At 46.1% G+C, this 140,201-nt stretch overlaps 10 protein-coding genes across 21 annotated transcripts in view; 7 read left to right on the top strand and 3 right to left on the bottom strand.

Moving 5' to 3' along the window:
- maml3 (mastermind-like transcriptional coactivator 3) overlaps positions 1–35,218 on the top strand; it is an 87,569-nt gene extending 52,351 nt beyond the window's left edge. Inside the window, exons 4-6 of the mRNA XM_076145318.1 lie at positions 27,354–27,626; positions 28,808–28,886; positions 30,655–35,218. Of these exons, the coding sequence (XP_076001433.1) occupies positions 27,354–27,626; positions 28,808–28,886; positions 30,655–31,760 (1,458 nt within the window). The 3' untranslated portion in view covers positions 31,761–35,218. The remainder of the gene's footprint in view (positions 1–27,353; positions 27,627–28,807; positions 28,887–30,654) is intronic.
- Positions 35,219–39,265: 4,047 nt separating this feature from the next.
- Positions 39,266–55,998, top strand: naa15b (N-alpha-acetyltransferase 15, NatA auxiliary subunit b). Its single transcript, XM_076145391.1, has 20 exons — positions 39,266–39,439; positions 43,618–43,702; positions 43,822–43,926; positions 45,409–45,566; positions 46,093–46,227; positions 46,728–46,881; positions 48,058–48,177; positions 48,268–48,363; positions 48,848–48,954; positions 49,176–49,248; positions 49,458–49,627; positions 49,733–49,885; positions 50,485–50,613; positions 50,713–50,926; positions 51,165–51,358; positions 51,454–51,562; positions 52,573–52,671; positions 52,789–52,932; positions 53,330–53,427; positions 53,513–55,998. The coding sequence occupies exons 1-20, from the start codon at positions 39,386–39,388 to the stop codon at positions 53,708–53,710; spliced, it is 2,595 nt and encodes an 864-aa protein (XP_076001506.1). The 5' UTR covers positions 39,266–39,385; the 3' UTR covers positions 53,711–55,998.
- Positions 55,999–57,046: 1,048 nt separating this feature from the next.
- On the top strand, positions 57,047–59,724 carry LOC142994722 (ras-related protein Rab-33B-like). The gene is made up of 3 exons (XM_076145547.1): positions 57,047–57,481; positions 58,940–59,118; positions 59,273–59,724. Exons 1-3 carry the CDS (start codon positions 57,215–57,217, stop codon positions 59,619–59,621), a joined length of 795 nt encoding a protein of 264 aa, XP_076001662.1. The 5' UTR covers positions 57,047–57,214; the 3' UTR covers positions 59,622–59,724.
- Positions 59,725–62,728: 3,004 nt separating this feature from the next.
- Positions 62,729–68,927, top strand: LOC142994890 (uncharacterized). Of its 2 annotated transcripts, XM_076145777.1 has the most exons (5): positions 62,729–62,901; positions 65,467–65,561; positions 65,994–66,042; positions 66,931–67,179; positions 67,213–68,927. In XM_076145777.1, the coding sequence occupies exons 1-5, from the start codon at positions 62,829–62,831 to the stop codon at positions 67,560–67,562; spliced, it is 816 nt and encodes a 271-aa protein (XP_076001892.1). In that variant the 5' UTR covers positions 62,729–62,828; the 3' UTR covers positions 67,563–68,927. The 2 variants fall into 2 exon arrangements, with proteins under 2 accessions (XP_076001892.1, XP_076001890.1); XM_076145775.1 differs by having other exon boundaries at positions 66,931–68,927.
- Positions 68,928–72,109: 3,182 nt separating this feature from the next.
- LOC142994630 (ETS-related transcription factor Elf-2-like) lies at positions 72,110–85,498 on the top strand. 7 transcript variants are annotated; one of them, XM_076145400.1, is made up of 10 exons: positions 72,110–72,390; positions 76,809–76,957; positions 77,128–77,380; positions 81,598–81,711; positions 81,976–82,179; positions 82,529–82,612; positions 82,718–82,910; positions 82,999–83,403; positions 83,515–83,674; positions 83,767–85,498. In XM_076145400.1, the coding sequence occupies exons 2-10, from the start codon at positions 76,883–76,885 to the stop codon at positions 84,325–84,327; spliced, it is 2,049 nt and encodes a 682-aa protein (XP_076001515.1). In that variant the 5' UTR covers positions 72,110–72,390; positions 76,809–76,882; the 3' UTR covers positions 84,328–85,498. The 7 variants fall into 7 exon arrangements, with proteins under 7 accessions (XP_076001515.1, XP_076001512.1, XP_076001513.1 ...); XM_076145397.1 differs by having other exon boundaries at positions 72,114–72,390; positions 82,715–82,910; XM_076145398.1 differs by lacking the exon at positions 72,110–72,390 and adding an exon at positions 72,417–72,535 and having other exon boundaries at positions 82,715–82,910.
- Positions 85,499–87,089: 1,591 nt separating this feature from the next.
- noctb (nocturnin b) lies at positions 87,090–95,421 on the bottom strand. 2 transcript variants are annotated; one of them, XM_076145503.1, is made up of 6 exons: positions 95,327–95,421; positions 91,779–92,086; positions 89,308–89,447; positions 88,973–89,225; positions 88,230–88,561; positions 87,090–88,104 (listed from the first exon to the last, which is right to left on the bottom strand). In XM_076145503.1, exons 3-6 carry the CDS (start codon positions 89,437–89,439, stop codon positions 87,613–87,615), a joined length of 1,209 nt encoding a protein of 402 aa, XP_076001618.1. In that variant the 5' UTR covers positions 89,440–89,447; positions 91,779–92,086; positions 95,327–95,421; the 3' UTR covers positions 87,090–87,612. The 2 variants fall into 2 exon arrangements, with proteins under 2 accessions (XP_076001618.1, XP_076001617.1); XM_076145502.1 differs by lacking the exons at positions 91,779–92,086; positions 95,327–95,421 and adding an exon at positions 89,982–90,509.
- Positions 92,535–94,938, bottom strand: ccdc175 (coiled-coil domain containing 175). The gene has a single exon (XM_076145660.1). It carries the CDS (start codon positions 94,936–94,938, stop codon positions 92,722–92,724), a length of 2,217 nt encoding a protein of 738 aa, XP_076001775.1. The 3' UTR covers positions 92,535–92,721.
- A 745-nt stretch (positions 95,422–96,166) lies between the features above and the next one.
- Positions 96,167–101,085, top strand: LOC142994688 (uncharacterized). Its single transcript, XM_076145500.1, has 7 exons — positions 96,167–96,429; positions 96,606–96,940; positions 97,108–97,172; positions 97,265–97,422; positions 97,605–98,111; positions 98,282–99,762; positions 99,883–101,085. Exons 1-7 carry the CDS (start codon positions 96,189–96,191, stop codon positions 100,564–100,566), a joined length of 3,471 nt encoding a protein of 1,156 aa, XP_076001615.1. The 5' UTR covers positions 96,167–96,188; the 3' UTR covers positions 100,567–101,085.
- Positions 101,086–101,119: 34 nt separating this feature from the next.
- LOC142994689 (equilibrative nucleobase transporter 1-like) lies at positions 101,120–109,460 on the bottom strand. The gene is made up of 12 exons (XM_076145501.1): positions 109,258–109,460; positions 108,568–108,697; positions 108,228–108,274; positions 107,406–107,482; positions 107,239–107,331; positions 106,997–107,136; positions 106,725–106,894; positions 106,071–106,214; positions 104,249–104,356; positions 103,320–103,506; positions 102,666–102,789; positions 101,120–102,585 (listed from the first exon to the last, which is right to left on the bottom strand). The coding sequence occupies exons 1-12, from the start codon at positions 109,445–109,447 to the stop codon at positions 102,451–102,453; spliced, it is 1,545 nt and encodes a 514-aa protein (XP_076001616.1). The 5' UTR covers positions 109,448–109,460; the 3' UTR covers positions 101,120–102,450.
- A 4,317-nt stretch (positions 109,461–113,777) lies between these two features.
- On the top strand, positions 113,778–135,175 carry ctnnd1 (catenin (cadherin-associated protein), delta 1). Of its 4 annotated transcripts, none has more exons than XM_076145215.1 (21): positions 113,778–113,873; positions 121,914–121,988; positions 122,072–122,197; positions 122,326–122,606; positions 122,803–122,893; positions 123,092–123,279; positions 123,482–123,731; positions 124,250–124,321; positions 124,747–124,897; positions 125,172–125,370; positions 126,880–126,997; positions 127,273–127,429; positions 129,310–129,375; positions 129,518–129,645; positions 130,063–130,213; positions 130,316–130,511; positions 130,820–131,013; positions 131,442–131,489; positions 131,654–131,736; positions 132,549–132,643; positions 133,005–134,698. In XM_076145215.1, the coding sequence occupies exons 3-20, from the start codon at positions 122,075–122,077 to the stop codon at positions 132,606–132,608; spliced, it is 2,556 nt and encodes an 851-aa protein (XP_076001330.1). In that variant the 5' UTR covers positions 113,778–113,873; positions 121,914–121,988; positions 122,072–122,074; the 3' UTR covers positions 132,609–132,643; positions 133,005–134,698. The 4 variants fall into 4 exon arrangements, with proteins under 4 accessions (XP_076001330.1, XP_076001331.1, XP_076001328.1 ...); XM_076145216.1 differs by lacking the exon at positions 113,778–113,873 and adding an exon at positions 114,728–114,752; XM_076145213.1 differs by lacking the exon at positions 113,778–113,873 and adding an exon at positions 119,679–119,834.
- The last annotated feature ends 5,026 nt before the right edge of the window (positions 135,176–140,201 follow it).

Raw genomic sequence — 140,201 nt, 5'->3', positions numbered from 1 at the left:
CGGGATTCTGGATTCTTCAGCAATCAGGTTTGGTGAATGCAATACTGCCCCCTAGTGCAGCTTTTAACACCCACAGACGCCTTTGCGAACGTCCGCGTACAGTCTCCTGCCGTTATTGGCAGAATCCCAGACGCAGCGGCATTTTCCAGGTCTTTACTTCCCCAGTTTTCCTACCTCTCCACACGCATCTACACTCCTCCACTCTGCCCACCTCTCTTCATTCTCTCACTTCAGGTGTTTTCCTTCCCTGTTCCTTACCCCCCTATTTTATCACCCTCCCCTCTGCCTCCACATCATTTTCTCCATCCCTTTCCTGGCTGTCTTTCTCTCTTTCTCTCTTTCCCCCATTGCCCAACTCCTCTCCCTCTCCTGTGTGCTGTGTGTTTCAAAGAAAAATGAAGGCAAATAAACTTGAACCCCAAGAAGGTGATTGATGGTTGTGCAAAGCTCCCTCTCTCCATCTCTTTCCTTTTTCCCTGTCTTTATTCCCACACTCCCTACCTCCCTATCCTCTCTCCCACTGGCACAGTGGTTCTCATCCACACACACACACGCGCGCACGCACACACACACGCACACACTCATACAGTGTGCGTAGTTTGATTAATTATTGGAGTCTACAGGATGCAGTTATGCTCATGTTAGTCATTTTTATTTACTGAAATGTTTTCCACCGTATTTTTTTTTGCGCAGTAGGTTAAAGCAATAATCTGCAACATTTTTCACAGAATAATCATTTTTGCTGCTCTCTTTACCCCTTGATTTAATTCATTTACGATTCAACCAAGGATAAAGCTCAGACAACTTGCTCGTGTTCCCGTCTGCTCTGCCTCGGTGGTTGTGGTTCATTGTTTAGCCCAGCACAGCGCAATGTGACAAAATCTTCTGATAGACTTTTTAGTTCAGCGCTGTTGACTCGAAGTCCTGCTGGATTCCATCCTCTGAGTATACTGATATAATTAGCAATGCTTGGACATCAGCTTTGCTCCAAATCACTTTCTTTATTACTTGATGTTTTGTAACATTTGCAACACAGTGTTAAAATGGCGCTTGGGGTTTGAATGACTTCCAAAGTCCAGTTCATACTTAATTGGAACAGCGGCGTACTCCCAATACCGGTGTCGACGTTGTTGTGAGCATGTGCAGTTCTGTGTTGGTGTGTCTGCAAGGACCAAAATGCTAGTTGGCTGTTTTGAGGTCGGTAGCAAAGCGGAAGTGAAAGAAGACGGTGTAGGAATGTTAAGGAGTGGCCATCTTTGTTTCTTTCTTCTTCTTCTTGAGATGAAGAAAAAGAAGGAAATGCAAACTCCGCAAGCAGACCAGTCGTTGCTGTCTGAGTCACCGAGTCATGTAGTCACATTTTTCAGGGAGAGTTGCGCGGCAGGTTATGGTGGAGGCTTCGCCGTAGGCATGTAACCTGCCGACAGAGAAGCATAAACAAGCCTACAGGCTACATCCACAACAACGGCTTCACAGCGTTATAGAAAAGCCCAACCAATCGCAGGCCACAGACAGCCACCGGCCCGTCCAGACCTGGTCTAAAGTATGCTCTTTGTATGCTCATATGAGATTCCGCCCCAGCAGCTGTGATGGTAAAGCATGTTATCTTTTTTCCTTGTGGGTTACATAAAGCTAATAGCATAACGCCAAACATGCGATTAAAGAGCCTTCCACAGTTGTATGAGCCTGAGCGTGACAAGCCTCGTCTTGGTGTGTTTTCAAATGTATTGGGGGTTATATGGAGTCTAAATTCTCTCTGCAATGGTGGCACTTGACCAGTTTCTCCAGAATCAACATGGCAGATCTGTGGTGATCAGGTCTCAGCAGCTCAATAACCAAAAATTGAAAGCTTGTCAGAAGGTTTTCCTCCAACAGATCAAAAATAATCTTTGCATTATTCAGTGAAGAGCCCTAACTAGACCAACAACTGATGGGCAATATGTTCACAGATGTATTTATCTTTACCTTGTTGGCTACCTTGTAACCTGACTACCACGTGGACGTGCTCTGGGTGGTTGTGTGTTTCCGTCTTCTCTCCGTGTCCCCGTTTCTGTGTCCTCGTGTTTTAGTGTGTGTGACTGTTCTGGGGTCCATCCATCAGCCAGCCTGACGGGTGCAGTGGAAGGAGGCAGCGTTATCAGGCGCGGCACAAGACACCTATCAGGGGTCCTATTGTCCCATCCGCCATGATAAAGCACAGGGAGAAAGAAAATAGATGGAAAGATGGTAGACGGGGTAGAGTGAGGACCGCTTTTGTGATAAATCCTCACAGGTGGAGGGAAGAAGTTAAATAATATCCTTATCAAATAAAGTGAGCATAATTGTTTGTTTGCAAAAAACTGGCAGCAGATTTTGTTTTCTCTCGTAGAGGTGACACTTTGATTTGAGTTATAAAACCTCAGGCACACACACACACACACACACACACAGTAGGTCAGTGTGTATGTTGATTAAACTCATAAATTAAACTTAAGGCTGTGTTGGGTGTTTTGTTGACGCCTGTGATCTTTTATCTGCCAAAGAGCTTGAGTTTGGATGTTTTGCGTTTCAGCCTCACATGCTTCATGTCACTGTTCCGCTCTTCGCAGCAGAAAAATACATTAGCCCGGTGTGTGTGAGTGAGTGTGTTGAATGTGGCTGCAGATGCTATATTTGTCTTATGTTCTGCACATTTCGACGCGCTTGTTTAATGTTGGTGACTGCGGGGTGAGCATATGTCTGAGTGTACGGAGGTCTACGTTTGCATACTGTCTACTCTAGACATTTGCATAGTGGGAGGATTGTGTATCAGCAGCTTTGATGGTTTGTTTCATATGCATCATTGTGCAATTACACAAGATCAACCGTCCAAGGGCTCTCCCACATTTGTGGACAGCAACTAATTTAACACAGCAGGTGAGTTTATTCACCATATTTATGGCTGGTGTGACATCTTTAATTACAGCGGATGATGAAATCAGGTTGATTGGTTCAAATGGAGTTAAAGCATAATGGGAAACATTTCATGATTCTCCCAAAGTATATTGATCACTTGGCTGTTATTTCTCCGGGTAGGTATAGACTTGCTTATTAGTGGGATGAGGTTTTCATTCATCTGACAGACTGATTGGTTTCACATTGAAAAGTCTTTTATTTATCAATTAATTGTATTCTATAGTTGAAGTGAATTCTTAGTTTATCCAAACCTCAGAACTTGTTTTTGTACAGAGTATATCATTATTAAATACAGCGTTGTTACTATGGATGAGCCTGTGTGTGAGTGTAGCCGGCTGTGTTGTGTACAAGTTGCTACGTCCCACTGCAGTGAGGCTGTGATGTGACGTGCTCTATAATGTTTACTGCTGCCATCTAGAGACACAGACAGGCTGAGGAAGGAGCCTCTCCTACCTCCTCTACTTTTTGACCTTCTCTCGTCTTCTACCATCATTTTGTTGAATATAAAACTTCTCTTTTCCCTCTCTTTCTCCTCTGCCCTCCCTCTTTCCCTCTGTCCCTCCCTCCCCTCTCCCCCCCAGCTCTCCCTTATTGTAGTTTTTGCGCAAGAAGGCAGAAAATCTGCTTACCCTACACACAGGGATGTTTGCCAGTCTCACAAAGTTCAAAATGCTTGGGAAAGCACAGCTTTACCTGCACCATCAACAGCAACCCTGTGTGGGTGTGTGGGTGTGCGCACGCTCTTGTGTCGCTCTGCGTGTGTGTATAGTCAACAATCCGTGTACATGTTTGTGTGTATGTGTTTGTGACTCTGCCAGTATGTTTACAAGGACATATTCTCTGGGTCTTGAGGGCACACACCTTCATGTGGGAGCCAGATGATGGACTATTTACACCTTTTTCTCAAGATCACACGTGTTAATTGACAGTTCAGCACAGTTAATTTCTTTCTGAGAGACAACAGAGAGCATGCCATTGCATGAAAGTGTGTGAAGTCCTTCTGCTTGTTTGTTTGAGTCTGCATAGTGCTGGCTTATTGGCTCCATTTACACCACGCATTCTCATTATCCAGACAACAAGGTCACATAGCATCGCATAGTGATGCTAATGCTGTCTGGTCTGCCAGACCACATGTGCATGTTGTCTCGCATTGTGATCATGTTTTAGTTAGTACATTCTGTTTTAATCTTTGGTTATGCAGTAATTAAGGCAATTAACGGATGTAATGTGACGTATGCTTTCTCTGAGTAACCCACATAGATTATGAGATAATAAATCGATTAATTTAAGCATGATCTTTTAATGGGAGTTTGCCACCTCACGGATATTAAGCCGGTGCTGGGATAGCGTAATGACCCGCCTACCAAGGTACAAGCATAATGCAGACAGCGCCCATATAATGATGATCTGTGTTAATGAAAGGCGTACGTGCATGTCCTGTGACTGATGGAGTTAGAAGAAGAGCCGAGGTGTCAGGATAGTCTGTCAGGTCAACAGCAGTGATGCAGTGGCCAAAGATTAAATAAAAAAAAAAAACCTGCATTAATCCATAGCAACACCAAGCACTACGGATGCTAATCCACAATGACTCAGGCCAGTGTTGGTGCTCTGGACGCTGCTCAGTGGATGGAAGCTAATAGACTACAGATGATGCTGTCTGTTTCATTCAGAAGACTATTTCTGGGCTTTCAAGGTGGCATGTTTCTGTTTTTGTACACACACACACACACACACACACACACACACACAAAAAGAAAAATCAGCTACCATCAGTCTTCAGTAAGCATTTGACACCTGGACTCCTGGCAAACTGCTATTTCATGTCACACACAAGGGCGGTTGGGTCTTTCTCGCTCCCTCCTGGCCTCTGTAGCATCAAACAACACAAAGCCACATATATGTGTCACAATGTCATTTTTTCCAAAGACCTGAAATAGTACCAATGCAGTAGTAACTGCTGACCAAGTCCCACGTGATCGGACACACACACATACACGCACGCACACACCCAGACAGACAGACAAGTCGACACCGAACACCCAAACGCACACAATTTAACGTCTCTCTTCTCTCGTCGTACGCATGGGCAAATAACCACAATATATAACAAAGCTAAGGAACCGTATCTGTCTCCTCCACCAGCCCCGGAGAATGGGCCATTCCTCTGAGGCCATTAATCAACACACCAGGGGTATTTGGTTGTTCACGTGGGGGGAGTGGAGGGGGCATACCTGCCTAATGGATCTTTCATCCATTATGATTTACAACTGCCTCCTGGAAACTTAACTTGGCCATATCTCTAACGCCAATGTAGGTAAAACTCCTTGGGATAGTAGTTTTTGATTGGGTGGAGTTGACACGACGGATGGTAAAACACAAGGATCTCCAAGTTACACGACCAGCAGTTTTAAATACCTGCAGTATAATGGCTAAGAGAGAGAGAGAGAGAGAAAGAGAGAGAGAGAGAGTCCCAACAAAGGAAAAACGGAGCCACTGACACCGTGTAGGCTCAATCATGATCAAGCTAAACAACAAGGTAAAGAGGTGCTGATCAGACACGGTGTCGCACCATAAACCAGAACGATCATCAATGAAGAGGGACTAATGCAGAAATAACAAAAGAAAGGTGTGTTTAGTCAGGAAGTGTGTGTGTTGCTGTGCTCCCTTTTGGAGTTTTGGACCGTGTGTCTTGTTCAGGGCAAACCTTCACGCTGCTGCATCCTTATTGACCTACTGATTCCTGAAGACGTAGAAGACGTAATTTAAGTGTGTGTGCGTGTGTGTGCATGCCTGCGTGTGTGTGTGAGTGCAGTTATTCCAGACTCACTGCTCACTGGACCACTGCCTTGCCACTAGCTCATCTATTTGTTTTCCTTCTCCATTTCACCTTGACACCGGCGGCAGGCAGGCATGGGTTTATGACATTGTGTGTGTGTGTGTGTGTGTGTGTGTGTGTGTCTTTGAAGAGGCAGGCTGGTGTATATGTTTCTCCCTCTTTTGTGAAAAGCAATCTCCCAGGTTGAGCTCATAAATCAAGGTGGGGGATGAAAATGAGGGTGAAGAGTGTGTGTATGCACGCGTGTGGGTGTGTGTGTTTGTGTGTGTGTGTGTGTGTGTGACTCCTGTCTCCAAGCTCATACCTGTCTTTACCGGGGTATGTCACATCACTTGTTTCTGTGTGTTTGAGCACACATGTGCAGCATTGTGTGTATGTGTGCGTGTGTGTTAGCTGTTGTATTTGCTTTGTGTGCCGTTCACACAGTGTTATCCTCTTCGTGACACGAGCGATCTCTCCCCCCCTCACTCCTGTACGGCCGCCCATTTCCTCATCACAGTTGGATTAGACTGCAGGGCGCCCCAGTGAAAATGAATAGCATTTTAGGAAACTAATGAGCTATAATGGACGATCGGCCCTCAGAGCAGCAGTAATGCAGTCAGTCAGATGGCAGACTCCTCCCATTGCCCTGCTAAGCGTAAGATGAGAGAAACCTGTGGTCTGTGTGTGTGTGTGTGTGTGTGTGTGTGTGTGAGAGAGACGGACAGGTATTCGGTGCCAGATGTATGTACTGTACATGAAACACACAGTGCCCAGTTTGGCCCAGTGAGAGTATCGTTTTGCGGTCGCAATACGCGTGAAATGAATGTCTGATTTACTGAGGTTGCAGCCTAATTACGCAGTCGTCTAATGTGCCCGCCTACTAATCGCTTGGTTGGTGTGTGAATGAGAGTTTAAAGGGTGCAGTTGAACGGTAGGCTCTGTCCAACATGGAGCCCTCAGTCTGGGCTACGGTTCCAAAAAACATACACATTTGCTAATTTGCACCCGCTCTCCAGAGACGGAGGAATTTCGCGCAAAATTGACCCTCGCTAATTTGCGCGACCCACCCTTAAATCTGTGTGCGTAAAGGAGAGAAGCGCACCTTGCAATGACACAGGGAGCTGACAAGCTGTGCCTCCAGGCCCCCGCACCTGTTTGATACATAACACACACAAAAAGCCTTCGTACATCTGTCCCTCTGTCTTTCTGTCTCTCGCCCGGTGTTCATCTCTCTCTCTTTTCATAGCGTGACCTTTCACAATCGCCGGCAGCAAACAGCGATGACGTCGGAGGAAGCGTGACGTCTGCCTCGCGCGTTCTCGAGTACGAGCCGTCACAGAACACGCAGAACGTTAAAAACTGTGTGTATTCTGTCTAGCGAGTGTATTTCCTGTTCTTCCACTGTGCCCCAGAATGGTTAGCACATGTGTGTCCATTCACAGTCTTAATTACACTGTGATGCCTCATAATGGTGGAGAACCCTTTGAACCTAGACCTGGAGCCTCCGAGGTCAAGATCAGAGAGGTTCGTCCGAGGAAGACTCAAGTTAGTATGAGTGGGGAGAGTTTCTTGGTTTTACTCCAAATGAAGCAATTATTCATGTATGTCATCTGTATCATGAATTTCCTGGTGTTTTAGTAACAGATCTAGATTGTACGATTGAAGTCCAGACGTGTAAACAAACATTACAAACAGACATACAAAACCTCCACATGCGTCCCTTCACCTGGTTGATACTCCAGTGACCCAAGTTCTAGTCGACTAATCCCAGAATCCTGTTAATTCTGTCCACGTGTACATTCTGTACATTCCGTACACACACACACTGAAGTGCAGTAGAGACAAATAAATAACGTGCGGTGAGCAATGGACAGACAGCAGCGAACGCAGGAAAAACTGAAGACACAGGACATCAGCGCTCGTGCTCGTGCCAGCAGGTGACGCAGGTGCACATCTGCGTCAGGCGGCAGAGCGAGAATCCGACCGACAACCATTGAGCAATCAGCTACGCCCGCATTTGAACTGTGACGTTGTGATATGGATACAAGACAATTTAGAAACTCAGTTGTCTTCCTCCCTGGATTCAGTACATTGATATGTCTGGATTTATTCCCTGTGTGCGTGTGTGTGCGTGTGTGTGCGTGTGTGTGCGTGTGTGTGCGTGTGTCGCGGGCCCCTGTTTGAGTCAGATTGCAGGTTAGCGGCGGTGCTCAGCCTGAAGGACGCTCGCCTAGTTTGTCTGCTTTAATACAATGTAAGCTCTCCTGTCTCACCATTGTCAAGGAGTCTTAGGAGTGCTTCTGATACAAACGCTACACCACTGAGCTGATTAGGGAGGGTGTGTGTGTGTGTGTGTGTGTGTGTGTGTGTACATGTTGTGTTTGCGACCCTTTGTCTATCTGCTTTCGGGGTACATCACATTAGTTTAGCATGTGCGTGTCAATGTGAAAAGCCTCATTCCTGTGATAACTGCAACCTCTGTGTTAGAGTGAGAGGGAGAGAGTGAGACAGAGAGAGAGAGGGTGTGTGTGTGTGTGTGTGCGTGCGTGTGTAAGTGTGTGTCTTTTAAGGCTCGTCAAAAGCTGCCTTTTTCTCTCTCATGTGGCTTCTCTGGTATGTTTGGTATTTCACAAAGCCTCAGATCCTCCTCTCCTCAAAGACTGGGGGAGGTGTGTGCGTGTGTGTGTCTATGCGTGTGTGTGTGTGTGTTAGAGACAGAGATGCTGGCTATCACACACACAGGCACTCAGTGGATGTTGAGTGTCATTTCTCTGCCTAGTATTCTTGTGTGGAGGGGGGTGGGGTTGCAAGGGAGTGTGCATGACACTGTGATTAACACACACACACGCACACACACACACACACACATGCTCTGTTGCTTCAAGTTCCTTTCCTTGTTAACGTGCATGGTACAGATTTTTTGGTTGGCTGGAGAGGGAGTGATTGTGTGTTTATATCCACATATGCTGTTTGTGTGTGTGTGTGTATGTGTGCGTGTGCATGTGTGTGTGTGCGTCTAAGGGTGTGAGTGTTCGTCTAAAGAGACCAGGATGTAATTAGACACAATGGCAGAAGCTAATGGAACCAGCTGCCTCTTTGTAATCGTTGCTTGCTGCAGCCGTGTACACACACACACACACTCACGCACTCACTCTCTCACACACACACACACACACACACTCTTTGTGACCCACCAGTCACTCAGAACACCTCACCATGCCTTGTCACTCGTTTTTGTCTCTTCTTTTGTCTTCTTTTCTTTCTCTCTTTCTTCCTTTCTGTCTCTTTCTTTCTTTCTTTCTTTCCTTCTCTCTTTCTGTCTCTGTGTCCCCCTCTTTCCTCTCTCCTCTCCTCATGTCGTGCTTGCTCGGTTACTTTTCTTTTACTCCTCGTCTGTCCTGTTTTCCCCCCTCACGCTTGTTTTTTAACTTTTGGCCTTGCTTTTGCACTCTGTGATCTCTTACACAAAGAGCTCTCTCTCTCTCTCTCTCTCTCTCTCATCCCCTCCCTCCACTTTTCTGCTGCCCCTCCGTCTCTCTCCCTCTCCCGTGCCCTCTTTTTCCTCTGCCCGTCTTTCTTCCTTTCTTCCTTTCTTTGTGTCTGCCGTGTTCCTTTGTGTGGCACTATGTCTCTATCTCTGCTCTCTCTCTCTCTCTCTTTCTCTCACTCTCTCACTCTCATTCCTTTTCCCTCCCTCCCTCCCTTTTTTTCTTGGCTATCGGACCATTTTTCCAGCAACGAGACTCCTCACCCCTCCCCCCCTTTCTGTCCTCTCCCTGCCTCGTGCTCACTCCATCCCTCCTCCTCCTCTTGTGGCAGAGCTCCTATCAGAGAAATGATAACACTACGTCACTCTGTAATCTGGCAGAGGGGGCTGCAGCAGCAAGCGCGCGCACACACACACACACACGCGCACACACACACGCACACGCTCGCTGAGACCTCTCTCTCTTGCCTTCCTCCTCAATCTCTCTCTCCATCGCTGCCGTAGCGGAGAGCAATTCAGTCTCATTCTCTTTTTCCATCTATCACACTCTCCCCTCTTTTTTTTGGATCAGTCCCACCCCTCTGCCATCCCTCACTCTCTGCGCCCCGAGACCTTGGTGTGCGTCTGCGTGTGCGCAAGCGAGCGAGCGAGCGAGCGTGTGCGTTAGACAGTCATAACAGTTGCCTTCGACGTCATCTCCATAGTAACTTGACCTTGCTCCTTTCTGACCGTCGTCCCTCTTTCTGTCTTTCTTCCTTTGTCTGGCTCTCGACTGACGGGCATCTGTCTGCTACGATTGATAAGGAAGTAAATCTCTCTATGACCTCTCGGCGGGCCGTGCCGTCGCTCTACCCTTGCAAGCGAGAGAGAGAGAGAGAGAGAGAGGAGAGACAGACAAGTAGGAATAAAAAGATGATGGGATGAGGGCGATGGAATGGAGTGGGGCAGTTTGTCTACATGTGGCTAAAGGTCCCTTGTTCATTCTTTCAGCCATATCTTCACTAAACCTTTCATCGACCTCCCCCTCCCCCCCTCCTCCCTCCCCTCCGTGCCCATTTAAGACTCATAACCGGGGAATATTTATTGGGAAAGGACTTAATTGTGCGGCGGGTTGATCATGATGTTCTGGCACTGCCGATTTGTTTGCTAATGCCTGCTGCTGCCATGTCACCCTGGTCTGGAACGGCACAAACAGTTCCTGCTGAAATTGCACAAACTGTTGCCCTCCCCCTTCCTAGCCCCCACTCCCCTCTCTCTCTCTCTCTCTCTCTCTCTCTCTCTCTCTCTCTCTCTCTCTCTCTCTCTCTCTCTCTCTCTCTCTCTCTCTCTCTCTCTCTCTCTCTCTCGCTCGCTCATAAGCTGTGGTGTAGTTGAGTTATCACTTACATTACTGATCACCCTACAGCTCCAGCTCATTCCGTCGGACTTACCCAACAGTATTTCCCCGGTCCCAGTTTCTTGGGTACACATGCACACGCACCATTCCCAGTGTGTGTGTGTGTGTGTGTGTGTGTGTGTGTGTGTGTGTGTGCGTGTGTGCGTGTGTGCGTGTGTGCGTGTGTGCGTGCGTGTGTGCGTTGTACTCGCAGAAACCTACTGACAGATAAAGGTCATGTGTAACACTCCTCACACACTCGTAGCAGTTGTTTTGATACGAGCATGCAGTAATTAGCTGGTGGGTCACACACCCCTCGCTGTGCGTGTGTGATCATGTGAGACGTGAGACTAAGGTGCATAAACAGATTTATGGATGAACATTCACACACACACACACACACACATACATACATACACACACACACACACACACACACACACATGAACCCAAGAATCAACACCGGCCACCATGACTCATTTCTTTGGTTTGTGTGTGTGTGTGTGTGTGTGTTTGTGTGTGTGTCTGTGTGCGCGTGTGTGTGTGTTTGTGTGCGTTTGTGTTTGCTGCCACATTTAAGTGCAATCTGAGGGTTTGGTTGTGTTTTCCTTCCTGTTACCTCGTGTCCTTTTCTTCTCCTCTCCTCTCCTCCCTCCCTGTCATCTTTCCTCTCCGGCCTCTTTCACCCTCCGCTCTCTCCATCCTCCTCCGCTCCTTCTCTTTCTCGTTCAGCATTGCTCATCCCTCCCCTTGTTAACCTTTCCTCTCTCATCCTCCCTCCCTCCCTCTCCAGAAGGTCAGGGATATGAGGACAAGCAGGGAATCATGTGACAGTTTCCCCGAGTGCAGAAAAAAAAAAAAGAAACCTCCACATCTACCAGTGAGTGGAAACTTTTTCCACCACAACAACCAGAGAGGCATTGAGAACTCCTCTATGGTCGTCTGTGGAGTGTTTTGGTGTGATTCTTTTTTTAGGGCCTGTGAAATATATGAGCTCAACAGCATGTTTGGGAATAACAGCTCTGATGTAATTGGAATTGGTTTTTACCTCGCGTGTCTCTTCCTCCTCCACCAGTAGCAGGAGGAAGCAGTATTATTCTTCTCTGGAATGTCGCATCGATCTAAATTTAGAGCCTCAGTTTCCGTTCTTCCTTCTCCTCCCCTCCCGTTCTTCCTCTCCTGCTCCTCCTTCTCTCCCGCCTCGCAGATGAGACTGAAATAGCCAATGTTGTGTCTTCAGACTCACCTGGGAATACGAGTCCTAAACGTTCCTGTCGTTCTCCGCCCCTCTGTACCGGGCACACACGCAGATCTTTCTTCAGTTTCTGTGTCACGTTAGCTTAGACATCTGAAATTCCTCGGCGCATGTTTCCCGAAACCCGAAAAAATCTGTTAAATGGAGTCTCTTTCGGGAGGAATTATGTAATAGTTTGAACCATCATGACAGATAAAGGCGCTGAGGTGCTTGAAGCTTTAAGTGTGACATTTCTGAAGATGTCACATAGAGATTCTGAAGATTTCAAAGTTGTATAAAGTGGTTTTTGCAACCTACAGAACCTGCAACTCAAAAATGTCAAAAGTAAGTTACACACCTGTCATGACAATCACATTTGTTTCCCAAAGGCTCCAATATTACCATCTGCACAACAATATTCAGCTTTCATCTCCTATTTAAAAATAGGGTAAAATATCAAGGAACAGGTTTTTATCTTTAATTTTTCTGTAATAGTGGCCTAAAATTAAATCATTTTGAGATTAATATTTTAAGACCCGTAGCTGTGTGATCTTTACAAAGCAAAGTGATTGATTCTTTCCTCTAGTCTCGTCATTGAAGAAAGTTTGTTAACTCTCCCCGCAGCAAGGCGGCTTTATGGTTTTGCGCCGTCTCCTCACAGTAAGACCCCAACAAACGTCCAGCTCGGACCTTCCCGTGTGGCGTCTCCGCGTCTGCGTGGGTTTCCTGCCGCCTCCGGAGACATGCGGCTCGAAATGGAAACTCTAAGTTGCATGTAGGTGTGAATGGGAGTGTGACTGAGTTTTCTGTCTTTGTGTAAGTGCTGTGATAGAGGGGCGACCTGTCCTGGGTGCACCATGTCTCACCCGCTGATTCAGAGGCTTTTCTGGGCTTTCTTACTGTCACAATATTATGGTATGTGTGTGTTTGCGCATGTCCAACAACCTATGGACACCTCCCCTCCGGTAGCCATTACCACAGATTCATGCCTTGCTCCTCATAGTCAAATCATGAACATTATTTAGATTGTGTCTCTCTCCGTGTTCGTCCACAGAGGACCCCCTGCGTGGACGCGTTGTGTATGCCGGTGTGTCGGTGTGTACTGTAACTGTGCGCACATTCCTCGCATGTGTGTTCCCAATCATCCTCGGGCCACTCTAAGTATTGATCTCCATATGGTCAATGAGCAAGGCTAACGACACAACAATACGCCGCTTTGGCCCGCCCCTAATCAATCCCAGCAGCCACTGCAAGAGCGGCTCTGTGCCCGTGTGAGAGGACCCCCGTGCGTTAGCCCACCTCAGCCGCCATTAACCGGCGTTTTGGTCGGTCAACAGGTAAACTTCAATTAAACTAACGCCAGAAAGTGTCGGTCAAAGAGATCCACGCAGACAAAGGTGCATTACACTTATACACACATGCTCGTAGGCACACACACACTTGTGTGGGTAGCCGCCCCATCATTGGTTTTCTAAGGTGGAGGGGCTGTGTGGTCATTGATTTCTCTGCAGTAGAAACTGGAGGCATAACATTAGTCTACCAGGACAAACACGCGCACGCACAAATGTGGGACTTATCAATACATTAAATCAATATCTGGGATAACTCATAGAGCATCTATCCCTCCCCGATAATGGGAGGAAGGGTAGAGTGGATAAACTACATGAGGCGGCATCCTTCTTTCCTTCCTTCCTTCCGTCCTTCCACAGTGTGTTCATCTCTTCCTCCTGAGGCAGAACAGAGTGAAATCAGGAGAAAGAGAGACGTCAGAGTGCACTGGTAGTATTACCTTCATCGTTGGTCCCTGTAGATCTCCCCATCACTCACTAACACCAGTACTGCACAGTTAAACACTTACACGCTCTGTGACTCATTCACTCCCCCCCACCCCCCTCCCACCTCTCTCTCTCTCTCCCTCTCTCTCTCTCTCTGTTTGTCTCTGTTCCTCCGACTGTTTGAGGTCTAAATCCCTCCATACTCAACGTCTTAACCCCTCGCTTTCATTTCGCCCCTCTCTCTCGTGCTCGGATCTACCAATAACCATTAGCTTGGTTGTGTGTGTGTGTGCGCCCGTGTGTGTTTCTGATCACCGGTGCCTTGCCAAGTGCCACGTTCCCGGCACGTGGCAGAACAAAATGCAGGAGCTGCAAATGAGCCCTCAGCATTGGCAGGATGCAGACGCTTCCTTATTTTTACCCACACACTGCATACACTCTCTGGCTTACACACACAAACTCAAAGTCATATATTTGTTATTCGTACGTGCCAATCGTACACATTTATTTATATTTACGGCTGGTCGATGTTGCCTAATAGTTATTATGCAATTATTACTCTATTTTGGGGCCAAGGCCTCATCTTTGAGCTGATTGGCTGTTTCGTCCTTGTGCGTCCAAGTTCGACATGTTCAAGTTAGCTTAGCGTAGCCTAGCCACCAAAGCGGAGTGGCTGCTAGACACCCGACAGCGCTAGGTAAGCTAGGCTAGCTGCTGCAGGCCACGCTCAACAGCAACAACTGGACACTTGGTGTGTTTTGCGACACAAGCGTTAGCAACAGGTTTCTTACAACACGTACACACGACAAGTACATACTTAGGAGACTTTTGTGTTCAATAAGTTGTATTTACTGCAACAGTTTTTCAAGTTGCAGTGGTCTAATTGACATGCTAGTGTCAGTGCTAAGAGCCTAAATAAAGCTTTTTAATTGTTAGTTTATGTAAAAGCTGCATCAGTAAACAAACGTCACATTTTTGTCCAAAGAGCTCTCTCTCTCTCTCTCTCTCTCTCTTTCTCTCTCTCTCTCTCTCTCTCTCCTCTTCTCTTCTCCTTCACCCCGCCCTCCTCTCCTCTACCTTTCTTTGCTCTCCCCTCGTCGTCCATTTCCTGTCCCCTCCCTTCGTCTGTCTGTGCCTCCCCTCTTCATCCACTTCCGCCGCTGCTTCCCCCCTCTTCTCTTTCTTTCCCTTCATCCCCCTCTCTTTCACTCTCCCTCCCTCCCGGCCTGTCAGTGTTGTGTGAATCCTTTGGTATACGTCTGGTGTCTTGCAGAGCTTGTCAGTAAAGCCAGAGCTAATTAGCAGAATCACAGAATAATTAGTTTTTCTTCTTGTCGTTTAATTCCCCGCCCCCACCCTCCTCTCCTCCCACCTCACCTTAGATTTGCCTCTGTCAACAGTCAATTCTGTCCCCGGGCTGAAGGAACTTTACGCTCTATACTCTCTCCCTTGCTATACTGCAGTACGTGTTTACTCTAATCCAGTTCATGGCTCTTTCCTCTGTTTTCCTACATGTCTCTAAAATGTCTCCTCCCCTCTTGTCTCCCGGTGTCTCTCTCTCTGCATCTCAGCATCCCCTGTGTCTCCCTCCTTGCATCTGTCTCCTCTCCTCCTCATGGAGAGTTTTCCCGCCCACGTCTTTTTCTCTATTGAGGTTTCTCTTGCCGTTGTTGACTTAAACACATGGTTGAGCTTGTTTTCTCGCTCCGCGCCTTCCTCCCACTCGCCTTCCAACCACCCCCCCACACCCTCCCTCCCTCAACCCCCTCAACACCACCCCACCCCCAGCCCCTCTCTCTCTCTCTCTCTCTTGCTCTCTCTCTTGCTGGTTTGTCCCTATAGCCAGTGTTTGTTTACACATCTATTCTCCCCCTAGGTTTACCGACAGTCCACTCCTTCAGAAACGATTTCCCCTATACATCCCCCCCGCCCTCCCTCCCTCCCCATTCCCCCCCCCCCCGCTCCTTCTCTTCATCTCCTCAGGGTGACTGTTTGCTCCCTTCCTTTATCAACAGCTTTCCTTCCATTCCTCCCTGTGTCATTCCTCCACCCACCCTTCACTGCGCTCTCTCTCGCTCCCTCTTAACCGCCCCTCCGTTGCTCTTGTTTTCTGGAAATGATAAGGTGGCGAGAGGGAGAGGGGTCTCTGGTCACAGCTGAGGTAATTGGCTCTTTACGGCTCTGTTTTGTGTGAGGAGAGCTTTCGGTTTAGTCTGGCTCAGCGGCACAACAACGCGCGAGCCAAACCATAGCAAAGGTCCGCACTTGTCTGCACAGGGAGAGCGTGGAATTTGAAGGCGAATGGACGGATCCATGCTCTCTGATGAGCAAATCTTGAGTCTGCTAGCCATTCATGTATGACGTAGCCTCAATCCTGACCACGGGCTGTAGCGGTTGAAAGGTACAACTGTTAGGACTCCTCAATCAATGATCATAAAAAGAAATGCATACCGAGTACACACACAAAATCAGTCTCTAAACATACATATTCCTGCTAAAGACAAATATCCGGAGGAAGCCCGCTGTTTATTTGGAATCGGCCTTATCTAAAACTTCAAAGATGTGCCAGCGAGTGAAGTGTGATACTACTGCGCTTATGCTGTTGGTTTCAAAGCGTGAAAATACAAACGTGGTGTGAAGCGCCTTGCTTCCAGCGCGCTGGCTCCGCTTTCAACAGACTTTATTGGCATTGTCAACCAGGACGACTGTGACTTGAAAAGACAATCAACATTTTCAATAGAATATCAGAGCATGAAACGTTTCCAGCCGCAGTAAACGTGCCAGTGCAGCTGAAGACGTCCCGCCGCAAAGATGCATTAAAGATGTATTATTAAACATTGCGGAGTCCGTCTTTGAATATTATTGAATTATCTACTGTTATATTGAGAACCTGTATCATTCAAGCCAAGTACATACACCCAAGCACAGACACACACACGATCATGTCGCCCTTTTGTTCTGTCTGCCAGCGTACACTTTTCCTCTCTCCTTCTCTGTCCATCTGTTCTGCTGAGTCGTGCGATCAGGAGAGGGTCCATACATCACCTCTCCACCTCCCCTGGGATGGAGCGGTGGAGGAGGGGAGACGGGGGGTGGCCTGGTGCTTTCTCTGTCTCTCTCTCTCTCTCTCTCTCTCTCTCTCTCTCTCTCTCTCTCTCTCTCTATGTCAACCCCCCACACCAGCAGCAGCAGCTGTTAACGATGACGGCAAATTGTTTTTCCTGCGCCTATTTGTGGTACGCTAGTGATTGGAAGCTCTTTCCCTCTTTGGTTGTGTTTGTATGCAAGCAGTCACATCCACGCAGGCAAATGTGTGTGTCTGTGTGTCTGTGGGTTTGTATTGCGAGTTGGATTAGCGTTTTAGCTGCATTAGGAAGAGACTGAGCCCAACACTTAGTTTAATGGAATTTCCATTTTCTACTTTTAGAGAGTGTGGTGTTATCTGACGCTGGATCGACACACTCGTGGAGAGTCAAACCGAAGGACGAGAAAGTGATAAAGAGACGGAGAGAGGGAGGGTGGGCGAGTGAGAGACAAGGGAAGTAATACAGGGGAACGGAGTGTGTGATTGATGAAGGGAGGGGTATCGCCGAACAAGCAGAGAGGAGAGACGGAGAGACAATTGGAACAAAAAACAGAGAATTTAGGGGGAAAAAGACGCAATAATGCACTGAAGGTGAAGGAGGGATGGAAAGGGAGGCATACAGACGGAGAGAGAGATGAGTAGAATGCAATAATGTGATAAAAGCAGCTGAGGAATGGAGGTTTTGCTACACTCTGACGCTTTTAGTCCCATTTCTACTTTTTTACGGCAGATTTCATCATATTACCAAAGGCCATTTGGGCTCTATTGTGGATAATAGGCTGCTGTGGAATTATTGGAGATGCTGGCTTAGATAATGGTCATTCTCTCCCCCTCTCTCTCTCTCTCTCTCTCTCTCTCTCTGCCTCCCTCCCTCTCTCTCTCTCTCTCTCTCGCGCTCACACAATCCCTCTCTTGCTTCCCCACTGCATTACGGAGGGAATGGTAGAGGAGGTAAAGGAGGAGGAGAGAGATTAATGGTATACAAAGACGAGGAGAGTCGGGGGCGATGGAGATAGCGGAAGGTGCAGCGCGGAGAAAGGCAGCTAAATGTGTAAGACAAAAGGAAATAAGGACAGGTTGCCCACTAAAGATTGTGTGTGTGTGTGTCTGTGCGTGTGAGAGAGTGTGTTCATTTCTGAATCTTAACACAATAAAGGGATGAGAAAACTGGACATACCCAGTATTATTCTTCATTATAATTCTTGTCCAGAGGAAATGCACAGCTCCAATCCTGCAGCAGATATATTGGTAAAGGTGGTGATCGTATCGCTGCATCATCTGTGACTGTCTGTCCATAGAAGGACGCAAGCATGTAGCTCAGCAGGAGAGTCACTGGTTCAAATTCAGAGATTGGCCGGGAAATCCATGGTTGCAAAATGTTCGGAAAGCAAGACGGATGAATTGTAATTTTTTAAGTTAAATATGTTGATTATATTGACATACATTTGTGTGCAAATGCATTTCTGCTTTTGTGTATTCAGGGGAAGCAGCCCTCCCAGGCAGACGTGTGTGTGTGTGTGTGTGTGTGTGTGTGTGTGTGTATACTGTATGTGCTCACAGCTACACATTACTGGCTCCCTGGAACAGGGTAGGACACAAGAAAGGGGGGGGGGGCAGTTGGAGGGGTGGAGAACTCAAGATGGAGGGAGGGAGAAGAGGATGGAAGCGGAAGGGAGTCGGATCATGTGAAGACAAGAGTAGGAGGGGGAGGGAAAAAGGAGTGAAATAGCGCCTGAAGAAACACAGGAAGGGAGAGGTGGAAGGACTGAGGAGGAATGGCAGAGGGAAGAAGGGAGCCAATTGCCCTGAGACTAGAGCAGAGAGAGGAAAAAAGGAGAGAAAAGGAGGGAGAGATGGAGAGAGAAAACGCAAGAGAGAGCAAAAGAGTGATAGCCTTACAGCAGCACCTAATGGCTTCTCTGGAGAGAGGGAGAGGGAGGGAGCGGAGAGGAGGAGAAGGCATAATGAGGTGGCTACGACAGAGGCAGAGATAGATTTAGAGAGGTAGATGGAGGGGGAGACAAAGAGAGAGGTAGAGGTTACACTGCTGCTCGGTAAAGATGGAGTAAAAGGAAAAAACCGAGGGAGGAGGAGGAGAGGGAAATGGTGGAGGGGAGGATGAAGGAGTGGAATGATAGCTGCTTAGGTAGAGCGATCCAGGCGTTAAATGAGCTACAGGGAGAATAAAGATGGATGAGCGTGGATGTAAAAAGGAAAAAACAAATGTGATACAGGTAGAAAAACAAAGGTGGGGGGTGAAGCAAGAGGAGGAAGAAGGAGCGAAGAGCTGCTGGGGAATGAGGAAGGATCAGCCCTGAGGGTTAACAAAGAACGAGGGGAGGATAGATGGAGTCACCCCGTGGACGGAGAGAGAGGGGAGAAGGGTGGAGGAATGCCTGGATAGAGGGAGTCAGAAAACAAGAGGCGGATTGGAGGGAAAACTGAAGCATGAATGGACGGCGATAGAGGGAGAAGGAGGGAAAGGGAGAGCAGGAAGGAACACACTGTGGGCTGACGGCAGAAAGGAGGAGCAGAGAGAGAGGAGAAAATCGTCGAGGAGGAGGAGGAGAGATGGAGGGCCGGATAAGAAGGCAGTTTGCTGTCATAAAGTGGGAGAGGGAGGGAAGTAAACAGACGGGAGAAGGGATGGATGGACGGAACGTATCCTTCCCTCCGTTAACAGCCGTGTAATAGCTCTGATCGGCCCTGTGAATAATTCAGACGCCCGGGTTGGGAATTCTCTGTGGGAAGAGCTGGAATAATCGCCAGGGCAACGGGATAACCTAAACACAGACACACACACGCGCGCGCACGAACACACATTCCCTGCAGTGTTTGATTTCCTCACTCGCTCACTTTATTGCTGTGTCTAGCTACAAGCTTTGTATATTACCCTAAGAACGTGCCCGCCCGCACGCACACACGCACACACACACTCACACACACACAGTAGTAATAAAAGGCTATGATATCAGAGATAGACATTAAACCCCTCACTCCAGAGAGAGAGAGAGAGAGAGAGGGAGAGAGAGGTTCACCTGCTGTAGCTCTGAATCCCTCAGAATTACCATGATTAGATTGCTTGGATACACACACACTCACACACTCACACACAAAAGCACTCTTCTTTTCCCTGTTTAGAATAATGCACAATTAACATCACGCGCTGCACACGTCTTTTTCTTGGCCCTTTCTCACCCGAGTGTCTGCTTGTGTATCTTTAAGGTTTCCATGGAGACGGTTTCCAGGGTGATTTACTGTAGCACCTGGTCCCTCTCAGGGTGGTACACTCGTCTGCTCGCCACAATCGCTCCCCGGCCACCAATGATCTCATCTCTCGCTCCGCTCCTCCTCCCTTGTTGTCACGAGTCTGATTTACACGCGTCTCCTGTCCTCTCCCTCCTCTTCCTCCTCTCCTGCATGACAGTTTGTTCACCTTGATATTCATTCGAACCAGCAGCTTAGACGCTCCGTTTTAGTTTACCGACGCCTTTACAAGACACACTGGAGGACAGGAAGTGGATCTTGAAGGAGGAGATGGAACAGGAAAACAGAACTGACTGACCGCTGTATTGACTGTTTACTTTATATCAGCATTGATTTTGGCTGGAGATGTGAAATTAAGCAACACCATTAACATCGCAATGGTTTTTATTTTGTAAAGAGTCATTCAACTCATTGGCTTGTTTCTTGCGATCTCTAAGCTACTCTGCAAACCGAGATGGTTTGGGTTTAAGACAACAACGCATTCAAATCAAACATGGTAAAGACCTGATAAAATGGGCGAGGCAGGATCTGGGGTGGATAACATGGGGTACCCAAGTGTTACACCCAAGAAGAGGCGGGTGGCGCCATCACATGTCATGGAGGAAGCAGGTAGCTGTGTGTACTTGGAGTAGACGAGGAACGTAAGAGATCAGACAGATCAGAAGGGGGAGCAAACAGTGAAGAAAGAGTTAATGTTGGAGTTTCAGGCTACAATAAGAATCGTACAGAATAGCGCCTCTCGTACCGTTCAGCTGGGATACCTGAGCTCAGATGTGTAGAGCCATCGAGGGTAACATGCAAAACCCAGCTTATGTAAAGTCTGAAGTGGACAGAACACAGCAAACACAGCGACTGTTGCATTACGTGCTCACTGGAGAGCATCAAAGCTAACTTTCAGACTTCAACCTTGCAAATCGGCCAGTCAAATCAACAAAGCATTCCAAACATGACAACAGGAGGAGTTAGACGAAGCTCGTGGGTGTCATCCCCTCACATGCAAATCCTCCCTGGGGTGGGGCGTTGTGCACCCAAGCGGCCTTCACTCTGCACCATTGCGTTTCTCTCACTGAGCCGCTCATGCGTGTCCATATTAGTTTCACAACATCACAGCGCAGCAGCAGGTTCGGTGGTGGGGGTTTCCTAACTAACTGTTTAACCCGGTCTGCGTTCACTTGTACACAAGAGACACACGTAGGACTCGCTTGGACGGAACAGTCAACAGGACTCCGACAGTCCCTGAGTGTACGTGAACGCAGCGTGAGGCGAGTCTTCCTTCAGAGGTTCAAACTCAAATGAAGAGGGCTGAACGCCTGAATAAATCAATTTTCAATCCCATAATCTTGGTATGTTGCTCGGGGTGGCCACGGTAATATATCCACACCCCGACCCCGGCCTTCATCCATAACAGTATATACACTCATATATACACGTCATGAGATGGCTACCATGGCTACGTGCTTCTTTATATTCAGTCTGAAATGATTGTTATTGTTGTTTCATGTGTCCGAATGCGTTTCTTATTTCTGTGTGTGTGTGTGTGTGTGTGTGTGTGTGTGTGTGTGTGTGTGTGTGTGTGTGTGTTGTAAGCTTCAGAAATAGGCCAGTCAGGGTTTAGAGCACAGAGATGTTAGAGATTAAACAGACCTCTGTGGGGAGCGAGCCTCCTCTCCAGCAGTTTAAATATAACTCTCTTCAGGGAGAAACTGAGTAAGTGTGTGCGTGTGTGTGTATGTCTGTGTGTGTGTGTGTGTGTCTAAGGAGATAGGGTTGGGGTGCTTGGTTGGATTTGTTTCCACTTACAAACTGGAGGATAGGAATGACCAGTGGTTTAGTTTCACCTCACCTTTTTACATAATTATGCGTGTGTGTGTGTGTGTGTGTGTGTGTGTGTGTCAGTGTCAGAGTGATGTCTTCTTTACCTTGGGCGCTATGGGCATAGTTTAATACTGTGAGGTCTGGCTTCACCATCTGCTCAGGGTTAGCGTGTGCTGCGTGTGTGTGTGTGTGTGTGTGTGTGTGTGTGTGTGTGTGTGTGTGTGTGTGTCTTTGTGGATCAGTCAGCAGGTGCTGCATAATGCTTATGTTTAACCATGTGCTTTAATACACAACACATGTTTGTTTTTTTCTGCAGTACAAACACTTTATTGCTCAACTGTACATCCACCATGTTCTCAGCAGAGAGGAACTGAAGACACACGCTTCAGTGTGTGCAGTCCTACACACCCAGGACGCACTCCAAACTGACTGACAGTTCTGTTTTACCTACCCTCACACACATCTTTGTTGTTCCACCCAAAAATGCCAGAAAATCAAGTGTAAGCCTCATTGGTACACATGGAAACGGCCTCTGCACATTGAGACGTGAGCACAAGAGAGTAAAGAGACAGATTGTCTCTTCTTTAGAGGGACACACAAGACACTGTCTCATTTTTGACAATGTCACTTTGTCGATGTGGCGTAAAATAAAGGATTAGAAATTAGGATTAGATCGTGCTCAGGGTGTTCAAGATCATTGGGAGGACGTGAGGGGTTAAACAGGATGCAGCATTGAAAGGGAAACCACACAGCCATTAGATTATTACCATCAGTGTTGGTTTCATTAGCAGCTTTTTCATTTGCACATTTCTGCACATCTCCGATCTCGGCGGGGCTGTGGGAGCACAAGGTCAGCCGGCGTGAAGCTCAAGGACGCGCCGACATTGATGAACACTGGCTGCGATGGAGATCAAACCCATGACCTTCACACCGGCCACCCTCACTCACGCCCACAGCCACCGCTAGAACTCAGGCTTAGAGACGCACGCCGCTCAAACGCATCGGTAGCAGAGTCGGCAGGCGGCTGCTGCAGGACCGCCTGCTAACTCCAAAACTTTTGCTGAATGCAGAATCAAAAACCCGCTGAGAAGAATGACGAGCTTCTGTTCACTTCCTCACTGCGATTGCGACCGCAGGCCATGTAAGGCTCTAATGACGCATCTACAAGTGCAATCTCTCCTTTTCTCCATCTCTCCGTGACTCTCTCTTTCCTCCGTTTTACCGTTCTCCGCCCCTTCACTCTCCCTCCCTCCCTCCCTCCCTCCCCCCCTCCCCCCTCTTCGTCTCTCTGAAGTGGGTGACAGATGTGAGCGGCTCTGGAAAGCACAGACACCCCAGCCTTCTGCAGCCAGCTGACACTGCTCTTACAGGCTTTATGTGTGTGTGTGTGTGTGTGTGTGTGTGTGTGTGTGTGTGCGATGGTGTTTCTGTTTATGCCTGTATGCATGAACAATAACACATGTAGCCCTGTGCGGTTCTGTGCCTCTGTGGGCATGTTTGTGTTGTTCGTGAGCACATGAATTATACTGCATGTTATCTTTGGGTAAGTGAGAGTGTGTGTGGTTGTGTGTGAGTGTGTGTGTGTGTGTGTTGTTTTAAAACAGCAAGTGCAGCCTTTAATCTTTCTCATCCGGAGCACAGGTGAATCCATCCTGTCTGCATAGTGAATGGACAAATAAAAGCTTTAGAGACCAACCAGTGTAACAAGCTTGATTGATCATTCTGAACCCAGTTTATAAAGTACTAACCGAGGCGCTGGAGTCATTTATTTTTCCACATGATCTAATTCCAACTGAACATATTTCTGCTGGAGGGATTTTATCCTTTTTTTTTCTCGGCTACCAAAAAAAAAATCCTCCAAAGCCGATATGAAGTCATCGACCGAGGCCAGACGGGTTCCAGCTAAAAGCTGTTTGGGAAGAGGTGAAAGCTTGGAGGGAGAGTCGGTCAGATGCCGCACGAGTTCAAAGCCCCCAATCACAGAGAGGAGCCTTGTAGAAGTCACAGAGCCTTGAAGTTTTGATCACTGAGCTCAAATAACAAAGTCAATTTGTTACCTCCATATAACCCACGACAGCTCTCGCTCACTTCAGTGTGCAGACGTCGGTTTATCACAGACTCCACGCATCAGAGCGCAACTATCCTAACGCCGCAGCTGATCGTGTATTTTCAGTAATAGCGACTTGTAATGATTGATTGAGAGTTACTGCACACACACGCAAGGAACACCGGTGCCACACAGGATGTGACGCCACAGAGAGAAACACTAACTGAGTCACGCAGGAACGGTTCTGTCGTGTTGCTCGGGAACCTGAAAATTCCTCGCCCGGTCACTTATCGCAACGACTTTTCGCACTTACGTCGCACGCCATCCAAGGTGCTGTCCCGCCATCTCACAGAAAACCGTCCTCACTTCCTGCCACAGAAGCAGATGCTCCGGTTGAAGAGTTGACTTATCCATGAAGTTGAAGTGAAGTCAATTATATTATAATGCGCAGAATGGACGCTATGAGGGGAAAAGGGTGCCACGGCGATAAGAACACTACCTTATTTATTTCCTGCCTCATATTTATGCCAGAACTCGCCAATAGTCTGCTGATGTGAGCGCCGCTTGTTTGTGTGTTTATGTTAAATAAAATGAATATCGAGCCAATAATATAATATTTTCTTATCTTTTCCCTCCTGAAATTTCAGTAACAGCGTCAACAGTCCTCTCTCTCTCTCTCTCTCTCTCTCCTTCTCTCTCACTTTCACTTTCTCCGCCCCACCCAGCCCCTCTCTCTCTCTCTCACACTCAAACACACAGACACACACAGACACACACACGCTCACTTCCGCTCACTCCTCATGTAATGTAATCACCTGGACGCTCCATGCCTCCTAACCTAATAAAGATGACAGCCTCCATCTCACACACACACACACACACACAAACACACAGAGAGAGAGAGAGAAAGAGAGAGAGATTTGCACACATCCTCCGGAACAACCGATGACACGTTCACCTCTCCTTTCCTTTCATCCTTCCCATTCTTGTTTCTGCCTTTCCTCTTCCCTTTCTCTTTCCCGCCTCTAACTCATCCTGACGTCCGACGCTGTTGCTCTTTCAGAAAACCAAAGCTTCTGACTTTGTTGTCGTGGTTGCGTTTGTCGTTAAGTGCCGAGCTCTCACTCCTCCATCAGCCGCTGACCCATTTCTGAGGAACAGCACTGAGACAGACAATGTGTGAGAACCCCGAGCGTCAGGGGAGGAAGAGAGAGAGAGACGGGAGTTGGACAGAAAGAGAAGAGGGACAGACTTTGGTGTTGCTGTTTCCATTATTCACTGAATGGAAGATGGATTGATAAATGAACGAAGAGACCAAAACAAAAGTCAGGACCACTACGTGTGTGTTAATGTGTGCGTGTGTGTGTCGCTGGGGTCTGCACAGCGTTGTGGAGGGTGACCAGGCACGGCGGCCATAACCGCTCCGCCGAGTGCCATCTGCTCCTCGCCACAGCAACTGTTGCCAGGGTACCTGCTCTCATCTCATCCCGTCCATCCCACCTTTTGCTCCTCCTCTTTTGGCTCAACACTTTCCTGTATCCTCCCGCTTTCTCTCTCAAAACAAGACGCCCGCTCTCCTTCTGCCCCTAATTACACATTTCCATCATGTTTCTTTGCTTCACCTCCTATCCACAGTATTGTGCATCCTTGTGTCTTTTCTTTTCTGTTGTTCCTACCTGTTACCCTACTGATCCTACCATTACCCCTCCCAAAGCACACACACACACACACACACACACACACACACACACACCCACTTCACCTTTCATTCTCTGTGTGACTTTGTCTCTGGTCTGTTCTTTGTAATCTATCTTTCTTCTGTTCTTTCTTTCCCTTGCAGTTGTGTGGACATGACTCAGGGCCCCCTGTCTACTTAGAGGGAGAGAGAGACAGACAGACAGAGGGAGGGAGACAGAGAGGGGGGGGGGGGGGGGGGGCGGGGGGAGTTATGAGTTTGATGGTGGGATGAGAGAGGAGGAAAGCAAAGGAGGTAGAGTGAGTGGGGGAGAGGGAGAGATCGTAGATCAGAGCCGTCATGATTGAGCCATCTGCTGAGAGGAGGCCAGTGAGACACACACACACACACACACACACACACTCACTCTCGCTCACACACACACACACACACACACCGGCTTGAAGATCTCCACTGCCCCCCATCGGCCTCTTGCTAGCACTACACCTCCCTTCCTCCTGCGTCTGCTCCTCTCTTGCATCGTTTGATTGTCCTGCTGCCATCCGGCTCCCACCGACAGGAGATGAGACACGTAGCTCTGAGCATCGATCAGTCTGGTCTGGCCGTCTTAAGCAGCCGACAGTGTTCTTTGCGCTCTAATATATGTGGTTCATCTCCAACTAACTCCCTCCTACGAAGAGCACAGCCTCAGGGTGGATTATGTGGCTTTGGCTCTCAGGAAACATATTCAGTGTAGTGGTTTGTTACACACTCCGGTCACTTCTCTGCTCCACTGTAATCCGGCCGCTGTTTCATTCTTGCCCTGCAGTCAAATGTGATTTGTTGTATTCCATTTACCCCTTCCCCATTCCTCTTCCTTTCCCCGTGTGGGTGTGGGTGACTGTGTGTGGGTCTGTGTGTGTGTCCGTGCGTGTGTGTGTGTGTGTGTGTGTGTGTGTGTGTGTGTGTGTGTGTGTGTGTGTGTGTGTGTGTGTGTGTGTGTGTGTGCACATCTTGCACCACACACTCATTAATGTCAGATCTAAATGGTTTTGTTACCTCTCGGGCCATTCCTCTCTCATTGCCAGCGGTCCTAAACGATGTCCACTCTCGCTCAGCTGTCAAACCTTTAATAGATTCATAAACGCTCTCCTCCCATTGGCCACAGCAGGCTATTTCATCCTATTAGAGATTAGCGTACGGCTGAGTGGAGGAGGAAGTGCTCTTTATATGCTAATGTGGAGCTAATGTATGCACGGAGAACCAAGCGCTGCCCCATCGGGACGACTCAGGGGCAGACTGACCTGCTGGATCTTCCCTCAGATCTGTCTTTATCTCGCTTTTGACTGTCCTCCACACACACACCCCGAGTGTGCCTGTGTTGAGCTATAATACAACATAATGAGTGACTTGTGAAATGGATGAGAAAGCAAGCGTTTAGCGAGCTCTGTTATTTCTGCGTGCATGCAGGGGGGGGCGGGGCCAAACCTCCACCTCCAGCGTTTCATCATTTTACATCAAGTTGAATGTGTAGCTGCACTGTAGACGCCTTTGACATTGAGGTTGTATTCAGTGAGGGTTCCCTGTGTGTCTGAAGTACTTTCTGCTGGCATCCTCCCTCATTCACTCGTGATGGAGACGGAGAAAGACGGCAGCAAAGAGCTCTTTACATGTTTCAGAATGGATCTGTTAGATAATGACTGGATGAGGGGATTCCACCCTCTTTGGTTTGATCTGTCATGTTCAGGTGTAGCTCGCATATTAATGAAGGTAACTTGAGGAGCTTGATGATTGATCAGCAGACCATCTGACCAGCTGCTTCCTCCTCTCTGTCTGTGCAGGATCAGGGTGTGGTGGGAATGTCGCGGCCACCCGGCGCCATCCCCCCTACCCACCCCGCCGGGGGCGTGGCGTCCGGGGTGGGGCCCAACCAGGGCTCCGGCCCACCTCCCGGCTACGTGGGCAACCAGCAGCAGGCGGCCATGATGAAGCAGATGATGGCCATGGAGCAGGAGAAGAGGGTGCAGATGCACATGATGGAGCAGCAGAAACAGCAGCTCCTGCTGCGAGAACAGAGGCAGCAGCAGCAGCAGCAGCAGCTACTGGCTGAACAGGTGAGAAGACACGTTAGCTCCGCCCCCCTCCCCCCATAAAACACACAAGGTTAGTGTGTGTGTTGATGGGATTACTACAACGATGTCAAATGTGTGTTGTTATTCATGCATTCCTACATATTTGTCTGTCAGCTCCTCCAACAAGAGCGGCTCGTCCTCTCTCCTTCCTTGCTGTTGTCTTGATGCATGTATAATTATTCACAACCACCCCCCCTTCTCTCTACTTCCTTTCATCTTTGTTGTGTGTGTGTGTGTGTGTGTGTGTGTGTGTGTCTGTGTGTGTGAGAGAGAGACCACATGCCACCTGCTGTGATAATGTGGTGTTTTCATTTTATCTCTTTCTTTGAGGGAATGCGCTGTTAAAGAGTTTTGAACTCTGAAGTCACCACCTTCCATGTTGCTCCTAATTGGCTGCTCACATGCACACACACAGACACACACAACTATAGGCACCAATCAGATCCTGCTGGGGTTTCCTGTACGCTCCTAAATGAATATCCTTCCTCCACTTAAATAAGCAGCACCTTAAGCTTGTCCAGGTACACACACACACGCAGGTTCTCAGACGGCAAGAACCCAGAAGTTCATTAGCGGAAGTCGAAGACGTCTGACTGAGTATCATGGCGTCTTTCAGTTTCCTTTTCCCATTAGATTACTGATGAGTTATGGTGATGGATGTGGAGTAGAGCGTCATGCTGATCCACGCGCCTCATCCTGACTGCACTCTTTAAAGGCTCTCACACATAGGAAGCTGTATCACTGAGCCAAACTCACTCAGGGAGCCTCCACCAAGGCTGAGTAGTCCTGAGTAGACTTAAGGTTCAGAAGTGTTTTGCCAAAATGTAAAAATGGTTATTACAGCGCCCCCCATCAGGCCGACCTGTACGAAATGTCATGTTCACTTCAAACATCCCTGGAAACACAACAACCTGGTCAACAATGAAGGGCTGCAGCTCATGATGTTGACTTTGTTCTGTAATCAAGTTAACATGAATGTCAAGACACTCGCCAAAATGTCTGTCCTGATCGTATTTGCTTCTGTTTACGAGGAGAAACCTGTTTAGACTAAATGGTTCATGGTGTTGTTGAGGTGTGACCCCTTTTGTTTTGTTCTGTCACATAATCACATCCTGACTCCATTACATTATTGTGATATGCGTGTGTTTTGTGTGTGTGTGTAGCTCCAGCAGCAGCAGCACCTTCCCAGACAGATGGGGCAGGGCCAGAGGAATCCATACCCTCAAGTCAATCAGTACCAAGGTGAGACAACCACACACACACACACACAAGCATCTGTGTCTATACGCACACAAGATACAAGCAACAGCACCTCAGAATACTTAGTGATAAACAAAGTGAGCCCTGGCCACTTAACCACGTTCATATATAGGATCCAACCTCTCATAGCGTCTGATACCAAATCAAGCACGACTGAGTTGAACACACACATCTCTGACACGATAACAACAAGAAGCCCCAGCATTCTCAGCTTCACACGGGGAGGATTGTGACGTTGGATTGTGCCGGTGTACCTAATAAAGTGACCAGCGAGCGCATCGAGCCAGCAACAAGTCGAAGCTGCACGCTCAGATGGTTTAACTCCGGCAGTGAGCCAAGACGTTTAACAGATTTTACAGCACGCTCTCTGCCATATTAAGACACATTGAAACACACAAACACTTCAAAACATGTACGCAAACACCCGCCTCATACCAATCCACCTCCTCTCTCTCTCTCTCTCTCTCTCTCTCTGTCTTTGATGCTCCTCACCCTCTTTCTCACTCTCTTCTTTCTCTCTCTCTCTCTCTCGCTCCCTCCGGAAAAATATAGAAAATTCTTGCTCTGCCTGTTACCACGGCAACTTGTCTGTCCTGGATCCCCCAGAGTTCCGGTGAAGTCAGAGAGATGGATGAGAGGAGGGAAGGGAAGGTGTGTGTGTGTGGGGGGGAGAGAGAGAGAGAGAGAGAGAGAGAGAGAGAGAGAGAGAGAGAGAGAGGGGAATAGGTAGACGATCTGGAAGGTGGATGGAGACGTTAGGAAGGAAGAAAGGGAGAAAAGAAAGAGGAGAGTGGCTGAGAAGATGATGGGGAGATGAAGAAAATCTAAAGGGGGAGGGGGGGAGAGGCAAGTGGAAAGCCATTTATAGCCATCAGAGTGTCTGTCTGCAGAAGTAAGAGATAGTGGGGAAGAGGAAGAGGACTCTGCCCTAGAAATGTACCTGTTAGTTCAGCCGACTGCTGTTAGATATCAGCCTCTCCTCTTTCCTCTGTCAACTTTGGGATGGAACAGATGATGGAGGAAGAATGTTTTGACTTGAGATCAGAACACGCTGAGGCACCGGTTCATTAGGTACACTGCCTCTGTCAAGCAGATCAGGTTCACACTTAGTCAAAGGTAGTTTGGAGGGATCGTCTCTTATTGAACACTGAAGTACGAGTTAAGATTGTTAAGGTATTCATATTGTTGTTGTTATTAGATCATTGTGGCTGAAAAAGGTTGAATTAAAGCCTCTGACACAGTGTCAACAAAACTAAACATTTTAAATGAATAAATACAGCATTTGTTGCCGGTGCCTCATCATACGAGGTGATGTGTACAGTAATTAACCTTCATATGATGTAAACAGCTGTGACTGTAGTGTGTGTAGTGTTGCTCTACCTGCAGCTGTAGCTCTGTTGTTCCTTCATTGTGTGGCGCATGTGATCCTCTTCTCTCAGTCACAGTTCTAGTCCGAGCTGTGAGCGGAGGGATTAGTGGAATGATGTCAAAACTGTGTTTATTGGGGGATTTAAAACCATTTCCACACTATCCTGCCTCCTCAAACCTGCTGCTGCTGCTGAGTTCCTAATAGAAAAAGCTGAAGAAGTAAGTGAGGTGTGGTGAAAGAGGAGGGTTCTTTCCCACATGTGCTCACTGAAGAGGATTCTTTGGTTACGCACCAACTTAGTAGCTTGGTTGTGTATGGATGTAGTCTGTGATCTCCAAAGCTATTTACTCTTTAATAACTCCTTGCATTCTTTTCTTCCAGGTCCCCCACAGGAGCTGGCGTCCAGGAGTCAGGCTCTCCAGAACATTCGGGCTGCACGCCTCCTTCAACAGCAGCAGCAGAACCAGCAGCAGATGGTCCAGATGGGTTCTGTTCAGAGCCAGGGTGGCTCAGTGGGGCCCCAGACTGACATGGGTCTCCCCTATGGCAGCCAAGGGTCCAGCCAGGCGTCCCTGTATGGGCTCAACCCTTCCATGAGCCAAATGATCCACCAGCAGCAGCACCAGAGCCAAAGCGTCCAAGCCTCCATGGGTCTTCCACCACAACACAACCCAGCCGGAGGGCCCCCCAGGCAGGCGGGAGCCGGTCCGGGGGTCGGAGGTATGCCGGGAGGAACGGGAGGCGGTGGAGCTGGAGGCTACGGAGGACAGGGGATGTTAATGAACTCGATGGGCCAGCAGACGCTCAAAGGCCCGCCCAACGCCAAAGCTCAGGCGCAGAGACTGCAAAGCATGCTGGGAGCTGGAGGAGGAGGCGGGGCGATGGCAGCGGGCGGCTGGCCACAGCAGCAAGGACAGAGTCTGCAGGGCATGGGGGGTGGAGTCGGAAGGACTACAGGTGGAGGGGGAGGGGACATGGTGGCGTTTAGCTCCGCCCAGGGCTACGGGATGCAGCCTGGCCAACCGCCCCGCATGGCCAAACAACACTTTCAGGGCCCGGGACAGGGGATGAGTCAGGGCATGGACCCCAGGGTGGGAAACCCAGCGGCGGGCATGGGCGGCCCGATGATGGGCGGCCCTCACATGGGCGGCCAGCCCAGGACCAACCAGCCCCGCCCCATGGTCATGAACCAGGGGATGAACCAGGGGGTGATGGGGCAGGGCATGAGCGGGATGGGGGGTTTTGGGCCGGGCCCTGGGGGGCCAGGAATGGGGGCGGGCGCAGGAGGAGGAGGGCCCTACGGACCAGGGGGAGTTGGGGTTGGAGGTCAGCCACAGGGCTACCAGAGGACAGCCAATCAGGACATGTCATCCTATGGGTATGGGGGCGGGCCCTCAGGTGGCGGAGCCTTTGGATTGGGCGATGGCTCAGGGGCAGAGCTGGACTCAAGTGACGGTTGGATGGAGGAGTTTTTCCCCAATCAATAGCCAACAGGGAAACTGGAGGACAGTTTCTCCTGAAGAGACAAAAAGGCTGAGAGGGACAAACGTCAAAAACCTGAGAAAAACAAACAGGACCGGCATGTTTGTGTTTAGTAATACATGAGCAAGGTTATGATGAATTAGTTCTTACGGTGTGTGTGCGTGAATGTGTGTGTGAAGAAGAGAGAGAGAGATTGTCATGTGTCGTACATACTATTTCCATATAGAGTTTAAGAGGTATGTTTTCATTGGTTTCATTTTTCTTCACAAAATGAAATGACAGCGTTTGTTCTGCTCCAGTTTTTGAAAGTGAGCTGTGAGCCGGAGCTTCGGCAGGCGCTGATTGAACACCACACGCACAACCACACACACACACACACACACAGTGATGAAGGGAAGGAAAACTGCTTCACAACACAGCAATTTATTTGTGTTTGTGTGTTTGTGCCACCAGCTCAGTGCTTCAGATCTCTCAACTATGTGAGGAGCTGATGGAAGTAGAAAGCACTCTCAATGCTCCCATTTCCTCTCTCAAACATGCCCCGCCCCCCCCCCCCCCCCGTCCCCCCGTCCCCCCCGTCCCCCCCCAGACACACACACACACACACACCACAAGACAAATCTGTCTCCCTCTCACCATGTTTACTTGATCTCTCTCATCCTCCTTCTCTCTCTCTCCAGAGACTTGCTCCTCACTCTCAACGCTTCTTTCTCTGTTGAAATTGCGAACATCACTACAAAACAAATGATGTTCCTCTGTTGTGCCACGCGAGTGCACTCTGCCCTCTAGTGCCTCTGCTCGGCAACCGACCCGAGCGGCCATTTGCAGTATTTAATTTCCTGTGCATGGCTGAGGCGGAGGTCTGGCGAGTGTGTGGAGAAAGACAAAGAGAGCGAGAGGCAGACAGAGAGAGATTAGGCAGCTAGAGCAAACACACACACACACACACACACCAAACACACACACACAGGCATCGCCCTGAGAGGATGAGCAGATCTTCATGTCTGACAGGCAGCTAACAGAGGGAATATTTCTTTAAACTGGGACAGCAAACAACCATTATTTTCCTGATTGATCACAAATGAATATTTCTCCCATTAATTCGTTCAAACTTCATCTATGGAAGGTTGAGACATCAGATCAATTTCCAATCATAGAAGACAGAAAACCTTTCCTTTGATAAACTCGATGAATTGACAAATGATTGGGTCACGACGTCGCTGTCATCCGCCTAAGTGACACAAAACGCATCACACACACATTAAACATGAAAGTGATTCTCTGGCAATTTGACCAAATTTCAGGATTGTTTTTGGAAACGTCCGACTTAACCAATTGGAGCATTTTGGAGATATTGGCCATTCACTTGCCGGGTCCTTCTGCCTCTTTATGGACCACTTTGGATCCACTTTGCTGTTTATTTTAAAGCGCATAGGTAGAAGTTCTGATGCTACAATTACAGCTAAACGTATCTGGATTCCCGTGTTAGACAAACAGAAGTTACCACGTGATATTAGTCCTTCCATATAAAACGTGTATGTAAATGTATGCGCCGTCTCTTTTCGAGGCTCTTCCACGTGTTCTATAGATCCATAAGGGACAACGACAGACCCGGTGAGTGAAAATCCACCAACTATCTCCATAATGCTCCCAAATCCAGGGGCGTAGTCAGGACAACCATTGTCCGGAAAAAGTCTTGGAACTGAGTCAAAATCAACTGAGCATCACTTTAAAGCAGAAGACCCAAGCGAGAAAAAAACACAAAACAGCTGGACACCGAATGTATCCAAGCACCACAAGTGACTTCTTCTAAAAAAAGAGAAAGTGAGCGGCGGCGGCGGCCCCTGATAGAAAGCCCACCCACACTGCTCTGTTCTGTCTGTTGCTGTGTTTTATCTTTAACAATGATGCTGGTTGTGTCTTTGTCGATTAAAAGAAGAAGAAGAAAAAAAAATGTTTTGTTTTTCGGGGATTTTTAGTTTGTGTTGTCTTTGTGTTGTTCCGCTGCAGCCCCCCTCACCCCCCCCCCCTTCTCTTTGTGATACGGTCGCCTGTCAATCACAGGTTCCACGCTCCTCAGAATGGCTTTATGTTGCTCAAACACGCAAACACGCCCGCCACACTGTAACACAACTGTGAAGGAACATGTCCCCCCCTGCCCCCCTTTCCAGTGCTTCACCCAGAAAACAATGAGCTCAAAGGTTCAGTCAGCATCAGCGCTTCCTCTCAAGTCCTTGTCTCAATCGACAGCTTGGCCCTGCTCCTAATATCCACGTGTCAGTGTGTCAAACAGGCCTAAAGACAGCAGCTGGTGGTGACGTCACATCTTTACATCTCTTACTGTTTGCTAGAGCCATGAATGAAATGCGTGATTGAGAAGCAAATTTCTACGAACTCTACTTAGCTCATCGGAAACGAACGTGTGGCAGTGACGCTGTAACGGAACCAAAAAGCCTTCTTCTCTGTAAATTCCTTCCCATCGACATGTTTGTTCTCACGGTTGTTGGTGTTGTATAATCGGACCCTTTAAACACAAACTTTAACCATCGTCCTGTAGGTGTCGCTGCGTTTGGTAGCACCATCAACGAAGCTCTGTACTTTCTTTACTGTCTCGCGTTTAAAGGAACAGAAGAAGTCCTCCTTTAGGTGTGTGTGTGTGTGTGTGTGTGAATGTGTCTGCGTGCGTGTGCGTGTGTAGCGTTTTAAAGGGTCGAGGTTTTAGGGTTCACTGCGTTGATCGGGGAGCTCTTGGATTGATTGAGGCTGCCTTGTGGCGCGTTCACTGCTTCAGTTGCTTCCAGAACTTTGATTAGGAATGCGGGACTCCAAACATCTGAGCTTTACTGCTCCAAACTCGGAGAGCGGAAGGTTCAAACTCTTCCTGGTCAGTGTTCAGGCTCACACAAAGGTCCTCCAGGAAGACAAACCAAGCTTCCTCCAAATATCATTAATGTACCGGGACCAAGTCAAATGTAGACGACATTTTAACAAAATCGTTGTTGTGGATGTTCTTTCTTTTATTTTATTTTTTACTGGTGCTGACATATATGTGATTATGAGAAAAAGTATATAAAAGATAATGGCTATTTGTAAATATGTTTTTACAGGTTTAAATACATCAGATAATACAGTCTCTACTCTGTAAAGAATTTACTGTTTGTTGGAAAATAGAGAAGTATTTTTATTTCAAGTTTTTTTTGGTTTCACTTTTAACCCATCTGAGCTATGCCATTGCACTTCAGACAATGTCTTACTACTAATTTGTATTGTAAACCTCCTCTCTTTTTTGGGACTTTTTTCATTTGTTTTTCTAGTTTGAGATTCGACTCTGTTCTTAAGCAGTGCTTATTTCTTTTTATCCTGTACAGAATTCTGAAATGTTAACAAAAGAGAATTACAAAAAACTTTTTTTGGTTTTCAAGAAGATACAATAAAGAGAGAATGTTCTCGCTGATCATATTAAATGAAACCTTTGTTCATTCTTTGGCTTATTTGTTGTCACGCCCTTGCATCAGACAGTGTGTGTGTGTGTGTCTGTGTTTCTGTGTGTCTGTGTGTGTATAACATTCAACAACATCAATACTTGCCCAGTTAGCCGACAAGCAGTAATTTCATTTCATGTCAGGGTTGCATCACTGACGGAGACAAATGTACACACAGTCATAAAGCGTCGCTGAGCAGACTGAGTAATGTTTTGTCTCACAGACTTCATTTGCATAATTACACGTGCATATGTTAAAGAGCAGAGCCTTAATTCTGTCTGGCTGCAACGATGCCATGATGAATCACGGTGCCAGCAGACAGACAGGCGGACCGACAGACAGAAGCTGGAACTGATCCTCCTCTCTCTACCTCTGGTCCTTTTTACACATTTTAATATCCTAGGTAAACACTGAAGTCTTCACAGATTTTTGGGTGATTTTGATAGTCAAATATAAGCATCATCACTTCACTGTATTAGTATTCTTCATCTGTTATCATCACATGTGGTTGGACCCCAGATACTTGTGTGTCTGTCCTCTGTCTCACCTCTGGTTTGACTGTTCAGTGGACAGTTAAAGGGAAAATATGTTTTTTATCTTTGCATTTGACCTTTTTTAAGTAAATAAAACCAAATCTTTCAGTATTGCTGTTGAATGCTCTTAAAATCTCTCTACAGAAAAACCAAACTGCTGCCTTTACATGAAATCAAATTCATCAGAAACATAAATCGACAGTAAGGCTAATAACTTTACCGTTGAAATGAATGAATAGTTACCGGGCCTGTACTTGTGTTTGGTCAGGTGTTTGCTGCAGGAGGAGGAGGAGCTGAAACTTTCCTACACCAAACTTGACTGAAGACATAAACGTTTTGGACTCCCAAGCTTGTACTTTGTAAAATTCAGTAAAACGAATGATTTGTATTTCTCTCCATCTCTCCTAACTCACCTCATCTCCCCAGCTGCCTCGTTTCTCCTCCATATTGTACCCCCCACTCAGCACACACACACACACACACACACACACACACACACACACACATTCTCCCATCTGACATTGATAAATGGAGACTTACAGAGATGACAACATCATTACTCATGTTCAGCAGCGACACAACCTAGGACAGAGAAAAACGAGAGGAAGACGGAGGACGAAGGACAAGACGGGAGGAATATGGGGGTGTAAGGGTGTGTGTGCGTGTGTGTACATGGTGGTGGGGGGCTGCAGTTGGAGGTCTTAAGCACAATCCAACCCCCCCGACTCTTCAGAGAGCGCTGCCTTGCTTTTGTTTGCAGTGTTTATGAAAATGTGGAACAACAGCTGAAACTTCAGACTATTCTACCTCACTTCATCAAGTAGTAAATCATTGAGTGACCAATAGAAAGTCGGTCGATCAGTTGATCAATCGCTGAAGTGATTTATTGATATATTTGTGGTTTTTGATTGTTTTTGACAGGATTGGTAGTGGTTTTGTCTTTTTTACAATTGATCTACTAAGCAATCCAAAAGGTAATTGGAAAGTCCATTTAAATTAAATCATTCAAAATTGCAATATTTGATGATTCTACCATATGAATGTATGTCATTGATTTATTGTTACTAGAATTGACCGACCAAGTTTGAGCACCAAATAGAATGATGTTACAACCAACCGGCCCACTGTGGAGGAGGTGAATCTCTAATAATGACAAATAGAGCAACAGAGAGAAAACAGCAGGAGTTATGGATTGAACTAAATTCCAAATTGCAGAAGGGAGATGAGTGTTAAAAGCATCCACACACACACACACATTCAGCACACACAGATACACACCCACACCCTCACCCTCAGTCAGTAATCTGTGTTAATGATGGCCAATCCGCTGGTTTAGCCAAACACACACCATCAGCTCTGCACATACTCTGGAGGGACTATTACAGGCTTGAATCACAGCGACAAACGATGTGTCACAAAGAGAGTGGGACACTCTCTCTCTCTCTCCCTCTCTCTCTCTCTCTCTCTCTCTCTCTCTCTCTCTCTCTCTCAATCTGAGAATAATAGCTGAAGAAACATACTGCAGCTGTAGGAATGTGGAGTGGAAAGACATACAGTGAGGGACAGAGGAAGAGGCATCTGTGTGTGTGTGTGTGTGTGTGTGTGTGTGTGTGTGTGTGTGTGTGTGTGTGTGTGTGTGTGTGTGTGTGTGGTGTCAAGTTGATGAATGTGGTAGCAGTAGCCATTGTGTTGGTGAAGGAGTAGGAGGCCACCAGATAACAGCAGAGCAAGGCCTGAACTGTCTCACACCATGAATAAAACACCATAACTCCCCCACCCCCCCACCCCCCCACCCCCCCTCTCTCACACAAAGAGGCACACACACATTTGTTGACTACCTGAGATTTACTATGGGGTGTTGTTTGATGTCAGAACATAAACTTTATTATTGGTTGGTTGATATCAAAGAAGTATTGAGGTTCATTATTGAGATGATGGTGCCTTTATTTTTCTGCCCTCACTTGTACACATACACATATGCACACATGCACATACACACTCCCACACACACACATGCTGAAGCAGAGGACTGACACCGTTCACATCATTACAAACTCACTCACTGCTCAAGAACAATAACTAACAAAATTGTCTGGCAACGACGCCGTTTCGCCTTATCAGTTGATCTGGCGCTCTCTAGTGGCCGTTTGCTGAAACGCAGAGGCTACTTTCTGCTCTGTTCTCTGTCTCTCTCAGCGAAATGTGTTGATGGGGAACATTCAACATTAAAATAGCTGAATGTGTCTAAAATGGACAGGACAGCCAGAAGATTAGAGATAGGGTCAGCAACAAATCATCTGCGTACAGCAATAATAGATATTCAAATAGGAAAAAAGACCTTTACAGTGAGTGGACGTCTATAAAGAAATGGCCAGTGGCTCCACTTCACCATTAATGACACTGCTCTGATTTTCAATGAAGTAGAACAACCACAGCACGGCCTCTTAGATTGGAGGAGAGATTGAGAAGGTCCTTAACTTCAACTATGTGGATGAAATAGAGAAAGTCAAAGTACAGACTGCCCTTGTGTGGAATGTTGTGAACTCCATGGGACTATCAAGAGGAGCCGTATGTCTCATCCCCTCCAGGTGAACTTCTTTGTGGCTACGTTGGAAGCAGCTTTCTAATGTGTCTGTGATGGCTCCGCGTTCACAACACAACCTGAGAGACAGCTGGATGGTTACAGAACGACATGGCTCTCAAAGGGGACGCATGTGGTCACACTGTGCCAGGTCACCGTGCTGAGGTGAGAGAACTTCCATCATCTGGCCTAAAGTGCCAACACAAGCAAGTAAGCAAACACATAAAACGAATAATGATGTTTGATTTATGATGTTATCGTGTTTAATAACCGAAATATGGGCCATGGGTTAGATTACAACATTTTCTGTGGGTTCAGCTCTCTATGTGTGCAGTCAAGCTTTAGGTCAGGTTTGGGAGATGAAGGTACCGCCCGTGTTTGGTCTCAGTTTCATGATTGCGCATATGTTTTGCTCACTCTGAAGTCTCAAATGTCAGAGGTTCCAGTGTGACCATGAACTCACCAACCCAGACTCCATTACAAAACAGAAATGCACACCTGTTAAAGTTATAGTGTAACAGAAAGACAGCAAAGCAAACATAACAAGTACCAAAACTAGAAGACCTAATGTTCAACAGGTTTTATTTACAAAAAGTGCCAATTTCGTAGGCTGCTTATTAGTTGTTTTATATCTCTTAAATGTGCTTTGTGTAGTGGCTGAAAAAGTAATTCGCATTCTTTGAACAATTACAGTACGACTACTACATTTCAGTTAAAAAATAAAAAATAGAAAAATGTTTTTTTTTAAAAAGTTTCGCTATCAAAAGAGGCGCCGTTGTTATTTAATTTAATTTTAATGTCAACCATGTTTCCTTTCCAGCTGTCATCGGAGAGAAACAGTCTCGGCCATTTTGAACCGCGCGCGGCGTTCCTTCCTTCACGTGAGCAGGAAGTGCGCGAGGGAGAGAAAACGGAGCAATCGAGCGGAACAAGGCGGACCAGGGCCAGGCTCTCCGCATCATTCAACTCACTACCCGGGCTAACTTTAGCTACATGTGCTGAGGGCGAGGAGCACGGCGATCCCTACCGCAACCATGCCGACAGTTACTTTGCCGCCGAAAGAGAACGCTCTGTTCAAGAGGATCCTGGTGAGTTAACGCCGAAGCGCAGTTGAAGCTTTTCCGTTTGACCGGAGCCGGCAGCTGTCGCGTTTAAAGCTCCGGTCCGCGGCTCCCCGTGTCTCGGCTCTTAGCTTTAGCTTCAACCCGTTAGCAAAATGGCATCATTCAATGGGTCAGCTCACCGGCCTGATATGCGCTGTCACTGTAATGCTAACGCACAGCCAGGGTGGTTGTACGTGTCTTTGTTCTTATTCGGTCTGCAGTTACGTTAATTTCGCTTTTTCGTTTGGGGTAAAAGACGGTAAAAGCACACCGGTTTATATTTGAGCCTGCTAGAGTCTGACGTTAGTTACGTTAGGCCCCATCTTGTCAAACACAACATCTCGCTTACACGATGTTAGCTCGCACGCTGGCCTGTAGGCTCACATGCACGTTAGCTGCCAGAGTTGGTGACCGTAGATGGCTCTTTTAAATTTGAGTGTGTTTGTGTTGTTTGTAAAAGCTATCGGGACATTTGTGTCTGATGTGACCCCCGCGTTAACAGCTTTGTCCGCTGGCTTTCTTTTTGACGTTAGCTAATCCGCCGAAGTTGGCTACCTAGTGGATATCAGGGTGAAGCCGTTGGCAGACATTAGCTGCTTGTCAAACGCGCCCTGCCTGTGTGAGAAACGGGGCCTGCGCGCATCGCCAACACCGGCCGAGTCTGGAGTGGTTCATGCTTGTTGATATGAGAGGAAAAGTGACAAAGGACCGGTGCGACCGGGTCAGCAGATCCGTCAGCCAGTCGGCAGCTCCGGGCCTGCTCTGCACTGGCAGGTACAGTAGCTACCACCCAGCCCTGCTTCCATGTTTAGGTCCCCTCGGCTGGGTACTATTTAATGTCAGAGGAATGATCGAACAGGTGTGGAGGAAGACTACTCCTCACTGCTGATGGATGTCTGTCTGCCCGTCTGCCGGTCTCTGTCCACGGGGCAGATTGAACAGTTTTCATCTCCCACGCTGCTGGCTGCAAGTGTGTTGTGTTGCTAAACATGTCTACATGAGCGTCCGCACGCTTTTCCAGGAATGATGTGGAGTACATTGGAGTTTAAAGCGCACACTGGTCCGGGGGAAACAGCATTGTTCTGAAAGGCCAGGGCTCTGTTGGGACTTAGTGGATGTTTATCAGCACATTGTCAGAGAGCTGGCACCCAGCTCCACCTCAGGCAGGGCAAACAAATCTGTGAGGTGAGGCTCATGTTGGAAAAGTTAAGGGCCAACATCACAGGGGAGTTAATAATCTTTAAATCTGCTTGTGTGTCTGCACTCTGAAGTGTTAAAACAGCATAATGTCTTAGAGCAGCCAGTTTCAAAATTGATGCAGAATAGCAGACACACACCAGCTTGTTGTTAATAAGGGCCAGGTGAGATTAGATGTGAAACGATTAGATTTGTCGGTTGATGTAGTTAGAAGTTAATTTTCAGTAACTGAAGATATGCGGGTATCAAACATCTGCTTTTTCCAGCCATTCGAATTCTACAGGTATCTGATCTGTGCTACTTCACATAGATTTTAAACTTTTCCCTGTTTGGATGTTTTGAAGAAAAGGAGAACATGGCAGTACCCGGGGCTCTGGCAACTTTGTTAGGGACACTTTTCTTTTTTTCAAACAGTTTCTGGACTCATTCGTAAATCAGTTAACATTGTCAAGATTGATCTTTGTGTAGTAGGAATATGATATTGAGAATCTAAAGTTTGCTTTCATAGACTGGTTGCACAAATGTGTTATTAGTTGGGCGAGATGAACGCCACTCTTATCTGTGTAAGACCCCACAAACCAAAATTCAATTTCTTAACACACGAGCTCAACAAGCTGGGATGGAGTGAAACAGGCGAGAGTTTAATGTTAGTCTGAGTTCCTACCTGCACATTCTCTTCAGAAATATTGAACATTTTGTGTCACAGTTCTGTCATTAGGCGCAGTTGGGATGTTCACGTTATCCTTCATTATCCTACTTTTTTTTTTTTTTGGCCACTGTTCCAGAATGAAGGCACAGAATTGCACCGTTCATTGCATTGTTTCTTTCAGTGTTTTGTGTAATGAAGTACCTACCTGGCGAGAGGAGTCTTTGCATGGAGCTGTTAAAGTTGGCAGAATTTAGACAGCCTCTCTTCATCCCAGCATGAACAAAACCTGTGTATCAATTGCAGCTCTCTCTGGAGGAGTGTTGCAAATGTATACGTGCAGAATTCAGTTTTATTCTTCCCCTCTGTTATCTTTAATAACCTTGGTAACAGAGAACACACGTCGACTGTAAAGACGTTGTAATCACTCAGCGAGGGTTTGGGCACTCCTTACAGTCCATTAAAAGGTGTTAATCCTCCCCAATCCCAGTGCAGTAGATCACATCATCTGTTTGATTCCCCTGAACTTACTGGTTGCTGCCCCAGTTGCTTCCAGCGTGTTCCGCAGCTGAAAGCCACCGCTCTGACGGACCATTCAACTCTCCCCAACTCGGGGGGCAAGTTATTTTGGGGTGGTACAGAACATGCTGGATAAGTACAGCTAGTGGTTATGATGTTGCCAAGTTTACACTCAATGTATGTGTGTGTGTGTGTGTGTGCGGGTATAATGCAGAGTATGTGTGGCCTTTTCATTTGGCACTTGTGGTAAACATTGCTGACAGGCCATTCATTCTCTTGTCACTCAGCACTTGTGTTTCCAACTGTTGTATGTCAGAGGTGTCAAACTTGATAGAGTAGACTTTGGTTTGGCCAAAGGAAGGTTTTTATTGTCTATTGCAACCTGTGCATGAAATGAACACGCTGCTAAACCAAAATATTTACTCGCTAATTGCATCTTTTGTAGGACGCTTTTGTTTTTTCATCAGGTCGGCCTGTTTCTCTTTTTAAAACTAAAAGACTTGTTGCATTCTTGTATAGAAATGGTGTGTAGAAAATTAAATGAGAGAAATGTTTGACTGTAGATGATCTGATCTGAACTGTTGACAGTGTGTTGTTTCAGTCAGACAGCTTTGAAATTCCCCTCATAAAGATAAAATGTCTAAACATGCGTCTTTAACTCTAGCAGTGTTTGATTTTTCAGCTCTGCAGGTTTGAGCACAAAGCAGAGGGCAGCTTTCCCCTCCAAAGGGACAGGAGGTGTAATTAAAGATCTCCACAATGCCTAAATCTATGCTCGGGTGTCTGGGGGTAGTGAATGATAGAGACTTGGAGGCGGCACTGCCCTGCATGGACCAACCATTAAATCTATCAACAATATCAAGTTGTTGTGTAACAAAATAGTAGTTTTCCGTGCTCAAAGTCTCAGTTTGCTGGGTCAGTGTCTCTGGCTTTGTTCCCTCGTAGTTAGTTCAGCTGTGATAAAACTTGAATGACAAATATTTGATCTAGTAATAACAGGAATGATGGAAATAAGGATCTCCAAGTTCATAGCTGATGAAAGCTATTGAGTGCACGTTCAGTGACTGCTCCCCATTCTGCCGTGGCTCTGGCTTCATACAGAGCTGCTGTATTGCTCAGGTTTTGCACATGGAGATGATTGCATTAATTAATCTGATGGTTCTGTGAGAGGATACATTGTGACAAGGTTGTGCCCCGGACGCGAGTACTGCGTCTGGCTCTGTGTGTATGTGCATGTCTTAATGTGTGTCCAGATTGGTGTCCCTTTGTCCATTACACCCCTGGGCAGGTGGCCTTCTCTCACTCAAACATCTACGTTGCACTGGCACAAGCACTTGGTTTCAGACTGTCCCTTACATGCAACATTCACCCACAGATGACAGAAGATAAAGATGCACCGTGCAGCTGACACTTACTGAAGGGAGATGAGCCCATTACTTCTGTCCTGTGACTCATTCTACCACTTAGTTTGACGCTGTCTTACTTGTCACTTCACATTCGACCTTGGCACCCTAAGAGAAGGTGACATCAACCTTTATTGCCATTAGTAAAGTCTGCAGCATCCTGATGAAAAACCATGTGCTAACTGACATCTTCCCTGTCTCTGTGTAGCGCGCACACGCACACACTATCTTTGCTGGCGATATTTATTGGGTAATGGCACACCCTAGTATGACTTTTGGGCAAACTGTTATGATGTTCACCTGTCAGTAATCGCATGGAGATGCCCTCATTGTCTTGCTCTTTTCTCTCACCGTTGTTCAATTCTCACCATGTAATTATTCTCCCCCTCCTTCCACAGCGATGTTATGAACACAAACAGTACAGAAATGGGCTGAAGTTCTGCAAACAAATCCTGTCCAACCCCAAGTTTGCAGAGCATGGAGGTAAGCAAATGTGTCTGGACGTGTGAGGGATGACGACACGGGAGGGGGGGGGTTTGCGTGATTTAGGCTTAATTGCGTGTGCAGGAATGTATTTCTCATTGTCTCCCGTGTCCCTGCAGAGACCCTGGCCATGAAGGGCTTAACCCTGAACTGTCTGGGTAAGAAAGAAGAAGCTTACGACCTGGTGAGAAGAGGCTTGCGCAACGACCTCAAGAGCCACGTCTGTATCCTCATGTGTCTGCGTGCTGTAAGACAAGACTTTATTTGTGCAAATATGCTAATGCACATATATACATTATTTATGTGAAATATGGAAGGTCAGTGTCACCTTGGACTTGGTGTTATTGCCTATGTGTGAGACATTGTGCAGACCTCCTGTCTATGTAGAATACCGCTCCGCTCCTCTTCTTCCTTCCATCGATCTCTTTCTTCCTTTCTGCACATTCAGCAGGAAAGTGCTTTCACAGCCTAAGCCCTCCTGAAGTCAACATATCTGTGAGCAGACAGCACACGTCAGCTGCTTGCTCTTTGTTTTTTAGCAACAGCTTATACTCATTATTATTGTACTTCACTATTGAACCTGCTGATAATGGTTAAACCCTATTCAACAACTATAACAGCTGAGTTTCACCAGGCAGTTATTTATATTTGGTAAAACGCTCTCCCATATGTAGTGTGTTTTTAATGTATCCAGAGGCAAAGCCCATCTGCTCCCAGGCCAGCTGGTGGGTAAAGAAAACTCTCCCTCAAGGGATCTGGTACTAATATTGCTGGATCTGCCCAAAATCTTAAATGGTTGCTTCAGCAGTAACCCAAGTAATAACACAACAAAATGTCCTAATCTTAATTCATGGTCACATTATCCATTCTTCCCTGGTTTACTCTTTGATCTTTTGTTTGAACTGTCAGAACGTGTTGATAACAGTCCTCTGGCAGCCAACTAGCATGTTAATAGCTTGGTAAAAAGCTAATTATTAAAAACCAAGTGGGCAGTGGTTGTCAAAGAAGAAGAAGAGATTTATTGTCGTTGTTTAAAAGGTTCTCTGAATTTAGCTAATCTTCACTATGAGGAAAAATGGGCAGCCACAACGCAGCACCAGGGGACCAATGTCAGGTCTTAGGCTGATCAAGGGCATTTGCAGGAGTAGGTGTGTTCAGGGCGGTATGGCCGTATGCAAATATGAGATGGGGGTTTTTTTTATACAGAGAGAGGGGGAGAAATGAGAAAGAAAGGGAAAGAAATAGAGAATCAAAGAGAAAGTAAGAGAACTAGAACCATAAAAGAGCCAGGCTTTGTAATGTCCATGTTAATGGGATGACAAACAGAGCGACAGCAGCTAACCACAGCCAGCAAAGGATATGTTGAAATGACACAATGTAATCAGTTTAAGATGGCATCAGTGTTGTGAGTGCGATGATCCTGGGCTGTAGTGAGAGAAAGAAAAGGGGGGGGGGGGGGAGTCACGGGAGAGAAACAAAAAAGGTAGGAAGCCCACCCAAAGTATGCAAACATGTAGGCAGATTTACTTAAATGTAATCATCAACATGAACAGTTTATGATATTGTTATATAACAGCAGAATTCTGCCTCTCCTGTCTCTGTACGCCGATACACTTATTAGTATTTTCTTCCTTCTTAGTAGTTTGATATCATCGGCTTATGTTGAACAGTTTTGGCTGCGTTCCTTAACCCTCTGTGCGGCCCAGGCTGGCACGTATATGGCTTACTGCAGCGCTCGGACAAGAAGTACGACGAAGCCATCAAGTGTTACCGCAATGCTTTGAAGTGGGACAAGGACAACCTGCAGATCCTCCGGGATCTGTCCCTGCTGCAGATCCAGATGCGGGACCTGGAGGGCTACAGGGTGAGGACTGATGGGGGACAGGGGCAGGATGGGGTCTATGTAGTTTTAATTCTTACGCTAAAATGCTTCTGGATTGTCATTACCATGTTATGCTGTTGAAGCTCAGTGCCCTGCTGCAAGACACAGTGTGGAATTTTTTTTTAGTTTACTTTTTATAGAACCATCCAGAGTACTCACACTTTTATCCTCCACTCTCCACTCCGTCGTCCAGGTTGAAGCTTGGCAGTGGATTGGAGAGGACAAAGTGAATTGGCAAGCAAATATCAGGTTGCAGTTAGTCTTCACAATGTGGGACAGGTCCCCTGGGACACAGCTTTGCATTTAGTTCTTATTTAGTGAGAAGTTTGAAATAAGAGTAAAGTATGAATAAATGTCTCCAGCAATGCACAACATGTCCACTTGTTTGATGCTCACCCTGGAGAATCAGAGAGCAGGAACACGGGCAAAGCTCAGCCCTATTTTGACATGTTGGTTCTGATAATTACACGACTGAAGCAATGTGTGTTCTCACTCCTTCTCCCTGAAGGAGACCCGTTATCAGCTGTTGCAGCTGCGTCCGGCTCAGCGGGCCTCCTGGATTGGCTATGCCATCGCCTATCACCTCCTGGAAGACTACGAAATGGCTGCAAAGATCATTGAGGAGTTCAGGAAAACACAACAGGTTGGGCATGATGGCAGCTTAGTGTTTCTGTTTTGTAGCGTACAGGCACAGTATTATGTCACAACACGGAAACCGATCTGAGCCAAAGTAGAAAAAAAAAAATCTGAAACATTTGCGAGCAGATTGCCATGCTGCAGAGAGGAGTGTGTGATGACTAACGGGATTAACTCACTTTTCCTACTCAGCTGTCTGTCATGGTGTACATTGTGTCTGTGCTTTACAACCATTGAGCCCTTTTCCCTCTGCAGGCCAAACTTGGGTGGTGTCTGTCTGTGTGTGCCTCAGTCAAAATTACAATAGAATACTTATTCTCTATCTGGCTGGGGCCTGATAAGACCAGCCTGCTTCCTGTATTTGTGCCATCTAAGCAACACAGAAAGCTTCTGTGAATAGCAAAATACGCATCAGCGCAAAGAATGCAGAGCAGATGCCTGTCTAATAACTTAAATAGTTTCTTGCTGCTGCTCATACAGACTGTTTGTGTGTGTTGGTTTGTCCAGACGTCTCCAGACAAAGTGGACTACGAGTACAGCGAGTTGCTGCTATACCAGAACCAGGTGCTGAGGGAAGCAGGCCTGAACAAGGAGGCCTTGGAACATCTGTCCAACTACGAGAAGCAAATCTGTGACAAACTGGCTGTGGAGGAGACACGAGGTGGGTGGATAAGTTCCCGCCTCAGCTTATGTGTTATAACCCTGAACATTCTTGCCGTACAGCACATTGTCTTTGCCACATCTCATGTTGAATCATATCTAAGAGCAAACAGCAGAAGCACGACAACCCTGTTTAATGGGGATGTTTGCATTTGGAGCCCTATTGTGTACCTGGGGAATGTGAGGAATGATGACTTAGTATCCGTAGTAAACAGTCTGGTCATACATGGTGAGCCCATGTTGAGAACCGCACGCAGGTTGTGCCCAGAAAAGACATACATAAGTTTTTAAAACTTCAAATGCTGACATTAGCCTTATCCTTTCATGAGAGAGATCACATCTCTCCTTGGTGATCTTGTTTCCCAGTTCTACATATTCAAATGTAATTAAGAATGCGGTGTTGGTCAGCCGTGCATACCAATGTGGTGAGAAAAACACAAATTAAGAACAGGCACACACAGTGACAGATGAAGAGATCCCTCACTCTGCTCTTTCCAACACACAACCCAGCGGGTATCCTTGTGCACACACGAAACGCTGAAGTTGCCACGACCAAGGAGGGAACGATACCTTTTCATCCGTCTTGGTGTTTTTGGTTTTTGTCCGTTTGTTTTGACAGCAGGACTACTGAAAGGTTCTGAGCTTGACACTTGGTGGGCATGTTGAGCATGGTCCGTGGAAGTATACATTAAACTTTAAAGGTCTTCCTGGTCCAGGAATCTTTCTTTACCATTGAGATGGAATGGGTTCCGGCATTTATTTTTAATTTTACAAGAAACTTTGAAGCGATCTGAACAAACAAAATGGGCATACAAACCCCAATAGGTGTGATGTGGGTGCAGATCCAGACAAGGATCCAGATCTTGTGAAGTATGCATTCAGACAGGGGTCACATGTATTGAGTTACAGTGAAGTACCAAATGGGGATAGAAACATAAAACTACTGGGCCTCAGCAGAGTAATGTGCTCCGAGTGTCCTTCTAGTTTATACTTGTGTTTATATGAATGCTCAACAGACCTTTACACACTAGTTCTTCTGGATCAAATGCAAGAGTGCAGTTCACAAGTACCTGTAAGCTTGTACAGTATTTTTACATTTCAACTGAATTTGAAGTTCTGGTGACTATTTTGACATGTATTCTGACACTGACGCTCTCCCCTGGTCTTGTTTCTGTAGGAGAGTTGTTCCTGAGGCTGGAGCGTCTGGATGAAGCAACAGAAGTCTACCGTCGCCTGCAGGAGAGAAACCCAGAGAACTGGTCCTACTACCGCGGCCTGGAGAACGCCTTAAAACCCAGTATGAGACGTTCCATCTCAAACACCAGCATCATCCTTTTCCTTGATTATCTGAGACGAATAACGGTGTGCTTGTGTTTTTGTTTTGTAGGCAGCGGAGATGAGAGACAGAAGATCTACGAGGACGCCTGGGAGAAGTTTCCTAAAGGACTGGTCCCTCGCCGGCTGCCCCTCAACTTCCTCTCTGGTGCGGCCAGTAATGTGTCTCTTCCCCTGAAACGTCAACTTTGAAAAACCTCAAATCTAATTTCTGTCCATGTCATCACGATGGAACATCAATGTCTGTTGTTCAGGTTCAGAAGTTTGGCTAAAAGGTTGATGGAAGCATTGCAGGGGAGCTACTCTGATATTTGATCTGTATTTGTCCTGAGTCTGAGGCTCTAACTTTCTGCTGATAGTGGCGTATAATGTGTCCAACTTAATCTGCACATTTTTCCTTTAGTTATTTCTAAGTTTTCAGATGTAGTAACAAACGTCTTATTTTAAGCCATTAAACAAAGTCAATTTTAAATATTGAGGTGGTTTTCAGTTAGAAGAAATAATGGATATCTTAACTCTTTCTTATGCATGTGTCAATCAATGTGACGCAATAATCTGCCATATTGAATGACTGAAAGGAAATGGATGAACAATTGATTAAAAGTCTTCCATCTCCCCTCTCTGCGCTCCAGGTGAGAGGTTCCGGGAGTGTCTGGACAGGTATCTGAGGATGAACTTCAGTAAAGGCTGTCCGCCCGTCTTCACCACCCTCAAATCACTGTACAATGATAAAGAAAAGGTGAGGGCGCCTCACGGAGTTCCGGTCGTCTGATCTGAATCTCTCTAAATCCCCCCCCCTTTTTCTCACTTCCACTTTAACCCAGCTTGCACGGTTTACCACTGATAATGAAGTTCAACTGAAGCAAAGATTGAAGTATAATGAACCGATTTAAAATTCTCATTTGTCCAAACGTCATGCAGCATGTGAGAGGATAAACTTCCTCTCTGTTCTCTCTGCAGGTGGCAATAATAGAGGAGTTGGTCGTCAGCTATGAAACCTCATTAAGAAGCTCTCGAATGTTCAGCCAGAACGGTGAGTAAATGTCCAGTGTTTGGTTGACTGTTGACCGGTTGTGCAGTTAGTTTAGTGTGCACGTTTTTAAACTGATGAACACAGCACGTTCTATTCCTAATTTGAGGAAGCATTTATTGTATCACATGCGTGCGTATGTGTGTTTCCCGCTCGCACTCGTGCAAATATATTCACAACCCTCAAGATGTAACGCACACAATCTGTTACAGATGACGGGAAGGAGGAGCCGCCCACCACGTTGCTCTGGGTGCAGTACTTCCTTGCGCAGCACTACGACATGATCGACCAACAGACGCTGGCTCTGGATTACATCAACGCAGCCATCGAGAGTACTCCTACGCTCATTGAACTCTTCCTCATCAAGGCCAAGATTTACAAGGTAACATTGCCGCGCAGTAGTACATCTGTTGGCACGTAACCTAGTATCGTCCTGGATAGCTGTGCTGTTGACTGACGGCAGTATTGACCCTTTTCACTCTTGCAGCATGCTGGAAACATCAAAGAGGCGGCTCAGTGGATGGATGAGGCTCAGGCTCTGGACACTGCTGACAGATTTATCAACTCCAAGTGCGCCAAGTACATGCTGAAGGCTGGCATGGTCAAAGAGGCAGAGGAGATGTGCTCCAAGTTCACGCGGGTGAGCATGTTGTGTGTGTGTACACAAGCACACACTGAGATCTTACAAGCTGAGAAAAAGAATAGAATGAGAGCAGTAAAGAGAATAGTCCTCCAGCGTGTTTGTAGTTGTGTCTATGGGACAACAGATTCAGCTCAGTTTATAGACTCCAATATGCTTCATCTGACTCGCTGGTCAAGGGGGTTAAACGGAAATGGAAACCACTTTTCCACCGGTTATTTTGGGCATTCTGCAAATTTAAGAAGGGTTACATTTCTCTGGAGTTCTTCTATTACAACATTCTGTCTGCGCTCTGCACGGAGAAATGAATGTCAAACTGCAAATGTTGCAAAAACACGTAGAAGACAAATAATCACTGCTAGTTTATGCCGTCTCCCGTTCAAATGATTAATTGTGTTGACATTACGTAAATACACAGATGTGGAATTCAGAAAAGGTACCTACACATCTGGGCTGGGGGAAGAAGCACACTGCGGCCTTTACAAAGCTGCTGAAATGATTTATTCTTTTTCTTTGTTTGAGTATTTGTATCTTTATTTGATTTCATTCTATAAATATAGTTACTTGACTCTGTTTTTGTTTTGGCTTTATTTTTCTAGGAGGGAGCGTCAGCAGTGGAGAACCTGAATGAAATGCAGTGTATGTGGTTCCAGACAGAGTGTGCACTCGCCTATAAGGCCATGAACAAGTTTGGGGAGGCCCTTAAGAAATGTCATGAGATCGAGAGGGTGAGTTCGTCCCGTCTGCCTTTGTAAATGACTTTGTTGGATACTTGGATTTAGCTGCTGGCTTCCTTTCTCACTCTCCTCTCGCCTCTCTCCCATCAGCATTTTGTAGACATCACAGACGACCAATTTGATTTCCATACCTACTGCATGAGGAAGATGACGCTACGCTCCTACGTGGACCTACTGAAGCTGGAGGACGTGCTGCGAATGCATCCTTTCTACTACAAGGCCGCCATTTCTGCCATCCAGATCTACCTTAGCCTCCATGACAATCCCCTGACCGACGACAGCAAGGAGCTGCAAGCCGACACTGGTGAGGGGCAGAACGTTTGGAACATCAGTGCAGAGAATAGAAGTCATGTAGATGATGATGACTAGGGGAAGTGCCGCACTCAAACCTGGCATTTTATCTGCAGCAAACACAATGTTTACATTTCAAAACGACTTTCACTGTGGATGAAAATGAGACAGGAAATCATAACAATCATCCATTATTCATACCACTTTTCATGCCTCCCTCCTCATCACCTTCCCCTTCCTCTCCTCTTCAGCTACCCTCTCTGACAAGGAGCTGAAGAAGCTCAGAAACAAGCAACGGAGAGCCCAGAAGAAGGCCCAGCTAGAGGAGGAGAAGAAAAATGCTGAGAAGGAGAAGCAGCTTAAGAACCAGAAGAAGAAGAAGGAGGATGATGATGAGGAGATTGGCGGGCCAAAGGAGGAGCTCATTCCAGACAAACTGGTCAAGGTAAGAGTGAGAACAGTGGAGCGAGGGATGAAGGAAGCTAACGATTAAGGTGGTGATGACTTTTCCTTTTTCTCCCCGCCTCTCCCGGTTTACAGGTAGAAAGTCCGCTAGAAGAAGCAGTCAAGTTCCTGACGCCTCTCAAGTACCTGGTCAAAGACAAAATAGACACTCACCTACTAGCCTTTGAGATCTACTTCAGGAAAGGTTGGCATGCACACGTTCATTTGCTTCAATCCACTTTCTAATTAATACTCTGGGCATGTGGACACACTCCTTACATGTACCTGTACATGCTGTATTCAGACTTCCTTGGCATTGATGACGTTACTACTCGCAATTGCTCGTCTGCCTTTGCGTCAGTCAGCCAGGAGGGCAGGCGATGCTTTGCGGGGTTCAGTTCCAAACACAGATGCATATTTCACTGCTGGTCTCCTGAGTGGGAAATGTAACAGCGCTTATGTAACGTCTAAAGAACTGGAGCAGTGGGAGGTTTCTGTCCCCAGCTTTCAGCTCAGCATTTTGCTGCTATATTGTTACCCATTGTAGGTTATCAAACACAACAGCTTCTTCCACCTTACACGGTGTCGCAAAGATGTTCAAGTCCAGTTGTTGACATTCACATCCTATGAGTTTGTGTTTTGTCTCATAACATCATAGCAACATTTCAGCAGCTCAGTGCCTCGCCCCTGCGCTCTGAGGGTTTGGAAGCAGAGTGAGATCAGTGAATTAGCTGTAAATGTTATTTCACAGCACCTTCACCGCAGCGGCATCGGCTTACATATACACACACACATATGCCAGAATCCAAATGATGAATTGGCCTCCTTTTTATATTGAATTTTTTACAGGAATTACACAATTCTACCCATAACTGCCCCCCTGTGTGCACATTTTTAGCGTAATGTTTTCAGAAATTGCAACATTTGCAACTAAGTGGGGTATGCAAGTTTCCAGCCCTGTTCTGTGTGTATTCAGAGGTTATAAATGAGGCCCCAGGTGAGGAAATGCATTCATGCTGTGATTGCTTACAAGAAATTTAAACAAATGGAATGTTTACAATCTGATATACAATCTCAAAATCAAGGTCACTCAACAAGTCAAAGCAAGTCAACTGTTGCGGCAATAGGAGTAGAATGAAAACTTGGTGACTGAACTCCAGTCTGAATGTTGTTCCAGGTCCTCTCCCTCCCTAACGTTCTGTCTCTCCTCTTCAGAGAAATACCTGTTGATGCTCCAGTCAGTGAAGAGAGCACTGGCCATAGATCCAGACCACCCATGGCTACACCAGTGTCTAGTACGCTTCTTCAAAGGAGGTAAGAGGGTCCTCATTCCTACTTGCAGGCTGTTCTAAAATGCTGTCTAAAAGGCTGTTCCTTGTGATCGTTCTTCCCTCTCGCTGTCACATCTCACCCTCTACCTTCTCTGTTTAGTCTCGGAGAGTAAGGAGCTCCCTGAAGTGGTCCGGACGGTGCTGAAGCAGGAGATCACCAGGCTGTTTGGAGACAGCAATGCTAAAAGCTTCAACCAGGCCTACCTCACCAAGCACTCCAACTCCATACCACACCGACTGGCTGGTAAGCCTCTTTCTCACACACACAGGAGGGCTGAGTGATGTCCACATGTTCTGGTTTTGGCATCACAACAATGCTGATATGATAATTGACTTAATTGAAAAATGAGTATCATCTGAAAAGAACATTTTTTTTGAGAAATGTAGTAATACTCATGCATGAATTATAAGCACAGTGTTGTGATTTCTCATTATATTATTTCTTATATAATGATATACCTCAGTGTGTCCAGTCTTCTTAAAGCCCAGCAGAGGGCAGTCACATCTTCCAATTGCACCAAAATGTCCCATGCATCACTCTCCTTCTATTGGATAAACCAAACACACACAATGTCACACACCCGGCTGCACGTGTATATATTCAGTCAAACTCAACGGTTCCTCTACTCTCCCTCCCACAGCTGCTAAGATGATGGCGTATCTGGACTCTTCGACGGAAACAAAGGCAGTGGAGCTGGCCACTGCAATGGATGAGTCACTGAACAATAGAACCATACAGGTACGCCTGCGTGGAAATGTGATATGTTTAGATAGCAGTGGTAAATAACAGGGCATTGATGTCATTTCTGCACAATTCTTTACAGATCTGTACAGATGTCCTGGAGAGTCTCCGGAACGGCGCACTGGGTGACTTCAAGGAGCGAGCAGAGTCGTACCGCGCCGAGTGTCACAAGCTTTACCCTTATACATTAGCTTTCATGCCCCCCGGATACGAGGAAAACACCAAGATCGCCAACGGAGACATGTCCACAGAAGCGGAGGAGCTGGCATACGAGATGTGAGCATGATGCAGTAACGGTGGATGAGAAATGGAATTGGGCCTAGCACGGAGCCTTGTAGAACGCCTGGCAGCCATTTTATAGAGCCATACATGGGGAAGGTGTTCCGTTCTTTGGCTCAACTTAATTTGGTCTGACCTGGCATGGCTTGGCTCTCTCCCACATGGTGAAAATCAGGACTGTGTGTGTGTGAGCATGTGTGTTTGTATGTGCGAGTGGTTGTGTACGTGCGTGGGGAAGAGGGGGGAGGGGGAAGAGCAAGATGACAAAACGGCCATTTTACTTTTTTAATAGTTCTGACAACCACACTGAATATGAAAAACAATTGTTATTGGCAAACTGTTGGGAGAAACTGTGATGGACGGACATGGACTGTCGGTTTCCTTGGAGAACATGACAAACAGTGACAGCAACCACTCAAGTGTGATCCAGTGCTGCTCTGACACACACTGCGTTCCCTCATTTCTAAAAAAAAAAAAGAAAAAGAAAAGAAAAGCAAAATTAAACGATCATAGGACCTAACTGTCACTGGGGAGCGGGGAAGGTGAGCTGACGGGATCTGGTCTCTGTCAGATCTGCAGGAAGCTCGATTGAAAGATGCAGATGGACCCCCCTCCCCCAAGTAGACACTTGAGGACCACAGGTATCTGCCGTAAAGCGCCGGTCTACATGTGGTGGTACAGTGGAGCGGCACAGCACTGAGAAGGTTGCTTCACACGTGAACAGTTTTGAACATGTGTTGGCTGTACTTTCCCAATGGTTCCCGGTCAAACGTTGGCAGATGTAATATACTGTATGTTATGGAGCACCTTGGAGCATCAGCTTGTGTGTCTTAAATGCAGCACAGCACAGAGTTAATTTTGTGCTCGGTTCCAAATACACGGCTTCCCCCTAAACTTTTTACATCGTTCTGATAAACCTAAGCAATACTATACACACACTTTTTCTGTCCATAATGGAACAACAAACCCCTTATTACTGATCACCATTGCTAGAGCGGCTGAATTGGGTTGCACTGAGGCTTTTGACCAAGTTGCTGTTAAGAAATGGTTTAGTCTGCATGGAACACACACAGGCTGCGAGAGTTGATGTGGACAATGAGCCTTCACTACATCCTCCTTCAGAGTGCTCCCCTCCGCCCGTCACACACAGAGCAGGTCAAGTTCAGCAGCGAAGCCCACGGCCCCGAGGTGACACAAGTGACAACTGTGAGCACCGCACATTTGTTTTACTTCACTGTTCCACTTTTTCTCTCTGTCTCCTTTCTCCCCCCCCCCTCTTTTCCTCTCCAATTTGGGTTCTAATGTGAAAGATTAAATCTGAGATGGTGATGTACGATATCTCTGGATTTTTGTATTAAAAACAAACTAAACAAACGATCGACTTTTTGGCATCTGTATATTCGTGTATCTCCCCTCCCCCTCCTCCCCCGCCCCTCTGTAGCTCCGACTTTCTGCTGATTTGCTCCTTGTCACTGTACCAGCAGTCAGGGAAAGCTGACACGAGCATCAAAGCTGCCTGTGCATCACTACTACTACTACTAGGATCAGTTAAGCCTCTGAGTATTATGAGTGAGGTTGTCATAACTATTTGTGGCCTCATTTGTAGTTATTGTATATAAATTGCATTCAGTTTGTAAGTTGAAACACAAATTTTGTTAACAGCCAACTCCAAGCCAGAGATTTGATTAATTTAAGTAATTTCCCTCCAATTTTCTTATATATGAAAAGGGGTTTTTGGTGTTACTGAAGCTCCGTTTAGATTTTTTAAATATATCATTTGTTTTTGAGAAACTTGTACAGAGAATTCTACAATCATGTCAAATAACAGTTACAATTAAAACCATGTTGTCCAATTTGACCCATCTGTCACGCACACACACACACTAAGTGGATCAGATAGAAAGCCAACAGTCCAAATTTAACATTTAACATTTTCAGATAAATGTTCACCATGAAGTTCCAAAACACAAACCAGTACAAAAGTCCTTTTTTGTTTTGATCAGAACCGATGGAATGACATCTTCACTGTCTCTAACTGGATCCGACTGATTTGTGTTACCGTGTCATCACAGGACAGAGATGAAGAGGTTAAACATGTTTAAAAAATGTACAACTTTGCCACTTGTTCCACCAGAATCTGACCCTTGAAGTTGCCATTGGCACACATTAAACTGTATGTAGCTCAGATTGGATCTGTCATCTGTTCACACTCTGGGTTTCCTGCTGGAGTCTTTGGCCCACAGCGGGAGAGATCTCATATGTCACTGAAATAAACAACTGTGTCCATTATTGTTCCTCCAAATGTCCCTGTTTGTGTCTTCAGGCACTTGTGAGCATGTACCTTGACAAAACTAAAGATCCTTCATTTTTTTGAGATGAGTGAGGGGGGATTGTTGTTTTCCCTACTTCATAGTAATTGTTCTCCTTTTTAAGTTTTAAAATTAAACGGTTGTCTATGTCAGGAGGCAAATTCAAAATATACAATGGAATAAAGTCGGGGGTTTTTTATGTAGCTGCATGCTGTGGTAATCTAGCCTTGGTTTGGGGTTGTGTGCTCTGCATATCTCAGCAGAGCGTCAAAAGTGAGCAGAGGTCACAGAGCACGCAGGTTTGACCCCCTGCTCAGAATACACTCCCCCCTCCCCCCCATCAGCGTAATATTGAATTACTGATGGTTGAGGTTCTGTATGTCCACACAAAGTGCCTTACTCCCACTGGCAGCACCTTTGTCTCCCATAGAATAATATAAAAGGTTGCCTCTCAGTTGCACTTCCAGTATTTAAGTTGTAGGACCCAGATTCCACCAGCTGGGCTGGCGTTCACTTTAAACGGCAAGTCCAGAATGGTAAATAAATAAGGAGTCTCCAATGTTCTATAGAGGCTGGGGTACTTTGTTTATATTAAACTACCACATTTTACTAGTTTATGTGCCTAACATAAGTACAGGCTATTTAAGAGTTACGCAATAATACAGGGTGAGGTATTCTGTGATATTAAATTATCAGATCAGTTTGAGTCTTCCTTGTTATGCTTTGGGCGACCTAAATTAGTTTCTAAACTTGTTTCTGATTGGCTGACGGACTAAATTAGTTCCTGAAGTTCTTCCTGGTTGGCTGACAGGTGTGTGTTCCGGCCAGCCGCCACAGAGCACAGAGGAACCGTAACGATATCACTCCACGCTGTTAGTTGAATGCGGTATAAACAAACTCTTGAAAATGAAAGAAAACTTGACACGCTGACATGTCACGTCACGCCTCTCTGATCCCAAATCAGATGTAGTTTCAGTGCAATCAAGCATGTTTTCGTGCCACACACACACTGACATGCGCCGGTTGACCCCCATCCTCCTCCTCATTAACACTCCTCCCATCGCCGCCGCTCTCATGTCACTCCTGACTGGCGATAGTGGAGAAAAGTGTGTAAAGTGTTCCGGGGACTCCGTACTTGTCGGGACCTGTAAGAGTGAGCGTGTGTGTGGGTGGAGTGTGTTCTGCAGACTCACACGATGCCTCTCGGCTCGACTATGGGCGTTTTTCACGAGAGGCCGCCACAAATGGAGTCGTCCCTGGAGTTCTCCAGCTCGATGGGCAGCGTGTCCTCACTGGTGCCCCGCTGCAGGACCTTCAAGGTGGTGGTGATCGGAGACTCCGGTGTGGGGAAGACCTGTCTCACCCACCGACTGTGCGCCGGAGAGTTCCCCCCCAGAGCCGAGGCCACCATCGGGGTGGATTTCCGCGAGAGACCCGTCGATGTTGATGGAGAGAGAATTAAGGTAATGGTTCGGTTAGTAAGTAAAACACTTGAATATGAACACGCACGTTCTGTCCGTCTTAACGCGCAGTTGGAACAGTTTTTAAAGGCCGATAAGTCGAAGTTTTGGGTTTTATTTGTCTTTAAAACGAATGAACCGACAGAACAAACAACGCATGTAAACACAATCAGCAGCCAGCATTTTGGCGTCTTCCTGTCGGATTCCCGTTGAATTTGCAGAGGTTTCATTTGAAAATCTTACTTCTATACTTCTGTATAGATTTATATTTTTTTTTAATAAATAAAGGAGGCAATTAAAAAGAACATGTTAAACAAAGGGGGGAACATAACTACAGAATATAACATTTTAATTTCAGGACAATACTAATAACAATCATTTGCTTTAACTTTAACATTATTATTTTTATTATTTCTGTCATTTCAATGTTGTTTTTACAGTAAATGAACTCCTGCAAATAAAATCGAGAATTTCACTTGAACCTTGTTATGACACAATTGATTTGATCAGCTCTGTTAACAGTGTGAGCCTTGTGTGTTCTTTGTCCCTGGTTTAGGAAATAAGCACATGACAGAGGAAGTGTCAGACTGTGCTGACTGAGCAGTTCTTTGCTGTAAATGTAACTTGAAATTGATCATCTGGGATCATTTGGATACAATAATTGAATTGAATTTTAAAATTGAGGTTAGAGGTTTTAATGTCACCAAATGCAATGTGGTTTTCTAGAAATTGTTGTTGTTGTTGTTTGATATGCTGTTATACTGAAGATGGAGTGACGATGATTTATACCTGATGCATTTTCTGCATGGAAAGTCTGAGGAATCCCCAACAGAGTTATCTGACTTTCTTAAGATCAATGTTTCTAAAGATGAGACTAACCTTAGCCCTAAGTTCCCTATCAGTGATGACAGATAGTGTGTTTGTGTGTGTGTGTGTGTTTGCTGGTATTTCAACATTGATCTTATTCTCCCTCTGTGTCTTCCTCCTGTTAACTTCCTCTTTGACATATTGTGTTTCCTCAAACCCTTTTTTCTCACTTATACTCTCCTCCTCCTCAAACCTAGTCAAGTCAACTTTATTTCTATAGCCCAATATCACATAGAATGTCTCAAAGGGCTTTACAGGCCCAGAACATCAGGGAAATTAACCGACCCCACTCAAAGCTCTCTAGGTAGACGAGGAAGAACTCCAGATAAAACCTTCATGTATAAGTAAGAAAGGAAGAAACCTTGGGGAAAGGCAATTCCAAGAGAGATTCCCCCTCCACCAATAACTGGGTGTGCAAGGAAGAGAGAGAGACAGAGAGAATGATTCAAGCACACTACAGTGCAGTCCTGTCAGTGAGAGTTAGGGGGAGCACTCCAGGTAAGATGGTGATGTTGTGTGTGCTGCTGCTCCGTCTCTCAGCTTCTACCTCTCCCAGACTCTCACTCTCTCCTTGCCTCCCTTGCCTCCCATCAGCTCCAGTTGTGGGACACAGCAGGACAGGAGCGCTTCCGCAAATCCATGGTGCAGCACTATTACCGTAACGTCAACGCCGTGCTCTTCGTCTACGACGTCACCTGCCCGGCAAGTTTCATCGGCCTGACTGCCTGGATGGAAGAGTGCAGGCAGAACGCTCTGGGCCAGGAGATCCCCAGGTAAGGCCTCCATCTTCACCTCCAAGCAGTGTGTATGAGTTTCACGTGGAAGCCAAATACAAAACAATATGAACTAGACTTGCAGGACTAGCACATATTCTTACATGTATTCTTTTAACCTTTCGTTATGACACAACTTCCCCCTCCTCTTCAGGTTCCTGGTGGGCACAAAGTGTGACCTCCGTGACCCCTCCAGAGCAGAGCAGCAGGTGTGCCAGCAGCAGGCCATCAGCTTCGCCAAGGCCCACCGCATGACTTTTTTCGAGACGTCTGCCAAGAACCCGCCGAACGGACGAGCGAGCGGTCGAGGTGGACGCCGACGGTTAAGTGTGAAGGAGGCGTCCTATCAGCAGAATAAGGTGGAAGACATCGGCGTGGCTGTGGCTGCAAAGCTGAAGAGACAGAAGAAGACAACCGTGGCAGCAAACACCACAGCGTACAACGACTCCATTAGCATCTCAGCAAGGAAAGGGGCAGAGAAAGACGCGTGGAACTGCTGCTGAGACAGTGTGTGTGTGTGTGTGTGTGTGTGTGTGTGTGTGTGTGTGTGTGTGTGTGTGTGTGTGTGTGTGTGTGTGTGTGTGTGTGTGTGTGTGTGTGTGTGTGTGTGTGTGTGTGTGTGTGTGTGTGTGTGTGTGTGTGTGTGTGTGTGTGTGTGTGTGTGTGTGTGTGTGTGCAACAACGCAACAATGCAAATCTTTTACATTATGTAATATCATTGTCGTCAGTATTTATACTCTTAGATATTTGATACATCCCAATAAGAAATGTTGTGTATATTTGTGATCTTATCATTTAGATGCTAAATAAAAGGTTGAATGTAAAGTGAAGTGTTGAAAGACTCGATGTCCTCATTGTGTGAGCTTTGTTCACAGTCACACTACAGTGTTTTAGTGTAACAATCGATTCGATCAATCAAACAGTGGAGCAGGGACCGACCCTCATGTTTCACACAAACAAGTACTTCTACTCAGTATTTAGAGTTTGTTAAGTTGTTTTTATTTCTTATACATGACTATTTGAGGAGCTGACTTCACTCACTTTCAGTTCCACCTTCCTGTTTCCCTAAACTGTATATTCTATATGAAGATGTGATTCAGCAGAGTTTACATGTGGCCATTAATAATTGGTCACAACAGGACAAACGCACACAACGAGATACAACGAGTCCGCTCAGACAAAATGGAACAGCAGTCATGCACTGGTCTTGTGCATTAAACAGTGTGGGTGTTGGAAATTGTGTCATGTGTGTGGTGATGGTGTGTGTGTTTGTCTAAAAGGATGATTCATAGGCTGTCACATGTTGAGGGCAAACCTCTCCTCTTCAGTGGGTTAGACTCGGATATTGCAGGACAAGAGGCGCTGGCAACAGATGCAGGTGACACAATGGTGCAACATTCACCAGCCAACCGGCAGACGTAAGACTGAACCCAGGAAAGAATACAGCGTCTGAGGAAGAGGAGGGTGAAGAGGACAAACATCTTCCTTAAGTGTTTCTATGTTTTATTGTGACAGAAATCTGTTCTCCAGGTAGCCGAACAATAGAGTTTCTCCCATCAAGTACATGCAAAGATAAGATGACTCAGACCATTCTACAGCATGTCATACATACATTGCACATACTTCCTACAATACTTGTGAAATGACTCATTGTTTTGACCTCAAACTTCAGATCTTAGACCACCAACAAGTCAGGGAAACTTACCTAACCAGGACAGCAGAGGTCACAGCCACAGTACTGGTGCTGTACTGTAAATGTAGTTAGGTAGAAGTATAAGTGACTGTTTAAGAGTCAGCAGAAATTTAGAAATTTGAAACTAAAGATCAACTCAGCAGTTCTGAAGTTTATGTTTGAGACTCTGTGATGACTGATTTAAAGCATGGAGAGGTCACACTATGATACTAAAACTAAGAATAATAATAATAATAATAATCAAACATCTTGCTCCAATAGGTCGTTTTAGGTTTGTGACAGTGCCCTTCGGTATTTCAAAGACAGGGGGCGCTGGAAACACTGAGCCGTGACCTCTGGCTCCAGCTCCTCCACAACCTTCAACATGTTAACCTTTGTTAAGAGTTAAATTGTTTCTGCTTGAGAAGCGATTCGTCTAAACCACGTTCCTGGCAAAAGAATTTAAACTCGGGCAGACACCATGGACAGCTGTCAATGATGAACATGAGGAAAGTCCTAATATCACACAGGCCCCACTTTGATAACCTCCAAGGTGGAACAACCCAACAGCCCAACAGTGGGGAGTTTAACCGACATCTGCAAAGAAAGAATTGGCCAAAACACAAACATATTAACATATAGTTCCCTTTTCTTTTAATTATACAGTCATTAACAGGATTAACATTAAAACATAACCGTTATTCCTTAGAAACAATATATGCAACACATGATTCCAGTGTCCCTCCCCCCTGTGTCACATGGTACACACAGGAAGTATAAACACAGGTGTATTTGATTGTAGACTCTTTTGCTTCTTTTAAACCAGAGCACAGGTGGTTAACACGTAAGTCAGTGCTTCACAATACTTCACTGCCGTGTGTGTGTGTTGGCAGTGTGTAAAGTGCAGACATCATGGCCGTGCCGCTGTGTCCTGCTCCTGCTCATGTGTGTCTCATGCATTGTGAAGGACAAGCATGGCTGCAAAGAAACTGCAGGCTCATGATTCCTCTGAAGTTGCACAAACACAAACATGAATTTCCTTCATTCCCTGGACAACCTGGTTGAATATGAGAAGCTCACATCGACTTCAGTAGCTCCATCAACAGATTGTGTTCATTGTCCCCTGAAAATAAGGGGATATTCATGAACACCCCCCCTGTTTGTCAATGTTCTTGCCTCATTTGTGAATAAACATGTCAGGCTGTACTTTTGCCCCTTTTGTGTTTCTTTCTCTCTTTTCTAATCATATCTAAAGTACTTAGCACAAACATTTGTATTCAAATATAGATTAAAAAAAGGTGAGAAGTAACTTCATATATTAATTCATAGACACATTCAGATTTCACAGTTAACATGAAATAAGCACATTTTCTTCCATGTTCCTTAATTTAATTGAGCTATTTTGAACACATGGGAATCTCTAAAAGTGGATATTGATTGTGTTTTCACTTGACTACCTTAACCATCAATACTTACCTGCTCATACTTATTTGCAAGAAAAGAATGTTTTTCCATTTTCCCATTGTGCTTCTGTTACTTTTAGTCACTTATGGCTCAGGCCTGCATGATGAGAGCCCACAGTAGCAGCTTGGCACTGTGGCATTATGTAATCACTTCAACCAAACTGGACTCAGATACCCATAATCCATTTAAAAGCAGCATGGGGGGGGGGGGGTGTTCATCCTCCTCACAGAGCCTTTAGGGTTTATTACAATGCTCTTATTCTGCGGAGTGACTTCACAATTAATACATATAATAGTATAAAACACGGAGAAGATTCTAATGTGCAGCTAGATGCGTTTTCCGTAGAATATTATTGTATTTCTTCATTCCGCCACCCCCTCGTCGACCCCGCTGGATTGTACTGTCATTTCGCCAGGTCGCCTCTGGGGAGTGCTGTAGTGCGCACACGCCTCCTCCATAAAGGGGGCTGTTCCCTCTGTAACCTCATCGACCACCAGCTCAGCTCCTCATTCTACCACAGAAACCTGCTGGAAGCGCACACGCAGGCCTTTTCGTCGCCACTGACCGAGTGAAGATGTTCTGCAGGCGGGTTTGTCAGAGAATGGGGCCGCTGGTCCAGAGGGTCGTCAAACCAGCAACCGTCAACGGTGAGTCAGTGCGGTTTATGTCACTTTTTAGCGCTTTTAAAGTAATTGTGCTGCGTTTTTTCTGGTCATACTAGCAACCTTTGAACCCTGCACGCTCATTTCAGTTGGTTTTCAAATGTATGCGTTAATTTAAAAGTGACTCGTATCTCTAATTGGGAAAACGGTGCCACGTGTGAGCGTCATTGCCTGCTGATTCTCACAGGTGCGTTAGAAATGTAACGCTTTCACGCTGCAAATATTTCATTGCTTTGTATTTCAATAAAGTCGGGAAATTCCTCATTTTAATATTTAATTGTGTCTGATCCGCAGCAATCAGTCTGAGGAGAGGGGGGGGCGGGGCGTAGCTTCTCCAAGGACATGTCTGACCTGCATTCGACATCAAAATGTCGTATTTCTGTCTCGGAATTATTTATGAATATCGCCATATAGTTGTAAATCCACGCTATATCGTAGTATCCAATGCCTCGAACCATAGCCTTTGCCGTTATAAATATCTAAACTTTATTTGACAATGCAGGTCGGAGATGTCCTTCGAGACTCTCCCGAGGAGGAGGAGGTGTGTCCTGCTTTGGGAACATGCAGTTCTGCACATTGTGTTACGAAAAGTCGCCTCACACAAAAGTCTGTTTTAGACCGAGTGACTAGATATTGTTTGATATTGAACAATTAAAAGGGAACACTATTTACAAATGCTTTACCTTTTAATTTCGGTGATTTTGCCATTGCGTGTCAGTGTTTTTGAAGTAAACGACCCTAAGAACAAAGACAAGCCCTTTTATATAATGAAGCAGGTTGGAACCGTCTGTATCATTGGGACTCTTTTGACACGTGGATCACCCTGTACTTGGGGGTGATCTGTCCATGTGGACTTCAGCCCCCAGGGGAGCACAAGGAGTCCTGCAACTTCAATGTTTAACGACTGTTAAGTCACTAATTAGTTTAGGTGCACCTATACAATCTAATGCAACAGTTCTGCCATAAAGCCAGCCTTTGTAAAGCTTAGAATCATTTCAGAATCATAGTGCAATTCCACAAAACACAAGTATCACAAAGGTCAACTTAGCATTAGATGGCACGTCTTATATAAGATGGCCTTTGTGAGGCTGGGGGCAAGAGATATGGTGGCTGTGTATTGCGTGTGCGCATGTGTTGTGCATTGCTCATCCAGCTGAAAGACACCCTTTGCTCGTGTATTATGTAAAACACACGCACACACCCCACAGAGCACACAGACAAAGCCTAGAGCTGTGCGTCTGCTCTGCGTGTTCCTCCCCACGTCTTCCCCACAAGCACATGTCCCTGAAAGCAGTGGCCATTGTATTTACCTGATGTGCGTTTATGTTTAGGTTTGAATCTCTGTGCAGGGATTAACTGATTAGCTTTATAAATAACCTGTACTTGGACTTGTCCTGGTGCTGCTGTGTCATGGGTATTAGAGGAGCGGGGAGGGAGGGAGGAGTCATGACAACATGGCTCAGCATCCACAATGGATGCGCACTTGTTTTCCGCATCACTTTCCTTCCAATCGCCATGATAGTTTGGTTAAAGGGGTTGACCCACACACACGCGCTGCAAACCTCACCAAAGTTAACATGCGCTTATTTGTTGACTTTCATGAGATGACAAAGTTCAGCTAAATGCTACATTGTAAAGTAACTCAACATGTAGTTTGTGTGGGTCTGTTTTTGACCAATAGTAGCTTCTTGTTGAGCTGTTCAAATGTACTATTTCATGTCAGTGTCGGCCTTGATTCAAGCTGTTTATTAAATGGTAAAATACGCATCTTTATCTTTAGCACAACCCTTAAGTTCCTAAATTAGAACAATCCTTGATAAAAGCTGTTATATGCTCTTAGAAAAGGCAACATTGGCCAACATATTGCTACAAAACCTGACAAGTTCCCTTTTTGCCAGTGTTGAAACATCAGCTTTGTTTTCTTTGTACCGTAAGGAAAGCGTTTCAAACATTGCGCACCTTTCTTTAAACATGGCTGGAATGCAACACGCACAATCAGATTCATGTCTACATAAGGCGTCGCTGCAAGATGCCATGTGAGCGGTGGCTTGCTTCACACAGAAGCATGTCAGGGAGGAGGGGGGAGGGGCAGGAGCAGAGCTGTACATTGTGTTCTTTACTCTCTCAGTCTGCCTGCTGGGCTTTGTCAGGGCAGAACACGTGCACAAAACATGTCAAAGATGTCTGCACGTATGTATGTGGCTGTAGAGTGCGTGTTCAGTCGCCGTGTGAGCCGCTAGAGGAGATTAGTGTTTGGGATGCCGGTCTGTTTTATTTACAGCCAGCTCTGCATGCACCACTGGCAATCCTCTCAGCACCGGCAAATCTTTGTACCGGACACACACACACCTGTCCACCTAAACTACCAGATTTGCGTTCCTTCTCGCTTTCACTTATGACGCTTGTGTTTAAATTGTTAATCTGAGCATCATGAGTCCACGTGTCTAGAACTGAGACCTGTTTTTATGTAACAGTCCTGTCCATATTGATTTCAAAGTAACCGCTGTTGACCCTTAAGCTCTGTCTCTCTCTCCCAATGTCTTTCTGCAGCTCCAGTACGTCACATGGCCTTTGGAGTTCCTGGTGGCTCCAACATGGCCTACATTGTTCTGTGTGGAGGAGGCCTCACTGCTGCTGTTGTCTATGTGAGTATTTGACTTTTCCAACCAGTTTTACCATCAGATTTTGCTCAACAAGCTCACGTCAATTGGTTGACTTTTATTCACTTTTCCAAACCTTAGGTCTGCACTGTCCTCACACCCCTCACTTGTCATCGTTTTGTAGCTTTTCTGTTTGTTAACAAGCCCAGTGCAGCGTCTGGACTGTGCTGTCAGATGTGACCACAGTGCTGCACAGAGAACACTCTTTGCCTATAGAGATGTACAAATGTTTCGTTGAAAGGACAAACGGTTGTCCAGCTAGACTTGTCCTGTGCTTTATTAGCTCTTGGTGGGTGTGTACGTACCATGCCGCACCATGTTTTTGGTTAAACAAAATGGCAGTGTGAGGTGGCGTTTTGTAACACGATTGTTTGATACGTGCTGTAATACAATGATTCCATATCTCTCCTCCTGCAGGCCTATAAGTCAGTGAGTGGGGATAGCGCTGCTGTGGAAACCAAAACCGGTGAGTTTACGAGTGACACAATGCAAACTGGGTCGTGTCAGGTGAGGCTTGATAAATCTGTTGGGTCATGAAGGAATGTTTCATACCCCTGAAGCTTTACCAGCCGGAACACACACACACGCACACACCCGCGGAGAGCTGATTATCTGCAGAATACCGTGATTGGATTGGCGATGTGTTGAGTTGGTTCAGCACCGCCCAAATATCAAACATGGTAGGATGATCAGGCTCAATAGTTTAGTCTCGCCTGTCTGCTCTCATTTCTGTTTGCAGACGATTTGTCTAGTCAGCTTGTTTGTGCGTGTAGTGTGGCTACGTGCCCAGAGAGGCTAACTGGTCTGCAACAGGGACTGAGTGCTTCATCTGGGAACGTGCAGCCTGGAAAACATTTTAGCTGGTCCAAAAGCTAGGGGTGGGAGTAATGTGGAATAAACTGGCAGAAAACTCCAGAAACTCTACTGGGATTCAAACTTGCATCCTTTGAATCAATACTTCTTTGCAAGCTTCAAAGTCTAATGTGTTATCTATTGAGCCAGATGGTGCAGGAAGTGCCACACCCAAGCATGGAGATACTGATGGGGTTGTTAGTGGAAGGTTTAGTAGTTTTGATATTCTCACTTTTTAAAATCTTAACTTATGAAAGAGAAAATAATGCATTAATGCTCCCTTTGTTTTAAATCCCCCAGTAGCCACATCTGGACTCATGTCTGGGCTGAGGTTTTGTTTTTTAAGTAAAGTTTGTCAGTCTATTCTCAAATATTTACCACTTCATCCTTGTGAAAAAGATGTGCACCCACCAGTCATTCAAGTGGGTCGACAAATTCAAGGTCTCTTGATCCACTATTTCCCTCTTACTTTGTTGACCCTCTTTATCCTTGCCCCTCACAGAAGCGGCACCAGAGGCAGTAGCTGCTGTTGCTGAACCCGCCCCAGTAGAGGAGAAGGCTGAAGTCGTCGCAGAGTCGGCCCCTGCCCCAGAGGAAGCGGCACCCGCAGCTGAGCCAGTTGCTGTGGAAGAACCTGCCCCAGCTGCTGAGGCACCCGCTGCAGAGGCTGCACCTGAGCCAGCAGTCGCAGAGGAGGTTGTGGTTGTAGAGGTAGTGGCTGAAGCTGCCCCAGTCATCGAGGAAGCAGCAGCTGAAGCTGCCCCAGTCGTCGAGGAAGCCGCACCAGTTGTCGAGGAAGCTGCACCAGCAGCTGAAGCCGCACCAGTAGTCGAGGAAGCCGCACCAGTAGTCGAGGAAGCCGCACCAGTAGTCGAGGCAGCTGCACCAGTAGTCGAGGAAGCCGCACCAGTAGTTGAAGCTGCCCCAGTCGTTGAGGAAGCCGCAGCTGAAGCCGCCCCAGTCGCTGAGGAAGCGGCCCCGGTTGCAGAGGCAGTGGCTGCCACAGAGGAAGCAGAGGCTCCTGCAGCAGAGAGTGCTGGTACGACCGCAGTAGTTGAAGCCCCTGCTGAAGCAGACACTGGTATCGCAGCCCCAGAAGCTGAGGCCGCCCCTGCTGCAGAGGTGGCTGCATAAAGCTTTGATAGCTTTAGGGGCTAGGAGTTGGTTGTGCTGTGTCCCTCCTCTCTGGACCCAAGAAAAGTGGACTTATGAACCCCGAGTTATAGATGCAGAAATGAAAGGGGGGGCTTACATTTGTTCACCATATTAGTTTGGGGTCCATCAGTCCAGTTTTCCGGTGCCTTTCCCAGAACCTCACCCCAGCCCTCACAAACCCAAACTAGAACTTTGTACATGAGGCTTCCATGGTAGATCATATTACTCATTTTACACTGACATGCAGTTTGGCAGGTTCACATTCTGTAGGAATTCTCATCACCAGAGCAAACCCAAATTATGCTTTGGCTGCTGCCATGCAGTTGTACTGAGTTGTGTTGAACTAGGCGTTATAAGGGACTGAGAGAATTGCTGAATGTTCCTGATGACTGTAAAACAAAGTGCCCTTTAAAGCAGAACACACGTTTTTGGTCTTTCACTGCTGTCTTTTCTTCTCTGCATAATTCTGCTTTCAGTCTCGGCAACCCGTCAAGTTCAGAGATATTTCAGTGTTGCTTACTTGAGTTAGGTCATGATTACTGTTCAAATGGCAGTGTGATCTCGTGGACACGAGCACATAGAGGCAGCAAGCTTCATTCCGGCTCATCTCGCTCTGAAATGTGACCAAAACCTGCTACCTCCTCCTCCCTGCAGTTCTCTTCTACTTTTGCCTACAATCCTCCTCAGTGTTGAAACATTCAAAGCTGCAAATACCGTTTAAGGTGTGTAATGCATGTTAACTGTAGAGGTTTAGTCTGAATGAAGGCCTTGCCCAGCATTCGTGCTCCAGCAATCATACGGGTCCCTGAAGGCAACTGCCAACTTTAACGTAGGTTTTAAGCTGCCTCTGCTATGTCCACACGGCCACTTGACGTAATCAAAGTTCATATTTGACATTCAGGTCCCCCCCGTTTCCAACATTACCTGCTCAAAACATTGAAATTGTCCAACTCTGTGATTGAGATCTTTATCACCACCCAACATCTTACAGTTTAGCCAATCTGCACCATGCTGCACTTTATCTGATTTACCATCCCCTGTATGTACAAGCCAGATCTTTGGGGTTCACGCACATCAGTCCACACGTTCAGTGGCCCTCTGTGTGAATGCCCTTCACAAGTCTCCTGTAGAGTTTCAGAGCCATTTTATCTTTCATGTTTAAAATACGCTGTTCTGCTGTTAACTGTGACATAATCTTGAAGGGAACCCTATAGAAGACTTACCTTGCCTGTCTCTCTGGGCATTGGATGATGTGTGCTATTTGTTGTAATGACTAGTACAGTTAAGAGTGATACGTCTGATTGATGAGGAAGTTGAAGTGTTTCAATAAACGGTGATGCAACATTTGTTTGGTCCCAATTTGCATTTTTCACAACTTTAATTGGAGCATGTTTTCCATCAACTTCTGGAGTTTATGGTTAGGCTCTGAATCAACAATCTGCCATGGTCTCATTGTGGATCGTAGTTGACCCAGTTTGCTTTGCTTGTTGCTTTGCACGTAATGGTAGATGCAGAAAACTGTGTTCCTGTAGAAATCCTCCCTTTCCCAAACGACCCCTGAACCACATTCATGCTTCTGTGTTCAAATTGAAGGTTGCCCTGATCTAAAGGGCGTGGAATCATCCTTGCCTCATTCCTATCCTAACTTGCTAAGCTATCTATACAGTTTGGCTTAAAGAGAGCCAACTAATCTAACTCTAAATACAACATGATGCCTTCAGAGTTTTGATTTTCAGTAATGTGGACATAAGAATGTACAACAGGCAGAGACCAGGGGTAGAAAGCTGCAGGCACATTGTGATGGCAGTGACGCCCTGCTCCAGTGCAGAAACATCATGGCAGATATGTGCTCTTGGTTCTGTGAATCATCTTCACTTGGGGCTTTTATGAATCTCTTCTGTAGCCTTTGGCAGAAGCACATTTGCTGCTCTGTTGGAAAGTGTTTGCAGACGGGAGCATGACTGTGGTGTGTATTCACCTGTAGCGTATTTCCTCAACCTGTGGTTGATTTACATCCAGCCTGTAATTGACATCTGGTCAAGGTAAGTGATAAAATGCTCCACACAATGAAGAAAATAATCTACACATGCAGTGTAAATGTATGTAAACATATTCCACATTATAGGAGAGGGTGTCACTCTCAAAGTAGACCTGAGCAGATCAGTTAACTTCCTGAATTTTGCAACAACTCAATCACATTTGCCATCTACAAATGACAACATTCCAATGTGAAGTAGTTTAGTTTCTGTTTTAACAGTACATTTAACTTAAGTGTGACTATTAACCAACAGCTTCTGTGGGTGAGACCAGCCTAGTGGAAGCTGTCCAGCAAACTGAAGAAGGTAAACATTTGGAGTCCACACTGGAGGAGCTTGACCCACAAGTCAGGGAATCAAATTTAGAGTTGGAGGCTGTAGAAGCAGCTAAAGAGGCCATTGTTGTAGGAGTGATGGAGGAGGAAGCAAAATCTGAAGAGGCAGTGGTTGAAAGCGAAGATGTTGAAGCTCCAGCTGCTGAGGTGGAGATACAGGAAGAGACCTTTGCTTCTGCTGAATATCTGGGTGAAGAACATTCAACATCCTCCCCCACTGTAGATGTGGAAGAGGCTGAAGCTGCCTCAGATGTGACAGTCTTGTCTACAGAGGCCTGCCCAGGAGATCTGCAGGAAGTGATCACCACTGATGAAGAGGAAACCCCAGTTGAGAACGCCCCTGATGAGACGTCAGTGGAGGGGGCAGCAGATGAAGCTTCAGCAGAGGAGGCAGTTGAGGAAGCATCAACGCACAGCGATTCAGCACCGGCCGTGGATGCAAGTCATCTCGCAGAAGAAGCCTCCGCTGCTGCTGATGTGGAGATCCTTTCACCTACTGAACCAGAATCATCATCAGAGGCTGCAGAGGAGGAAGAGGTCAAACACTGCCAGTCTGCTCCGCCAACAGAAGAGGATATGGCGCCACCTGCTTCCTCAGGGGGGCAAGTTGAAGCCCAGGAGGCCGGTGAGGAAGACGAAGAGGCTGTGCCAGTGGAGAGACAAAGTAAGAACACAGAAGAATTTGAACAGGCCTAATTTGAATTCTTCTGGGGCCCACCCAAACCTTTATTTACAACTCTGATCAACACATGAGACTTAGACAAAGTACTTCCCTATACTGTATGTTTTATTTCATAAATACACGACAATGATGAGGTATTCTGTAAATTATGATTCCCTGCCAATCACCAGATTTAAGGTCAAAAATAGGTCAGATTAATGAAAAATAATATGTAATTTAAATCACATGGCATTGTTTTATTAGATGTGATTACCTTTTTAAAATATAAGTTTAAAGATAAATATTTAATGATGATCTTAAACTTGACACAACTGAACCACAACTCATAGAGGATATTTGATAGCATAAGATGGAGAGGCTGTGCAGATATATACCAAATGTCCAGCCTTCTGATATATGTTTATTAAAATATATGTCACTAAAATGAACCAGTTTCCATAGAACCAAAGATGTTGTGCTTGTTTGTTTCAGCCACAGAGTTTCTGGTGGTGGTTACAGCCTAGCAGTCATGAGACGACAGATGTGCCTTCCAGAATAATCTGTCAATCAAGCAAGGATGACCGATGAAAAGAACATAAAGAGAACAAGCATGAGGTTAAACAGGTTATATGTCCTTTCTTTGACGTTCAGAATGTTTTATTTCAGTTTTTGTCTCAATGACATATTACACTTGGAGGGCAACTTTGTGAATGTTTGCCGAGTTGGACACCTTTACTGTTTAAACTATTTGTGAGAAATTATTTTAATTCTTTCCACTTCCTCTAGACGTCGCTGTTGTACAACCTCCCGTGACAAGTTGAATGTAACATACAGTGTGTCCTAAAAGAAGTTGTGAAGTAGTTAGCGTTTTGTACAAGTACAAGTTACTGTTTTTCCTTAAATGGTGGATATTTAATTATTGTTAAGTCTGACAATATATTTTGTACTAGAGGTGTATTATTGAGACAATTTTCTTTGTTGACATGATAGAAATGACCTATATAAAGGATTGCATTTAATGTGTTGATAATTGTATATACATACAGTATATATAAATATTCTAATATACTATACCGCTACTGTGAAATTGTATGGGATGTAAAATACAAATTAAGTACCTTTTCAGTTTGGTGTTCATATTGGATAACGCAAACAATAAATCAATTGGTTCACTTAAAAAATATGAATACTTTATATACAGGCCATAAAATTAGTGTTTCTTTATTCATGGGTCATTGATCAGACACTGGCATGGCTTAAATAAAATGGCACATAAACGGTTTTGCTCTGCGTAGTCGATTTTGATCAACATGGTCGTATGTTTACGTATTACGTCAAAACACTGTTAGACAGGGACCACTAGGTGGAGACAAACAGCCTTTATTCCGCCAGACAGCTAAACTTGAGGATTATATCTTTTTGTAGTTTTTGATGATTTGTGACTTGTTTCAAGTCAGAGGAAAGTAAGTATACAGTCAGCTGGCTGAAAAACAGAGAAAAAACAAAGAAAGAGAGCAACAATAAAATAGACAATACACTGTTTACTCTACGGCATGACGTCACGGGTGGCATCTGTCACAACGAACGGAGTTACAACTGACAACCCGGATCGCTCTGCACTGTGCGCCTTTATTCACTCACTGAAGCAGCGGGAGCTTCTCTATCATCCTCATCTCGCTACTCTTCCTCATTAAACCGCCAGTGTGGTTGTTGGCGGTAGCGGCGGAACTCTGACAGGCTGACAGGCAACGGGACCGTTGGGAAGGTTCAGATAGGTTAGTGGATGTCTCTCCCTCTCTCTCTCGCACACACACACACACACATGCAGTGGATACTATCACTAGCCGCCCTGCTAACGTCATGTTGTTGCCAATAAATTAAGTTCTTTATTCAGCAGCGACTAAGAAGAAGACTTCTACGGTAAGGTGACGTGAGGTGACCGGACATTAGCTTCTATTAGCCACACTAGTTGTCGCGTTACGTTCTTTGAGAGCTTGTTTTTGTTGAGCTAACTTAGCTAGCTACCGTTAGCCAAGTAACGTCAATGTCAGAAGCTAGAAGCTAATATCGCTCCGCTAATCACAAACCCGAGCATAAACACTGAGGCTTTCGCGTCTATGTGTGCGGCGCATTCGCAGAAATTCGGCTTGCGTTTCCCTAAAATGGACGCGTTAGCAGACAATAGTCGGTGTTAGTTAACGTGCAACTACCGTGTATAAATGATGAAATAGCCTGGCTTATAATTCATTGACTGGGTTCGCTGCCCCGCGGAGTGAAGCTATCGTTCCACCAGCGCCTGTAAGAACCGAGCACACGCCTCCATTTGTCAGTTAAACAGGCGCCGAGCGAGCTGCGGGACTGCAGGTTGGTTGGTTAGTTGTTGCTCCATAGTCAACACCATGAATCTAAGCCGGTGCCATAGAACAGCGTGTGAAAATGGTGATGAAACAATGATACACTGTCACGGCGCTCCATCTTTCTCTCTTGCTCACCCCAGAAGCCTGATTATTGTACGTTTATGTGGGATAAATGTGCTGACTCATCTTGTTTGTATTGGCGAATCATTGACAGTCAACCAGCAAATCATACAGTTCCTGTTACTCTGAAATGAAGACGTGCTTGTAAAGTCTGGGTGTCTCCTATTGGAGCTGATAGAGAGAAAGAGAGAGAGAGAGGGGAAGGGGGTTGCCATGGTGAGTGGATGGTCGACTGCTGCTTATAGAAGCAAACATTCAGGTTTGGAAACAATGGGATGTGTACAGATTCACTCGTCCAATCTGGTTGAGTTCCTTTAGTAACGGCTCAGTCAGGAGAGCAAGATGAACATTACCAGAGAGGCAGAGGGTTCCAGCGATTCTTATCTTTTGTCGGTCGACACACAAATAACAAAATGCTTCTGGAACCCGAGTTAATTATGTTGCTCGGGGTTACCTCAGATGTATGTGCTGACATGGGGGGGGGGGGGGGGGTTGGATTTTCGTGCTTGAAATGCCTTTCCCCAACCACTACAAATGACTAACTTGATATGGCTGAGATTTGGTAATGGCTTATAAGCACAATGTGCAGGGGATTGTGTGTGCGTGTGTGTGCGGGCGCGTGCGTGTGCGTCCGTACAGGATGGGCGGGTCAAGCCAATCCTGAGTTCACACTTTTGCAGTTGGTGTCATCTGTGTCTGTGTGTACAAGGCAGGGCGTTGTATCGTTACCAGCAGCCCCGGTTCCTTGGAACAAAAGCACTGTTGTTGAAAGATCATGTGACTGTGTGTGTGTGTGTGTGTGTGCGCGCATGTGAGGGAGAGAGCGAGAGAGAGAGCGAGTGTGTTCATGTTTTTTTCCACCCTCGTCATGTGATCATAGCTCAGGGCAGGGTCTGAGAAATGCTGAGTCGCTCTGAGAGGCTCCTTCCAGTGCAGGCAGGCAGGCAGGCAGGCAGGCAGAAAGCTCACACGATGGCAGGGAGAAGAGATGGGTGGATGGATGTCAGACAGAGAGAAGATCTGCGGGAGAGAGTCGGACACAGGCAAAGAGAGAGTTGTAGAATTCATCCTGACGCTCTCTCTTGCTGGAGCACAGCCGGAACACGTCGCTCTTCTCCTTCCTTTCCCTTCTTTTTCCTTGGATCTTTGAAGTGAAGATGCAAGCCTGCGTTTTGAATCGCCTCAAGTTTTACCCGGCGAGGCAAATCTGGGCCGGTTTCATTCCAACGTGCTCACGGAAGGGAAAGTTGGCCTGTCAGGATGACTCTGCTGTATCTTGAGCCAGAATGCCGTTTGCAATGGACTCGTGCTGCTCATCTGCTCTCCGCCTGGTAATTGAAAGTTAAAAAGGCATGTTTATGTGACCGCTGTAGAGATTTGTTTGTTTCATTTTCGTTTTAGACTTCTAACCGTAGAAGATTCCAAGATACAACACTGTGTGACTAGCAACTGACCATAGAGAGTGCAAAGGTCACAGTCAGTGCTGCGTTTGAACCGTTTCAATGAGTCGCTCCTCTGCTTGTAATGTACAATGTGAATGTTCAAACACAGTAGTTAAATGAGTTTAAAATGTAGTCATGTAGCTTTAAGTCAAATTCAGTCTTTGATCCAGGCAGTGACATGGAAGCCACATGCTCGTCTTCCAAGCAGGTCCTGTAATACTCGTTTGATCCGGCGTAAACCACCAAGTCCTGCTGCGTAACAGCCTCAACCGCTAACAGATGATGTGGGAGTGTGTGTGTTTTGCACCTTTTTTTTTTTTTTTTTTAAGTGTGTTCACAGCCAATTTCTGAAGTGGAGGGTGTGTGTGTGTGTGTTTGTAGGAAGAAGGGAAACGAAAGAAACGAGGCAAAAAGGAGGAAGAATATCGCTCTACAGTCAAACAGGTCACTGTGTTAAACAAGCGAAGGAAACAGACAATTAGGTTCATGCAAAGGAGGTTTGACAGTTGGTTTGGCAAATGTGTGATCCTTGTGGGACCCCTTGCTCGGTGAACAACCTCTCTCTCTGTTCAACTTCACTTTAGCAATGTGCTGGCTTATTAAGCTCTCATAAGCCGTTTGCTCAAAGAAAATTCAGTCAGTTATTCAGATTCAGAACATACGCACACACACACACACACACACACACGCACACACACACACGCGGGTCCGTGTTCTTGTGCTTGAACCCAACCCACCATTACAACATCAACCACAGCTCTGACACACACACAGCTTCAGACTGAGCTTAGAAGAGCATTTCTCTCTGAGCACATTTGGACTTGTCAAATGTGAACTGAGTCCCAGTAACAATGGCTGCATTCCATCAAGGTGTGTGTGTGTGTGTGTGTGTGTGTGTGTGTGTGTGTGTGTGTGTGTGTGTATGTGTTTGTCTGTGTGTGTGTTGGCTGATCTGAATGACTGCCACATGGGGAATTCAGCCGCCTCCGCTGTCATTAGATACACACATGCTTGTTGTAGTGCATGAAAAATCCAACCCGTCTCACTGCCATGTGTGTGTGACATGGAAACATGAGCCCAGATTACAGATCTGCATAACGACTGTTTTTATGTTTGTTATGGTTCCCTGGCTAATGTGTGAGCCTGTGGCGCAGTGTATACCAGCGGGAGTCTTGTGATGCTGGACGTGTGTGTGAACGGTACCTATGTGTGTTCACACTGCAACACAGCGCTTTGTAGATGAGTGTCTGCTGTATGCTGCTGAATAATTGAAGGCAGGATTGCCATCTCATCCCGTGTAGGTGGAGGGAGCGCCCACGCAGCATAGCTCATCCATTATACAGCTGTAACTGAGCACGTGCTTCCACACACACCACGTCCTAAACTCACACTCACTGCTGCACCAAGTTTTGATTAGATTCAGATCAGAATGTTATACTTGCAGCTTTGCACAAATCTGTGATCCTCGCTCAAAGTCCTCCTGCACATCTCTGCACTGCCATTCATGCCTTCACCGCGTGTGTTTGTCCGGGTTTATGCCGCAGCCGGGAAGCTTTAGCTGCTCCCATTACTGGATCTCTGAGTTCCCTTAACCATTTCTTGTTTTCAGTTCTGGAAAAGGCTTTTAGTGAAGCAACGGAGAGTGAATCACATCCAAACCTATTGGTCCAAGCGGATGAAACAGATGACTAGGCCGTCTACTGTCTTGTTGTTTTCATGCTAAACAGTAAGGTTGAGTATCTGTGGTCTGCTCTCGTACCTCCTGCTGCCCATCCTCTTGTCTTACCTCCCATTGTCGCCGCACATAGCAGCCAGGAGCAGGAACTGAGGACCCTTTTGGTTCTTTAGTTACTGTTACCATGGCTTCAGGTCACTCTGCCTGACTTTTCCACCGGACACTCTGCGTATGCATGCAGGTGTGTGTGTGTGTGTGAGAGAGAGAGAGAGCAAATGGTCGGCCGTCCTGTTGGTGTGTTTCTTACTGTAACTGTAGACACTTCCTGCAGGACAAAGTTGGAATGAAAAACACGGAAGAGCTTTGAAGCGTTGTTGGAATAGTGTCAGTATTATTTGAGAGGTACATAAACATTCAGCAGCTCAGGTGTGTTTCCTCTCATCTATCTCAGCACCTTCCATTATCTGAAGCACGTTCTGAGCTGCTCTATGGGAAACAAACACTTTAGCAGATGACTGACAAAACTCTGTCCGCCTGTGAGTACTGCAGTCCATCCTTCCTCCTCTTGAACAGTGTTCCCTCACATCTTGTTTCTCCAGGGGGGCAAAGTTGTTCACTGCACGGCGGTGACTCATCATCAGCTGCGTACGTTGATCCCAGAGGAGCATGAGCCATGACCTCAGTGGTGTTGGTTGACACAGGTGGGACGGTGGTGGAGTACGTTACAGCAGAGGAGGACCCTCAGCAGGTAGCACCAACACATACTGTACACACACACCTACACAAAAGTAAAATGATGATGTGGAACTCCTTTTTCAAATAATTCCTTCATTGTTTCATCGTGCCTCTGTGATCTCCTCTTTCATTTGAATCTTGCTTGACCATGTTGCTCTTCTCCTCCTCCCTCCCCCCCAACAGGAAGGAGAGTGCGAGGTGGATTTGGAGGCGGAAGGAGACGTGGAGGGCGAGTGTGAAGCCGAGGAGGCCTACGAGGAGGTGCAGGACACGGAGGAGACTGAGGAATACCCTGCAGTCATAGTGGAGGAGGTGCCCGGCGCCAACATGGCTGAGGAGGAAATCTTCTCGGGCCAGGTGGTGGTGTACAATAACGAGGCTTACCTGATGCAGGAAGTTGGCGACGAGCAGGAGGTGGAGACAGAACCGGAGGCAGGTGAGACACATTTCTCCTTTATTTGTTTAAGAACGGTTTGGAGTCATATTTTCCGAAACAGTCTGACTGGTTCAGGGTCGGAGAGGCGTGGCGCTCAAATACTGGATTCAGATCACAACCTGGTCCTGGCACCAGTGTCTTCTAATAGTGGCTAAACCTAGGGGAGGCAGTGGCTCAGTGGGTAGTGCTTCCGCTTGGGAACCGGAGGGTCGCCGGTTCGAGCCCCTGCCGAGGTGCCCCTGAGCAAGGCATCGAACCCTCAATTGCTCCCCTCTCTGCAAAGGGTGGTAATGTAATGTAAGTCGCTTTGGATAAAAGCGTCTGCCAAAATGATCGTAACGTAATGTAGACCTCCATGACCCACTCATTAAGGTTTCTTATCATCTGGAAGAGAGAGGAAGTTGTCTTGTGATGTCACATTCGGTGAGAGTTGTTTTGGTTGTATCTGTAGTATAGTTTGTTTCAAGAACGACTTAGTTCCTCCTGTATTTAAGTGTATTCACTTTTGTGTGTCTCTATACTTGATGTTGCTGGTTACGAGGTCGAGACAGGTTTCAGTAAACAATGCTGCAGTGTGCCTTAGAGTTTAAAAGGATGAAATGGAGCCTGTGTGCTCCTGTGGATTTGGATCAGGGGATCAAACATTGGTGCTTTTAGTTCAGTTAGACAAAGTGTTGCCTTTGTTTATTATGGTCGGGCTGCTATGGGACCTATTTGTCAGAGGTTTCAGTGAGCGTCTGAGAGAGCTGCAGGCCTGTGTGTCCACATACTGCCACCATGTGGAGGTTTCTGCACTGTGTTTACTTCATGAACAGTGAATGGATCCAACATTTACTCACAATTTCATTCAAAGTGTTTGAAAGTCAGTTCAAAGTGACTTCTTCAAACTTGCATATCTCAATACAGAACATGTCATTTTGTGACATAGCTGGCAGCATAGGAAGTTGAACCATTGGATTGCAGAAAGAAGAACTGTTGAATGTCGTATTTATGTAACTTTAACAGAACAACTCGTGCAACAAATCTAACCTCTAATACTGTCAGATGTATCTCATAGTTGTTTCTTTTATAGCTCTAGACCCAAATGCAAGAGTCTGAGTTTGCTATTAGTCTTTTCTTGTGCTGAGCCACACACTACAGATCTATATTTCTTTAACACAGCAGCTCATCCACATTTTGCCTACAATCTGACAGTATACCTCACTTAACTCCGGAGCAAACTTTAAAGATATTTAAGAATCTGACCTTTCACTTTTTACACTTGAGTCAGCTCCATTTCTGTGTTTAGTGTTGACAGTTTAAACAACAGTTTTCAACCGCAATGTTGCTGGAAAATGAACATACAGCTACATACTGACATACTAATAATGATCGATACCATGAGGTGCCAATCATCGAGGTAGATACATTGATGCATTGTAGTCTGAATGTAACCATCAGAGCACTATCTGTATACATGCAGTTGCTTTAAATATATTTATATTCGTATTCTTCATATAATATTTATTTTTGATTATTATTTCAGATTAGAGTTCTCGTTTTTTGTTTTAACAATAAAGAAACAACACTTAAGCTGCGTTCTTTACGCAAGCAGAGTTTAGAGAGGGCGGGGCGGGGGAGGACTTCCTGTGTCAGCGGCGGAAGGATACCGCGCTGCCGCTGCTCTACGTACGCTTGAGTTCGAGGAGATTTCCTACTAGCGGCGGAGGGATATGAGCTAGTAGCTTCCCATACAATTGAGTGAGAAGTCAATGTGAATTTGCAGCGATGGAGAACATGGCGACTTCACTGCATGAGGGGCCCGCAAATCAGCTCGATCTACTCATCAGAGCCGGTAACGTATTGGAATTTGATAGCAATCCCGGTTCGGAAGCTCATGTCACCACACCCCCTTTGTTTTTGCCCGCGACCGCTGCGTCCCAGTCCGCTAAGTAGTGTGGTGAAGTAATGGAGGGCAATCCAGGAAGTGATCACCTTGGTAGCAACCTGCATGGCGTTGCTGCTATACGAGAGCGCAAACCCGCTCCAATACGCGTCAAACTTTCCACAGATGCCCGTCGCTCTGTGTGTACGCGCTCAAACCTGCACAAAGTGTGTTTTGCATGTCGGGAGTGATTTTTCCACACCGCTGCACGTTTGATAATAACGGTCTGCACATCGGCTCCGCAAACCAGGAAGTGTAAAGATGTTGTCTTCCCGTACGTCTCTGCCACGCTGTCTGAGGCGGAAGGACATGTGGGTTTATTTTTAACAGCTTCAATCTCTTTAACGCCGTCACATATTCCGTCTGATATCAACGCGACTGAAGCGCCTCATGTTGTTTCACTGTGGGTGACATCGGTGTCTTCCCTTTGTAGAGTTAACGTGTTAACTCATATCCGCACACACACACTGCTCCTCTGCTACAGTCCGTTACCTTTCATAAATACCAACACTAATCTGTCCGTTCGTGACTTTGACATGTCGTGTGTACATTTAGCGTGTTCATATTTGGACTTTGTATATTCTGTAATATCTCCCGTCTCTCTGCTCCGCGCCGTCTTATTGAAGCGTGGGACGGCCTGGCACTCTTTCTTCCTCGTAGTTGTGGCATCAATCGATCGCACCAAACAAAAAAACATGTTTTCCGTGATGAAATTCTAGTTTTATTTTTTTTGGTGTTAAAGAGTGCTGTGTGGTAATTACGCGACGGCGTTTGCAGCTTTGATTGATTCACAATTTTTAAAGTATTTTTGTCCCGTTTCGATGGCGGAAGCATTGTTTATGCGAGAGGCGGGGTGCGGTTTTGACGGACGTGCTTGTTACGTCAATGGCGTGCCCGCGGCTTCAGGCCGTGAGCGGCGATTGGGTGAGAGTCTATCGGGGGCGGGCTGTAAATCTGCGAGCGAGCCAATAGCAGAAGAGGCGGCGTTGAGTGACAGGAGGATTTGTGTGCTTCTTTGAAGAGAACTGGAGGGAAAGGATGAGGAGTGTAAACACGGAAGTCATCAGAGGCAGAACTACTTTTTGTCGGACTCGCAGCTCCTCTTAGAGCCGTGACACAGAACAATACTGTTTAGCTGTTATATAAATTACGAACATTTAAAAAGTGTCTGAAAAGCTTTTATAGCACGTTAGCAGGTACAAATACACGTGTGTTGCTATTTCTGGAATTCTTCGCCTTTGCTAATTTTAAATAGATCCAAATGTGATTCCGTGAATGTTTTGACTGCTGCTGGCAAAGGTCACCACATATGTCTGTGCATCTATAGTTTAAGCCCAGCTGTGACATCATGATGCCTTTTGGTGGATTTATTGCAGCAGTGGTGTGAAGGACGCCTCAGCAGACACTCTGCTGTGTGTGTTTGTGTGTGTGTGTGTGTTAGTGAAGTTAGTCTAAAGATAGTCCCCCTATGCAGTGAGATAGCCAAACATGGACAGGCCACAGTGTAATGGGATCTCCTGCTCCCCCCCCCCCTGTGACTGACAACAACAGCAGGTGCCCCGGGTCCCAGATAGGCCACGCTATCATTTCCTCAAGGCCCAGTGCCATTTCTGTTCCAAACGGCTTTGTTCCCTTTGTGCCCCTTCTTCTTGTTGATCAGAAGTTAAACGAGGGTTTGATTTAGGTGTTTAGGGCCCACCTTGCACATTTCTGTATGTTATTGGTGGGCTGCTGTGTGTTTACATTGACAACCTTGTAATGTGTTTACCTCCCTGGACCTTTGCTTATATTACTTGTTGTCATTTTGTTAAGTCGTTAAACAATAGTGAATATTTTCCCTCCTTGTGTTGGCAGTGTCTGTGAGGTCTGTGCTTGCACGTTGTGTGAATTAATGTGGATGTGCTGTCCAGTGAGAGTGACCGATCATTGTCCCAGCAGTACCCTTAAGAGTCGCTAGATGGCGCAAAAATAGTTTTTTTTGTGTTCTGTAGTGTGTCGGTTTCTTCACTGTGTTAATGACAGTGTACGTGTGAAAGATGCTGTAAACAACCACTCAAAGCATTTAATCAACTCCTGCCATGGGGTTGCCTTGGTTACAGAGCCGCAGAGGTTGCAGCTGTGTGCAGCATTTATTTGTGGCGGCAGAGGTGCAGAGATGTTTTCAGGATGATTCTATAGCCAGGGGGTAGAGAAATGAACTCAAGGTTTACCCACAAGAATCAAGGAAGCATAACAAATGAAGCAGTGATTTTAAATAGAAATGACTTAGTAATTGTCTGTATGTGTTTTTCAGTGGAGGCCTCTGTGCACGGCAGCAGCATCCACTGCTCTGACAAGACCATCGAGGCTGCAGAGGCTCTGCTCCGCATGGATTCACCTTCTAGCCTCAGAGGAGACCGCAGCCCAGGTAAGGCACACACAAGCCCAGCACACACACTCAACACCTCAGTCATCTTGTTAGTCATAAACGTCTCACTTGTATGGCAGACTGTGGTAAAGCACAAAAAGCACATTCACCTGTCAGAGGAACTTTGTTGTTGTTGAGTTGTGCCTCACTTCAGCTAATAAAGTTGTACATTATACCAAATCTAAGTTATTGATCTTGGTCTGACTCGTTACCTTGGTAACACTGTAATCACAGAGGTAAACTCTCTCCTTCGCCCCCTTCTAGAAGCGTTCGTGCCCCCGTGCGTCGCGACGCCCGACTTCCTTCACGCCGCCATGCGTCCAGACGTGATGGCGGAAACCGAGGTGGAGATATCGACAGAGGACTTCTGCGGGGAGGAGGAGGAAGAGGAGGAGGACGAAGACATGGTCACTCTGCTGGAGGAGCCTGAGCCGGAGCCAGACCAGGAGCCCGTCAGGAAGAGGAGAGGTACACAGAAACAAACGCCTCTATGGCTGCGCGCTTGTTTGTGAAGTGAACTTGGTAACGGTCGAGACTTAAAGCTGTGGATGTCACACAAACATACATGCTGATGCAGTTTCATTGCGCTGCAGAGACGCTTTGAGTGGGTTAGAGGCGGCTCGGGAAAAAAACTTTGTTACAAATGGAAAACATCTGGTCCCTCTGTGCCACAACGTTACATCATCCCTACAAACTGACACAAGCCAACAGCTCCATCTAGTGGTAGAGTTTGATTCTTGGCTTCATATGTGAACGACCCTGAAACCTACAGCCTCACCGCCATTTACATCCCTGACCTGTGTGTGTCTCTTTGTAGCTGGACGGAAGCCAAAGTCACATCAGTCGATTTCCAATGGCTCAGTCGAGGTCGGCATCAAGAAGAAACAAAGAGAAGGCAAAGGTAACTGAGAGGACCGGAGCCCTGCTGAAGCGTTCACACTCTACTCTGGCTCTGGTATGTCGTGCTGACGATGTTCACACCGGCTCTCCTCTTGTCTCCCAGCAGGAAGCACCACCTACCTGTGGGAGTTCCTGCTGGATCTCCTCCAGGACAAGAACACCTGCCCCAGGTACATCAGGTGGACTCAGAGGGAGAAGGGCATCTTCAAACTGGTGGACTCCAAGGCCGTGTCCAAGCTGTGGGGCAAACACAAGAACAAGCCGGACATGAACTACGAGACCATGGGACGGGCGCTCAGGTGAGGAGTCGCCGAGGCAACCGTGGTCACAGAGCGGCGTCGCAAACGTCTGAAGGGATCTTAACTTTCGACCTTCATGTGTCCTCAGATATTACTACCAGAGAGGCATCCTGGCCAAGGTGGAGGGTCAGCGGCTCGTCTACCAGTTCAAAGAGATGCCCAAGAACATAGTCATCATCGACGACGACAAGGTAGACATGCCCGCCGCCACCGCCGACCTGATGGCATCGGAGACGCCCGCGGCCTACGAGCGCGTGGCGCCCCCGCTGGACATGATGCTGCAGGCGACCGACTTCTCCTCCGTCAAGAAGCCCAACATCCTGAGAGGAGCCGTGAACAGAGCGCAGACGCCCGGCGCCTCCGGCAGCAAGACGGCGGCGGGAGGCGGAGCTCAGCTGACGGCCGGCATCTCCAGGATAGTGACGGTGTCGGCCGACGGCAGCCAGAATCCACATTCGCACGCCACGATCATCCCCACCGCCTCGGGGCCCAGGTAAGACGGCAGCGCCTGCATGTGAGCGAGCCGACTGTTGTGTCAGCAGAGACACAGTCGGCCTCTGAGTCAACCTCGTAGCAGAATGTCAACTCTCCTTCCTGTCCGCAGAACCGTGCGGGTCGCCATGCAGGTGCCAGTAGTCATGACGACGTCACTGGGCCAGAAAATCTCCACAGTCGCCGTGCAACAGGCGGGAGGAACGGGAGCCGGCGGCCACACGGCCCTCATCACCAACGCCTCCCCAGGCAGCAACAACTCACAGCAGAAGGTGTGTAGAGGTCAGACCTGGCATTTCAAGGTCAAGCCCTCCATCGTCTTAGTGACTCTTTCTCCATCTTCCGTCTTTCCTTTTTGGTCCAGGTTGTGATCCAGACCATCCCCACCATGGTCCCGGCCACGGCGGAGAACGGAGAGAAGATCACCGTCCAGTTAGCCAAGATCATCACCATCCCCGCCCACCAGCTGGCCCAGTGTCAGCTCCAAACCTCCGGCGCCGGCGGCAAGCCCGGCTCCCCGACGGGCATCAGCCTCCTCGGGGGCCCGCTCACCGTCCGCGCCCTGGCGCCCGTTAACGTGGCCCCCGGCGGGCAGGTGGTGAGGCTGACGGTGCCGACGCAGTCGCAGCAACAGACTCTGGTGGTGTCGCAGGCGGGGAGCATCTCCTCCGGGGTCGTCACGGTGACGAGCTCCGGTCAGACGCGGCAGCCCCACATCATCAGCGGGATCTTCAACGGCTCTGAGCTGGTGATCGGAGGGCAGGCGGGCGGCAGGAGCGTGACGGTGGAGAGCCTGAAGGCGGCGCCGTTCCACTTCCAGGCGGTGCAGGCGTCGACCCAGACGAGCCGGGCTGAGGTGCTGATCAAAGTGGAACAGGACGATGGCGCTCTGGATTTGGTAAAGACAGAGGATCCTGAGTGCTGAAGTACACACAAGCACACACACGTACACACACGTACACACACGTTCACACACGTTCACACACGTTCACACACGTTAGCACACGCGCACACGCGCACACACACACGTTTACACGTACACACACACACACAGACACACACACACTCTACTTCCCACCTCCCATCATGCACTCATCTGCCTCTTTCATACTCGGTTCGTTTGTACAGGACAGAAGACTTTTTCTTTTTGTTTTTGCTCGTGAGAACCAGCAGCAGTCCATGAGACTTTAAAGACTCCTTTTCCCGTTTTCAGCCCTGAAGCCGCTTCACACCTTCTCTGTTTCTGACCACAATCTTCAGCCCATCGTCCACGGAACCTCACGGAAACTTGTAATAAAAACAGCTGCGTACGGCGTCCAAACCGTAACCGGCAAGCATAGGAACACACACACACACACACACACACACACACACACACACACACACACACACACACACACACACACACACACACACACACACACACACACACACACACACACACACACACACACACACACACACACACATCCCACAGACTCTAAAGGGAATCGTCCAGAGAAGAAAAGGGACCAACCTTGATCACTACAGTTGTGGCTTCCAAACCTGGGCGAAATGGACGAAATACAAAAAAAAAACAACAAAATGAAATGAAAATAAGCAGAAACACTACAGGCAAAACCATTTCACCCAAGCAAAATGTGAACTTTCAGACGTGAGGAGCACACAGTGTGAGACGCCACGCAGCGCTGTGCTTTTGTAGAAATGATTTAGTTTGTACCTTTGCCTCTGGAGATCATGATACCAGCAGTTCGTTTGACTTTTATCACTGTGCAGATCCCGAGTTGGTGCTACAAGAGCGACAGAAGGTGGAGGCCAGAGGAGCTCCAAGAGTGCGAGTGAAAGACAAAGGGACGTGTAAATATACGTATATATATATCTACTATACAGTCTATGGAGCTCAAGTTAACAGGACAGCCTTAGGTTTTTAATTTAGAACATTTCTTTCTTTCATGTTATTGTCTGAACAGTTAGCTGGTTTTTGTTTTGATATCTTCTACCAAGCACAGTATTATTGAAACTGAAAGGGAACCGATGTCCCCTCTTCTCTCCCATCAGGCTGGTGGGACACAGCAGGTCACAGTTTTTGTCCCCGCCAGTGACCCCAAAAAAAATGAATTACCCATCGGTTTGACTGTCGGATCGACGTTTGCTTCTTCTGGCCGCAGAGAGACGCCGACTCTCCAGCGAACGCACGCCGCGGCTCTTTTAATATCGCACGACGGTGCAAATCATGCATGTATAAACTCATAGAAAAGTCTCCCTTGAGCGGGGGAATCACTTTATTTTAATTATGTCGCGGAATGGCGGGAATCATTGTCAATCATGCTCGTTTATATAAAAAGACTGTAAAACGTCAGAAACGCCTCCGGTGGTCCCCAGGTCACATTTCCTCTCACTCACTCTGCCAGCATAGATTTGTAACTGCCCCAACATTTCCTTAATGATTTTTAAATTTAAAGAGAGAGAGAGAGAGAGAGATGTTTGTGTTCAGACTGAACTGTTTGTATATTCAACATTTGAAGTATATTCTATTTTGTTGTACTCTTGTTTCAAAGTGTATTAAAGTAGCTTTTACTGAGTTATAAATACCCTGCAGCTGTCATTTTCTATACAATGCACATATGTCCTACACATACACAACCTAATCTAGTCTAAGTAGTAATAATAACAGAAACTATACAGTAAGGAGTTTATTTCACTTTTGCCTGTTGATGGCGTCGATTTCTCAGAGAAGAAAATGCCATAAAGAGATCCAGACTGCACGTTGTTGATGCCAGTGAGGAGAATCAGCTGAGACCTCGAGAGAAGCTGAAGGATTAGATTAAGCACACAAACAAATATTTGAACAGTTGTGTGATTGTTGGAACACAAATACAGAATATGCTCCTCCTGTTTGAGTGAAGTAGGTCAACAGTGCAGAGCCTAAAACCTAAAACACAGCGACCTGCAGCCAAACTCATGTAATTAAAGGTGAAACGTGAACTCTAAGCAGCCAAGAGAGGCTGAAAAGGCCCAAAGCAGTCAAAAACAAAAGGTTGGTTAAAGATCCTAACGCAAGATAAATTCCATACCTCACCTTCAACTTCACTTAAATTATGACTGGGAATTATAATGTATAAAGTTAATGTCTTCTGTTCTTCCTTGAACGTTAACTACTACTTAATGGGTTAATGGAGGTTGGTGGTGGGCAGATTGGGCCCGATCCAGGTAAGAACCCATTACAATACTGACAAAGAATCAAAGTGATGTCTAATTTGGATCCCTTGGGTCAATCTGCCCAAATACATTCTGCACCATTTAGAGTGTTCTGAAAAAACATCGACCAACCTGATGGTGGCGCTATAACCATTAACTATATATGTAACTATTGGGACTTTGGAACCAGAAATGGGTCGTCAGTGTGCGGTGGGGGAGGTGCCGTGTGTGTGTGTGTGTGTGTGTGTGTGCGCGCGCGCGTTCCGCCTGAACAAACAGGCAAACCCATCAGTTGCAGCTGAGAACAGTCAGACATGATCACACAAGAAATTGAAGACACTCCTGTCCCAAATGTGTGTGACAGCAGAGCAAGCTTCCAAATGAGCAGAACATTCAAGAAGACAAACACCATCATCATTACATTCTGAGTATTACCACACATTTCATATTGTACAGCAGAAGAGGTTGGAAACAGAGAATCCACACAAGAACAGTGCACACACACTTTATTGTCATGCACTCTGTGGTACACTGGCAGTGTGAGGCACATTTACTACAGCGTCAATCAACAATCAATAACATCTCAGGAACAAAAAAAGAGTCATTTAAAAAGGACGAGTACCGTTAACACTTTCACTGCCTGTGTGTGACGTGATCACACAGTACGACACACACGTCCTGTATGGGAAACGTGTGTGTTCACAGTGACAGCAGCTGTGCAAACATGCTGTGGGCTTCAAAAAAACCACACACACACACACACACACACACACACACACACTTTTTCAGCTTACACATCATTTGCATATGATCACATTCCCATATTATTCTCACATAATGCACTTTATAATAAAGCATAACAAATGATGTCACCAAAATATCACAGGAACAGATTGCTCAAATTTAAATTTAATTAAAAAAAAAAACCAAATCATAAATTCGTACTAAATAAGAAGTCCATTTTAACTTCTGATCCACAGTAGTGAGGCGAAGTGGGCGGGGCTCCAAGTTCTCACTCCTTCTCCTTAAAGCTGATGTCACACACCAGAGAGAGGTGGTCAGATGGATAGGTAAAGGACGGAAGCCTGTTGGGTCCGATCTCTTCCTCTGTGGGAATGTCCAGCACCGCCTGCACGCTCAGTTTGTCCCGGCTGTACCAGATGTAATCCAGCGTGGTGCAGCATTCTCCCGTGGGCCGGATCTTCCACGTGGTGTAAGCCGGCTCCGTCAGACCGTCTCTGCTCAGCTTCTTATAGGCCGAGTCCAAACCCAGAGGGGACAAGGTGAAGTGGCGGTACACGTCCTCAGACGGGACGGCGTTGAAGTCTCCGCAGATGAGCAGAGGCGTGTCCGGTCCGCCGCTGTGCTTCTGGAGGTGAGCCAGCAGGTCGGCGCCCTGAGCGCTGCGGAGCCACTCCCAGCCGCTACGAGCTTTCAGGTGCGTCACCGCCACGCACAAGCAACGGCCCGTGCTTCTGCAGCGCAACATGGTCACCACGGAGACCTGTTGAAAGAGAGATGAGCACGGTTACTGTCAAGAGGCACAGAGTCAGAAGGTTGTGGGTGCGAATCTGCCTTCCTCTGCCTGACCGCTGCAGGGCCGTAAACACAACCAAAAGCTTCCCCCACCTGGTTGGTCTGGATCCTCATGGCAGAGAGGTGAATGTTGGCGCTGTCCAGGAACTCGAAGCGCGTCTGATCGAAGAACAGCGCGCAGCCGTCGGGGCCGTTGTTGCCCTCCACATCCAAACACGGCGACCAGGGCTTGGGGCAGAAGTTGCTCCCGTAACCCAGGCCGGCCAGGATGGGCTGGAAGGTGTCGTAGTAGTGATCTACTTCCTGCAGACACAGGATGTGAGGTCGGTAGGTGAGGATTTCCTCCAAGATGAGGTACTTCCTCCGGGACCAGCACAGGGCCTCGGCTGGACACCGGACGAAACTGTCCACGCCCTCGCCGAGCGCTGCGACAGGGAGAGGGAGCGGGAGAGGGAACGATGAGACACAACTCTCAACAGAACAAAGCAGAGGCGGCCCCTACAGTGGTGTGAGGCGTGTGTGTGAAGTGAACATTGATTGGCCTCTGTTAGAGTGCAGACGCCCTACAGTCTCCTTGAGTCGATGATGCAAGACAGCTGTTCCTGGCTGGGTGTGACTGATATTCTCAGTAAGTCACAAGCTGCACTTCACTGTAACTGAGCGAGCAGCGCCCAGCGGGTACATGATGACAACGCCCTCTTCTTATGAACTGATGACAAAACAATAATGACAACAGCCGATACTGTAGTGACTTCACTCAGCTTCACTTCACACTGCTTCTTCTCTGGATGACACGAAACAAACAAACCCACCAGTGAAGTCAACCAGCAGCCTACCTTGAGCCAGAATGTTCCACTGCAGCACCCTGATGGGGCTGCTGGGGGACCTGTCTCCCTCTCTGTCTCCCTCTCTGTCTCCATCTCTGTCTCCCTCTCTGTCTCCATCTCTGTCTCCATCTCTGTCTCCATCTCCGTCTCCTGGGTGAACGAACTTCCTGTGGAGGCGTGGCGGTCGGTCCTTGAGGGCCTCCTCACACTGTCGCAGCAGCTCCAAAGGGTCGGGGGGGCACATGGGGGGCCCCGTCTCCTCCTGCACACCAATCACAGGGCCTTAGCTTCCATTATGAACCCAAACTAAACAGCAACATTTACCATTTGTAAGTTAAAGTCACCTGGCAGAATGCAGGCTCCAGGTTTGTGTGTGGAGGCGGCTGGCGTCCCTGATGGAGACACAGAGAGTCGCCGCTGTCACTGCTGCCCGTGTGTGTCAGAGCACTGTACAGCCTGGTGGCCCCTCCACCCATCGAACACACTGGGAACAAAGAACACAGGGATGGTGAGGCGCGCGTGTGTGTGTATGTGGCATGTGCAGATGTGTGTGGGTTTAGACAGGTTTAGGGAGGGAAAGACGGACTGAAAATAAAAGACGTCAAGCTGAAAGGTCAGTGTACAAATGTGTTGTGTGTGTGTGTGTGTGCTCCAGTTTTCTGCTCCCTGAGCTCGTGACCTTCAGCCTTCTAAACTCTCACATGCGGCCGAGTCACGTGAACAAACAAACTTGCTTTGTTTTTGCTTCCAGCTTCGATCACGTTTCACAATGAGAGCCGACTGCTGACCAACGCTCTGGGGTGTGAGCCCTCAGTCCCCCCCAACATGAGTGTGTGTGTGTGTGAGAGCTATGTCGGTAACTTCATCAAATCCTTTCTTTCTAACCCTAAACCCAAACATTCATCATTATAACACATTTCCTTCCATGAAATGGGACAGCTCTCTCTCTCTCCCTCTCTCTCTCTCTCTCCCTCTCTCTCTCAGATGCAGATGATGAAGCAAAACAAATCCTTCTTACCCATAGTCTTCATCACTGTGAGCAGATATGTCCGCTCAGCTCCCGACTCAAAGATCTCTCCTCCTTCTCTGAACGCGACTGCTATCAAACCGATGCCTTACTGTCTGGCAGACGTGTTGTCCCCGTGATTGTGTGTGTGTGCGTCTGACTGTCAAAACTCCTCGCTGATGCTTATAAAGCCAGTGGGTGGGAGGGGGGAGAGAGAGAGAGAGAGTGTGTATGGACATCATGAGGGCATTCTGAGTATTACAGGTCACGGCCCTGGTGGATCAGAAAACGCAGAACAATACAATCTCTCCGTCTATTTAGGGTTCATTTCCTATCTGCCACTCACGTGTACATGCTGAGTGTGTGCTCAACACTGCTGTCAGATACACTATCACTATCTGGAGGTTGCACACTGAGCAAAGACAGGGACTCATGCCCTCACAAACACACACCGTCACACACCACAGCGGAGCGTCGGCCTTAAAGCCGTGTTGATTTACCGTTCATGTACGACAACCTCTGCACCAATCATAGAGCGCTGTTTGAGTGTGTGTGTGTGTGTGTGTGTGTGTGTGTGTGTGTGTGTGTGTGTATGTGTGTGTGTGTGTGTGTTGCCATCTCAGTTTGCGTGTTGTAACGACACCTGGGGCAATTCATCATCGCAGCCGTTACTTCAGTGTGTGTAGTTTTCCACACAGCCGTCGTCGTCATACTTTTACCAAAGCAAAGTGTCTGATCGTTTCACAACACAGTGTGACTGCAGTGTGTGCAGACATATCCAAGCGCAGTGTGACCAATCACTGAGAACTCACACACACACACACTCTCACTCTCTCACACACACACACACACACACACACACACTGAACAAAGTGGCATCATTCCTCTCCTTCATGCACACACACAGTCAACATGTCAGCTTCAACGTCGATATGTCAACAAGCTGGACACACACTTGAGGTGAGCTCCTGCCTGTTTACTGTGCAGAGACAAACCCAAACACTTCCTGCTGGTGTTTTTTTTGGAAAGCAACGACATCATTATTATCCTCTGTAATGCATGGTTAGATACGGGTCTGGATCAGAACAGAACCTGTTGATAGGACAACATTAGACGTTACACACGTGGGAAAAATATCAACAACTGTCTCATCCTGGAGTCTTAAAGCTCTTGGACTCAGAGCGAAGAGAGATGAAGCTCTAAACCTCATTTAAACTCAAACTTATCCAAACTAAATCCTATATATAAAAAAAAATCTCACACTTTGCTCCAATTCCATTCAATGAGCTGAATAAGAGGAAGACCCTAACTGTGTGTGTGTGTGTGTGTGTATCTCTGTCCTATCTAAATGTCATGTATACGTTATCAGCGGTGCTATCAAATTGCAACTTTGCCCTCTGACCTTCAGATGAAGTGTTGGAGTTAAAAGGAAACTAAACTCCAATTCGCAGAAACGTCTCTCAGTCTGGGAACGACCTGCGAGGATCTTTGGCTTTTAGATCATTTTAAATTGCACCGCTTGCAGATATTGTGTCTACATGTGCTGTAAAAAGAGAGACATTCAACATTGAACCTGTACAGGAACAATCTTAGAGACACAATCAGTGTGTGAACGGGTGAGTGTGAGGTCATAGTTCTAAAGTGAGACTCAGGTGTTGTTTGAAGTTGTAAACTATGTTGCTTTGAATAAGAGCTGAATCATAAAACGTCATGATCAGAACACACACAAACCTTACTCGTGACACACACACACACACACACACAAGAGCAGCAGAGTGAAGTCGCCTGAGCGCTCATCTGTACACTTACCTCCTTTCCTACCGACTCTTCAGTTCCTCTCCTGCAGCTGCTGCATTATTCCCCCGAACGTCTCTCACCCCCTGTATGTGTGAGCGAGCGTGTGTGTGCCTGTATGGAGTCTTGAAGTGTGTGACTCAGAGAGAGAGCGAGCGGGAGGGAGGGAGGGTGTGTGTTTGTGTGTTATTGTTGTGTGGGAAGCAGCAGCAGGCCACAGTTTGACCCTCTTAACAGCTGCTGCAGAAGGTCACGCAGACAAACACGGGCACTTCCGCCCCCTGCTGGTGAATGTCACACAGTGCAGGAGCGTCTGCGGTCGCCTGCAAGGAAGACAAAGGAGGAAAGGAGGAAAGGAGGAAAGGATGGGGGGGAGGGAGGTTAGTATCTGCTGGGTTCAATCACAGGAACAGCTGGAAAATAGCTTTGATTCTACTTTAAACTCCATCTTTATGTTTCAGGTGTTACATTTGATCTTGTGTGTCTTAAATTTGAATGGTGACATCGTTTATTACATCACTCAGGTTTCATCATTGAAGAGCCGAGACAGACGAAGCGCAAACACACACCTTTATTATCACAAAGTCATGAAGGGAACACTTTGTAAATGAGACAAATACATAAAAACCACAAATCTCACATAAAACTTGGATTTACTTTTGGATGTTTTGAGGGGAAAAACGATCAAACCAATAAATAATAAAGCTTTAAAAATATGCAGATTCATATCAATAAAAGACATGTTTTGGTTGATTGTATCTCAAAGTGCTTTAATGGCGTTTTTGTCCCGATGAACTTGAAAATTCACTTTAAAAATCTGATTTCTTAAGTATTTTATCTCTAAGATTCAGGTCCAAACTCTCTCAATCACTCACATTAACTAAGTGGAACTGGTAGTGAAAAGTGACATTTCCCCTCAAAGTAAGGGTCCGTATCTGACACACACACGATTGTCTCCTCACTGCTGGCAGACGGAGTTGTGGTGGCCGCCGATCCTCTTGGTGAAGTCCAGCAGGTGTGTGTGCAGGAGTGTGCCGACATCCTCCAGGCCACGCCTCCTCTTCTTCAGCTGGCCCAGCAGCAGATTCATGGACGCCAACAGGACTCCATCAGCGGCCTGTCGGTGCTGTATCAGCTGCACGTCCTCTCTCCACGCCGCCTCTAAATCTCCTAATAAAGCCTCGGCGTCCTCGTCTAACCGCTGAACCTCCAGCTGGTATCTCCCCTCGTTCTTCTCCGCTCTGGAGACGTTCTCCTTCATCTGAGTGTTTTGCAGATGCAGCCTGCTGTTCTCCATGTTGACCTGCTCCAGCTTCACGCTGCTCTGGTAGATGCTGACCTCTATGGATCGGAGCTCTGAGGCTCGTTGGTGCAGCAGGTCGGCGTGGCGTTCTCTCTGGGCCTGCAGCTCGGCCTTCCTCTGGTCTCCTGGTCGCAGCAGAGCGCTCGTGTCCTCCGTCAGCCTCTGGATCCACACCTGCAGCTCCTCCTGTCTGCTCCTCAGCTCAGACGTGAGCGTTTGCAGCCTCTCGTGGTTGCATTGCTCTTCTTTAAACTTGGCCTCCACCTCCTTCAGCGCCTCCTCTTCCTTTTCTACTTCCCTCTGCTTCTCATTGCTGCTCCTCACAACCTGCTCAGTCTTGGCGGTGCATCGCTGCGTTTCCTGCTGGCACTCGTTCTCCGTTTGTCTGAACTCTGCCTCAGACTGAGTGATACAGCTTGTGAGCGACTCCATGGCTGCACTGGTGGAGCGACCCTGCGGCAGCGAGGCCTCCTCTCTCTGCAGATGCTCGTATCTCCTCCTGGTGCTGCTGGTCTCCGAGGAGATCTTGGCCTCGCGTTCCTCCTGCTTCCTCCTGGCCTCCTCCAGCTGCAGACTGATTCGCTGCTTCTCCTCTTCAAACTGGGCGACGGTCTTCTTTTCTGCGTCCAGCAGGCTCTTCAGCTCTCTGAGATGATTCTCAAAGTGACCTCTGTGGATGAGGTCAGTTTGCTGGAGGTGTCTGCTCTGCTCCTCCATCTCTATCCTCTCCTTGCGGTGTTTGACTATGGAGGCAACGCGCTCCTCTAGCTGCACTTTGGATCGCTCCAAGCGGAGGGAGACCCCTGAGTGTTCCGCCCTCGCTTTATTTTCCTCTTTGTGCTGAGACTTGAACCTCTGTGAGACTTGAGCCAAGGTGTCGTGACGGATGCGTCGTGACGTTCGACCCTCCTCCATCTTCACTTCCGCCCTGGCGATGTCCTCTTGAAGACGTCGTGCCGTATTGCAGAGCCGTCCCCTCAGCTCACACAGATCCTCCTCCAGCGTTTCTCTCTGTTCCTCCAGTTTTCTATGCTCTTGGATCTCCTCTCCCAGCTGTTCCTCACATCGACCCCGAGAAGCTTCTAGCCCTCTCTCAGTGCTCTCCAGCTGGGCCACGTGACCTGTGAGTTCCCCGTGGCGGACCTGGGCGTCTCGTTTCTTGACATTAACTGCGTCCAGCTCCTTCCTCCTGCTGTTGTTCACGTGCATCTGCTGCTGAACGTCCTCCATGATGCGCTCCAGCTCTCTGCACAGGTCGTCTTTCCTCCCGGCCAACGCTCGTCTCTGCAGCGTCACTTCCTCCTGTGCTGTTAACTTCCTCTGTTGGACATCAGCCACGCAGGACTCCAGCTCTTCCACCTGTTCCCGCGTCTTCCTCAGCTGATTCTGCAAATCAAACTTCTGATCTATTTGACAGTTCAGAGCTGCCACCTCCCCCTCGTGCCGGGCCCTCGCCTCATCTCTCTCGGGCCCCAGAAGTTCGTTTTGACGCAGAAGCACTTCCTGCCTCTCCGCCACGTCTTCCTGTCGTTGTGAGACAGCCTTGAGGTCCCCACTCAGCTGCTCTATCTCCTCGGCGTTGTTCTCTCGGGCTGCTGCTACATCTGCCATTATAACTCGACTCATTTGTTCCCGGACGTTAAGGATCTGGTGTCTCAGCTTGCTGTTCTCTATGGTTTCCACCTCTAGCTGCTCGTGGGCAACACGCCTGGCTGCCTCCAGCTCTGACACAGCAGCTGCCACCTCCGACAAATGGAGACTGGCCTCGGGGACGAACCGGTGTCCTTCGTCTCTCAACTCCTTGTCCAGCTCCTTTAAATGACCCAAAGCGACCAGGACAGCTGGGAAGTCTGGGACCAAACAGGAAGCCATTTTCTCGTCGCCTGTAGGTATTTTGTTTGTTTGTTGTGCCCTTAGGTCCGCCCCTTAACCCCACTGCTCGACTTGTGAGTCTGTCACCATAACAACAGCTTTTCAACCGCAGCATGCTACGGCAAGCCAGAAAGACCACGGCGCGTTTGTAAAGCGGCCCGCCGGATTGAAAGCTAAATGTATCGCGTAAAAGGAAGAAGTGTGTGTCACAGAGGACGTGAATGTGTGTGTGACGAGCTAAAGCGCGTCACAGCCGAACAGGAGCCCAGTGACCTTCGTTTTTGGAGCGTAAACTAACCTTTTATAAGACATGTCCTGTTCTTGTAGGACGATTCAGTCTGGCTGGAAAAATAGTGCGCCATTAATGTGGAAGAATACCAATTTTTACCTGAAAGCTGCGGACGGAGGCCCAGAGCGGACAGTCGGTGTTCCTCTCGCTTTGTGGGAGATGAAAACACTTCTGACGTACCTGAGATGGAGCTAATGGCAAACTGTGGTGGGTGGCACTGAAGGCTGCTCGACCTCCAGCTACAGCGTTGCCAGGTTGGACATTTTTAAGTAAAATTAAAATATCGTTTGAAACTGGTTGCTTTATTGACTGTAACATTGTTGCTTTAACGTAAACATGTAACCTTTGCTGTCTTAAAGTCATTTTAGTTTAAATGTGTGTTTTAATTGCCCTGTGAACAACAAATTACATCTAAAAAAAATAAATAATGACAGATAAAATTCCAATACAAGATAACTGCTTTAGTGCTGAGTGCTGAACATATTTGTTTATGAAGAAATTGCAGGGAACTGTAAACGGCAGTGACACACGAATAGTATCAAAAGCACAAAGCTATGAAAATGAATGAACGCTTTAATTTTCGGTACGCTTGGCTGATATTTGGGCTGATATCATTCACACTGTGCAAGATCTGGCAACCCACCTCGTCGCAGTCTGTTGTCGTCTGTTCAAAATTGAAGACGCACAATAGCATAGAAACAGATTGTATAGAACACACACCACCAGTTCAATGACTTCTTATTGTAAAAGCCAACGAGGGTATTGGGCTCCAACAACATAACGTCAGCATTAACGTGCAGGTAATTATGACGACTCTTGAACTGATTTCTGTAATATACTTCCGTGTGTTGAAATAAGTTTAAATCCCTTTAAAACCCTTGGGAGCATCGTTTCTATACCGCATGTCTGCAGCAGAGTCACACTCTTGTTGCGGTCGCAGGTCTAGTCAGGCAACTGAAACATGGATCTGGTCGTCAAACCGAGGAGCAAGTCTTCAGTGTGGCAATATTTTGGCTTGAAAGCAGATGAAAGGGGTCGACCGGTGAACACACGAGAGGTAATTTGCCGGTTATGCCGAAAAATAGTGCTTTCAAAAGGTGGAAATACAACGAATTTAAGAAGGCACCTGAAACGCCGTCACCGCGTTGAATGTTTGGACCGCCAGTCCTCCACGACCACCGGAGCTCTCATTGAGTCCCAAGGTAATGTACGTTTTTCACTGCAACAACTGTCGAGCGATCAAAACACGTTTGCTTCTGCGCGCGTTAAGTAGCTGCAATCGCGCCCTCAAAGCTCCTAGTTTAGATTTAGTTTAGATTAGTTTTATTTTTTTTCCCCAAGATTAATTGAATCACTTATCTCCTTTCTCTCTCTGCAGGTGTTAAATGCAACCAGGAAGAGTTCTTTGAGGATGAACCTTTGCTCCAGACTCCCTCAAACCAGAGCTATTATATCCCAGATGCAGTGCTGCCCCCGGGGGAGCCGTGGCTCCACAGCGGGCCCTGTCGGGCGTTGCTATCCCTGCCCGCCTGCCTGTGCCTGTGCAAAGAGGAGAGCCCTGGAATGTCTGGCCCAGGTTCATCTAGTGACCGGCAGATGGAAGTGATGAAAGTGTACGCCAAGTGTCACCTGCAGCAGAGGTTAATGTTCGGGCCATTTGTTGGTGAAGAGTGTAGAGGAGAAATGCCAGCAGATCTCAGATGTGCCTGGGCTGTGAGTAGATACATCTGAACTCAAGTCATTCAACCGTGTTACTTCTCTGACACCTCCTGCTTAAATCACAAAAAGTTAGAAGGATGGTGATCGTATGTGCGGTATTTTATGCCTAATATCGTATTAATGCTGATAGAATTTGTCATTAAAATCTGTGACTTCTGCAGATCAGGGATGATGCCTCTTTCATGTATATTGATGCCTCAGATGAAAACAAAGCTAACTGGATGAGGTGAGCAGTTTGTCATTACTCAATCCAACACTGTTTCATATTATCTTGACCATTAGTGGCATTGAACAGGACTTCATTGGTATTTGTTTCAGGTATGTGACATATACGGGTCGTGAGGGAGAACACAACTTGGTGGTGTTCCAGGTTTACCGTCAGATCTTCTACAAAGTGTCTCGGCCCATCACAGAGGGAGCAGAGCTCAAGGTTTGGATTGGCAAGGATTATGCCAGCCTGCTTGGCCTGGAGATGGGTGAGTCCTGTCAACTTTGGTTCTTTACTTCTCGCTTAAATTGACGCTTCATCCAAATGACGTATTAATCTATCATTTGTGTGTACATTTACTTAAAACTATTATTGTTACTATTATTATTAAGGTCTTAAGCTCGACTAATTCCTGGTAATTTTTTTTGGGGGGGGTGTTGGGAAATGTAGGTGAGAATGTGAAGTGTGATTTTGGGGACAAGGAGACGATCCTGCGGGTCTTACAGGACATCCAGGTGGTCACCCTCCCAGAGCCCAGCAGCTCCTCCCTTTGGTCAGACAACAGCCAATCACAGAGCCCCACGCCTGTCATCAGTGACGTGACGACCGTGACGCACCCAGATGCCTGCAGCGACTCGGGCATGACCTCTGCTCCCGCCTCAGCCTCCTCCTCCCTGGTCTATGTCCCGTCCCCCGCCGGTCAGCACACTGACAGGTACGATTTCATGCCCGGAACAGAGAAGTTGCTCACTTACCAGTGCGTCTCCCCACACAACCCATGGTACTTTTTTGGTTTCGAGCCAAACGCAGCCGGGCGGCCAGTGGACCGCAGCGCTGCGGTGTGTAAGCTGTGCGGGGAGCGTGTTTGCTGTGGAGGAGGCGTCAAAGACATCCAGAGCCACCTCACCATCAAACACCGCATCAGAACGCCGGACAGCAACAGAGATCGGACACCTGGTAACTAAAGCTCTCTACTTCCTGTCAAACGGACATTTAAATCAAATCAAAGAAACTTTTATTTGATGTGTAATCAAACCCACACTGTAATATTATTATTCACACCAGCATGTTCACATATGGAAACACCAAATTAGCTCATTGATGATTTATACCTTCTTTTTAAACAGGTCAAAAATCCCAGTCACTGATGGTTAGCAGCGACCAAGTTAGCACCGTCCCGCTCGCCTTGGCTGCTCAAGTGAACGACGTCATCGCCAACTTTCTCATCATGGACCTTCAGCCTCCAGCTCTGGTAGAAGGTGAAGGCTTCAAACAGCTCATCCGCTCCATGTCGCCCTCCCACAAGACTTTGCCGTCTTCTTGGCAGCTTGAGGACCTCCTGAAAGACCACCACACCCGAGGCAAGGCCGGCTTGGCTCAAGTGCTGAGGAGCAAAAGGAGGAGCTGGGAAAATGAGGCGATATCTGACTACACCGCGCCCATCGAGTTTGAGCCGAGGAGTCGCGGGTTGCCCTCCGGCTGCTGCAAGGACCTTCCCCATTTTGTCACTTTGAGCGCAGATGTTTGGTTCCACAACTGGCAGAGTAACACCGACAAGTACGTCACACTCTGGGCACATTACGTTGACACTAGCTTTTGTTTTCAGAACTTCGCCCTGACAACCAAAAGACTGACTGGAAACGGCAATGTAGGAGCAGTGGAAGCCCAAGTGACAGTCATGGCTCAGGAGTGGGGAATCTCCCAACCCAATTTAATCCTGCTCGGAGGGGAGGGAAGAGAAAAGATCGGGTCGGGACCAATAAAGAGAGAGAGTGGAGAGGCCGCAGGAACCACGCCGCACCCAATTTCTACGACATTTCTCGAGAAGGAAGACTCTGATGAGCCACAGGAGGTAGATCACGCTCGTTCTAGTGACGGTCTACCATCTGTGCCATGTTTCTTCAGTGCTGTGCGGGGCTGCATCCAGGAAGTGATGTCTCATTCCGTCATCTCCAAAACCCTCAAACGTTTACAAAGTATGCTGTCAACAGTAGACCTGCTGCATGCTCAGAACAAGAGTCCATATCAACACCAGGCCCAGAATCTGTCACAAACCGCCACAAGGCAGGAACAGGCTGAGCTGCAGTCATGGGCTCACACTCCGCCCATGTGGAATAAGCTTTACCCTCTGCTGAACACGCTCATCAAACACAAAAGTCTTTTCTGTGATATTGTAAAAGAGGAAAAAGATGAGGGCTCTTGGAACCAGGACACCACCTGTTCAATCTGTCCAGAGTTCACTTCATCTGGCAGCTCCTGTGCAAACTCCACCTCCAACGCGTCGGGAGGGCTCCTCGCTCCCCTGCGATCTGAATGGAAGCTTCTGGAGGAACTCTGTCTGGTCCTCAAACCTTTGGATGTGGCTTGTCGCGCGCTAGCCAAAGAGGCCTTCCCGCGCCTCTCCCTCATCAAGCCCATCCTCACAGGGCTGCTCTCCCGCCACCTCGTGATCCGGCCAGGAGACTCTACACCCGTCCTGAAGGAAGTGAAGAAGATGATGAGGCGAAACTTGGCGAGTTGCTACGACAACCCTATTGTGAACAGGGCTCTGTGTGTGGCCTGCTCCCTCGACCCCCAGTTCCACGGGCTGGGATTCATGGGGGAGAAGGTGAGTTGAAATTAAAGGGTTCCTGTTTAGGTATAGGTTGTAATCTTTTTCCCCCCTGAATATGTCGTGTGACTCCTGAGTTTCACTGGCTAAATCTGATTGTTCTCTTGATTTTTAAAGGAGCAGACAGCAACTTTTGATTGGCTGAAGAAGGAGGCAGTTAGGATAGTTAAGGAGGACAGGAGGAGGAATCAAGTCCTCCAGAACCAAACCCTGAATAAGAGAAGCCCGTCCCCTGGGTCTCCAGAATCAAAGAGTGACCTTCTTCTTCGGAGCAAACGTCTCAAAGAGTCACAACCAGTTGACTTCAGAGGGCTTGACCATGTGGAAGATGAAGACAGCGACCTGGGAGAAGGAGAAGACACTGAGCGGACATGTCCCGGCTCACAGAGTGGGCTCTCCGACATGGAGTTCCTGCTAGGAGACCTGTTTTGCTCCACCTCCCGGAGCAGGCAAAGCTCTGTGGAAGAGTCCGTTGACGTTGAGGTGTCCATCTACAGGGCCGACAAAGGGGTTCCACTGGGGGTGGAGCCCCTGCAGTGGTGGCGGACCAAAGCAGTGCAGTTCCCTCTGCTGGCCACAGTGGCTCGGGCCTACCTGGCTGCCCCAGCAGTGGCAGGTAACGCTGCACTGGACTTTGCCCATGAAGGACCAGGAGCTACAGGCAGGAAGAGAGCCAACATTCCACCAGAAACTTTAGACGCAATCTTGTTTCTGCATCATAACAACTTAACGGGCACTGACTTTAGGCAAACGCCACATGGGAATGATGACAGGAACAGTGGGCTCGAGAAGTTCCCATGAAAGAAGAAACAACGTGTTTAACCCTGCTGAACACGATTCAAATCCTCATCTTAAACCCAAACACTATATGCAAATGATCCCTTTGCTAAACAGTGAAATATCAACCAACCGGTAAAAAATACATTATTCTTACCCCGTCTATCTGAACAGTAGAGATCAAAGCAGAGACAAATCGGGTTCAACTAAATGCCCAATTTCCTACATTGTGTCATTGAATGAGCAATTCAGCAGAAGAATGGCCGCCCTGCTTTTCATTTGTCCTTATGTGTTTCCTTTTCTGTGTCCTCGTCCAGCGGGAACAAAACCCCTGCCAGACTTGAATATTGTCAATCACTTCCTCTCCTTACACAAACCCTTCTGTTACTGCCATCAATCTCAAACTTGGGACTTTGCAGATACTTACTGTAACATGTGTGTTGACATGATGAATGATTCTTAAAATACCCAATAACATTAAGGCAATGTTGTGTTAAACTGATCCATTTAAAGATTCACATTAAATTGTGTTTTTTATTGTCATTCTGTGTTATAAAAGTATCAGTCATGTACCTTTTTAAATTCATATTTGATGCCAATTACAATAACACACAGTATTTTGTTTTTTATTGAAGCAAACATTTGACATGACTGTACGCATACAGTTATGGGACATTTTGGAGAATGTTTTGTAAACAGAAAGAAGGGGAAAAGGAGAGAGAGAGCTAGAGAGAAGGAAAAAAAGGTTGTATTATTTTTGTTGTTGTTTAACTTTTCTTCAAAGTCCCTAAGGTAAAATAGGCAATATGAGGTACAAGTAGATAAGAGACAGGTAGGTAGAGACACAGTATTTTGGATAATGTATTGAATAGAAACAGTAATGCATGTTTATATAGTATATAGTAAGCGACGGAATGAAAACAGATTCTTGTCACACAGTCATTCCACAGTGTCAATGAGCAACATCCACATTTATGGCAGAATGACAAGACAGAGGGAATTTTACATCCTTAAACCAGCAGTGGGCAAGTCTCTCTCCTCAGGAATTACATTCATTTTGCCCACAATGGATCCTGATGTGGACACCAGACGCTGACTCTGCTTCTCAAACTTGAGCGCACCTCTGACTGTGACTGTAGTATGCAGTGGACCTTGTCACTGCTGCTGCTGAGGCAGCAAAGGTACTGTATGTTCGCTCATGGGGGAGCTGTTTCCCATCATGCTCTCTCTCCCTTCCAGATATTTCTGCTGCTCAGTCTCTTGCCTCCCCTGCTGATAAGATATTATGGTGGCAGTCAGGTGCTTCTCTTATTTCAGCCAGAAGGGAGAAAATAAAGTCTACTCAGAACCATACATTCAACTTGTTCATTTAATGTGATCAAATGTGATAATGATGCCCAGCAACTAATCCAGTTTAATTAAACAACTATTCAGACTTGTCAAGCAGCATATTTAAGGGTAGCTGCTGTTTGTGGGAACGTCACATGATGCTGTGTGCAATCACTGTAGATTCAACTTGTCTTAACTTCCCTTTTCAATTTGAAAATGAACAAAAATCACACAGACATATGAGTCTGTGTTCAAATCATGACTCCATGGTCATAAACCATGCTGGGAATACAAGATACATTTAATTTGTAATGGATTTTTGCCTAAAACTTCACTTGTGATGACTGATGCATGAACATCTGTGAATCATTTAAATCTGACTGGCAATGTCAACATTGCACATTATTACATATTATTGGTATTAAATTGACAAAGTATTCAAATACACTGGCGTGTGGAACACAATGATTGCAGCTTGCAAATTAAAGATAATTCAATTTATATGTATCTACTAGATCAGATTTAGATTACAACTAGATGTTTCTGTTGTGTTTCCAGTTACTTTCATATTGGATAAGATCAGCATGATGTCCCCTCTTGCTTATATACTTCCTGCTCAGCCATTCTCTGAGTGGTCATGTTCTTGTGGTGGAGGTAGAGATGGACAGGATGAGTAAAGGTGAAGAGAGACATTAAGGTCACCACTACATACACCTGAGGCAGAGGGAGAGAGAGTAAGTTTACAATATCTGCAACATGTAAAGTGATTGATCCCACCAGTGCTGGACACTCACATAGAGGGGATCCCCGTGTAGCTGGTGCTGGATGAGGTTCAGCAATTGAAACTGGAGCAGCAGCACCAAAGCAGTTATTGATATCGCCACCCCTGATAACTTCCCAAAATGAGATATCGGGAAGCTACATGAGAAGGAGAGGAGAGGAGCGGAGAGGAGAAGAGAGGAGAGGAGAAGAGAGTGGCATATTGAAATCAGGTATGAGAACTTAACATTTCATTCAATCGGGTGTATAGGCGCATTACAGGGGTTACATTAGGGGGTGGAGTAGCAAGTGTTAACCTATAAAATCATTAGGTGTATTGTCAAGTTGGAAGCAACGTTTCGTGTTTTACCACATTCCAGGATGCAGAGAAGTACATTTGCATTTAAGAGAGCGCGATTGAACCCCTTTACCTCCTCCAGGCAACAGAACTTCATTCTGAGGATTTCACAGTGCAGCTAGTGCCAAACACTCTCTAAGATACAACATGACAATAGTGACCAGATGTGTATGTTACTCAGTCGGTAGTAAGAAAAAAGACACTAAAGCCACAAGGGTGACAAGTGAAGAGACAATTCAGCTCAGACAGAGCTGTGGAGAAGGTATTTTAACAAGGATTTGTGATGAATGTACTTTATTTATAAAGGATTAAACACTAGGTGTGAACATACGTAATGCTGACAAAACTTTGGTGTCCTCCATAAAAGCAGGTGCTGTTGATAACTTGTAGGAAGAAGGTGAGGTACTGCAGAGGGAGGATGGGACAGGAGAAACACACACAGAACAGCAAACACTGTGAGGAGGTAAAGAAGAAGGCGAGCGAGGTGGCGCGCAGTTGTGCTTCATGTGGGGTCTCACCTATAAAAGAGGGAGAAGCATGATGATAGTGGGAATGATGTAAGTGCATTGTGACATCTGTGAGCCTCCCTGGGAGTTAATATATCATACAATGTGTTCAAGAAGTCTTCTAATCAAAAGCACAATTGACATTTATGTGCTTTACATTTCTGTATGCTTGTGCAGGAGAGGTTTGACTGTCTCTACGTGTCATTGCTGTGATTGGTGGCCTGTCTGGGTGTAACCTGCCTTCCAACCAATGACAGACATCCATAGATCCTGTAAATTCTGTATGTACCCCATGACATCATTGCAAGTTCAACAACAATAGTAGGGATAATAGGGAGGCAGTAGCTCAGTCGGTAGAGGTTCCGCTTGGGAACCAGAGGGTCGCCGGTTCGAGTCCCTGCCGAGGTGCCCCTGAGCAAGGCACTGAACCCTTAATTGCTCCGCCCTCTGTAATGGGTGGTAATGTAATGTAAGTTGCATTGGATAAAAGCGTCGGCTAAATGATCGTAATGTAATGTAATATATAACACAACCTTCCTCCTCTCTCTCCTCTTCCCCCTCTTTCTATATAAAAAAATTCCCTACACCTGTATGTACAATATCTGCTTCAATTAAAACAAATTGCAAAAAAAAGACATCCATAGATAGAGTGATAGATGGTTTACATCATAGTAATGTGACATATGATTCAACAAGCTACCAGTCAAATAGTTGTTTGTGTTAAACAATGAAAATGTTGCTGTCTACTACTCACCAGGAGCCAGAGGCTTGTGCTTGTGTCTGTCCATAATGTAGCTGTTCAAGGGAGCAAGCACCACGCCGAAAATCTGGATGACGCCATATACATTAGTGTAGTGGCTCACTGGTGGAAGAAACCAACAGAGTGGAAGAAACATGGTCATCTATCTATCCATCCATCCATTGATATGTAAGAGTCAAGAGCAGCAATATACACGACTGTAAAAACACTGGCAGCAGCAAGAGTGATGAGCGTGATGGTGGATGTCGTCTAAAAACTTGATGATGACACTGGAGCTGTGTGTGGCCACGTGAACAAGACCTGACTACACAGCCCTGATGGGTCAGCTCAGAGGAGGTGAGGTAACCCATTATCACCACCCGTCAGGAAGTCCAGGATCCAGTTATAAAAGAGAGCTGTAAATGTGTTGAATGCTGTAGTCTATATCATCTTGATCTACAGTATATGCTTCCTTATCCAGGTGCAGTCGGACAGGATGGTTTCTTTGGCTATGGGTTCCTCGCTCCAGCATTAAACACGGTTTGCCTGTTTAAGACATTGTCTGTAGGTTGGGATGACAACAAAGGGGGTGGTATCTGCCTTACCAAAGGCAGGGGAGGGGTTAATAGCTGTCTCAGGATTGAGAACACCAATGGTCAAGTCTGATCACCGCGTGTAGAAAAAAAGTTAAATTTAGCAATTTAAACACAATATAAACATAGGGAAAAATTTACAAAGTTTACAGATGTGGCAATGCACCGTTCTGTGTAACAGGTTCTGGTGCATGTGGTCCCAGGAAGCAGTTATAAAGTCTGACTGCAGTCAGCAAATTCAGGGATTTGGGGTGGATCAGTCAGTCACTGAAGGAGCTGCCCAGTGCTGTGATGGTGTCCTGCAGAGGGTGGGATGTATGTAAGTATGGTGTTTAAAGCACTGGCGAAATCAAAGAACATGATTCTCACAGTGCAGCCAGGCTTTTCCAGGTGAGAAAGGGCTCTGTGTGGGAGGAAGATGATGGCGTCATCCACCCCGATGCCTGGCTGGTAGGCGAACAGCAACGGGTCCATGGATGGTCTCACTGGGGGGCGGAGATGAGCAAGGACCCAGCCGCCCATCATTCATCATTGGGGCATGGATGGCCGGAGCCTCAGTCACCAAAATGCACTGGCTTAGATGGTAACAGTGACTCAAGTGACCAATGACCCTGCACCCCCTCTGTAGTGCATGTGTTTGTGTGTGTGATATGCAGGGGGTGCAAGACAAATATCAATTGTATGTGATTGCTGTGAATTGCATGCAAAATTACTAGATTACTTAAATCTTAAAGTGAAAATGGCACTATAGGAACGAGATCAGCAATTTGGGTTGAAAACTGTCAAAAGCGCATATCCGCAGTGTGATGCTCCCTCTGCATTAGTGTGATATGTGAGGAATGATAACTGTGCATATATAGTGCTTTTATCCAAAGTGCTATACAATAACCTGACATTCATCCATTCATATACTGATGGCAGAGACACACAATGCAAGGAGCAGAATTGTGCTGTTCGTTCGAAACGTGTCAAATCTTCAGTCGCCTTGATTTCAAAGTTAAGTCTCGAGGTCTAGAAATATAAAAGAGATATTAATAACTTAAAATTAAGTTAATGGTATACAGATCTTCGTTATGATAGGGAAAATTAGGTGACCAGAGGTGGTTGCATGATCTGTTTTTTAAATGAAACATATGGCTACTTTAGTATCAAAAGCCACCATGCAAGGCACATACAAAGTAATGAGCTTTTATCTGTAACACCATGAACGTAACCTTTACTGTGCAGAAAACGGTGTTTCTCACCTATGTTTAGATCATTTTGGGCTAGCCGGGTCAACGAGAGGTTGACTGTGGACAGGTAGATGGATTGACAGAAGATAGTGATGATCACCCACAGCAAGTGCCACAGGAAGAGCCAGGACAGCACACAGCTCCGGAAACTGGCCACTGGAAGAAATGATGAGGGAATATCATCCTCCACACTAATGGACCTGCACAGGTGTGTGTCAAACTTCTTCATTGTATATTGTATATAAAAACGTTGCTTCATCAGTCATTATCATGATATTTTGTGGAAAACTGTGAATTTCAGATAACGACATGAAGTGCATGAAAATATAAGGTGCATTTGTTTTAAAACCTCCACACATGATGCTTTTCATTCCCTAAAACTGTATATGGTTTTAGATCAATTCAGATCCCAGCTGTGGTCCATCACTGTTTGCTGCCACACCAAGTGATTTATGAATGCTCTGGCCGTGACTTTGGTGGGGGGCAGTGTTTTCCCATTCAAACAGATAAAGTTGGGATTATGAGTGTCATGAGTTTCTAGTTGGTAAATACTGTATGTTTAGTTCTGTTCATATTCTTTCTACCATAATTTCTTTAAATTTCTTTAAATCATAATAGAGGAACAAATAGTGGATTATTTAGGTGATGTGCATTTGCATGAAATACCTTCATTTTGCATGGGCTCATGCAGCACTTTAGCCTTAAAAGTTAAGGGGGAAATCTCGTCCTCTTCTTTCTTCTCCGATTCCCTTTGTGTTTGTTCCTCTTTCATTGTTTCTTCATTCCTGCCACACTCTTCCTCTGCTCTCCCTCTCCTTTCAGTGGGGCAGCTCAACCTATCAAAGCAGACATTGTTAGCGTTCCATTGGCAACAAAAGTATTCTATTGGCAACATGGAATGTGTACAATGAATCCAGGGTGATAGAGTTTACTCTGACCCGTAAGTATACATCTCTGGCAGTGGATAGGGGATTTGTCCTCTTGGCATGAGGAAGATGGTGCGGAGGAGGTGGATGATGCTACACAAGGACAGGAAGAGAAAAGTTGAACTGATAGACACCCCTCTCTCGTGCAGCAACTGAAAAAGAGAACAAGATGCATTGAAGGCAATAGGTTTCTTGGATTTTGTATATTTTCCATTTTTTTTAAATCATTTTATATATACACATTTATCTGTCACCTTTATGAGGAAAGTAACAGCACTGGAGGAGTCAAAGGCTCCAGAGTAAATTGAGATGACTGTGCAGCGATACAAGTCAAACAGGTTCCCCACCTTAAGGGATGACATGTCACAGCAAGGGTTATGTCAGAAATGTACAATTTGTAATGAATTAACATACTGTATACCTGTGCATTCGTGGTGTAGAAGATTGACCCTGATGTAATCAGACAAGACATAGCAGGATACAGCAGCACAGACGATTCTGTTTGTAAAAACAAGAGGAACACAGGCAAAGACACAGGAAGGGAAAGATGACTTTTATCCAGGCACAACTTTGTTGTTGTCACATTTCCAACAAGTAGAGGGTCTGCACAATTCTCTAGATTTCTTATTTCTTATTAAAAACCCAATTTGAAAATTTGAAAATAAAGGCTTTGTGGCAAAAAGACTACAAGGAAAATGTTGATGTGATCATTCCAATCTGTCCAATGTTAATTTCTACCAGTAATAATTCATTTCTGTAAATTAATATTGAGAAGATTGGAGCGTGCAAATCTCTAGAGAAAATTATTCAAAATGTTTCATCTGTTCCTGGAGTGAGAATGTGCAGGAAAATACAGATAGTATCCATATTCCCCATTTTCTTCCTTTAAGCAGGAGTAGAAGTAGTATTTTGTTGTATTTTTTGGCTGTATTATTGTATTTGTACTGCACACCTGGCCATTCAAGGAGAGGGAATCGTTGAATTGCCTCTCCCAAGGTTTCTGACTTTTGACGTTATACATTAATGTTTTGGTGAGGATCCATCTGTTGTGGACACGTAAATCGCCTAGAGACATTGTATGTGATATTGGGCAATACAAATGATTTTGATTGTATTTGATATTGATTTGATCTATCAGAAAGCAACACAAAAAGTCAAATATCTGTCTACATGTGAATGGACGAATTTAATCTGCACCTGGGGAAGTGAAAACAGGATGTCTTTGATGGAGGTTTAAAGATACCTGTATTTGATAGTGTGAAGAGCAGTGTACCACAGATGTACAGAAATCTGGAGAAGGACAATAATGATCAAATTTAAGATTTTCAAAACACATCAGGGTTTTTAATTTAATGGCATCAAGAAGGGAAAAACATGAATTAGGTCCTTGCTGTATCGCCCCCTCTGTGTTGTGTCCCCAACCAGCTCAGTAATTCAGTAATTTCCCTCGGGGGGTAATAAACTTTTATCTTATCTTATCTAAACTATGAGGTAAACATGACTAAAAGCTCCATAGAGCGATATAGATATTGATGAATGCACCTTTGCATTATAAAGTACAGTTTCTGGGATGGTGTACTCACATTCCTATCAACCTGGTTGCCATGGTTCCGTAGTGATCAAAGAAGAATCCAATGGGGAGACGCATGAAATGGTTGAAGAAAAAAGCAGCTGACATGACTCGAGAGAACTGCACATCCTGAAGGCTGCAGTCTGGAATAAGTAAAGAATGAAATTGAAGAATGAAGTTCATGTGCAAATGAATATGCAAATTAAAAACAAGCTTTTAAGTGAATATTGCATGTGTGGTTCATAGGTTCAGGTTTTACCGCTTTCTTAACAAACACTGTGCTCTCAAGAGAGAAAAACTAATGATGATTACAACATTACAATATTCATGCTTACAATATTATATGAATACCTTTGCATTATAAAAGTAACACTAACACATGATTAGAAATAAATGTTATGTAGTTTATCAGTTGTTTTTTGGTGTAGCTATGAAATTGGACCATATGATTGTATTATTGTAGTTCACATAGATTTTGAAATAATAAGATTACTTGTATTAACTCATTAATACTACAGGGAGGCAGTAGTCGAGTGGGTAGAGCTATCGCTTAAGAACCGGAGGGTTGCTGGTTCGAGTCCCTGCCGAGGTGCCCCTGAGCAAGGCACAGAAGTTTTGTCTCAGACTACACAGCACCAAATCATCAATATAGCATAATGATAATAACATATATATATATTGTGTATATTATGCATAGCCATACCTGTGGACACGGTATGATTCTTTCCTGTGACATTTGCACAATGTTCAGCAAAGTAGCCATCCACTTTCAGCACCACAACAAGAGAAGGCCCGCCATAGATTATGCCTGTAAAAAACAAACTCTCTACAAGTCCAGATATTAAAGTCAACCAGCGTTGTACCTTTTGCCTTCCACTGCAGCAGGCTGACATGTCTCCTGTCAACTGCTTGTGCAAATGATCTGGTGCAACATTGTGGACATAGCATTCGCAAAGGGTGGAACCAAATGCTTGTTTCTATTTGGAGGTTGAGGCTAAGGAGCTGTCTCAACAAGCCATTGTAAAACCAGGAAGTCCCGCCCTTTGGTCCAGAGCCAATGGGAACGGGCAAAGGCCGGTAGAATGTTTCCATTTTTGGCAACTTGAAATTATTGTTATTGTTTTGTAGTTGAAATGATCTCGTTTATCTGACTCCATAAGATAAAATATTAGTTTGCTATTGATAATTTAGTCTCAAATCGGTTGATTCTGTACATAGATACGCCAATTGTCTGCTACGAATAAGAAGTTTTGGTTTCGGATCATTCTATCAGTGCGGGAATTCGGGATGAATTTAGTATTGATTCTACGCTCTTATTTACTTTAGGATGATGTTATTTGTTCGAACCGAGAATACTTCCATCTCTAAAGAATTGCTTACTGGCCAGGTAACTAATTCCCTAATGCGTTCCGGTGAAGTTTTGGGTTGCGAGGAGCTGAATAGCGAAATATCCTTCTAAATTTGTCGACGGGCTTCGTCCCCGTTACGTCGGACACAAGTGTGTCTAGTAAGTGATATTTGTCATACCCTTGAACTAGCTCAGAGGCTTCAACTAAACGTGGTCAATAAGCCTTATGTTGTACTTTAACGCAGAGGTTAAATTGACATTGCCACGGACGCGTGTTTTCTAAGGTTTTCTTTTCCTTTGAAATCAGGGACGTAATTCCACAGTAGTCTTGAAAACGTGTTTTAAAAACATATTCTTATTAATCCAGAGGCCGTTCATGCGTATTTTGGCGAGATCTACAGGGAGGCAGTAGCTCAGTGGGTAGAGCCTCCGCTTGGGAACCGGAGGGTTGCCGGTTCAAGCCCCTGCCGAGGTGCCCCTGAGCAAGGCACCGAACCCTCAATTGCTCCCCCCTCTCTGAAGGGTGGTAATGTAATGTAAGTCGCTTTGCATAAAAAAAGCGTCTGCCAAATGCTGGTAATGGAATGAATTTCTCAGACCCCTTTCTCACCAGGTCAGGGGGGCGTGGTGCGCGTAAAGTTCTCCACACCCAATTTAGCTGAATGTTTTCTACTCAGTAACCTCTTTTCGCCCTATAGAATTGTCTGCTTCTCTGCCTTAAGTACAGAGTGGGCAGGAGGTCATAAAATTACTTATTCTTTTGCTGGGGATGTGGCTTGCTGGGTGAGAAGCTATGTGTCCTGTCCTGAGTGCTGCTGTCTGCAAATATGTGCTGCTGTCTAAAACAACTATACAATACAATCTGTATTTCTATAGTAGTCACACATGTAAAATGAAGAGACCTCAGACAGGTCGTCACCAATTGATGGGGCTGTGTGTGGTGTGTGAGTGAAAGCAGTCTATGTGTAGTGAGTGAGTGAGTGAGTGTGTGTATGTGAGCTTAGTGTGTGTGTGTGCCTGTGTGTGTGTGAGACAGACAGAGCCCTTGATGGGCGACGTGTTAACCGTCTTTGTCTCGAAGTTCAGGTAGTTATCCTCCACTTCTAGTCATATGTATGTTTCTTGGGCCTTCTCTGGTGAGTCTACTGAGTGTTGTGTATTTGGCTCAGACGATTTGGAGCCAGTATCTTGAGTGTGAATGTAACCTTATGTCGACCATACAATTCTTATATTTACAATAAATAGATTATATTTTATATCTTACACCATGGTCACCAAGATCAGTGTTCAAGTTGCTACATGCGCTCACACAGAAGAATATATATGTAATTATATAAGACATTATTATTAGAATTGTGATATTTATTCCTAATCGTACCCCCCGGCCTTACTTATTACCCCTTAACCACTAACCTCCTCTTCCCCCTCTTTTTAAATTTGAATGTCATCATTTCCTAGAATATGAATATATTAATAGATATATTCAAAGAATATTAAAGATATTTGAATATTCAGACATATATATATACCATATCAGGTGTTGGAAAGATCCAACTGCAAAAGGAGCATAATGGACTTTCGACTACTTGTGTCTGATTGTGTAAAGCATATTGTATACATTTGAAATGTATAAAATGAGGTCAGCAACGAGGTCTACAAAGTCTGGATGCAAGCTGGCAGATGATGTAACCCGTGTGGTAAAATAAAAGGTAACCTCATACTACATATCACAGGATTACTGTCAGTGACAACATATACATGGGAATGATCCTTCCACGCCAAGTAAAGGCTCAAAACGTGGCTCAGGAGTGGAAGTTACAGCATGTTCATTGGGAAATTAAATTCTCTCTTTTATCAACAAAAAACAAATTTTAGCACAATTGGTTGTCATAGTTGTTAATGGCATCATCATCATGAGTGATGTCACGGTTGTTAATGGCATCATCATCACGAGTGATGTCACGGTTGTTAATGACATCTCATCATGAGTGAAGTCCAGTTCTTCATGACACCATCATGAAATATGTCACAGTTGTTTATGACATCATTGACACACTACATTAAGAGTCATGAATGATGTCATTGCACATGCTATATTACAGGCTGGCTCTAAGACGTTAACAGTGCTTCACCCACATAATTACTGCGTGTGTCCAGACAAGGTAAGTTTCTATTCAGTCTTCAGGGAAGTAGAAGATGTTTACACATGTGGAATGTTGGGGAAATGTTTATGGTTGAGATGTGTTTGAATGATAACTTATTTTCGCCTTTCTTTCTACTTTTCATCTGTGGTAAGTCTTAGTTTAGTCTTAGTCTAACTAAGTCTAGAAGATGTAAATCTGATATAGGATGGAGAAGTAGTAGGTAGAGATAGACCAGATGTTAGGCTTTGTCAGGGCTATAAAGATCTGGTACAAGCCTGGAGAAATTGTCTTTCTCTTCTGCTTTGCATGTAGTGGTACAGAGTAATAAACTGATAATTCTATTCCTGTGAGTCTACGTGGTGAATTGGCTCTAACACTGAGGCCATGGTTCTCTGTCAGAAAATGGTGGAATGTCTTCTCCAAGTGGGGAGTGAGTTCCTGAGTGTCTTGTTCATGAGTGAGGGTAGAATGGAGGCAGCTTGGTGCCACATCTACAGTGATGCGGGCAGAACTAAACTATAAACCGGTTGATATATTTCTAACTTATACAGACAGGACGGGTGATGCTGATTCGCTGAGAATGGTTAGGCAGGGAAAAAGTGTGTGTGAGTGTGGCAGGTGCCTTTGGAGAAGTCTGCACATGTTTAGTAAGAGTATAGCGACATTTATTGGATATTTACGGTACTGCATCACTTTGGAAGGACAAAGCTATCCGTTTACTTGCAGTTGCTCTGGATTGTTGTTTAGACTTTTCTTTTCTTTTTTTTTTTAGATGTGTCTGTTTTCAAAGCAAATTACAATGTGAAATGCAAAGTTCAAAATCATAACGTGGATAGACAATGTACAATGTAAAACAAGGACAAAAGATCAAATTACAAGGTTTGGTGCAGGTTGAAGAGCACACACTTTGATACCAGGAACGCTGGCCAGGTGCTCCAAGTTAGAATTCACATGGTTTCACCCAACTAAGGAAAGCACAAACACATACAACCACAAACAAGGTCCGAGGGAGCTGAGGCTGTAACGTGAGTAAACAAACAAGAATAACTTTGATTGTTGAAGATTTTGCATGATTGAAAAAAACAAAAGCAATTCATTTCATTTAATGTGCCTATGCGATCTGAGTCCAGTAGTAATACAGGAGGTTAAAGCAGTGTTATGTTGTTATTTTAATCTTTTTAAAAATCCGTTTAGATAGAAAATTAGATAAAGGCGTATAATTCCACATGATGGCCACACGGGAGCGACATCACAACGTTTGTAATGAATGGCATTTCATCAATTACAAGAATTTGTATCCCAATTTTTCAAAACCAATAGTATGTGGCCGGGCTTTTAATAGCTTGAAGTTGACAAAACGTTAACACTTTATTGTAGGCTAATTAGTCAGGTAGAAATAAGCTAAATAAATTTCTCACTGCTTCAGGAGAATGGAAAATGACTTTTGTTCAATATGATTTGTTTATGTTGTTTTATTTATTAACTCATACGATCTCAATTCACAATTTCTGTACTACAACAACAACTACTACTACAACTATTCATGATCAGAACTGACAATAAAATAAATTCCAAGGTGCTGTTGTTGCTCGGTAGTTTAATTGCATATTAACTATACCTCCCTGTATGAAAGCGACACAGAATATTCATCATGTCAGCGTTGACATTATATGAATAATAACACGTCAAACGTGTCTCTTATAATATCGAGCGTTATGATCCAGTAGATTTCTCCATGCGCCCTCCTCTTCCCCCCCAGCGGAGAGGAAGGAAGAGAGGAGACAAGTGAACAACAAGCCGAGACACGGAGGCTTGGAAGCTGCATAGGTGGGTGTTTGCTCTGTGTTTCATTGTAACTTTTCGCCCGGCAGTGGACACTTTTATTCGGTCACTTGTATGCGTCCGTCCGCTTTTGCCGAGCTGCTTTTGTTGTTACATCCCAACTCAGTGCGCGGATCGAGCTTTCGATCGTAGCGCAGCGGCGGCGGCGGGTCCCCACTTTGAGCCAGTCGGCTAGGCTAGGCTAGGCTAGGCCTGAATCCAGCTCGCAAACACTTATGGACTTTTAAAAAAACAAGCCAAGTTGTCTCCGGAATCGGTAATGTGTTTGTGTTTTGTGCTTTTCAGAGCGGCTAGTTGTGATTTATTGCCACTGGAGAGAGAAGACGCTTAAAATGTATGACGTTGTTCATTGTAAAGTGTAGCTTTTGTAGGCTCTCTTGGCTAGCGGCAGCAGCTAACCTAGCTAGCACCAGTCGTGAGCTTTGGTGACAAACGCGACTAATCGAGACTGTAAATCTTTGATAGAAGGGAAAAGTCGAACGAAGCTTGTTGTTAAAACTTCACCGACACCGCAGCGGTATCAATAACACTTCCCACGCCGACATAGCAGGTATCTATGGATGCCTTGGTCTTTTTTTATATCAGGGCGATGCTTCACGATACTGTTATAGCTTTCGCTGCCACTTTCAAACTCTGACGGTCGCGCTGTAAACACTTTATGAACATGAAACACGCATTTAGCCCGAACTCGGAGCTTTCAGGACAGGTGAGAGTACACGGAAGTGCCCGACCCGCCCGTCGCGTCACACACCGTAACCGGAGAGTCAAAGTCCAATCTCGGCTCTTATCATTTGACCGTTAATGTGTTTCTTTTGAAACGCCCGTTCGCCATTGACAACCGGGCAGAGCGCTCGAGCTTCACAGGTGATCACGTCAGTCTGTTTGCCTTTGAGTTGTATTCATGTGTCTCTCGTGTGTGTGTGTTTGGTGTTTCTGCAGCTGTCTTTGATGTGGTCAGCCAGGTAGAGGAGTTACACACTCGCACACACTCACAGACACACACATGGTGGTGGAGGACGAAAGCAGAACCTGTTGAGTGGGTCTGCGTGTGTGGGGTGTGGCAAGGTGGCAGGCGGGGTTGTTGTTGCTTCATTATTCAGTCTCTTCTGAAGCAACACACACACCCACACTAACTAATCTCAATTTACAGTGCCAGTGGATGGAGTGTGAACACCGGGCTGACTGTTCTTCGGTGGGATAGTTTTGGATTAGGCTTGAATCTGCTATGAAATCCAGCTGCATACCAATGACCTCCAGACTAACCTGAACCTGAATATTTGCTGTCCTGATGAAGGCTGTTGTGAATCATTGATATCTGTTGATATGATCAGCTGATCAGTCATGGGCATACTTGGCATATTTGCCTCCTAAATGTCCCTGCAGGCATGTCCGTGTGTTGACCTGCCGGAACAGGAGATTGAGGAGATTGAATTTGGGTTTGGACATGCTCTTTGCTCTTTGCTACTTAAGAACCGTCCTCTCTTGAGACGCAGACAGGAGGCGGACCGATCACAAGTTTGACATTTCTTACGCTTGCCTGGGATTTGTTCCGAGGCCGCGTTGTCTGAAGGTGGCCGAGATGTTGCAGCCCAGCCAGTTGTTTTGTCCAGGGTATCATTTGCGCGGCTGTGTAATGACGGGCTGCCAGAGGACACCACGGGTGTGTCCCTCTGACACACGGAAGCTGGGCTTTTCTTGCCTTTGCCCCTCCTCCCCGTTTCAAATTCACCCCTGTCGCTCTTGTAACAGTTACACCTGCAGTCTGTGTTTATACTGTGTGTGTGTGTGTGAATGCCGAGGCCGCCATCCAGACGGGGGTGGAGATGCACTACGCTGCGTGTGATCACATTGAAAGTCAAAGTGCACTGATTTGTAAAGCTGTAAACTGAGCCGCCCTCATAGTCGACGGTTAACTTACTGGCAAGGTTGAGTCAGTCAGAACCTTTATGGTCCCCTTACAGTAATTTAACCTACTGCATTGTTAACCTGTGGTCCCACGAGCACCGTCCTCACTGCTGTCCTCAGGTCATCTGTACACACTGTGGAATGAGGATTTGAAGTTAGATTCATAACTAATGTTTTTATTTATGACGTATTTATATATCTTTGACTTCCGGTGTATCATGTCTGTATCTGAAGTCAATGTGGAGGTGTGTCTACTGTATATTTGACTAGATTTGGAGCTGAGTGACGCTGTCTAAAACAAACAATGTTCCTGATACAACACTTCCGTTACTGTGGTGACATTGTGTGCGTAACTGATGCTACTTTGATGTTTGCTAATATTGAAATTAGGGCTCGACTGTAACCAAGTGTATCAACGAATCTGTTGCTGATCTCAGACAGTTTTTCACCAGAATCTTCATGCTACTCAGACAAACAAAGCTGAAAGTGAGCCAACTCTAGAAAGGAAATACTGTGCTGCTGTGGTGTTGTTTATAAAGGTTGTCTTTACATTGGATGTTGCCGGGGTAAATGTGAGCGTTCTTGTGATACAGATTCATGGTTGTGTCGCTCAGCTGTAGTAAAGACGTTTTTCTTTTCGCCCTTTTTTTGCCCCATGATTTATAGTTGCGTGCACGTTTCCTTCCTGGCTAAGAATAGTAAGTTGGTGTACTGCAGATTAGACAGCTGGCCTTGCTGAGCCCCATGAAAAATCTGGGTGAATGAGCGTGGGTGTGTGTGTGCATGCGCAGCTACCACACTGTACCAAAATTGTAGGCCTACATAGGCCACATAAAGTAAGTGTGTGTGTGTGTGTGTGTGTGTGTGTGTGTGTGTGTGTGTGTGTGTGTGTGTGTGTGTGTGTGTGTGTGTGTGTGTGTGTGTGTGTGTGTGTGTGTGTGTGTGTGTGTGTGTGTGTTTTTCACGGTTTGAAGTCTATGGATGGCAAAGGCGGTAGTTGTTGGATGTGGGCCAAGGTTTGCACACACATACACACACACTCGCACCAAATCTGTATGTGACCATTCAAATGAGGCTGAGTCAGCAAAGCATCCGGCCAAGCCACAACGGCATTTTACCGTGTGTGTGTGTGTGTGTGTGTGTGTGTGTGTGTGTGTGTGTGTGTGTGTGTGTGTGTGTGTGTGTGTGTGTGTGTGTGTGTGTGTGTGTGTGTGTGTGTGTGTGTGTGTGTGTGTGTGTGTGTGTGTGTGTGTGTGTGTGTGTGTGTGTGTGTGTGTGTGTGTGTGTGTGTGTGTGTGTGTGTACGTCTACCACAACCACCAATGACTGAGTTGCTGAAATAGCAATGATAGCGTAGGATAATGGAGGAATTCAGTGCAGTCGGGAACACTCAGTGAGCAGCAGGCAATGGACAGAGTGGCTGCGATGGTGCACTTCATAAAGTTTTCAGTGAACTGTGGACACTAATAGGCCGTCGTATGGACTCGTGCGTCTGTGTGTTTGTGTACAGGTTGGGACCTTAAGTGGCTGGGCTTTGTAAGGCCAGAGCGCTGCCATTAGCAGATAGGATAGAGTGGCGCTGCTAATGGTCTCACCATAGATTAATCAGTAATGTCAGGGCCTTAAGTGGCTGAAGCCATTTCTACCACTCTCACTAAACTGCTCCCTGCCATAAGAATGTTAGAGGGGGAACTCGCACTACTACAGAGGCTGCAGCAGTCTTCTTCTGTGCTTTGCCATCTTAACATAGCAGCTCAAGAACAACTCAGATTGGGTTGTGTTGTTGTGTTGACTTATCTGCTGTGTGCCTTCATTACATCTTAGCCACAATGAAAGGCACAGAGCTTGGATAAACCCACTCCAAATAACGTCAAATCATCATTCAAGTTTGTGTGTATTGTCTGCTAAGGACGAGCTTTGTTGGTTTGTGGTGAGACGTCCCGATTGGTCTCCGAGAAATGAACGGCGCCCACTCTCCCTTCTCAGAACAGCAAAGTCCGGCGAGAGAGACACGGTGCCGGTTGTGAGAGGATGACTGCGGCGAAATGAACGAGTGAAGGGGCCGCCTTGTTAGGACGGCTCCCAACAGCTGGGGCAGGATGGGACACGCTAAATCTCTCCCTGGAATGTCTAGCTGTGTGTGTGTGTGTGTGTGTGTGTGTGTGTGTGTGTGTGTGTGTGTGTGTGTGTGTGTGTGTGTGTGTGTGTGTGTGTGTGTGTGTGTGTGTGTGTGTGTGTGTGTGTGTGTGTGTGTGTGTGTGTGTGTGTGTGTGTGTGTGTGTGTGTGTGTGTGTGTGTGTGTGTGTGTGTGTGTGTGTGTGTGTGTGTGTGTGTGTGTGTGTGTCGTCCGTGAAGGTGTTTTCTAGGGGAAAGTGTAGAAAACAGTGACCGACATGATTATCTCCAGAACGCGCAACTGATTTGTTTGAGTTTTCAAGGATAAAACCCACGTCAATCTTTATTTAGTCTCTGACACACACACACACACACACACACACACACACACTGAGGCAGAGAGGGAGACACACAGATTCTCTCACATAATTCTTTCTCGCACAGATGTCTGCACAGATGTCTGCTAACACTGGCATACTTGCACTCTCAGACTTAATACAGGTCTCATTGTTCACTCAGTCAGGTGTGTGTGTGTCTGTGTCTGTGTGTGTGTGTGTGTTCACGTCCATGTGCCCAGTGGAATGGAGAGCAGATTTGATCTACCCGAGTCACAGTGAACTTTGAAGTTGGAAATGATTTTTGGTTTTGGGGATGAGCCCAGGTTCTTGTGGTTGAGCTTCCAGACAGAGAGTGATGAGGTCGTTCTCCACATTTTGCATTCAAAATATTCTGTTCAGATACATTTTTGGTTGGTGGCGGTTTGTGAGCGCTGATTGTAAGTGAATGAAACAAATGCTACTGCCAGGTTTTGTGACATCTCCATTGATTTCTGTGATTTATTTGTACAATTGATTTCATGTAGCAAACGGATGCAGCCATTGATGTTGTTGTGATTCATCATAACGTTTGAGGGAATAAGATTGATTCACCCATCTAAAGTATTTAAAAGCATTTGACATGCATCTTTTACAATGAAGTGTATCATCAGGTGTTTCCATATTATCCTGTGTTTGTATTCTATGCAGCATGGAGCTCATGGCCATCCTCTTTACCTGTGAAGATTTAGTTTGCCATTGTTTTTAAATGCATACATGTTGGCGTCATATTATCCCATTGCAGTGACTTTCTTTTATGGAATGTATATCTTACATCTGTATCCAGCAAACCTCTCTGTCGTCTCCCTCCGCCCTTTGAGTGGAGAAGTGCTAACAAGCTCCACACCGGAGCTGAAACACGCCGCGATTCTTCCCCTTCGCAGCTCTCACTTTCTATTTTTAAGCCTTTACAGTAAAAAGGTGAAGAAAGGCTCTGACGCTTGTTTTCCTCCCTCCCGTCCTCGTGCTGACGCCCGTCCTGCCTTTAATTAAAACCCAAGTCTGACTTTTATAAATGGATTCTGGAGCCATCAGCTCTTCCTGTTTGTTGCTCTTCTCTTTTTTTATGACTCTGCACTTGCTTCTCTCTTCTCTCAGTTTTTTTTAATCTTCTCTCACTTTGCCTCCCTGCGTCAGCTCCTGCTGCTTCTTTCACCTCAAAGTATCAACCTCATTAGCACTTGTGTGTGTGCGCGTTTGTGTGTGTGTGCGCTGGGTGGAAGCTACCTACTGTGAGACCCATCTGTTTTTATACCTTTGTGCTTTGGTCTCTGTTGATATCTGTTTTATGATTAAATCCCTCAGTTGGTGAAATCTCTCTTCTTGCTTTCTGGTGGTGACCCTGCCCTCTCCTGTCCTCTCCTGTCCTCTCCTGTCCTCTCCTGTCCTCTGATCTGCTCTCAGTGTGTGAATGGAGCAGTGTGCGAGTACGGCCTCCCTGCTGGCCTCCGTGCGGGAGCAGGAGAGGCAGTTTGAGATGCTGAGCCGAGCTCTGGAGGAGGAGCGGCGGTCGTGTGCCGGTACCCTGCCCCGCCCCCTCCCCGCCATGCAGGTAACGCCGAAATGAACCCCACCCCCGCTCATCTCCCCCATTCACACTTCCTCCATCGTCATCTCTCCAGGACTCTCCCAAGTTCCCACCTCACCCGTCGTCATTCCCAAACCATCTCTGTCAACTTGGCTTAACGGCCGAAAACCCTCGGCCGAGCCCGGGGGGTACAAATGCCTCCTCAGTGGGCTTTTAATCAGGCTGGTCTCTTGGAAGTGTCCTGTATGGAATTTAAAAGAAATAAAGAAAATGCCAAGCCTGTCGAGGACGTAATTTGTCCAGCGGTGATCATGCATCATCATCATCATCTCCATCCTCCATAGCTTTCTCAGCCAACTGTCTCATTAAATAACAGCCTTCATCATCATCATCATCTTCATCATCATCATCATCATCATCATCATCCTCCTCCTCCTCCTCCTCCCGTCATCCTCAAGCTTCACGTTGACATCAATCTTCCTCTAACACCCCCATGTCTCTTGGCAGACAGAGAGATGTCTTGTTCTTGTTAGATAGTGATGTCCAGCTTCCTCTGCACCGTCAAGCTGCTTCATTCAGATTTGGTTGGATAGTAACAGAAGACACACCCCCCCTTTGCTGCGGTGGTACAGTAGGTAAAATGTGTCAAAGGTGAAGGCAGACCTGTTTCGTCAGTGCTAAGGATTTGGTAAAACTCTTGATTTCCTTGTCATTAAGTGTGTGTTTTGTATCTGAACCATGTTCCAAGGTTGTTGGTTTACTCACACACCCAGTTAATCTTGCATGAGCCAGTCACCTGATTCACAGGCTGACAAGAGTCTTCATGCTCTTCATTTGCCTCGCAGACACATGCACGCACACACCCATACTCGCTCATTCATTTGCTTCCCTCTCGACATGCTGGTTCACCAGCGTGCGCACAAATAAATGGTCATACACACGGACACATGTATGTAGATGCATACCGGCCCCTGCGGCAGACTCTTCAAAACAGTCAGGCCCTCCCCTCCCCTCCCGCCTCTTCACTTCTTCTTCTTTGACTCCCCGACTCACACCCGTTTAGCAGTCACGTCCCAGGCCCCAGGTAATTGATCGTAATGTAATGTAATGTAATGTAATGTAATTGCAGGAGCCGATAAGCGGCGGGATTGTCTTCTTGTAGGTAGGGTCAGAATGTGTGTAGAGAAAGTGAGAGCGAAAGAGAGAGAAATGTGGCCTGTGCTGGTTCTTATCTCTCTCTCTTGTATGTGTTTACATAGCCCAAAGGCTCCAGCATGCCTTTGCCACTCTCCCAGGCAGCACAACATGACCTCAGTCTTCACTGACAGGTTCCCACACGCTCGCATCTGCCTAGGACTTCCTACTGTTCTCTCAGGTTGCGTGTTTTCCCTTTAAGTCACGCCTGCGTTTCACGTTAACATTCCTGTCTTTTTGATCTTGGCTGTGACGTATTCTACGCAAGAGCCATTTCCTGTTTTAGCGGGCAGGTTTTCATTCGTTGAAGGTAAGAGGCTATTTTAGGTGCGGCAGTAACTTTGGTGAGCACTTCCCCAGCTTGATGCATTCTTTCACCTCCTTTAGTTGTGCAGGCGTAGGGGTCAGTGGAGACGGTGTGTGTGTAGCTGTGGCAGAAATGGTAAAGGCACCACACCCGTGACAGGAGTTTGCAATGCCAGTGTTGTTGGCTTGACACATGATGAAAAGAGGTTTACTTCTGCTTGTTGCTCTGCCGATCATCATCATTCATGCCATTACTCACCAGCTTCCATCTGTGCTCTTCATCTTGATTTCAGTTATTTCACTAATTAATTTGGATGAGTGTGTTTTGTTCAGGTTACTTGACATTTTCAATTAGGGGTCAAGATGTTTGCAAACTGTGTGAGCTGATCTAGAGTGTTGTCTTTAAATACTGATACCTACTTTACTATGACGATTCTATAAAACAAATAAAAACTCCATGCAAGTAATTGGAGCTCAATGCCCATAAAGTCTCACTTTCAATCATTCACTTGCTTGGACACTGGTGTGTTTCCGTCTACATGCACAGAGACGTCCTTGTGATCAACTACTCATGCCCTGCTCCCTGCTTGTTCCTTTCTGTAGAACGGCCGCCATCCTTGTGATGCAGACATAGAGAGGCTCACACTGAACGAAGGTTACATCAACGGGTCACATCACGTAAGCGCCTATCGAAACTCTTCATTCATTTCAGTCCAATCTCATTGGGGAAATTTGTATTTGAGGATTATTCTGATCCGTAGTTCATGATGGAGCCTGGTCAGATGGTGCAGGAGACGTATACAGTGGAGGAAGACCCGCAGCTTTCTCCGCCTGTTATCTCCGTGGAGACAGATGAGGATGGGACCACTCGGCGCACAGAAACCACGGTAACATGAGAACTGAATGGAAACTAGAATCATGAAGTTGAATTTTTGTTATTGGAGTGTGTTGTCTGGCATGATTGTAGCCGGTCTTAATCCCTCATCACCTACTGTTCCCCTTTATGCTGTTTAAGGTAAAGAAAGCAGTAAAGACCACCACCACTCGTACAGTCATCCCCTCCGTGTCAGACACCCTTTCTGTGGATGGCGGGGGTTCAGTGGTCGGGGGCTACACCACGCCTATGGTCTACAGGCCGAGCCCAGGAGGACCGGTGCCCATGGACTACCCCACACACACTGTCCCCCGCAACTACCACTATGGACCCCCAGGGGGCTATGAAGACTACAGAGGTGCCCCTCCCCCTGAGGCTTACGCCAGTCTCAGCAGGGGTGGAAGGATGGACGAACGCTATAGGTATTGGAAATATGGCTTTGAAAAAGGTCATGTTTGTGTTCGTATAGAACATCCGGGTTTCTAGTCACCATCTGTGGCAGAGTATTGGATACCTTTGGTCTGATCCTACCCTCCCTGCCTCTTCTTCTTCCCTTCTCTCCTCGTTTTCCTTTGCTCTCCAAACAACCCGCTCATTCTTTTTTTCCACTCTCTTCAGACCGGTTCACCCAGATGGCTACCGAACGCTGGATCCAAGCTACAGAGCCCACAGCAGGAACCAGCTGGACCCCTATGCTGCTCAACCACAGGTATGTTATTAATGTGCAGCACCTGCACAGGTCAAGTGAGCATTGGGCCTACACTACACTGCTTTTGGTATTTCGCTTGCCTGCTTTTCAGGAGTTGAACAGGATTTCCAAGTGATAAATGTTTAATCAGCCTCTTTATTACGGCAGGTGGCAAATGGATTTTATCATTTTTGGACTTTAAACCCTGTCTTTGTGTAGGTTGGCCGCATGGGAAGTGCTATGGAGCTCTCCTCCATCCCGAGGTATGTCGCAGAGCCATACGGTCTGGAGGATGATCAGCGCAGCATGGGCTATGATGATCCTGATTACGGCATGGGCCACCCCATGCACTTCAGCACTGTGCCTCGTAACCTTGGCTTCCCCCACGGGCCCCCGCGCAGGACAGGGTAAGTCCTGCAGAAATATGTGTTCCTGCTGTGTTGTCTGTAAAGGGTGACACGGATGACATTTACGTTGTGTATGTACTTGATGTGTACAATTGGGTTTATGTGTGTGAAGCCTGCGGTGATGCGGGATCAAAACAAAACTCAGCTGTCTTATGTCCTCGGGTAAAAACCTGTATCTAAGTCTCCTCTACCCCATCCTCAGAAGTTACGAGGGGACTCTGGATGGAGACATGAGTGGTCCAGGGGACATGTACTATTGGGGAGGAGCACCAGTGGCCCACGGCGAAAGAGGAAGCATGGCATCTCTGGACAGCACTCTAAGGAAACCGGCCCCCGGGACCTGGCGTCAGCCGGAACTGCCAGAGGTCATCGCCATGCTCAACTACAGGCTGGACCCAGTCAAGAGCAATGCAGCTGCATATCTGCAACATCTTACTTACAAGAACGATAAAGTAAGAAATCCACACGTGAAAGCAAATAATACGAGCCTGACAGGAATTTTGACAAAATTACAAAAACGCCTGATTCAGACAAAGGTGATTGAATTGAAAATGGGATTCGGGGAGGAAGAGGACACGGCAGCATGTTTCTATGGCACACTTGCATTGCAATGTACCATCTTATAATTTTATTTTAAATTATATTGATGGGTTTTGGGCGTGTTTATTTCTTTTCAAACTATAACTGATCTAAAAATGTAACGTTTTTCTTTGCTTCACTCGATAAAGGCAGGGGAAGTGCAGTGTAGGCTAAACCAGCTCTGTCTTCAAATATGCTGTCTTGGTTCTGTGCTTTGCTTTGTTTACTTATATTATTTGTTTGTCTTTGCATTGTAGTTGGTTTTGTCGTTTATTGTCTTGGGTCATTTCACTGGTCCCTCTGAGATCTGCTTTCGTCTTAGTGGAGTATTTCTACAACAATCACTTGACACAGCGGCACATTAACTGTCCTCTCCTTTTTTCCTTTTTAGGTGAAATCTGACGTGCGTCGCATGAAGGGCATTCCAGCGCTGGTCTCCATGCTGGACAACCCAAACAAAGAGGTCAGTTTCCTGTCTTCCTCACTGCTCTTGCTGAGAGCTTGGTGGCACTTACAGTGCAGCTTAGGGATGCATTTGTTCGGGATACTGAGATCTTTAATTTGCTCTCAGGCAGCTGTTAGGACCCAAAGGACCTGAGATGCCAGATGGTCTTATTAACACTTAAGCAAAATTTCATCACCACAACAAAAGCGGAATAAGTGTTGCTCATTTGGCAGTTTTTAGTCAAAATCCCTGTAGGTCCGCGTCCATATGAGTCCGTGGTTTGTCTATGACTACTTGACTGTATAACCATGTAGTCAAATAAAGGGCCTGCTGTGTCTGTAGTGTGAAAATCCCTGACGCTTCAACAATGTGTACAAACGAGAAATCAGTGCTCCTGTCATAAATCACCTTAATGAGCAGTGTGTGCATCATGGGTGTTACAGGTGCACTATGCGGCCTGCGGTGCGCTGAAGAACATCTCGTACGGCAAAGATCACGACAACAAGATCGCCATCAAGAACTGTGACGGAGTGCCCGCTTTAGTCAGGCTGCTGAGGAAGACCCGTGATCAGGACCTCACCGACACGATCACAGGTCAGAGGAACGTTCACACTCAGACTGTACGTATTTCACTCAATGTTTTCTGGCGGTAACCATAATTGGGATCACGGCTGTTTATAGCGATTTCACTCACTTGTCACTATGATGACCGGCATCTTGCCCGAGTGTCATTTTCCAGGATACACAGCGCAGTGTCTCACATGACAATGTTCTTTCTGAATAAATTCCAGTCTTAGGTCTGCACTCTTACCCTATAACCTTCTCATTAGCATTTCCTTCACTTCTAAATTCTCGCCTGTCCTCTCAGGTACACTGTGGAACCTGTCGTCTCACGACTCTGTGAAAATGGAGATTGTGGACCACGCGCTGCATGCCCTCTCAGATGAAGTGATGGTGCCTCATTCGGGCTGGGAGCGCGGCAGCAACGGCGGAGGAGGGGAGGAAAACTGCAAACCCAGACATCTGGAGTGGGAGACGGCCCTCACCAACACAGCAGGCTGCCTAAGGTTTGTTTTAGATATTAACGGAAAGTTGTACCATATAGTTTTAGGATACACAAGGAAGAAGGCAATGGCTAGTTAAGAGAGAAGACCTTAGGGAATCTGGACGGTAAATGAGGCACATCTGAGAGGTTGGCCCAGGGAATTAGAGAGTTTATAGGGAGGGAGCAAGCGAAGTCGAGGACAGTGGGGCATTGACTTATACAGTGTAAACAGTGTGTACAAGCCTACGGCTGGGTTATCGGTGCATTCCCCTCGGCCAGGCAGTTAATTACAAGGTTCACATGTGGGCCTGGAAAAGTATGTGATCAATTAGGTAACTTAGAAGGTTTACACAGTCGTAGTCGCGGGAGTGGTCTGGACAATATTCTCCCAGTTCATCCCATGACTTTATATTGGAAGTGATCGTCATTGCATGCCGTTGCTGATATTGAAATGAATCCATACCAGTCGATGTTCTGATCACTGAGGTGCTCCAGTTTAGATTAAATTAAATCACATGGGACATTAATCTCGTAATCTAAATGTAAACCAACAATATATAATGTATCTTTCCACCTGCTCAGGTCAGCAGAGGAATTGGGAATAGTACCTCAGTAATAGTAATCAGACCTGCTGATTATACAAAAACAGCCTGAACGATCAAATCCTACAGGCAGTAGTTTGAACTTGTTTATCGAAAAACATTGTCAGTGAGCAATCTGCATATCTAAACAGCCTTCTTTCACTGCTTTTTAATCAGGAGAACTAGCAGGTCTGTTAATACGTTACTTAAAAGGTTATGACAGTGGTGAAAGGTCTAAGACTCTGTCCAGCTCTCTCTCTGCTCGCAGCACTCTCATGTTGTGAAGGAGACCAGTATTCATTTTCACTTTGCACAGACATGGTGTACTGCCAAAGACAATACTGGACATGAGAGTTTTATAAATACTGCAAATGGACAGCCTCTCAGTGTTCTGCAGCATTGCTTTGATTTATTCATTGTTTAGTTTGGTCTAGAAGAGCATAAAAGTCAACTTTCTGAAATGATAAGTGACATCACTGCCCCCTGCTGTCACAGGGACTGTCCTCGTATTGTGTGGGAGGGTGTGTGTGTGTAACCGGGGATAAAGGCCAAGGCTGAATACCACTGTGCACAGTTGTCCTCTTCATGCTCCTTTCTTTGAATTGTTCCGCATCAGTGAAGGAGGGATCTAATGGTTCTCAGTTTGCACCTTGTTAACGCACATCCAGCTTTGTGATCTAGAAAGAGGACTGAGGGAGAGAGGGAAGGAAATTGGTGTGGCGTTGTAACCGGATCGTGCCAAAGAGCACTGTCTTTATAAACCGGAAGATTACCAGGAGTTTCACTCAAACAGCACTCTGGGTTTTGTGCACTGGAATGCTTTTGTAGCCTGGACTCCTCCTCTTCCCTCTAAATCTACTGCCTCATTTATTTCTCTTAACCGTTCACTCTGCTAATCCCTGCTTTTTGTTCTCGTTTCTGCTCTTCTCAACTTTCCGCCCCCTCGAAAGAAATGTGAGTTCGGAGCGGAGCGAGGCCAGGAGGAAGCTGAGAGAGTGCACAGGATTGGTCGATTCGCTCATGTACATCGTCCAGTCCCAGATTGACTGTAAAGATGTGGACAATAAGGTATGTGGAACTCTCGTCTGTTAAATATTAAACCTGTCAGACATTTAGTGACTCTTATCCAGGCTCTATTTCTACATCACTGAAATGAGCAAGCATTGGATGTTGTCCAAGTGGATGTGTGAATGATAATACAAGAGGAAGTGCTTGGATAATCATACTGAAAGGGGTGTGTTGAGCGAGGATGTTGTGCATTATGGTGAAGGTGATGTAATATGCTGAAATTAAGTTTAACTTTCAGGAGACTCCTAACTTTATTTCCCTCTCTCTTTCCGCAGTTGATAGAGAACAGTGTGTGTCTGCTGCGGAACCTGTCCTATCATGTGCATCGCGAAATCCCCGGCTGTGAGCGCTTCCAGGAGGCCGCGCCCATCAACCAGGGCCCCGCCCCCTCCACCCAGAAGGGCGGCTGCTTCAGCTCCCGCAAGGGCAAAGGTCCGTGCAAAAGAGAGCTGTGTGTTTACTCAGTCGATAGGAGGCACATTTAGGATTGCAGTGATGTCACTGTTGAAACCAGTGTCTCAGTGGTACTAGTGGACTGATACTCACACACACTCACACACACACAACAGCACATACAGGAATGTCAGCTATTTTCCCAATTCAAAGAATGCTCATCATCTCCAACTGCACTTGTTTGTATGTCACTGAGCACACTGATTTATTTCTTTTAATCTTCTATACTCTTGGTTGTTTTTTGGTTTTGCCAAGGTCATTACAGCCACAACATTAAAACCACTGACAGGTGAACTGATTCTGTGGCACCTTTCAAGGGGTGGGCTAGTTTAGGCAGCAAGTAAACAGTCAGTTCTCAAAGTTGATGTCTTGAAAGCAGGAAAATGAGCGTGTAAAGATCTGAGTGGTCAGTACCTACCTAAAGTGGTTCAAGGAAGGACAGCCGATGAACCAGCAACAGGGTCATGGGCTCATGATCAGAAGAAGTTGGCTATGATAGACCGAACACACAGTGCATGGCTGTGTTAGCCCAGGGTGCCCACGCTGAGCCCTGTCCACAGCCAAAAGAGCCAACAATGGGTACGTGAGCGTTGGCACTGGGACATGGAGCAATGGAAGAAGGTGGTCTGGTCTGATGAATCACGTTTGTGCGTTGTTTGCCTGCGGAAGAGGATGCACTATGGGAAGAAGGGAAGCCGACGGGGGCTGTGTGAGGATCTGGGCAATGTTCTGCTGGGAAACCTTGTGTCCTGGCATTCATCTGGATATTACAGAAATTGATCCGGATAGGTTTGCGGAGCGTAACAAAGAGTTCAAAGTGCTGCAATCCAATCTGATCCAATCCATTGAGGCCCCACCTCGCAAATGTACAGGACTTAAAGGTTCTGCTGCTAACATCTTCATGCCAGATAACACAGGACACCTTCAGAGGTCTTGAGGAGTCGGTGCCATATTGGCAGCACGAGAGGGACCTACGCAATATTAGGCCTGTGGTTTTAAGGTTGTGGCTGGTGGCACAGCAGCATTTTCTACATACAGATTACACAAGTTTGCTGTAATGCGGTTGTTTATACATGCTAAGAGATGATTGTATTCATGTTGACATAATAGAAGATTTCAAACAGTCTTACATCAAAATAACAGTTGAATAAGAAAGGTCCTACAGAAGAGCATCCAGTAGCCAGGATGTGAACGATATGAAATGGAAACACATGCCAGTGTGTCCTTAAACGTGGTTCACCCTGCACCTTTACTTTCATTCCCGGCATGTCTCATTGCTGCTCCTGTCTGTGCGGTGGCAGAGCTGCAATCGGGATGCGAGCGGATGTTCACAGGGTTGTTGCTCCGTTATGGCTCCTTTCCTCTTACTTAAATGCTCTCTCTTCCTCCTGTCCTTTGCCATTCTCCTCTCCCTCTTCCTCCCATGTTTCCCTCTCCTTTCTCCCGTCTCCATCCTTCTCTCTCTCTCTCCCCTCTTTTGCGCGGGGCTACAGATGAGTGGTTTTCCAAAGGTAAGCTCTTGCTTCTGTATCACCTGCACTTTGCTTTTGCTGCCTGCTCCCGTAGTTTGTTTTAAAGCGATCCGTAGCAGAAGCTGTAGATTAGCAGTAGACTAGCTGAGCTAACTGGTTTGGGTAACTTGTCTTACTAACGTGCACAACAATCTCACTCTCTGTCATCGAGGTATGGTGACGCACTCAGAGCATGTAGTAGTATTAGGTCAGTGTGTGTCTCTCCCTCACCGTACTCGTCTAACCAATTTAGAGCGTATTGACTTAACAGTGGCGCTAGATGCCAGTAATAAACAAAGTCCAGGCTATTTGGTGCGTTTCTAATGCTGTAATATTGATTGGTTCTAGGCAGGAAAGATGAGGATGCAGCTGCAGACATAATAGACATTCCAAAGAGGACTGCACCTGCCAAAGGTAACTATCAGCCAAAGCCTCACACAATTCACCTCTTTATGCGGGGCGATGAAAAGGTGTTTGTAACCTTTAAACCTCTTCCTCACCCTTTTGTCCTTTTGAAATAATCATCCGCCCGGCGTTCTCCCCCCCTCTCCTCTAGGTTACGAGCTGTTGTACCAGCCAGAGGTGGTGCGTATTTACACCTCCCTGCTGAGGGAGTCCAAGAACCCCACTGTGCTGGAAGCCTCAGCCGGAGCCGTTCAGAACCTGTGTGCCGGGCGCTGGACCGTAAGTCGGGCCCTGCGGAGCTGCTATCCGCCGTCGTCATATTTCATTTCATAACACCGACTCTCCATGTGCTGAGTAAACACGCCTGCTGAACGCCTGGGATCTGCGCAAATGTTAACCTTAGAGTTTTGCAGACACAGGCACAGACACTTTCTCTCCTAACTACTTGGTCAAAATCAGAGAATGTATAGAATCATTCCATATTTTGTCATTCTAACTGCAGTTTTTGACATTGAAACCATTTGTTAGATGAAGCGACATAGAATTCATGAATAATATGTTTACATTGTGCCTTCCTAAGTTCTTTTCATACATATTACCATTCAGCTGATGCTAATGCTAATGCCCCCTCCCTGCCTTATGTTAGCAACTTCTTAAAGGACCCTAATTTAAAAACGAACGCCTGTCTCTGTGTAGTATGGCCGATATATCCGTGCCCTGCTGCGTCAGGAGAAGGGCCTTCCCATGATGACCGAGCTACTGGCCCATGGCAACGACCGCGTGGTCAGGGCCATGTCTGGAGCTCTGCGCAACCTGGCTATCGACGCACGCAACAGAGATCTACTAGGTAAGCCTCGGAACGCTCTGTGAGGTGGATGTTATATTTAAAAACACCCAGGGATGAACAGTAAGTTGAGTGCATTATTGTAATGTTTAACCACTTTCTCAGGTAAACATGCCGTGCCTCACCTGGTGGCCAACCTTCCCGGCGGTGGTCAGAGCCAACCGGTGCGAGCGCTCTCAGAGGAGACGGTGGTGTCGGTATTGAGCACGCTGCATGAGGTTCTGGGCTCCAGTCTGGAGGCCGCCAAGACTCTCAGGGCCTCGCAGGGAATCGAGAGATTGGTGCTCATCAACAAGGACGGGTAAGCTGGAGGGTAGCGGTGTGTATGGGAGTATACTGCGTTGTGAGATGATGGAAACCGCCAAGTGTGTGTGTATGCATCGGACGACAAACTGTGTGTATATCTGTATATGAGTGAGGTAATATCGGGATCATAATAATACATCTCTCAGCCCATTTATAGGTCTGTGGGATGTTTTTGAGTCCAGGTCTACAAATTACTAGCCTGTTATGATTACATGTTGGTAGTAATTACCTTCATTACGGGTGCACCATACATCCTATCTCCTTTTTCACTCCCTCTCTCTCTCTCTCTCGCTCCCTCACCAGCAATCGTTCTGAGCGGGAGGTACGCGGGGCCGGCCTGGTGCTCCAGACAGTTTGGGCCTACAAGGAGCTGCGGCGCACCTTGGAGAAGGACGGCTGGAAGAAGACGGACTTCATGATCAACCTAAACCCTCCCAGCAATAACACCAGGGCCAACGGAGGATATGAGGACAGCACACTGCCGCTCATAGACAAAGGTCAGGCATCCACGTGCAGTAGGCGTCTCTGTAAAGCCTCTGTGTGAGCTGAGACGATACTCAAGAGTGTTGTCAGTAGGGAGCTGTGTGTAGATGGGCACAAACTCAAGATATACACTCCATTGTTTTGTGTGTGCCATGGAGAATTAGTTAAAGTCAATTATTTAATGTTTAAGTGCTTCAATTGACTTTTTAATTCATTCAAAAGGATTGCGTAATCTCCTTGGCACAGTTTTGCAAAACTCGCTCTTCATGTGAAACTGTGATCGGAAATGCCAGCTGGCTCATGTCTGACATAGAAATATACTCTCTTTCTCCCACGCAGTGTTTTTGTGAAAGCTTTCTACTGAATGGGTTACACTGTGTAAAGTAATCAGCCAGAGCAAACAATATCTGTGCTCATTCTGTTTTGTGCGTGTTCACCACAGGGGGCAAAGGGGACCGGGACATGATTCCAATGAATGACATGGGACCAGGTAAGTGTGACTTCAGAACACACACACACACACACACACACACACACACACACACACACACACACACACACACACACACACACACACACACACACACACACACAGAGGTACAAAGCAGCACAGGCACCTCTTACACCACATCTCTCTCGCCGCCTCCTCCTCAGATGCCTACTCCACACTGGACCAGAGAGGGAGAAGGAACACTCTGGATAACACACTCGAACCTGCTGTCAGCGACGCAGTACAGGTAAGCACACGCACAACACCTGTAGTTGTCATAAACATTGTAACTTCGACAGGTTTAGGTTTATCCAGGATTTGGAAATATGTTGGATTTCACAAGACGTGGCATAAACCTGTTCCGTTTTATTTGCACAGTTCTAAGGTTTAGTGTGGATTCTGTAAAGCTTAGCAGTAAAAGGTAGATCTAAACCATACTGCAGCCTTTTAATGATGTCTGTGTGAAGTAATTGCAGTAAATTAGGCTTCAGTCAGTCCAGGCTGCCACAAAGCTAAATCCTAGCTTATTATAAATGAGTCCAGAATGAAAGGTTTTCAAATAAGGGAAAAACAAAACAGTGAAGTGAAGTACTGCTTGTTCTGAAAGGTGTTAACATACTGTGAAGTCAACTGTTTCAAAACATTAAAAACACAGAACTGGGAGTGAGAATAAAAAGTGGGTGATCATGTTCAGCAAAGTCACCTTGCGAGTTTGCAGGTGAAGGCAGCAGCAGCGTGTGAACAGATCTGCTCACACATCCACCCACAGGCAGCATGTTGGCACACGTTTTGTGAAAGCACTGCGATTATAATCTCTTTCTCATCATTTCCACATAAGAGTTCCTTTTTTACCCCCTCTGCAACACGACCTAACGTTAAACTAACCTTTTGTAACCCCCGTTTATCTGACTGACAACTGTCTGGCTGTTCTGTTTCCTTTCACATTCTTCTCTTTCTTTGTTTTTTCTCTTCTCTTTTTCACACTTGGTTTCTCTTCATTCTCTCTCTAACACACCCTCTTTCTCTGACTCTCTCACTCTCTGACTCTCTCACTCTCAGGGAGGGATGTATGGGGAGAGGCAGGCCTCTCTGCCTCTTATGGATTCTTACGATGGTTAGGCTACACCCACTGTCACACTGCATGTCAGCGCATGGTATGTGTGTCCCACCGGCTGCTCCTATCAACTCACTGCATGGCCTCACATTGGTTTTGTATCTGAAATGTGTGTGGTTGACACCCAAAGTGACAGTGACCGTCTGTATTTTGACTGTTTTCTTGCTCCCACAACCGGCGATAAGTGTGAAAACTATTGTCCTCGTGAGATTTTGCAGTTTGTTTAATTTCTTTCAACCTGTGCTGCTTGCCTTGCCCACAGTCACTATTGTGTAATGTATTGTTTACCGTATTACAAAAGCATCCACTCTGGAGCTTTTAAATGTTGCAGTGTTCTGTCTTGCATAGGCATGAGTTGCTTTGAATGATTGATTGCCACATTTTTTCCTTTCTTCCCACAGAAAAACTGATTGTGTGCATCACAAGACGACAGCCTCCTCCCACCTACTGCCCTTGCTGAATCGACAATGCTCACTGAGGGACCACTACACTACCCATGAGACTGAACGCCAGTCCCAGTTGCTCTTCTGTCCCGCTTCTCTCTTTCAGTCTCTTCTCTCGCTTCCTCTGTTACATTCCTTCTCTGCACCTGACTGACAAACAGACGTGAGCCATTAAAGAAACCGCACGGAAAAAAGTGTGGTGGCTCTACATTCCCTGCGGACAACAGGACGCGACACTATGACCACTTTGTGTTCTGCAAGACCCGAAATCTCAAAACCACTCGACAAGATACAGCGGCCTCTCACAACACTTATCAACACTACAATTGCACCACACAACACTACAGTTTGCTTGGCTAAAACTTCCGCCTCCTTTGACAGCACTGCTGTTCCAGGCAGAACGAGCAGGGAATGTGGCTTCATCTGGGACCCTTTTGTAATTCTTGGAGGTTGGAGCGCAGACTTCCTGGAGATTTGCCAAACGAATCACAAAGAACTGTTGGAATCAGAACAGGACACTTTCTGGGGAAATTTTACATAAATGGTTATTACATGTTTTCGGGGAATAGCTTTTTTCCCCCCTCACGCCGATTAAGTACTACAAAATTATTTCCTACCACTGAACCAATGTTTATTGACCTAATTGGATTCCTGTAAAGCTTCTGTTCTAGTGATGGTTGTCCTTGCTTTGCGCTGTACCACAGTAATGTACATACACGTGCCAAATGACACTACCGCTACTGCTGCAACTGCCAATATTCAGTGCAAAAACTTGTCCTCACAACACAGACTCGCACAGCAGTCGCACTAAAAACAGTCACCCGCTTTGTTTTGTGTATGCAGTTGTGTGAAGAGTCTGTGACGGTCCTTTGTCAAGCTGCATGGGGATGTTGCCTTTTCTGTATTTGATTCATTCATATTAAAGGGGTGGAGAATCCGACCATTTACAGGCAGAAGTAGGATGCACAGACCAGATTTACCATTATCCACCCATGTTGGACTTGGCGGAAAATTCTGTTTCTGTTAAATGTAAAACACTAACTTTTTTTGGGAGATATCACATGATGTGACCAAGTCAGTGGGTGCATTTCCTTATATCTTCAGGTCTATGATATTGATATGAATGTGTCATCAATCTCTAGATCTCTAACAGTGTCTTTGTGGGCTAACTGGAGTGCCTCACTCATTCAGTTTAGGTCTGATGGGTGCGTCCAAAATGACATGCGTAAACCAGTCAAGGTGTTCATTCTTCGTTACTCAGTGGAATTATACGGAACTCAGCAGCTTTATATTCTGCACTGTAAAGGAATATATTGTATGTAAGTAAGACTGTGAATTTGGTCTTTTTTCTGTTGGGATTGTTTTTATAGGATGTAAGACTCTGAGTTCTGTATAATTTCTTGCTTCACAAACCTGTATTCACCTGGCCACGAATCTACAGAACAGTAAATGAGAGAGGACACATTTTGCCTACATTTCCATAGTAAAGTGCTTTTTGTGTAAAAGACTGCATACTCCTAGTGCTGAGTGAGATGTAGATACTTACTGAGCGGATGATTAAAAGAGGCACTAGGGGATATTATGTGTGTTCTTTTGTTCTTTTTTTTTTTTTTTTTTTTTTTAAAGTTTGTTTTCCATGCCCATTGAAACACTACACTCTCAAAATAACTTGCCTTCAAAAGTGGATGGACTAAATCTGAGACTAGAGGACAGCAAGGGTTCATTTGAAATGTCATCTGTGTAAGGAGGCATAGATCTGAATTTGCTATTAGGTAAAGCAGAGAAGAATAAAAGCACATATAAACTATATTATACAAGAGAATATTTGTTAATTTTAATGGTTTTATGTATTTCTTTTTTTTAATATTTTATTTTGGGGGTTTAATTGTTTTGGGTGCTCTGGGTGAACGCATATGCAATCAGTTTTTCTTTTTTGTTTGATTGAAAACATTCGCAATTTATGTCTTGATTCAATATGAAATGACTTAGTTTAAATACTTTCCAACTCATCAGTCATCAAATACTGGAATATTAATGAAAAGCTGATTCTGGACTACACCTTAATCTCTTTGCCTTGGCTCTTAAAGTTGCACATCCTCATTTATGAATGAAATATGTAACTAGCAATACTGTTTTTAATAAAAAAAGGAAAAAAAAGAAAATGATTTTTCAACACCTTTGTTTTCTATTTGCCTCTTTGTCTAGTCTGTGTCGTAGTTTATAATTAGTTTAAAAACGCAGATATTGAGATGTCCATTTTTCTTTTTACACCGTTTATCCCACTCAAACGTGTCTGGCTGGCTTGTCATTTCATAGGACGGTCGGGGGCTCTTACTTGCGAACGTAGGTTTAATTCCCTCACATGTTCAGGTGTGTAGATTCTGCCCTGTGACGTTATGCCCCCTCCATACTTACTTCCATACATAAACTGGTGATAACTATCGAAGAAAAAAGTAAACGCTACCTCCAGAAAAGGGAATTGAACCATTTCCCTTTGAACTTGTCGATTGTGTCAATTAGCGTGCAGACTGGTGCCTTTCTGCGCGTCCGCGTGCAGCGTGACAGAAGAAAACACTCCGTGACAACGCTACAAATGTGACGTGTTGAGGTAGAGTGACTTAACTTATATATTCACACTTTGTTTGCCAAATTAAATTCATGTTGTTTTCCCACTGTTGGCATTACAAATTAATTGCAATAAACTGCTTAAATTAGCAGCTTTTCACAGTTGCTAGCTAATATTATCACGTTGGTGTTCCGCATGAAATTGAGTCCCTGGACTAAGTGATGGTAATGTGGAGAGAAGCACATATTTCACCGTGGTTTAAACTGAAATGGCAGTGAAATAGGTCGGGCTGAATGATTAGCGGTGAAAATGAAATTGTGTGTGATTTCTGACATGTTTTTTCTGTTATTTTTGTACGTGAACTTCGCTCAAACCAAATACTGTTTTGCTTCTGCTGTCAACACTTCTATCTCCTCTTCGGATGCTCACCCTACTGTTATTGGGTTTAATTTAACCTTTTAGATTTCCTGGGGGGGGCAATTTTAGCACTAAATAGTATTTGCCATTTGTTAAAACTATGATTTCCATATAAAAACCTTACATTTCTTTATAGCCCTTGGTGTAACATGGCCACTGTCGACCTGCCAGAGGTCTCTACTAGTTTGTTTGTGTATGTATTTGATGATATAAGTATAAGTATTGCTTTGTTAAAATCCTTGTTGTTCCACCTGTTTTCCTAGGTCCAATGTGGACATGCAGAGGTACCGGTTGCCAGGTTATAATATGCAGCTTGTGGAGGAACTGCAGAGACAACAGACTGATGCTCTTTTCTGCGATACCCTGTTGCAATGTGATGGTGAGATGATGATGATGATGTGCGATATGATATTAATGCTCTTTTGTTCAGTAACTTTTTACATTTTTATTAAGACCCCGATTAGAAGCATAGAAATCCACAAGTTTCTTTGTTTTCATCAAGTTGAAAGTGTTTCAACCTGAGCAAAAATAAGTTGCATTCGTTGTTTATAACATCTCTGCTTTTGAAGGCTGTACACCAACATCACCATTATTTTGCTAAACCCCGCTTTTCTTCCTCTCCTTTTTGTGTAGGTATCTCAGTCCCAACCCACAGCTGTGTTCTAGCTGCTCTCAGCCCCTATCTGTCTGGGAAGCTGTCAACATCTCCATCCCCCCCATCAGGCCAAAAGAGGCAACTTCACCTCCAGACTGTCAAGGCCAAGACGCTACTAAAGTTGGTCGGTCTTTTGTACTCTGGCGTGCTCGAAGTAAAAGGAAGCGTAGAGCAGAATGACGTACTGGCTGCAGTTCGTCAGTTTGGGATCGCAGACCTTGTCAAAGGACAGCCAGATGCCGTGATGATGGAAGGCGGATGTGAGGATAAGCAGCAGAGTTTTAGTTGCAGTGATGATGGTGTACCGGTGGAGGAAGGAATAGAGCGTGGCGAGAGCAGGAAAAGGGACACACAAGTTCAGACTGGGACAGTGGGAAGCACAGAGATAGAAACTCCGTTCAAAAAGAGCAGTTGTGCAGCGGAGGGCACACAGAGTTGGATGGAGGCGATGGATAGATCTGTCCTCTGTTTTCCATCCCCGGAGTCTGCACCCTCTGTGTCCCAAAGTTTGGATATTTCAATGTCATTTCAACCCCGAAACATCACCCCTGTTGAACATCTCAGCTCCACCACAAGCCCCCCCATCCCCAGAATACCAGAAGCACCCGGTGATGTCCACTCAGAAAGCTCAAAGGCCGCAGCGGAGTCGTCCGAAACAAACCCCACATCCACTGTAGATCTGTCCAATAACGCCTCTTCCTCCCCCTTTTCCCCTCACGAGGAGTCCAGCTCCCGGGGATCACAGCGGCCACCCGCAATGGGAAAGGACACACCGGTGTTGGCTGGGTGCAGAAGAGCGCAGCGAGGCACGGCGGATGGTACGAAGACCGCGAACGGCGATAAAGCAGAGCAGCAAACCCAGACCAGCCCAGATGATATGCAGGGAGAGGAAAGGGGAAGGTCAGATATGAAGAGTAACGCAAGTGACAAGCTTGGAGCAAAGAATCTGGCCTTGATGAAGGAGATGATGGAGACCACTCAGATTTCTGTCAAGGTGAGATTAAGTCAGTTTGTTTTGCAGCTGTAAATAACCGGGGATTCTCTGTCAAAGGTTAGTTCAATACACAAAGCTTAAAGTAAGAGAAGCCTCTGATATGAGTGTTGTTTTTCATTGTCTCTCCCATGGCTCAGGAGACAAGGTTCAGCATTCTGCAAACAGTCAGAAAATGCCCTTGTATGCCACAGTTTTGTTGTGAACCCAATTTTCTTCCTGATGTTGTCGTCATTGCGTCATGTTCTTCCCCGTGTGCAGGTGAAGCTGAGGAGGACACCAAAGGGCAAAGTGTGGGAGGTGGTGAGAATGCAAGACACGGATGAGAGTTTGTCGGCCTTCATGTCCCTAAAGCAGGTAGAAAAGTGTGACCTTGAATTAAGAAGGTGTCTGTGCGTGCGTGTACATTTGACGTGTACACACCATTTTTATGACTGATTGATGAGTTTGCGAGGCCGGTGTTTTTACCAGTATTGGCAATGAAGTTAAATCTGAGCAAATGTCCTTTAATTGGACGTTTGATGTCATATTTGGATCCTTAGTTAAAGATTTTCTGTATTTTCAAAGGAAATGACTTAGTGCTTTTAGTGTGCTGTGCTGTTGTGACTGGAAAGTAGTGAGCCACAGGATTAATACATCAAATAACAAGAAGAGAATATCCAACTCCTAAAAAAATGTAATTTTATAATTATTATATTTCAAATTGACATTATTTACATGCATAGTAGCATCTTATCGTAAATACCAGTATCTACATCTAACATGGTTGATGGTTTTGTTTGAGGTTGATGGCGGTCTGACATTAGGATTAAAGCTTCGGTGACATCTAGAGGCTATAATGTGTAACTGGGTTGTGTGTCTTTCTTCTATTTGACTGTATAATCTTCATCCTGTTTGTATTTAATGATGCTGTGAATTTGAACTTTCAGCAGAATGAAAGTCGAATTGAAAATCTGCCTCGCTCACTTTTTTAAAGACAGACTTTTTTTTGTTCAACTGTAGGATGCCTTTAAAATCAAAATGCCACGGAGATGCCTAACAAACGCGCAGCTTCCCGCCTCAATTTCCCAACCGAGCCTAATTCCTATGCCAAAGACGACAGCTACTAAGCTCGGCCCCACCAGCTCACACACACCCACTGGTGACCACTTCGCCTCAAACCAAAACGGTGACCCCCAGTATGCTCCTCTTGTCCAGCCTCACAGTCCTGTAGCGGACTCTCATAAGCAGATAGAGAAGCTTCTGGAGGATATATTGATGGGCCTGAACATCCTGCCCACCCTGAGCCCAGAGGGGAACTGCGACAAGTCACCGCACGGCCAGCTGAGCCAAGAGGGCGCTTCAGACACACGCCTGGGGCCGGTTACAGAGTGTGAGGCAGGGCAGGGTCAGATGCATGACACAGCCACTGCAGAGGAGTTTGTGTGTTGCCTCGATGATGGCACAGGCGGCTGCGACACATCAGCAGGTAGTTTTTCTCCACATGGCTTGTTTTTATCCTATCTTATCATTTCTGTGACGATATATCTGTAAATCTATTCTGTAAGTTTTCATGGCAAGCAGACTGTCAACTAGCTGACTTTCCTCTTCTTTTTGATGAACAGTAATGTGAATCAAAGAGTTAAATGCTATAAAACCTGTATGTTCATTTAATTTCCATTTTTTTTTATTCCTCACCTTAATTTTCTTTCTCTCTTTCTGTTTCATGCTTTCCAGTCCTCCACTCTTTGAGCACTTCTGATCTTGTCACTCCTGCATCCACCGCTACCACCGTTGCGATGGAACGCAATTCTGATGTCGGTGCACAATCCAAATCCTCCCAGTGCTGCACCTCCTCTAGTCACACCTCCTCCCTCCAGAACTTCACAAACCCCAACAACCTCAGCTTCTGTAACTCCATTTGGATTGATGCTTGCCCTCCCACCTACTACGCTGGAATCCGTGACAGCTTTAGAGCACAGGGAAATGAAGCGCCAACCTTGTTTTTTATGGATGATTTGTGCCTTCCTAAATATCTCTCTCCATTAGCGGCAGACACCTCTTTAGAAGGAAATCAGCCTGTAGTCAACAACTCACCGGTCCATAAGGCTACAATCCATCAGTCCAGCCGAGCAGTACTGCATCCCCCCCTACAGAAGCTACCCTGGCTGGTGGAGCACCCGGTGTCTCCACAGGTTCCTCTGAGCAACACAACACTGGGTGAAATCCCAGATTGTGAGTCTTCATTGCAGTACAAAAACTTCCGCTGCCAGGTAAAGAAATCCCAGGAACATCTGGAAGTTGATTCAAAAACAAGCTGTACAGAATCATGTCCTGGGAATTGGGTTCAGACGCAAGGTATAAATTCTCGCAGCACTGAGGCGCGACGGAAATGTAAACAGGTTAACGCAATGAGTAACGGTGTGAAGCCTACGAGGGGGAAGAGGAAGTGCTCCGACCCTAGATGTGCCACCGACCCTCTGTCGGCATACAAAGACTTGAAAGTCAGTGATGCAAGAAGGAGTGCAATCAGCTTGAGTGCCTGCT

The sequence above is a fragment of the Genypterus blacodes genome, unplaced genomic scaffold (assembly GCF_046128005.1).
Source record: "Genypterus blacodes isolate CSIRO-AG114 ecotype Tasmania unplaced genomic scaffold, CSIRO-AGI_Gbla_v1 ptg000030l_1, whole genome shotgun sequence".
In the NCBI taxonomy this organism is placed as follows: domain Eukaryota; kingdom Metazoa; phylum Chordata; class Actinopteri; order Ophidiiformes; family Ophidiidae; genus Genypterus; species Genypterus blacodes.
This window is presented reverse-complemented; position numbering and strand designations above follow the sequence as displayed.

Coding starts and splice junctions, on each gene's coding strand:
- naa15b (XM_076145391.1), top strand. CDS start 39,386: ATGCCGACAGTTACTTTGCCGCCGAAAGAGAACGCTCTGTTCAAGAGG. Junction 49,249..49,457: donor TCGAATGTTCAGCCAGAACG/GTGAGTAAATGT, acceptor AATCTGTTACAG/ATGACGGGAAGGAGGAGCCG. Junction 50,614..50,712: donor AATGTCATGAGATCGAGAGG/GTGAGTTCGTCC, acceptor CTCTCCCATCAG/CATTTTGTAGACATCACAGA.
- LOC142994722 (XM_076145547.1), top strand. CDS start 57,215: ATGCCTCTCGGCTCGACTATGGGCGTTTTTCACGAGAGGCCGCCACAA. Junction 57,482..58,939: donor TTGATGGAGAGAGAATTAAG/GTAATGGTTCGG, acceptor GCCTCCCATCAG/CTCCAGTTGTGGGACACAGC. Junction 59,119..59,272: donor CTGGGCCAGGAGATCCCCAG/GTAAGGCCTCCA, acceptor CCTCCTCTTCAG/GTTCCTGGTGGGCACAAAGT.
- LOC142994890 (XM_076145775.1), top strand. CDS start 62,829: ATGTTCTGCAGGCGGGTTTGTCAGAGAATGGGGCCGCTGGTCCAGAGG. Junction 62,902..65,466: donor CAAACCAGCAACCGTCAACG/GTGAGTCAGTGC, acceptor GTCTTTCTGCAG/CTCCAGTACGTCACATGGCC. Junction 66,043..66,930: donor TGCTGTGGAAACCAAAACCG/GTGAGTTTACGA, acceptor TGCCCCTCACAG/AAGCGGCACCAGAGGCAGTA.
- LOC142994630 (XM_076145397.1), top strand. CDS start 76,883: ATGACCTCAGTGGTGTTGGTTGACACAGGTGGGACGGTGGTGGAGTAC. Junction 77,381..81,597: donor GGAGACAGAACCGGAGGCAG/GTGAGACACATT, acceptor TGTGTTTTTCAG/TGGAGGCCTCTGTGCACGGC. Junction 83,675..83,766: donor GCAACAACTCACAGCAGAAG/GTGTGTAGAGGT, acceptor TTTTTGGTCCAG/GTTGTGATCCAGACCATCCC.
- noctb (XM_076145502.1), bottom strand. Junction 89,226..89,307: donor TGGAGCCTGCATTCTGCCAG/GTGACTTTAACT, acceptor ATTGGTGTGCAG/GAGGAGACGGGGCCCCCCAT. Junction 88,562..88,972: donor GTGGAACATTCTGGCTCAAG/GTAGGCTGCTGG, acceptor TCCCTGTCGCAG/CGCTCGGCGAGGGCGTGGAC.
- ccdc175 (XM_076145660.1), bottom strand. CDS start 94,938: ATGGCTTCCTGTTTGGTCCCAGACTTCCCAGCTGTCCTGGTCGCTTTG.
- LOC142994688 (XM_076145500.1), top strand. CDS start 96,189: ATGGATCTGGTCGTCAAACCGAGGAGCAAGTCTTCAGTGTGGCAATAT. Junction 96,430..96,605: donor AGCTCTCATTGAGTCCCAAG/GTAATGTACGTT, acceptor CTCTCTCTGCAG/GTGTTAAATGCAACCAGGAA. Junction 99,763..99,882: donor TGGGATTCATGGGGGAGAAG/GTGAGTTGAAAT, acceptor TGATTTTTAAAG/GAGCAGACAGCAACTTTTGA.
- LOC142994689 (XM_076145501.1), bottom strand. CDS start 109,447: ATGTCAGCCTGCTGCAGTGGAAGGCAAAAGGTACAACGCTGGTTGACT. Junction 108,275..108,567: donor GCAACCAGGTTGATAGGAAT/GTGAGTACACCA, acceptor GTCCTTCTCCAG/ATTTCTGTACATCTGTGGTA. Junction 106,215..106,724: donor TGAGCCCATGCAAAATGAAG/GTATTTCATGCA, acceptor CATTTCTTCCAG/TGGCCAGTTTCCGGAGCTGT.
- ctnnd1 (XM_076145213.1), top strand. CDS start 119,694: ATGGAGCAGTGTGCGAGTACGGCCTCCCTGCTGGCCTCCGTGCGGGAG. Junction 122,607..122,802: donor AGGATGGACGAACGCTATAG/GTATTGGAAATA, acceptor CACTCTCTTCAG/ACCGGTTCACCCAGATGGCT. Junction 123,732..124,249: donor TTACTTACAAGAACGATAAA/GTAAGAAATCCA, acceptor TTTCCTTTTTAG/GTGAAATCTGACGTGCGTCG.